We start from the raw sequence: 144,179 nt of genomic DNA, 5'->3' as shown, positions 1-144,179 counted from the left end.
TTTCTACCCTAGCAGACGTCTATCTTAAAGAAGTTGTTTCGAGGCACGGAGTGCCCACTTCCATTATTTCGGATCGCGATGCACGATTCACGTCAGAGCTTTGGCAAGCGATGCACAAATCCTTCGGCTCACGATTAGACATGAGCACAGCATATCATCCTCAGACGGATGGGCAGTCTGAGCGAACTATCCAAACTCTTGAAGACATGCTTCGGGCATGTGTTATAGACTTCGGCAACGGCTGGGAAAAACACCTCCCTTTGGTGGAGTTCTCGTACAATAACAGTTACCATACCAGCATTCAAGCCGCTCCATTTGAGGCATTGTACGGACGTAAATGCCGGTCACCTCTCTGTTGGGCAGAGGTGGGGGATAGTCAAATTACGGGTCCAGAGATTGTAGTGGACGCCACAGAAAAGATTGCACAGATACGACAACGCATGGCGGCAGCACGCGACCGTCAGAAAGCCTACGCGGACAAGCGTAGAAAGCCATTGGAATTTGAGGTCGGGGACCGGGTTTTATTGAAAGTTTCACCCTGGAAGGGTGTGGTTCGATTTGGTAAACGAGGCAAACTGAATCCGCGGTACGTCGGACCATTCGAAATCTTAGAAAAGGTTGGCAAAGTAGCCTACAGATTAAACCTACCTCCTGAACTCGGTGCAGTTCACAATATATTTCACGTGTCGAATCTGAAGAAATGCCTATCAGATGAGACCCTTATAGTTCCTTTTAAGGAACTCACTATCGACGAGCGGTTGCAGTTCGTCGAGGAACCAGTTGAAATCACGGACCGGGATGTTAAGGTCCTCAAACACAAGAGAATCCCTCTTGTTCGAGTTCGTTGGAACTCCCAGCGTGGCCCGGAGTATACCTGGGAACGCGAAGACCAGATGAAAGAAAAGTACCCCCAGCTATTCGAAACCAATGCATCCACTTCTGAGGCTGAAGCTACTACTACTGAATTTCGGGACGAAATTCCAAATCAACGGGGGGATGATGTGACACCCCAGGAAAACCAGTGAACGATACAACTTACCTAGCTCCCTCAGTGAGTGCGTACCAAATTTCGGGACGAAATTTCTTCTAAGTTGGGGATAATGTGACAACTCGAATTTCCACGATTTCTATCTTTGCATTGATCGCACGTTAATTGTTTATTTGTTTACACGGCTGGTTGGATTCACAACTATACACGTTTGTAATTCGTTAAATTTCATTGTGATTGTATGTTATATAAATGATGTGAGATGTGGATGGATTGTTGATACATGATTAATGTTAATGTATGTTTAATTAAAATAAATAAGATGGAACCTTGCTAAACACCCCCCCCCCCCTACGAAATCACACCTCACTTGGAAACACCCCCCTTTCATGAAAACACTTCATGATGAAAACACCTAAGTGTTTTCGTCCAACAGGTGCCCAACGAAAATCAATTGGGCTTTGGCCCAGTAGCTTCTTTTATATTTTTGTTCCTAGTCTTTACGTGATAATTCTAATCGGCAAAAACCCTAACCACCTCTCAGTTACTCTCTCTCGATACCCTTTACACTCGACGGCAAACGTGAGCATTCGAGTTTCATTCACTGATCCGATCGATTTGCTGCTTTCTTTGTATTGGTTAGTATTCAATTGATGTTAGTTATTTGTTCCGTTCAGCATGTGCTATCTGTTGATTATCATATGTTAACTAGAATAGATTCCATTGATTTTGATTTCATGATGCCTGAATGATAATTTTGATCGTGCGTTTAATTTGTTGAATGTTGATTTAATCTGCCATGTATACCGTATGATAAGAGTGTTTAGGATCTAATGTAAAAATCTGTGTGTGATGAATGCTGTTTATGTGAATTGGATACTGATAACTTTGGTTACAATTCGTTGATTCGGTAATAACTGGATGATATGACAATTGAGTATTTTCCATGAGTTGTTCGGACTGAATGATGGCGTGATAAATTCTGGAACTTTAGGTGTAACCGATTAGATGATCATTGGGAATCCGTGATATGTAACTGATGTTGTTGATGTTTGAAACTAACGAAATCAGGAACTATCGAAATCAGAAAGGTTAGACGAAAACACAAGTGTTTTCGTCACACCTGATGTTCAACGAAAACCAAGTGTGTCCGGCCCATATAATGTAATCGGCCCAATGTTGTTTTCGCCCAAATTGGTTTTCGGCCTAATTAGTGTTTTCGGCCCAGTGGTTTTCGACCATAAGTGATTTCGGCCCAAGCTTGGTTTTCGGCCCAAGCTTGGTTTTCGGCCCTTTAGTGATTTCGATTGGTATTATGTAACTTGATATCTCGAATGTTAAACTGTTACTTGATAACCCCGTTATTTATTAACTCTGTTAAGTATGTAATCATGATTAGTGTATTTACTGAGTTAAGTTCATTAACTCAGTTAACCTTATTAACTAAGTTAGATTCTTGTTTGTTATTTCTGCTACGTATATAAATCTTATTAAACTGTTAACCTAGTTAAACTTGTTAATTCTGTCAAGTGTGAAAGAGAATAATCATGATAGAATAAATTGTGAAGGACTTGTATATGAAGCATGAGTTACATGAGGTTGATTTGATTAACTGATACGTGTTACGCGATGATAACTGCAAAGCAATATGTGATGTTAAATTTGCATGCGAGTCATTACGAACGAAACTGATTACATATGCGTACGTACTATAGGTCGTGACTGATTATCTGTAAGCACTTAAGTTAGCATACCGAGCAAACCCAAGGTGAGTTCACACACTCTTACCAAGGCATGGGATTCCCGGGGTGTTGGGAATGGGATTGAAAGGATAAGGTTGAATAGATACACTACTGACACTATGACTAGACTACCATATTACTATCCTCGGTTGTGAAGGATACTTATACTGATCACTATCCTCGGATGTGAAGGATACCTATACTGATCACTATCCTCGGATGTGAAGGATACTTATACTGATCACTATCCTCGGTTGTGAAGGATACTTATATTGATCACTATCCTCGGTTGTGAAGGATACCTATAGTTACGAGTAGTCTAGTGGTTATACAACGTGGAACACCACCACCAATAGAACATACAATCGGCCCAGTAGAGCCACCTGTTACAAATGAACTTACTATTATGCATTTACTTTCTGTGAACTCGCTCAACTAGTTTGTTGATCATTCTGTTACATGCCTTGCAGATCGTTAGGTACTTGGAGCTTGCACACGGAGGAGCTGGTCGTTGTGGGGGCTTGGATCTTGATCATCTTATTGAACACTTTTGATATTTGATACTTATTTGCTATGGGTTTTACAATAATACGCTTCCGCTAAACAATGACAACTTACTTATGTTTTGGAAACACCTTTCATATGGAATTGGTTTGGGTTATATTGCATTTACTTTTACTTTATACAATGTTCTGTATGATTGGTGGCTTGATCCTGGTCAGTCACGCTCCCAAGCGGTGATACTCCGCGTGTGGATTTTTGGGGGTGTGACACCTGAACACCCTAACACACCTTATATTACATAACACAGAATAAACCACTAACTATAACACTTTAATCTTAACAAAATTAGTAAAGATCCATTACAACCCAACCCCATACCCCCCCCTTGGGACGGTCACCATGGGTGACCCACCCATGGATTTCTTTCAATATTTTATTTGATCATGATGGTGGACAATAGGACATGAAAAACAATGGATAAAGGTGAGGATGGGATTATAAGAAGGCACAAGGGTCACACACATTAAACTTCACCTTCACCATTCAACCAACACTTCTTTCCTCCTTCTCCCCTTGGTTCGGCCGAAACCACACACACCACCATCACCACTTTCAGGTCTTCTTTGATGCATTCTACATACATCCAGAGGTGCAAGAGGTCATACAAGTAAGCTTGGTGTGTTCGGAAGCTCAAGGACCTCTCTCGTTTTCTTTTATCCACCACTTTTGCGCTCTTGAACTCCCCTAGCCTTGTGCTAGTAGTAAGTGCCTTAGATCTTCATCTTGTTCATATTTTTGGTGGTTAATAGTAAAAAGAATGGTGAAAATGTAAGAACTCTAAAGAACATAATCAAAGTCTTGAAGTATAAACCAAATAGAGATGAAATATGGTTAAAGTGAAGATGAAAACATGTTGTTCTTGTGTTGTTATGATTATTGCATGTTGTTTACTAGATAAAATGATATGGTTCATCACGTGGACTTGCTAGATCATGTTTAAAGACATGAACTAGCAAGATGTGAAAGTTAGAAATGTGGTGGATGATAGAATCATCCACACATAAACTATGAACTTGAATAAATACATGTTTTCTTGAAAAATAAAGAACAAAGTAGGTTGTAATCTTGTAGATCTAAAGATCTATGAGTGTTTTTTCGAAAGAACCAAGTGAAAGATATGAGTTTTATTAAGATATGGATCTTACATAAACTAATCATATTTTTAGTGGGTAAACAAGTGTAGAAACACTTGTGTAAAAAGAAATTTCATAGAGAAATATTTTTAGAAATTTTGACTATAAGTTGTGAAAATACAAACCCTTTAAAAATAAGGTTTTTAAGAAACTAATCACATTTTTAAAGGTAACAAGACTTACTAAGTATACTAGTAAGTTACTACATGTTTTTGTAAATTTTCCAAGTTCATAAGTTTATGGTTTATGCTTATTTTTGTCAAGATTGGTAGTTAGAGCTTTGTATGTTGTTGATTGAAAATTGATTGAATGATTTTACAAAAGAAAATGATATGCTAGTAAGCATGGACACCTCCATTTACAAAGGAAACTCTGGCGAAATTTTCTAAAATTTCAACACTTAGAAAATATTTTTCTAAACAAGAGTTACAAGTATATTTATAACTTGTGTTTCAAATGTAAACTTCTCCATAAATTTTGTTACGAAATACAAAGTATCGGAGGTGGGTTTTCGCAAATAAAAATGGGTAAACGTATATTTAGAATATATATTTTATACTAAGACACTTGTGTGATTATTTGTATATTTTGTGAAATAGTTATATTATTTTAGGGTAAAATAATATACCTTACAAAATACCATGGAAATTACAACTCCATAATAATACCAAAAATTACAAGGAATAAAATATTTAAGTTACACACGTAATATTGAGAAACCGAACAAGAAAACGTAACTTATGAAATATTCCGGGATATACCATTTCACTATATCTTTGGTAAATATTATTTTGGAAATGAAAGAAGTGAAAATATGATTTCGTAAATATTACTAAGTATATCATATTCTTGACAACGAGAAAATATATTATTTTTGGGAGATAAAAAAATATTTTCCTAGTATAATTAGAAGATATATAATTTTTGAGAAAAATATATATTTTCTGGAACAATACATGATTAAACAAAATAAGGTTTATTTATATATATTTAAGTAAGACTTAAAATATATGGTTTTGGGAATATATTGGGAATGTATTAACATATTTTTATTTGGAATAATACACCGAAATACGACGCCGTTACTTGGCAAGACATACAAATACAAATACGAAAAACACATTTATAAGATACCCCATCCTTGGGAAGGGAATACATACTTGAGAAGCATTAACAGAAAATATTGTTTAATCAGTTATTCCAAAACGAAATATGATTTAAGGTTAAAATAATTTATTTTAAAAAAATAATTATAACTTGGAATAATATTGGGAACATAAGAAGTGTAACTCAAAGATATTAATACAGAAGCAAGGCGCGGCCCGTTCGTCTAATAGACGTTAGAACATTGTAGGTAGTCGTGTTTGCTGAGGAGATTTGAGTTACAAGTACCGAAGACGCAATACAGTAAGTTCATGTCCCCCTTTTCTCTTTACTGTTTTCAGTTTTATACTTTGGGGGTGAAATACATGTTACAATTATTACAGACATTACTTACATGGTATGATTAGCTTAAGGAGGGTTTATACTACTTAGATCATGTGAGTGGGTAGGTAGAACTTAAGGCCATTAATCCTCGTTGTAGGACCGAGGGACATGAGTGATAGATCTATTCGGGTGTAGCGAGCCCCACTCCTGAGTCCGCCGAGTGGACCATGTGGTGACTATGTGCCCGACGCACAAATCTGCTAGCTTTGAGTCTTCCTGCATCACTTCACACATATCATTGGCTTTGCAACCCAATGGTGATCTCTTTTTCCTTAATTGCTACATACCAGGGATTTTCATACATAGAAACACATTATAAAGGTTTATACATACTCACTTACACATGAACTCGCTCAACTTTTGTTGATTTTTCAACTTACATGTATTTCAGGAAAACTAAGGGATCTGGCAAGTGTCTGCATTTGTGTCAAGCTGCGTACTAAATAAAGACGTCATCCAGGGTAGTAGGTTCAGGAGGTGTAACTCTTACCTGGACGGGTTACATATCCTTAAACCATGTTTTTATTCAAGTCTTTTATTGTGTCATAAGAACATGTTTTAAATTATGTTATGGTTGTATCTTGTCTTATGAGTCGACATTTTAAAAATGATGTTGTATTGTTATTTCTAAACCTTATTAATGGATGAACATCTCTTGTTTTTATCATATAGTATTGTTATGATTGACTGCTATGGTATTAAGAAGTTACACCAAATAAACCCACGCTTCCGCAAAAGCCAGGGTGTGACAGGTTGGTATCAGAGCTTCGATCGTAGCGAACTAGGATTCTTTCTCGAGTCTAGACTACGATCATTAGGGCTCTCACGAAAATGTTTTCACGACTTGTTTTTCATTGCATACACAAAACGTCCAGATCCAGGGAACAAACAATTTTACAAACAAAACTAAACATTTTTACAAACAAAAGGCACAAATGCACTTTTCAAAATTCGTGGTTCAGTCTTAGAGACTAAGGGGGGTTCAGTCTTAGAGACTGAGGGAGTTCAGTCTTAGAGACTGAGGGAGGTTCAGTCTTAGAGACTGAGGGAGGTTCAGTCTTAGAGGCTGAGGGAGGATTAGCCTTAGAGGCTGGGGATAGTTAGTCTCAGAGACTGGGAGAATTGGTCTTAGAGGCCGGGGAGTTGGTCTTTGAGACCAGGGAATTAGTCTTAGAGATTGGAGGATTGGTCTTAGAGGCCAGGGAGTTCATCTTAGAGACCAGGGAATTAGTCTTAGAGACTGGGAAGGTTTGGTCTTAGATGCCAGGGAGTTAGTCTTAGAGACTAGGGAGTTCAGTCTTAGAGACTGGGGAAGTTTGGTCTGAGAGACGGGATGTGCTAGTCTTAGAGACTGGGGAGGTTTGGTCTGAGAGACAGGATGTTTTAGTGTGAGAGACTGGGTGGTTTAGTCTGAGAGACTGGGTGGTTTAGTCTGAGAGACTGGGAGATTTGTCTGAGAGACTAGGAAAGATAATGTGAATGCATGACTATGTGATAAATTACTCTTATTTGCATACGCTGATTTCTAATGATTATTATGGATATACGTGCTATGACTACTAAGTACCGGCACACACGTCACCTTCCTCAGGGAACGAATTGTCAGATAATGATGACCCTACGGCCACCGCCACAGATGGTGAGACTATACCTGCGCCGGAGATATTTACGTCAGACACTGAGAGTGACCCTGACATGCTGACCAAGGACGAGGACAATTTCCAACCATCCGTGCTGCCAGACTTTGGTGATGAATTACCCTTGTTGAGGTTTCCTTGACGAGAGTCTTCCTGTCATTCTTGATTCGGTCCACGATCGCCTTACCATTTGGATAGTTCGGTGCAGACCACCTCTTGACTCCAATCCTCGACAATGCGCCTACTGTGGACATTCCTTCCGAAGGTTGACTACCCAACGAATAATTGATGATGACATTGGCATATTATTGATGGCCCTTCTGATAACACCTATGTTGATGGAGAGCTTGAAGAGCACGTTGTTACTAAGTTCACTTTTTGAGACCCCTGTTAACAAGCTATCCTCTGATTCCAACCTACATTCAATTTCAGACTCCTTTGAGCCTGTGACATCCGCAGCCTTACAGACAGCCAGATTATAGCCTTCTACTACTGACGCAGACGACGATGACATGACTGCTGCACTATCACCTGCTCGAAGCACCACACTGTTACACGACCCAGAGCTTGCCCCTGAGCTAGCTTCTGCACCTTTTGGGTCAGCTTGGTGTTGCACCTACTGATCCTACACCCTTACTTGATCATGGCCCTATTTCATTTTGGCTTACCAGACATTGCACCCCTTATACCTGACACAGTACCTGCACCTAGTGATTCTTCTTTCGTTAAGACGTTTACTGCTGCACCTTCAACCGCTGATGTTGCTCTCATGAAGACCGAGGTCCATTGCGCCAACATGCCTATCGCTTTCCTTCAAGGCATACCCGCACCCCGTGAAGGTACTCCAGGTCAGCACTCGCGTAACAATCCCTTTTTGCTACAGCAGCATTTTCTACGACCTCACAGGCCGCACCGTCTGATACCTTCACCTTTACATCGCTGGACGAACCGTTTCGGTGGTTCCTATAATACACCATGCTGATTTTAGACCCTTACCATCCCTCACTTTGTGGAGACTACACACGGGACAAGTACACCTGCAACGTTAGCAACAGTTTGAGGATATAGTTCGCAGAGTTTTGGAGCTTGTGCTACACCACGTCCAACACCCTATCTATTGCCAGTATACTTTCATCAAGGTTCCTTTTGCGCTCTCACCTGCTGCTATTACACCATTCCCAGGTTTTGATGCTCGCATCCCTACTGCCAAGCAGCAGATCAGTTACTTACTTCGACGTACATACAAGCTCGAGGAGGAATTCAAGCATGTTAACAGTTTACTTTTCTTTCTTTCTCCACCTCAGTCACCAGTATAGTTGGTTTTTGGATTATGCTGATTGCATTACATTTGGGAAGGTCATTAATGATAAGCCGAGATTGTGGAGACTTTTGAAGACCTCATCTGACTATGTAATTTTGATACACTAACATATTTAATGGACAAGGGTAGGGTGACCCTGTGTCCCTGTGGATGTGATACATTTTGGAAGACAACACAATTGTGGCCAGGAAATAATGAGAAGCCAATCATCATTAAGCATGCGACAATACCTTGTGACCAATGACCAACGAAAGCTAAGTCGCTATGTCTTCGATAAGCGCGTTATTGACCTATATGTGTGTGCTATAATTATAATGCTACGTGCTTACTTGCTATAAATATAATTACCAAGTTGCTTGGTTATACTATGATTATACGATTACTTGATTGGTTGGTAACCTATTATGTGTATGTGCATATGACCTCTAAACAATTGTATGCACTCCCCGAACGAATAAGACCTGACCTAACCGATCTTCTTCTCAGAAGATGTCGATACCAGGGAACGTCAATACCAACAACCCTCTGCCGACAACAGCAGAGTCGGGACTGCAAGGACGCATCTCGCAAGCCATCGCACAACTCGAGGCCCTCCGCTCTAAGCACGACGGAGGTACCTCAGGAAATAACCCACCCAGCGGCTGCACCTACGAGCAGTTCTTGAACCACAAACCACGAGGATTCGACGGCACTGGGGGTGCCTTAGCCTTCGTGCGCTGGGTTGAGAAGACAGATTCTGTCTTACGATTGAGCAAATGTGCCCCAGAACATCAGGTCACGTACGTAGCCGGACTATTTGTAGATGGGGCTCTGTCTTGGTGGAACCTTCAGGTTCAAACAATGGGAGAGACTACTGCATATGCTTTGACGTGGGACGAACTGAAGGAACTAATGCGCAAGAGATATTGCTCTAGGGCGGAAGTCCAGAAGATGGAAACTGAATTGTGGAACCTGAAAATGGAAGGTCCAAAGATAGCTGACTATGTGTAGAGATTTGGCGAATTATCACAAGTTGCATCACGTTTGGTGGAACCAGAATCTAGGATGATCGAACGTTTCATCGGGGGATTGGCACCTCAGATTCTAAGCCTGGTAACAACATCTAAACCTTCAACGATCACCGAGGCTATCAGCATAAGCGTGGCACTCACTGAAGAAGCGATTAGACAAGGAAAATTTTCCACTCCGGAAGAGAAAAAGGAGACTTTCGTAGAGTTATCTGGAGATAACAAGAGAAAGCTCGCAAATTTCAAAATGATTACTCGGGCGAGTAAAAAGAAGAAGGCCAAAAAGGGAAAAGACTACATGGGTATCCTACCTAAGTGCGACAATTGTCTACGTTATCATGTCGGGCGATGTAAGTATGGAAAATGTGATAACTGTGGTAAGAGGGGGCATCCCAAGGAGACTTGTAGACAAGGTATTGAGAGTGGAAATAAAGGTCAAGATGATAGCAAGAATCACGGAGGAAACAACGACAACGACGAAGGCAGGACGAGTGACAAACAAAAACGTGCTGAAGGTTGTCTTAACTGTGGGAGCAAGAAGCACTTCAGAAAATACTACCCTAAGAAGAACCAGGCACAAGGATAATGTCACACCCTGGCTTTGCGGAAGCGTGGTTAATTTGGTGTGACTTCTTAATACCATAGCTTAATCATAACAAGCTATATGAATTACAAATATGCAAGATCATCAATTAAAAAAAAAATAGTAAAACATTGTCTTAACGGGTTAACACCCAACAATCATAACTTGTCTAAACATTACAAATGCAAACTTAAAGTAAACATGGTTCAGGGACTGTGACTTGTCCAGGAAGGGTCACAAGCCTCGAACCCTGGATGACCTCGGGCCTAATGCAGCGGAAAACAAGCCAGATCGTTAATTTCCTGAAATACATGTAAGTTGAAAAATCAACAATAATGTTGAGCGAGTTCATGCGAAAGTGCGTAAACAAACCTTTATCTTTATCAAAAACCTGGTATGTAGCAAATAAGGAAAAAGAGATCACCAATGGTTTGCAAGGCCATTGATATGTGTGAAGTGCAAGTAGGGATGACTCAAACCTAGCGGATTTATGCGTCGGGCACTAAGTCACCCCGAGGTCCGTTATGCTGGACCTGGGGCTGGGCTCGCTACACCCAGATAGATCTACCGCTCCTGTCCCTCGGTCCTACTACGAGGATTAATGGCCTCAAGTTGTGCCTACCCACTCACATGATCTGAGTAACAAACCTCCTTACGCTAACCATACCATGTATAAACATATTCATAATCATAGTAACATGTATTTCACCCCCGCAGTTTATAAAACTGAAAACAGTTAAGAGAAAAGGGGGACATGAACTCACAGTGAGTGCGTCACAATACCAAGTAATCCAAATATCCAACTGCTGCGCAACGACCTACATGTGCTAATTCTATTAGACGGATGGCCGTGCCTTAGCTTTATAGTTTACATTTTGGGAAACAGTTAGACAACCGTTTCTTGTATATACTTGGTAGATAATTTCCTTCCCAAGGATGGGGGATTTAATACATGCGCGTTTATAATGTTGAGTCTCACTTAATATATTTTGTTTCTCATCCCAAAATATATTTATTTTTCTCAAAAATAATGTATTTTGTCTTTACATAATACTTTCCAAAATAATACGTTGACAATATCCGCATTTATGAATATTTCCGAATAAGGCGTAAGTTACGTTTTGGCGATTTAGTGGTAATAGTAATTACCGTTGTAACTTATATGTTTGTCGTATATAAGCGTTTGTATTATTTTGGGTTCGACAAAGTTAGTAAATATTATTTTTACTCTAAAAATAATATTTATACATTTTCACAAAATAATCATAAACAGTGTTGTGAATAATATATTTATCGAATAAATATTTATCACGTTTAGTTTTTGTGAAAATCCCACCTCCGATTATTTAATAAATAAAGTCATGGCGAAATATAGTTTGAAAACATCTCAAAATAGTTTAACACTTGTAAATAATTCTAAGTGTTAGATTTTTAGAAAAACTTCGCCAGAGTTTCCCCTGTAACTGGAGGTGGCCACGCTATCAAGCGTATCATTTTCTTTTACAAAATCATTCCAATACTTCTTTAAATCAACCAAATCAATTTCCGATACTTCAAACTAGTTCCAACGCATTAAACTTGTAGACTAGTATGTAAAATCACATTATTACATGAACTTGTAGTTTTTCTAAAAACTATTGTGTAGATCTCGTTATATTTAGTGGATCTATGTATAAAATAGTTTAGTCTTGCAAAAACCCCGTTTTTGGAACAAATCATTCTTTACAACTTCCCGACAATTTTATAAAAATTGTTATTTTGTCGGATCTTTCGTTTCACAAGTGTTTATACACTTGTAGTCTATAAAAATCATCTTTGTTAACATGTTATCCAACTTATATAAAACATGATTTTCTCGACACTTGGTTCTACGAATGTACCACTCGTACATACGTAGATCGGCTCGTTTAAAATACTATTTTTCATGTCAAAACACTTTTACACAAGTTCATGTTTCCCGTGTGGTGGAGTTTCACCTTTTAACCCTTGTACCAAAAGAAACAAGTGTATGTCAAGATTCATGATCTTAACAAAGTCGGGTTAAACGATGATAAGAGCCACCACATCGTAGATCGGGTCTCTACAACCAACATATTCGAATACTACGACTTTTACACGCGTTATAAGCTTTTAACCAACGATATTCGAGTTTTAGTAGACTTTTTAGATTCAAAAGATGGGTTACCGACTTTTAACCGTTAAAAATCCTTTTAACCACTTTAGATACGATTAAGAGCGAGTTTTAAATGTTATACCTCTAGCTCGGGGCTAGGGAAGATCTTTGGCGAAAATGGCGTGGATAAAAGCAAATGAACGAGGTCCTCCAACTTCCGCTTGCTTCAAGCTTCCTCGTACGTGATCCCCGACACTTGTGTGAGCTTGGAATGGCTAGAACAAAAACCGACAATGGAGGTGTGGTGGGGGTGGGTTACGGCCAAGAAGAGGGGAGCAAGAGGGAGAGAGAGTTGAGTGAAGTGTGTGTGTAATCTTGTGTGTGAGAGAGAGGTATTTATAGAGAATTCAAGCTCCTTCGTCCATCGGATTCTTATGTCCCTAGATATCCACGAAATCTAATTTAATAATCAAAAAGTTGTACCCTTAGTTCCATTAGAATGGAACCGGCCCAAAAGGGGGGGGGGTATCCGGTTGGGTCTTGATCGTTCAGTTAGAGTTTAGTTTGGTTAAGTCGGTTAACTTTAGGGATTAACCCCGTTAGTTGTTTAATGCGTTATAAAGCGGGTGTTAGGGTAATCAGGGACCCTAACTGGCTCAGGAAAATACCAATAATATTTCTGGCAATATTTTTATGTTCCGGGTATAGTCCGGTTGTTCAGTTGGATAGTAATCCGTTAAAGTGATTAAGTAATCCTTTAAGCGTCGTAAATAATATTTTTAGCGACACAATTTATTGTGCAAAGTGTCAGGAATAATTCCTCATGTTTTGGCACTTTATTAGTTAGCTAGAAGCTAGTATGTAAATAAATGTGCTGTGTTTCGTGCTTAGAATACGTTTTAGGCACATCCAATCTCTATATCTTATTCCTAGAGACGCAATTATACAACCCTTGTATCTCTACACACACTATGGGTGTAGTAAAATATTTCTGGCTCATACAGGCCTTTAGAGGCAGTGTCTGCCTGATGCTGGCTATATCAGCATGTCAAATAGGTTATCCGTTCAAATGCTACTGTGCTTTTGTGCATCATGTTTGTCACTAATGTTCAGTAAATAAATAATGTAGTGACGGAAAAATCAAAGTATGATGCAGATATGTACAAGTATCAAAAAATCAAGTAGCAGTTTATCATAAATCTCAGTTAAGCACAGTAATTAGGCAACAATTAATAGTTAATTAAGTCGTACGGATACCTGGTTTGGTGAGGGTTGTCACAGATAAAAGCTCAGTAGCAGAGCTAGGGGAGCATGCCAGGATTTTGTCTTGCAAGTGGATCGTGTTACAGTAAGGTCCCGTCGAAGTGATATTCCAACTCCTCAGAATATTGACATTAGAACTTCTCGACAGTTACCAAAATGTTTCGTAGTATCGTTTAGTGGTATATGTTTTACTTTTAATGCAAAACTAAATATAGGTTTCTGATTCACTATATTTGTCGAATCTATTTCTTATGTTCGTATCTGTTGGAACCTATGTTAATTGTGATTTTCAAAATGAAACGGCAGGAAAAGAAAATTCCTACCCTGGTGAAAGGTCTAACTTTGATGATTCCAATCCGGAGGATTGTTTACCATCTTCTATCGTAAAAAAGATTTACGGAATTGCAAGAGGTACATACCCTCCTTAAACTTTATCAAAGTATGTTTCCAAATAATAGTTTAATATCCTAATATTTCACTAATATAATCATTTTTTTACCTGCCTACATAATTTTGTAGAATACGTTGATCATGGAGATGCTATTTTTGTATGTTCTTACTGTCATGCAATGCTTTGGAAAGATGAAATGCTTAGGGGTAATTTAGATTCTAAGAAATCGTCTTTTTCTCTTTGTTGTTCGAACGGAGACGTTGAATTGCCTTCCTCACCTTCTCCTCCTCCACTTCTCGAAAGATTTTATAAAAGAGTTACTCCTGAAAGCCGCAATTTCATGAATAATATTCGAACATATAACATGATGTTTTCCTTCACATCCCTTGGTGGCAAGGTTTCTAAAACTTTTCAAAAAACCAAAGGTCCTTATGTTTTTGGACTGCAAGGACAAAATTACCATCGCATTGGTAGCCTGTTACCGAATGATGGTGAAGAGCCCAAATTTTCACAGCTTTATATTTATGATTCCCAAAACGAGGATTTTAACAGTCAAAAGGCTGTAAGGTAAATTAAGCATTCACTAAATTCTGATTTATGTCAAGTGTTTTATATATATCTGATCTATATAACAATGTCATTTTTTACACGTTGTCGAGCAAGGTTTGAAGACAGACACTAAACAACAACTTGATCTTGCCATCATATTGAGTCTTAAAAAATGTTGGATTCATGCAATCCACTTGTGAAGTCATTTAGAATGGTACGAGATTGTTTTAAAGAAAATTATTGGCAAAATGTAAGACTCAAGCTCATTGGAGTAAGGGATAAGGATGGTAGAATTTTTAACTTGCCTACTGCTGAAGAAATTGCAATATCCACTTATCTTCCCATATGCAGAAGATGGATTTAGACTTGGTATTAAACATCGAGGTGTTTCAGTTGATTGTGATATACTTAGAACCAGCACCACAATGAGAGAGTACTTTAGTTACAGAATACAAGACAGAGCCAACCAATTTTCATTGTTACTCAATGCCCAAAAGCTATTCCAACAGTTTTTAGTTGATGCCTATACAATGATAGAATCTGCACGATTAGCTTACATAAAGATACAACAACCCAAACTTAGAAGTCAAACGTTTAAGAATTTAAATCAAAGTGTTCAAAGTGGCCAAAGCGATGCGTCAAATTTGGAAAACGAATTTTGTTGCCATCTTCATTTACCGGTGGAGCGAGATATATGATGCAAAAGTATCTAGATGCTATGGCAATCTGCAAAGCTGTAGGATATCCTGATCTCTTCATAACAGTCACTTGTAATCCCAATTGGCCTGAGATTTATAGATGTTTAAAAGACAAACGGTTGAACCCTCAAGATAGACCAGATATTATCTCACGGTTATTCAAAATTAAAATCAATCATCTAATTCAAGATTTCAAGAAACATAAATTCTTTGGTGGGATACAAGCAAGTAAGTCATTGTAAACTGTTTTAATTAATTTCTCAAATAATACTTTCACTAACACTTTTTTGGATGTAATATTTCAGTTATTTATACAATCGAATTTCAGAAACGTGGTCTACCTCATGCTCATATATGTTTGTTCTTAAGTGCCGAGAGCAAGTTTCCAATGACTAAAGAAATCGATTCGGTTATTAGTGCTGAAATACCTGACAAAGAGATGGATGCTGAACTGTATGAACTTGTCAAACAATTTATGATCCATGGTCCTTGTGGTACAGACAATCCTCATTGTCCATGCATGGTTAATTTAAAATGTTCGAAAAAGTTTCTGAAAAAATATGTAGATGAGACTTGTGTTGATTCTGAAGGATATCCTGTCTACCGACGTCGTCAATCATGCAACACAATAGAAAAACATGGCGTGTTGCTTGACAATAGGTTTGTAGTTCCATACAATGCTATGCTACTAAAAAAGTATCAGTGCCACATAAATGTTGAGTGGTGTAACCAAACAGGATCCATCAAATATCTCTTCAAATACATTAATAAGGGTCCGGATAGAGTGACAGCTTCTGTTTACGAAAGTACCACCACTGCTAATGTGAACCATCAAAACGAGGAAATGACAAATAATGAAAATCTCTCAAACGAAACAGAAGTAAATGAAGGTAAAGCATATCTTGATTGTAGATATATTTCAGCGTGTGAAGCTGCTTGGAGAATCTTGAAGTTTGACATACACTATCGATTTCCATCTGTTGAAATATTACCTTTTCACTGTGAAGATGGTCAGGCTATTGTTTATGACGATAATTCAAACTTGTGTGACGTGGTCAGTAACCCAACTGTGAAAATGTCTATGTTCACAGAATGGATGAAATGTAATCAAACAGATGCATTTGCTAGAACTTTGAAGCATATAGAGTTCCCCAGATACTTTGTATGGATATGCAAAACACGAAAGTGGGTACGTAGAAAAAAACCTTTTGGTGCAGTTGGTATGATACATTATGTACCTCCATCACTTGGTGATTGTTATTTCTTGAGAATTTTATTGAATCACGTTATAGGACCAATGAGTTTCAATGATATAAAAACAGTTGATGGAAAAATATATCATACCTTTAAAGATGCATGTTTCGCTCACCGTCTGTTGGACGATGATAAGGAGTATTTAATGGCCATTAATGAAGCAAGTACATGGGCTACTTCTGATTTCTTGCGTACATTTTTTGTAATGTTGTTGATGTCAAACTCCATTTCTAGGTCGGGTAATTTCTGGATGGAATCAAAATCTCTATTGTGTGAAGATATATTATATCAGCAACGGAGGATTACTGGTATTGCTGGTAATTTTAAAAACTTGAATAAATTTTCAGATTCAATTTTAGTTTAATCAAGTATTTAAAAAAGCTAATTACTAAATATCTATTATATTTTTTAGATTTGGTTCTTCCAGGGGAAGAGATTGAAAACATTTTCTTATCACATATCGAAAAACTGTTACTTGGTTATGGAAGTACGTTAAGCAACTTTTTTGACATGCCAAATGTTCCTGACAACTACACTTCAGCATTGAACAATCAATTGATAATTGATAATGAAGGAACTTTCGTATGATCGGGCTATCTTAAAAAAGGAACTTGCAGCTTCCTTAAAATCTTTAACTGATGAACAGCGAAAAGTGTATGAAACCGTCATGAATGCAGTTGTTAAAGGAAGTGGAGGTGTTTTCTTTCTATATGGTTACGGTGGAACTGGTAAAACATTTCCGTGGAAAACATTTGCAGTCGCGTTACGTTCCAATGGTGAAGTTGTGTTGAATGTTGCATCCAGTGGTATTGCATCACTTCTATTAGATGGTGGTAGAACGGCTCATTCTAGGTTTGTAATTCCGATAAATGTTAATGAGGATTCTATATGCTCTATAGAACCAAACAGTGAGCTAGGAGGCTTAATAAAAGAAACTAAGATGATAATCTGGGATGAAGCGCCAATGACACATAAGCATTGTTTTGAAGCTCTGGATAGAACAATGAGAGATATAGCCCATTCCAGTAATCCGTCCTTGCAGAACAAACCTTTTGGTGGAAAGATTGTGCTTTTTGGCGGTGACTTTAGACAAATCCTTCCGGTCATTCCAAAAGGTACCAGAAGCATGATTGTAAATTCTTCATTGAATTCTTCTTATATATGGCAGGATTGTCAGTTACTCAAGTTAATTGAAAACATGAGGTTAAAAATGGGTACCAAACCAAGTAATTTTAACGAGACCAAGGAATTTGCTGAATGGATTATAAAGCTTGGTGATGGTCTACTTGGTGGTCCAAATGATGGAGAAGTGGAAATTGAAATTCCAGATGATTTACTTATACTCGATGCAGTTAATCCTATATCTTCATTGATCGCTTTCACATATCCGGATATGCAAAAATTTTTTATGCGATTCAAATTACTTCCAACAAAGAGCCATTCTTGCACCCACAAATAAAGTTGTGGATTCAATAAATATAGAACTGCTAAATAGTATGCCTGGTGAAGAAAAGATATATCTCAGTTCAGATACTTTATGTGAGTCTTAGGATCAAACCAACCTTAACATGGCATTGTTTCCTCCGGATGTATTAAACAAATTGCATCTGTCAGGATTACCTAACCATAAATTGGTTCTCAAAGTTGGAGCTCCGGTAATGTTACTTAGAAACATTGATCAAACAAATGGTCTGTGTAACGGTACACGACTTCAAGTAACAAAACTTGGAAAACTTGTAATCGAAGCAAAGATTATTACTGGAAATAATATAGGTCATCATACTTTGATTTCAAGATTGAAAATGACACCGTCCGATAAAAGATTACCGGTAAAATTGCACGAAGACAGTTCCCATTATCTCTATGCTTTGCAATGACCATCAACAAAAGCCAGGGACAATTACTTGAACGTGTAGGCTTATATCTTCCACGGCCGGTTTTTAGTCACGGACAACTATACGTTGTTGTATCTCAATTAAAGAGCAGGAAGGGTTTGAAGATCTTGAGATGTGACAGGGGAAAACAAGTGTGTAAAACCACAACTAACGTGGTCTATAAAGAAGTTCTACAAAATCTATAGTCATTGTAGAAATAGCATTTTGAAGAAAAGTCTTTTACTATTTGAAGTTAATTGGTATTATGTTTTGCACATCCTATGAACATGTTCCTTTTATCTAATAATAATGGATGTTATTTTAGAGAATTGTTTTAAAATACAGTATGCATTTTTAGAAAATGATACCTTTAACAATTATAAAACAATGAAAGGTAAATAACAATAACATATATCTAACAGACAAGAAATAACTAATGCAAGAAATACTTTCAACCGTTAGTCATTAGGAACACTTGATGTTCTTAATATATAGCTTGCAGTGGTTCAATAACATATGAATTAAAAACTTTTGAGTAGCTACACCCTTCGTACCACCAGCGTCAAAACTAAACTACCATCCTTTACAAAAGTGTTTTGAGCTAACAAACAACCACAAACAAAAAACATTGTTTCCATACAAAATAACATTATCTGCAAAAGCCCCACAACCATCCAGTCAAACAAGAAAATACCTTTACCCATGACGAACTTAAGGGTAAACTCTTCACGAGGAACCATGTTTTTATCCTTCACAAACTGTTTCATGTTTTTTATGTAAAACCGATCATCAGGAGGCTCGATACCAACTTGAACATCCCAAACATTTCCAGCAGCATCTACAATCTTTAAAGTACTTTTCCTATCCAAGCCAAGTTTTTTAGCGAGAACTTTTTTAATGCGCTGTAACAAACAACAAATAATGTTAAGAAAGATAGGTTTATAATATGGTTAATACAATGTAAGGTCCTGTTAGTACTTTTTGGTTACAGAAACTTACAAAATGATTGTCCACACAGAAAACTACTGAAATAGTTTCGTCGTTCGTAGTTACAGCGACCATTTCAGCTTTATTGTCCTTAGTTATGTCATGCACATCTGATAACCTCTTCTACCACTTCTTCCTTAATAGCAGCATATAATTTCGGTGGCAACACTAAATCAGCATCCTTGGAACAATTGAAAACGGACATATCAAAAGTGTGAAGATCAATCATTTCAAACACAAGAAGATGTTCATCACTTAGTGAAAATTTCTTCTTAATCCGATCCCATCAAGTTGTTATGTAAAGCTGATTGTCACTAACATCCATTCGAACAAAAAATTTATGCTTCCCAGGACCTCTAATAACAACCGAATAGTTTGGAATGGTATTGTCCATCTTGTGATGTACAAATAAACGATTGATATGCTACAACGAGAAAAAAAAATATTAGTAGTTTCATATACCAAACCATAATAAATAAGAAACCATAATAAATATACCGAACCCAGATTGCGAACTACAGACCATAGCATCAGGTTTATCAAAAGCGCCATTGGGTCTGTAGTAAAAATAATCAGATGGAGCAAATGCAATATTGACATAGAAATAAAATATCCGGAAACTTTATAATGCTTCTTCATACTGAAATATGAGCCATGATCCAGATTGTAGTTTCAAAGTTTCAACCACGGAATACCACCCATTGTAGAGATCATAGAAGTTTCCTAAATCATATATCTTGACTTCAAAGACTTGCCTGTTAGTTGTCCGTACGTTGACAAACCCAACAGGATAGTTAAACTCTTTTATCCATTGTTTATATTTTTTTGGCAGAACCTATGTATAAATATATTAAAATCAGAAACTGTCTAACATGATGTTATAAAGAAAATAAATTCGCAATAACTGAGATTAAAATACTAACCAAAGATTTCCTTTGGTTGTCGGTCATGTAAGAAGCAAACCCATACATCCTTCTAAGTTTGAACTCCGAGAGAAAATAATATGAATATCATTAATAAATAACAGACTAAAACGTTAAAAGATTATTCTAAGTATTGCAACTAAAAAGAGTATAACTAATAGACTAAAATATTATATAACGTTAAAAAGTTATTTTATATATTCAATGTCAACAATGTGAAAGACAAAATGTTGTTTTCGATGCCGAGAGTTTCTAAGGCTTGGTCTTGCTTCTATTTTTGACAGTGCGATACAAAACCCCAAACCGGGATGTTACTATTTGCTTCAATATTCGTTGTTGTCGTTTCTGATATGAAATCCTAAGTCCTTGATTTGTTGACGACTACTGATGATGAAATCATGTACGTTTGAGACTGTGATGAATGCGCAAGTGTGATATTCAGGTTCTATGATGCTTAATAACTCATTGCAAATTGTTACAACACATTTTATCCTAAAGAGAAAACGAAAGACATTTTAATTGGACCGTCATTATTATTTCCCATTAAGCATCAGGGGAGCTTGACATGTCATAAACAAAGACTTGAAAATACAAATGTATCATCTAAACTACCATAAGTAATCAACATATGAACATACATAACATATGAAACATCCAAAATATTACAATTCAATATGTGAAAGACTAAAATTATATAACTAAACTAAACATCATAATCTTATAAAATCTTTATATGAAAAATAGAATTATAACACATCAAGAACTACAAACTGAAACTATACTAAACATTATAATCTGATAAGATCTGTCAAGAACACCAACTGAAAGTTTACTAAACATCATAATCTTAAAAAATCTTTATACAACAACTGATAAACAATCATTTTTAACATAGCCCTAAGTATATAAACCTCAATCGAACATCCATACAAACGTATAAACTTCAATCGAACATCAATACGAACATTGATATGATGGAATCTGAAGTATAACAAATCAAATAAACAAATATGATCACAAATTATAGTTCATATAGAAGAACAAACCAAAGATCAAAAATCATTCATGCAAGCGTGGTATAAAAAATTACATGAAGCAAAGATTTCAGAAAAACAAAATTGAATCAATACGTTTTAGATTACCTTTTGTTGATAAGGAAAAATCTTTAACACTCCCTTTTCTTTGTCTCCCTTTGAAGAACAGAGATGGAAATGGAACGGTAGATGAGTGATTAGAATTCGGGGCCGGATTTGATAGAAGGGTTTTAATGGGCCTACAAAATCTAATCCATTATTAAGGTTAATTGGATCAAATATAAGGGGCTTTATTGAACTGTTCAATAACATTTGGTTATTTGAATTAGGACATGTTTTACTTATTAGACAATATAAAATTAGGTCATGCTTTCATTTTAGACAAGAAATTATCAGTTAGTTAGCTATTTTCTATATCAAACATGAACTAAATAGAAAGAATTTAAATGTTGTATTATAATCTATTTCGATGGTTATCAAAGCTACCTGTGTGGTCACACATACAGTCTTTAACATTACTTTATAAAGATATAGAACTAAAAACCAAAATTTAAATGATAATGATAATGATGATGATCGGTGCATTTGATATATATTTGAGATTACGTGGATATTAAGGGATAAGGGTATTAAGGACATTTCATACATGTCTTTAACATTACTTTATAAAGATATAGAACTAATGACCAAAATTTAAATGATATATTATAACCTGTTTTTTAGTATTTGATTTCGATCATTATTAAACCTACCCGTGTGGTAACACGGGTCCTACAACTAGTATATATATAAGTTACACACATAATATTGTGAAACCACACAAGAGTGTAGCTTACAAAATATTCCGGAAAATACATTTATGAGCATACTTATGGTAAATATTATTTTAGATACAAAAGAAATGAAAATATGATTCTTATTATCATTACAAAGTATATCATATTTTTGACGAGAAGAAAATATATTATTTTTGGGAAATAAAAATTATATTTTCTTGGAATTTTTAGAAGATATATGATTTATATATTTCCTTGGATAAACCTGGAATACATTATGTTGGATAAAAATAAGTTTATATATATTTTCTAAAGTGAGACTTGAAAATATATTGTTTTGGAAATATATATTATAGAAATATATGTTGGATACTTATTAAAGACAATACACGCCGGAATACGACGCCAATACATGGCAAGTTATACATATACAAGAATACGGATAAGCATGTATGAGAAACCTGTCACACCCTGGCTTTGCGGAAGCGTGGTTAATTTTGGTGTGACTTCTTAATACCATAGCTTAACCATAACAAAGCTATATGAATTAAAAACATGCAAGATCATCCATTAAGTTTTAAAAACCAAATACAATACCATTGTTTTAACGGGAAAACACCCTAACAACCTTAACATTGTTCAAAAAACATAACCATCAATATAAACACAGTTTAAGGACTGTGACTTGTCCATGAAAGAGTCACATTCCCTAAACCCCGGATGACCTCGTACTAGTGCAGCGGGAAAACGTGCCATACCGTGCCAGATCCTTTAATTCCCTGAAATACATGTAAGTTGAAAAAATCAACAATAATGTTGAGCGAGTTCATGTGTAAGTGAGTAAATAAACCTTTGTTCGTATAAAAATCCTGGTATGTAGCAAATAAGGAAAAAAAAAGAGATCACCAATGGTTTGCAAGGCCATTGATATGTGTGAAATGCAAGTAGGAAGGCTCAAACCTAGCAGATTTATGCGTCGGGTACAAAGTCATCCCGAGGTCCGTTATGCTGGGCCTGGGACTGGGCTCGCTACACCCAAATAGATCTATCGCTCCTGCCCCTTGGTCCTACCCTGAGGATTAATAACCTCAAGTTTCCGCCTACCCATTCACATGATCTAAATAGTAACCCTCCTTACGCTAACCATACCATATATAAAGTATTCAAATCAAAGTAACATGTATTTCACCCCCGCAGTTTAGAAAACTGAAAACAGTAAAGAGAAAAGGGGGACATGAACTCACAGTCGGTGCGTCTCTACCAAGTATGTCTCTGAAAGCAAGCAGCTGTGCAACGACCTACAAGTTCTAACTCTATTAGACGGACGGCCGTGCCTTAGCTTTATGGTTTTCGTGTTTGGGAAATAGTTAGACAACTATTTCGTGTTTACTTTTCGTATATACTTGGTAGTTAATCTCCTTCCCAAAGATGGGGGATTTAATACATGCGCGTATGAAATATATTAAGTCTTACTTAATATATATTTACTTCTAACTCCAGAATATAAATATTTTTCTCAAAAATAATATATTTTCATGTCACATAATTTCCCAAAAATAATACTTTAACAAAAATACGCGTTCATAAATATTTCCGTATAATGCGTAAGTTACGTTTTATCATTCGAGTGGTAATAATAATTACCGATGTAACTTATATATTTATTGTGAAAGCGTTCGTATTATTTTGGATTCGTCAACGTTCGAAAATATTATTTTTTCTCAAAAAAAGAATATTTGTGTATCTTTCACAAAATAATCATAAACAATGTTGTGAAAATATATTTTCTAAATATATATTTATCACGTTTAATTTTATGAAAATCCCACCTCCGATATTTTGTAAATAAATTCGTGGCGAAACTTATATTTCGAAAACATGTCAAAAAGTATTTCTAACACTTATAGTGAAAATATTTCTAAGTGTTAGGTTTTTAGAAAAATTTCGCCAGAGTTTCCCCTGTAACTGGAGGTGGCCACGCTTTCAAGCGTATCATTTTCTTTTACAAAACAATTCAACAACTTCTTTATTCGATCAAAACAATTTTCAACACAACAAACTAGTTAACAAGTATGTAAATCGCATAAATTTCATGAACTTGTAGTATTCTAAAATTATAGTGTAAATCTCATCATTTTTAGCGGATCTTTATATAAATTAGTCCGGTTTCGTAAAAACCCCGTTTTTATAGAAATTCCGTCTTTACAACTTCTCGTCATCTTTTACAAAAATTGTTATTTTGTCGAAACTTTGCTTTACACAAGTGTTTACACACTTGTGGTTTATAAAAATCATGCGTGTTAGTGTAAGATCCGTTTTTAGAAAAACATGATTTTCTTGACACTCGGTCCTTTGAAAATACCACTCGTAGATACGTAGATCTGCTAGTTTTAAACACTATTTTACAAGTAAAACACTTTTACACAAGTTCATGATTCGCGTGTGGTAGAGTTTCACCTTTTAACCCTTGTTTCATTCAAAACAACCTTATGTCATGATTCGTGATCATGACCAACCCGGGTTAAATGATGATCCGAGCTACCACAACATAGATCGGGTCTAAATAATCACAAATTTCAATTACTACAACATTTACATAACTAGTAAGCTTTTAACCATCATTATTCATGTTTTTAGTAGACTTTAATGCATCACATTGCAAGATTCCGAGTTTTAATCATTACACATCATATTAACCACTCTAGATTAGTTCAAGAAGGTGTTGTAAGTAACATACCACTAGCTTGAGGCTAGGGAAGAATCTAAGCGCAAATGAGGTGGATAAAAGCTAGAGAAAGAGGTCCTTCGCCTTCCGTTTGCACCAAGCTTCCTAATACGAGATCCTTAAAGCTTGTATGATGTTGGAATGGGATGAATCAAACTCGAAAATGTGGTGGCTAGTGTGGGTGTGTTCGGCCGAAGCCTTAGAGGGCAAGAGAGAGAGAGTAAATTTTGGGTGGAGTTGGATGGTGAATGCTCATGATGCAAACCAAGGTACTTATAGGCAATTTAGGGTTTATAATCCAATGGATTATGTGTCTTGTAGATATTAGACACAAGTTATTATAATAATCAAAAATGGTACATGTTCTAGTTACATGGTGACCGAAATCGGCCAGGGGGGTTCTAGTTTGTTTCCAAGTATTAGTTAGTTACTAGTTAGGTTAAGTTAGTTAGTTAGGTACTTAACCCGGTTAGTTGTGTGTAGTGTTTTATGGCGGGTGTTAGGGTATTCAGGGACCCTAACTGGCTCAGAAAAAGACAAATAATGTTTATGGCAATATTCTCATGTCCCGGGTAAAGTCCGGTTGTTCGGTTGGATAGTAATCCGTTAAAGCGCTTAATAAAGCTTTTAAGTGTCGTTAATGCCCTTTTTAGTGACACAACTTATTCCCGACACTTTGGAAAGTGTCTAGTAATATTTTTCTCATGTTTTGGCACTTTATTAGCTACCCAGAGGCTGAATTCTTCATTAAAGTGCTGTGTTTTGTGCTTAGTGTACGATTTAGGCACATCCAGTCATTGTAACTTATTCCTAGAGACGTAGTTCTACAACCCTTGTATCCTTACACTCACTATGGGTGTAGTAAAATCTTTCTGGCTCATACAGGCCTTAGAGGCAGTGTCTGCCTGATGCTGGCTTATCAGCATGTTCAATAGGTTATCCGTTCATAGTGCTACTGTGCTTTTGTGCATCATGTTTGTCACTAGAGTTCAGTATGTAAATAATGTAGTGACGGTATGTAAAGTATGATGCAGGTATGTACAAGTATCAGAAATCAAGTAGCAGTTTATTAGTAATTTCAAGTAAGCACAGTAATTAAGCAGCAATTAATTATTAATTAAACCGTATGGATACCTGGTTTAGTGAGGGTTGTCACATTCTCCCCCCGTTAGAAAAATTTCGTCCCGAAATTTTAAGTTCTGCTTCTAGTTGCAGGGTTCTGGGGAAATAAGTGGGGGTATTCCTCTTTCATCCGGTCCTCACGTTCCCAGGTGTATTCAGGACCATGTCTGGCATTCCAACGAACCTTGACGAGCTTGACACTACTCCGGCGGGTCTTGTTCACTTTCCAATCCGTAACCTCGACGGGTTCTTCAACGAAATGGAGCGTGTCGTCGACATGAATTTCGTACCCGGTAGGAATGACAACGGTATCTTGAGTTGGACTTTTCCTCGAATTTGATACGTGAAACGTATTGTGAACACCATTCAATTCGGCAGGTAGATCCAACTTGTATGCTACGGTCCCAATTCTTTCCAAAATCCTGAACGGACCAATATACCGCGGATTCAACTTTCCACGCTTCCCAAAGCGTGCCACATCCTTCCACGGTGATACCTTCAACAAAACCATATCACCTACCTCAAATTCTAGAGGTTTCCTGTTTCGATCCGCGTAGGCTTTCTGACGGTCACGAGCCGCACTGATGCGATCTCGGATTTGTGCAATTTTATCCGTGGTTTCCTGGACTACGTCAGGACCAACCAACTGTCTATCACCGGCGTCAGACCAACAAAGCGGTGATCTGCACTTGCGTCCATGTAGAGCTTCGAGTGGCGTGACACCAATACTGGTGTGGTAGCTGTTGTTGTATGAAAATTCAACCAAAGGCAAATGCTTATCCCAGCTACCGCCCAAATCCATAACACATGCTCTCAGCATGTCTTCCAAAGTCTGAATCGTCCACTCGCTTTGACCGTCGGTATGCGGGTGAAACGCGGTGCTCATATTCAATTGCGAGCCAAAAGCTTCTTGGAAGGATTGCCAAATCCTTGAGACGAACCTTCCGTCTCTATCAGAGATGATTGAGAGAGGTACTCCGTGGCGTGTAACGATTTCTCTCATGTAAATTTTAGCCAACTTGCTCGTATTATCTTTCTCTCTAATAGGTAAAAAGTGTGCTGACTTCGTCAATCGATCCACTATTACCCAAATATTGTCATGGCCTGTTGGCGTTCTTGGCAACTTCGTAACAAAATCCATGGAGATTTGTTCCCACTTCCACTTGGGAATTTCGGGTTGTTGCAGAAGTTCTGAAGGCTTCTAGTATTCCGCTTTAACCTTAGCGCAAGTTAAACATTTGCTCACATAAACAGCCATGTCGCCTTTCATCCTAGGCCACCAATAATAATCCTTAAGATCTTGGTACATCTTATCCGCTCCAGGGTGGATAGAGTACCGTGACTTGTGAGCTTCATCGAATATAACCTTTCTTAAACCTCCAAACAAAGGAACCCAAATCCTTTTCCCAAAACATAACGTTCCTTCTCCGTTTGGTACCAATAACTTCTCCATCCCATGGAGATATTCTTCTTCAAGGTTTCCGTCCTTGAGAGCTTCTTTCTGCGCGGCACGAATGCGTAGAGGAAAATCGGTTCGAATAACCATCTCCAAAGCCCTAACCCTTATGGGCTTGATCCTCTCTTTTCGACTTAGGGCATCGGCGACCACATTCGCCTTCCCTGGATGATACTTTATCTCGCAGTCGTAGTCATTCAACAGCTCTACCCATCGTCTTTGTCTCATATTCAACTCCTTCTGGTTGAATATGTGCTGGAGGCTCTTGTGATCTGTAAATATTGTACACTTCGTACCATAAAGGTAGTGTCTCCAGATCTTTAAAGCAAAAACCACTGCGCCGAGTTCCAAATCGTGAGTGGTATAGTTCTTTTCATGTACCTTCAGCTGGCGTGACGCGTAAGCAATAACCTTTTGGCGTTGCATCAACACACAACCCAATCCTTGGCGCGAAGCGTCGCAGTATACCACAAAATCATCCGTACCTTCTGGTAGTGCTAAGATTGGCGCGTTGCAGAGTTTATCCTTCAATATCTGGAACGCTTCTTCCTATTTGATTCCCCAATCAAACTTCTTATCCTTCTGGGTGAGGAGCGTCAATGGTTGAGCGATCTTTGAAAAATTCTCAGTGAACCTTCGATAATAGCCAGCCAAACTCAAGAATTGTCAAATCTCGGTTGGCGTCTTTGGCGTTTCCCAATTCTTGATCGCTTCGATCTTGGTGGGGTCCACATGAATCCCATCTCCATTCACCACGTGTCCAAGGAATTGGACTTCTCGTAGCCAAAACTCACACTTAGAGAATTTGGCGTATAGATGTTCCTTCTTTAGCAGCTCCAAAATGGCTCTTAAATGCTGTTCGTGCTCGGCCTTCGTCTTTGAATAAATCAGGATATCATCGATGAACACTATCACGAACTTATCCAAATACGGCTTGCAAACTCTGTTCATCAAATCCATGAACACTGCAGGTGCGTTTGTTAACCCAAACGGCATAACTAGAAACTCGTAGTGTCCATATCGAGTTCTGAAGGCTGTCTTCGGGATACTCTCCTCTTGTATCCTTAACTGATGGTATCCAGATCGAAGATCAATATTTGAATAGAAGCTTGAACCTTGCAATTGGTCGAAAAGATCATCGATCCTTGGCAGAGGGTATCTATTCTTGATCGTCAACTTGTTCAATTCTCTGTAATCAATGCACATACGGAAACTACCGTCCTTCTTTTTGACAAACAAAACTGGAGCTCCCCAAGGCAAGAAGCTTGGTCGGATAAATCCCTTGTCTAACAACTCCTGAAGTTGTGTCGACAGTTCTTGCATCTCAGAAGGAGCAAGTCTATAGGGTGCCTTAGCCACAGGAGCGGCGCCTGGAACTAAGTCGATGTGAAATTCCACTTGTCTCTGAGGCGGCAATCCGGGCAAGTCCTCTGGGAAGACTTCTGGATATTCCCTCACGACAGGGATGTCTTCGATCTTCGGTTCTTCAGCTTTCTTATCTACAATGTGTGCCAGAAAGGCAGCACATCCCTTCTGTAAACATTTTCGCGCTTTGAGGCAGCTGATAATCCTTAACGGCGTATCACGCTTCTCTCCGTGAACCACAATGGTCTCACCATCTTCGGTTGGGATACGAACGACCTTTCAATGACAAACTATTTCTGCCTTGTTGCCTGATAACCAATCCATTCCTACTACCACGTCGAAGCTTCCCAACTGGACTGGTAGTAGATCCAGAGCAAACTCATGCTCTCCCAATTCGATCACACAACCTCTGATAACTTCATTGGCTTCTACCAACTTCCCATTAGCCAATTCGATCGAGTACGAAATGTCTAACTTACTAGCGGCTAAACCAAGCATATTCTTAAATTCTAACGACACGAAGCTATAATCGGCGCCAGTATCAAATAAAACGGATGCATAGCGTTGGTTTACAGGGAACGTACCAGTGACAACATTGGGATCCTGGCACGCTTCCCTTGCTTCAAGGTTGAAAACCCTTCCGCGGGCCTGGTTCAACTCTGGGCAATTCCTCTTGTAATGCCCAAGATCACCACAGTTGAAGCATCCGGATCTTTGCCCATTTCCACCAGCATTTCCCGCCTGATTGTTCCTCTGGTTACGATTCACAGCGCCCGCTTGATTAGCATGATTGACTCGATTTCCATCGCCTCCCGTGTTTCCTTGTGGGCGATTTCCATTTCCGCCCGGTTGGTATTTCTGTTTCCAAAACCTCCCTGACCTCTCTGGCCCATAGTGGCCCAACAAGAATCCTTCAAATGGCCAGTCTTTCCACAAGCTTCACAAACTTTTAATCCACATCGGCCAGAATGGTGGCGCTGGCATGTACTACACTTGGGCTGGGTGCCCATGTATCCTTTTCCTCTCTTCCCACTACCAGCTGTAACCTGAGCTGGCGTGCTTGGCTCCCATTTCTTAACCACACCGCTAGTACCTTGCTTGAAGTTCGAAAACTTCCGCTTGTTACCTCCTGACGACTCCACATGAGTCTCCTTCTTCTTTGGCTCAGCTTCATCAAACTTGTTCAGGCGAATAGCTTCCTCCGTAAGAGCCACGCTCAAATCAATCGCTTCAGTAATAGTCGCAGGCTTGGAAGAGGTCACCATGCTTATGATTTGAGGAGCTAATCCCTAAATAAAACGTTCAATCCTTTTGAACTCCGGAGTGACCATGTAGGGTACCACATGTGACAAGTCGTGGAACCTCTGAACGTACTCTGCGATCTTTGGACCTTCCATCTTTAAATGCCAGAACTCTGTCTCTAATCTTTGGATTTCAGCGCGGGAACAGTACTTTTTGCGCATAAGTTCCTTTAGTTTGGTCCAGGTCAGCGCATAAGCAGCAGCTTCACCAAGTGTCTGTACTTGCAAATTCCACCAAGATAGGGCTCCATCCAAGAATAGCCCAGAGATATAGGTGACTTGCTGATCTAGTGCGCATTTGCTCATGCGAAGAACAGATTCAGTTTTCTCAGCCCAACGAACAAAGGCGACAGCACCTCCTGTGCCATCAAAATTGACTGGCTTGCAGTCCAGAAACTGCTTGTAGGTGCACCCTACACGTACAGTATAACATGTGAACGGCATTAGCATCTTTGCTATAGATATCCAATTAGGTCATGGTATGTCTAAATGACTTAGTGTTACCATGAGGTGGGTTGTTGTTGTTGCCAGTGTTGCCAGAGTTGCTTCCACTCATTCCTCCTTGAGAGGCAGCATATTGTGCAATGGCAGCAGCAATGATCTGCTGGAGTTCTGCCTGGTTGGTAGGCATTTGCGGTTCTTGACGTCTCGGCGGCATCTTCTAAAGATGTGTTTACGTCGGTCAGGCCATAGTAAAGCGCACATATATAATAATAGTAATAGTACATAACATCTCATGTTATCAGTATATTATTCACATATCATCTCTTATCACAATATCATTCACACAACATCCCATGTTATCAAAACATAAATAATCAATCAAGCATCAAATATGATGAGAATACTGCGATTGCCATACATTGAGACCACATAGTAAGTGTATCAGTACATCACTGTGTCATACAATCATCAATCAACTAGGGGCTACATCACCCCTGTCCAAAAACTATATTAAGTCAGTGTCAAATACATCAAATACATGTCAACAAAAGTCAAAATCATCATGTAGTCTCCAAAAATGCTGTGTAGTCAAAAGCAATCGCAGTCCTCTCACCAACGTCTACCCAAACGGTACTGATGAGCTCTATACAGATGGCGGTGGAGGAGGGGGAAAGTGAGTGTAAAACAAACGACGTAACTGGAGCCAGTCCTCCTCCATGGCTCTCTGAGTACGAATGAAAGAAGCAACCTGCTGCTCTAGTGCAAAGAGGCGTGCAACATAATCTGGAGGTGCAGGTCGAGAAGGCTGCAAAGGAGAATGTGTCTGACTGTGACACGGACATGGTGGCAGCTGAGCTCTCTCAAGCTCCTGGATGCGCTACGTGTGTGACTCATGCTGAAAAACGAAAGACATCAACACGTCCTCAATAGTGTGCCCCACATGGAAGGGATGGTAGGGGTCCGTCGGTGGCATGACAGGTGGTGACGACCAAAGGAATGGCGCACTGGTGGGATCAAAAGGTGCCACATGAAATGGGAAAACAGGGGGTAAGACAGATGGAAATCGTGGCATGAAGGGAACAGACGTCGGCACATGCCCAAAGGGATGGGCCGAAGAACCCTCTCCAGGTCGCGCTGGAGGTGTAAACTGAGGAACTGAAAAAGAGAAATCAACGTGTCGTGCATCAGTGATGTGAGGGGGAATAGGTGGAACATCATCATCAGCAGGAATCCACCCGTGCTGTGCATGCTCATCTGGTGGATCCATGTGTGCCGCGAACAGTGCATGCTCGGGCTCTAGTGGAACGGGATCAGGTGGGGGTGTTGATGCATTTATTGTCTATCGCCTTTGTCAATTCGAGCCGTAGCGAGATAACGAAGAAATCAAGACTTTGTAAATGTCATATCTAGTTAAAAGGCAAGGTGGCAAACTTGTAATTAATGAGAAATCTCATTAAAATGCCTTGACCTATAAATAGGAGTTTATGTCATGAGTTAGTTAGATTTTTGGGAGAGTTAGGAGAAGAGATCTTGGAAGACTTCTAGAGAGAGAAAGTCTAGAGAGAGAAAGTGTTGTAAACGTGAATCTTGTACCGGAATTGTCACATCTTTCAATAGATTCTTGTTAGTAGTACGTTAGTGTGTGTTCGGTCCCGCACGTTCACGGATTCCCCACGTGAAACGTTCGTTACGCAATCGAAAAGTGTCAAAACCGGTCCTACAATTGGTATCAGAGCAAGGAGCTCGATTGCTTGATCAAACACATCGTTTTCGTACCAGATTTCAGTGATTTCAGAGCCAAATCAGATCCGATTTCATCGATTTCTTCATCTTCTACTCATTTCTTACGTTTTTTACTGAAAAACGTCAAATTGAACGGGTTTTCACGGTCCAAATCATCTGATTTTTGGATATGTTGTGCGTATAGACCTGTTCTACAACCCTACCAAGTTTCAGATCGAAACTCCAAGTCGTTTAGGAGAAATCGCGGTTTTTCGGTCCGAATTTGCGTCACACTATACAGATCCGCTCGTTTGGTATTGTTGTGGTCCGCTTATTTGGTCAGAAGTTTGGTTCGCTAATTTGGAATTGATTTGGTTCGCTCATGTGGCATTAGTTTAGGTTCGCTCAAAGTTCTGTGCTTATTGGTCCGCTTATTTGACTTTTTGGTTCGCTTATTTGACATTTGGGTCCGCTCCAAATGTTTGATATTGGTTCGCTGTTTTGTCATCTTCTTCACGAGTTTATCTGATGATTACAGGTTATCAGTTGTTGTTATGGCTTGCACGTGAAACATTAAACATTGGCCCAATCACGGTTATCCCATGTGTTGTTGTCGTTGCCTGCATGTGATGTGTAATAGTTGTTGTTGACTATTAATGTGCCGCCCAAATTAAACAACATCAGCCAAAACTTTGATTGTACATCATCATTAAAAACTTGGCCCAATCCCAGTTAAATCTTTTGTCACCGTCCCATATTAAAAATTAGGTTGTTTGTTACTGTGTGATTGTACAACAAGTTGATTTTTTGTGTGACTCACTCGATCGAATAGCGTTTTTGTCCGACTGCTCAGCATACTATCCGTTCGATCAACTTTCCGTCCGATTCAGTTGATTGATATTTTTACTGATCGTTTATTTGTGTGTTTGCAGGTAATTCAAAGTGATTTGTTGTCACCGGATTTTCATCAATCGGATATTCATCAGATTTTTTGTTTGTGTGAAATTTTTTTTAATTGATTGAAAATCTGTTGCTGTGTATTCCTTATTACCAAAACATGGATTCTGAAATTTATACTGCACTGAACAAGTTCAATAATTTTTCAGGTATCGATGGAGAATCATTTGAAGAATTGATCAAAAGGTATGTCGAGTTGTATTGGGAGATGGTGAGATTGAAGATAACCAAGACCAATGAGGAATTGGTTAACAAGTTAGCAAATGTTTTACCGGGTGATGGGTGGAGAACGTATTTGTCAGATTTGAGAAAGATGTACTTAGACGTGAATTTGAGTTTGTTTATCGAAAAGATTAAAGAGCGAGAACTTGAACTCCAAAAGATTAATAATGCAGAAACTGATGAAGCAAAAGTCAAATCTGAGGAAATTGTTCGAGAAAAAGAGGAACAGGTTAAAGAAATTTCAGCTATCAAGGTGGAGACGAAAGCTGAAGCTGTAAATATGACCGAGAAGTGCTCAAACTGTGAAAATCTGAAATCCGAAAATGCCAAACTCTTGAGGGATTTAGATAGTTTGACATTAGAAAACAAAAATCTTAAAAATTCAGAAAATGTTTTGAAAAATCAAATAAAAAATTCAGAAATTGAAAAAGTATAAATGGAAAAAGATTTTCAAAGTCAAATAAAAATTCTTGAAGATGGGAGAAATGTGTTTAGCAAAAATAACATTGAAAAGCAAAAAATGATAAATTCTCATCTTCAGAAGATTATTCAACTTGAAAAAGAAGGAGAACAAGCTCGAAAGAAAATCAACGAGCTTGAAAATAAATTGAAAGGTTTTGTGATTTCTTCAGCGTATGTGAATATTTCGTGTCCAAAACCGATCAGTGCAATTCCAATAAGTGACAATGTCACAAACTTTGACAATGACAAAGTTGAAGATTGTGATGAGAAATCTGATGATGAAATTGAAAAAAATTGAAAAACAAAAATTGTTTTTAGAATTAAAAGAAAAATTCAAAAATACTGTTTTGCAATCTACTGAAATAGGTGAATGCTCAAAGCAAAAACCTCTGAAGAAGAAAGTGGAACAGAAACAAAAATTAAAACTGAGAAAATTGTTCAAAAAGATAATAAAAGCTCATCAGATCGATCATCCAATCGCATTCAAAAAGCACAAAAATTGAAAACCGAAAACTCAAAAATTGTTGGTAATAAGTGGTGCAGGTCGGACCACAGTGCTCAAAAGTCAAATCCAACAATCAAGAGGAGGAAAGAGTATCACCAAGCCAAACAGTGCTTTGATCTGAGCGTTTGGTGTGACAATGGTGATTGGTATGATAACAGAGTGTGTTACCGATGCGATTATCAGGGACACATTGCTGTTAACTGCCAAAGCTGGAATTATGAGACGAGAAGATGCTTTAACTGTCAAATCAAAGGTCATATTGCCAGGGATTGCCCAAGGAGATCAAATGAGAGATCGAGGGTTAATTCTCAGAAATTGGCAAAGAAACCAGTCAATGTTAAGCCCAAGGAACTGAAAGTTTCAAAACAGAAAGTCAAAGAACAGAAGGTCCAAGAACCTAAAGTTCAAGAAAAGAAAGTGAAGCTTTCTCAAGGGCAAAAAGACAAACTGAGAAAGAAGAGGAAGAAGGCCAGAGAATATCTGGAGAAGATTTTGTCCTCGGGTTCACCCGATAGATCGAATAAGAGTGTTGATGAATCGATTCACTCGACAACAAAGTCAAGTAAACCGAATTCGTCAGATGCAAATCTGAGGACAAAAGAGGAGATAAAGAAGAAGGTAACATTTTGTGGCAATGAATCTGTTTCTTCGGAAACAAAAGAGCCACATGTCGGCGATGAATCTGGCTCGTCAAAGTCAGACAAGCCACATTCAGGCAATGATTCTGGTTCGTCAAAACCAGAAGAGCCGGTTGTTGAGATAAAATCTGAGAATTCAGGTTTAACAATGGATGATACAAACTTTCCACCATTGCTGAACAAGAATTCAAAATCATCCAAGGACAGTCAGGCTTGTGTGAAACTTTTCAAATAGAAAAAACCTGACTTGCCGGAGTTCCCAGGTTGGTAAGCGTGGAACATATATCGACACATTTCTTGAGAAATTTCACTCTGGTGATTTTTCGTCCTTCAAAAGATAAATCAGGGACATTAAGTTGTACTTGATTCATCTTTCCTACAAGTGGTATTTTGAAAAACAAAATGATGAAACCCCGAGTTTATGAAATGTCACACAAAACTAATTTTCCGGAAAAACCATGTTGATTAAAACAAACTTAAGTGTTTTGAAATCACAATGGGAAAATAGTTTGTTGTGAGGGGGAGTTCTGATTGTTTACGCCAAGTGGATGGAGAATTGAAGTGATTCTCATCAAATTGTCAAGTTTGTACAGTTTGTTTCAAATTTTCCTAGAAAATCAAAATTGAAACATATTTTGATTTTAGGGGGAGAAAAATTTAAAAAAAAATTTAGAAAATTTGAAAATGTCAAAAACATCGAAAAAGTCAAAACGAGTTTTGTTGTGAAAAAGAGGAAATGATAGTAAATCAGTGGACTATCACAGCATGCTAAAGAAATGAAATGTCAAATGTGATAAACGGTCTCACTAAAGATGTGACGATAGGCTCAGCTAGACTAGTAGATTTACGATAACGATATAAACTTAATTGAAAAAGCCTAGTTCTAGTGGGAAACATGGTTGAAAGCATAGTACTTAGTTTTGTCCTTCTTGACTGTGTACCTACTCAGTAATCGCTGAATGCCAAAAGACATAAAACTGGTTAAGTTTGTGAACTTTCACTACTTTGCTGAAAAATCGCTGTGATTGTGCATTTCATTTTGCAAAGATTTAAACTTGTTTGATTTCTTTATTTTGTTTAAGCATCGGACATCCTCTGCGTATACGGGAGTATCGACCTGGATGTTGTTGCCTAAACGTTCTGCTTTATTTTCTTTGGTGTTACGTTTAAGCTTTGGACCTCCTCTGCGTATACGGAAGTATCGACCTGGTGGTTAAAGCCTAAACAACTTCAACTTGTTTTATTTTCTTATTTTGTTTAAACATTGGACTTTCTCTGCGTATACGGAAGTATCGACCTGATTGTTAATGTTTAAACATTCTGCTTTATTTTCGCACATATCATAGTTGATGAAAGTTTAAAGGCATTACTTGAGTTAGTGTATTGCATGATGAGGGGATATGCTGAGATCGTGGGGTCCATAAGAATTTTAGTGAAAAATTAATATACCTTAACGTATCGGTAAGCATTTCGAAAGTTTTTAGATTGAGTTTAAGTGGACAACAATATCGTCAATCAACGTGAATCGTTTAGAACTTAAAACGATTAAAAGCTTAATGTGCTTGTGATGTGTCCCAAAAACTGATATGATCCTCTTACACAAACTCACAAAAATATGTTTGTACATATTTCATTTCTGCATTTAATTTCTGTTATTGCATTTATGTTTCTTGTTTTTGAAAAATCCAAAAAGATTTTCGACAACTGATGTTGGAGAGCTGACATTCAAAATCTCAAAGGCTAAACATGATGAACAGATGGTTTGGTTAATTGGTTTGAAATGTTTAAAATGATTCATTAAGTTGAATTAGAATTTGGAATGTTTCGAATCTTTAATCATTTTTAAATGTAAATAATTCTCAAATGTTTAGTTGATTCATTAAGTTGAATCACAACTTTATTGGTTTGTAATAGAGAGGTTAAGATGTGCAGGTTTCTAAATCTGTTGATACGGAAAGCCAGGCGTCGATCCCAAAAGCACGGAAGCTTGACGAAAGGGGGAGCCTGAAGAGTCTGAAGAAAAAGAGCAACGGAAGCTGAAGACAGATCCACCGGGATTCTGTTCGAGCTAGATTAGTTGAAGACTCTCACTAAAGATTCCGTCAACATCCAAGGGGGAGTTTAGTGCAGTTGTCTGTCGACTACATCTTCGTTCGAGTTTTAGAGAGAGAGAGAAAGACAAGTCGTTATGAGTTTCACCACGGATTGACTACGGCAATATCCAAGGGGGAGATTGTTGATGCATTTATTGTCTATCGCCTTCGTCAATTCGAGCCGTAGCGAGATAACGAAGAAATCAAGACTTTGTAAATGTCATACCTAGTTAAAAGGCAAGGTGGCAAACTTGTAATTAATGAGAAATCTCATTAAAATGCCTTGACCTATAAATAGGAGTTTATGTCATGAGTTAGTTAGATTTTTGGGAGAGTTAGGAGAAGAGATCTTGGAAGACTTCTAGAGAGAGAAAGTGTTGTAAACGTGAATCTTGTACCAGAATTGTCACATCTTTCAATAGATTCTCGTTAGTAGTACGTTAGTGTGTGTTCGGTCCCGCACGTTCACGGATTCCGCACGTGAAACGTTCGTTACGCAATCGAACGGTGTCAAAACCGGTCCTACAGGGGGAGAAACAAAAGGGTGAACGGGTGCAATGTGATCAACAGGATGGTCAACAGGTATATCAACAACAGGTGGGGGATCAACAGGATCAGCAGCAACGACATGATCGCCCTCCAACAACGGCACATCCACAGGGTGATCATCAATAGGTGGGTCAGCAAACACAGGCTCAATAAAGGGTGCGTCAGCATGAACTGGGTCATGCTCAAACGCAGGGTCTAAAGCAGCTTCCTGCTCAGGGGCCATGGCAGGCTCGGGATCATCAAAAGCCATCTCAAAGTCAAACTCGGGGCCAATGGGATCCACTGGGTTGACTGGATCCTCCATTGGCTGATCCAGAGGTATAAACTCTATATCCTGATCCGGATCAAATCCCGGGGGAAAGATAGGATCAGAATCCTCCACATCATCATGGTCAAACGCAAAACTAGGAATAGGAGCCACAGAGGATGCCTGGTCAGGATCTGAACCATGCGAAAAGTGTTGTGCGCTCAGAGTGTGGGAAGGTGCGGATGCCACAGACTCAAAGGAGTCTGGGACCGGAGAGTGTGCGGGTGAATCCTCGGCAGGAGCATCAGCGATCATCAGAAGATTGCAAGAAGGAAGAAGGGCCTCGCCCTGGATCTCATCCTCGATGGGCTCATCATCATACAGATCAATGTCGCCGTCAGCCTCGGCGTCAAGAAGTAAATCGTACGCAGGATAAACGGCTAAGGGTATGGGAGCCGGAATCTCCACTAACGGTAGGTACTCAACGAGAGGGCCATCTGCAGGCTCACCAGCACCATCAGGTAGTGCGAAGGGCTGGAAGTCGTCCTCATCAGTGCTAGAGAGGTCCGACGTGTGCACCTCGTGCTCCGAAGAGGCTAGGTCATCTGATACTATAGGTATAGGTCCAGTGGTGTCTGAGTCGCCTGTACCGGGCGAGTCCATGAGTCTGTAACACAAACACAAATATGCACAAATAACCAGGTAATCACATAAGTCACCAAGTAAGAAATCACATAATTCTCCTAGTCCCACTAGCCTCCCAGTCTCTAAGACTGCTCTATCATCTACCTCGACCTCCTAGATCGAGCCTCGGCCTCCAAGACCGAGCCTCAGCCTCCAAGACTGAGCCTATTCTCCCTTGTCCAACTAGCTATCTACCTTGATCTCTTAGATCGAGCCTCGATCTCCAAGACCGAGCCTCAGCCTCCAAGACTGAGCCTACTCATCCTAGTCCCACTAGCCCTCTACCTCGATCTCTAATATCGAGCCTCGGCCTCCAAGACCGAGCCTCAGCCTCCAAGACTGAGCCTCAAAAATAATAAATAAACATCTACCTCGATCTCTAAGATCGAGCCTCGGCCTCCAAGACCGAGCCTCAGCCTCCAAGACTGAGCCTAATAACAATAACTAAAATGTGCTCAACATTTATTTGTATAAACATTTTGGATCTGGACTTAAGTGGTATGCAGTAAAAATGTTTTCGTGAGAGCCCTAGTGATCATAGTCTAGACTTGAGAAGGAATCCTAGTTCGCTATGATCAGAGCTCTGATACCAAGCTGTCACACCCTGGCTTTGCGGAAGCGTGGTTAATTTTGGTGTGACTTCTTATGTAACATTTGTGCTTGTAATCATTATGAACAGTTCAATTATCAATAAAACAATGTTATTTTATCCCAATGATTGTTTGATTGTGTTTTACATTTTTCATATTTTAACTTTTGTTCAATTTCAAACTCTACATCGCTTTCTGGAGAATTATACGCAAACTAGTACGTAAACGTACTCAGTTTAATGCGACAAATACTCCGGAACATCAACATATACTCAACATACCTTAAATAACCTTTACATAACTTAGAAATAAGTTTTGAAGGCTTTGGTATGGCAAAAACAAGTTAATTCGCTTACAGGGACTAAACTTGACAAACTGCGAAAGTATGCCAATTTGAACTGTAACGAACATTCCAGAACATGTCCATAAGTTAAACATACCATAAATATCCTTTACATAGCTTAGAAATAGGTTTTGAGGGGTTTGGTATGCTAAAACAAACTTTTGGATCATTCAGGGGCTAAAAGTGTCAAAAAGTGCACAAGTTTGCACTTTTGCGCATAACTTACGTTCTGAGGACATCCGGACATCCAAAAATTTATGTAAGCATCCTTATATTATGCCTTAGTGTATGGCATGAGAAAAATCCGTTCGCCGCGCAATTTGGATCGTCTTTCGCGCTTATGCGCATTCCGTCGTAATTAACCGAACATCGTGACCGTACGGCCAAACGAACCGACATCCGACATATTTTTGAGCACATTTTCAGTTCCCTATACTTTAACATCATTTTAGAGCTTTGAAATGAGGTTAACGGGGCTTAAACGTGCCAAAAACGCATCAAATACCAAGTTTTGGTGCTGCAGGGACTAAAATGGTAAATCTGCCAAACTAGGGGCTTACGGACCGTAAGCCAAAGCCCATATGGTCCGTAAGGGATCCCCAGTACAGAAGAACCCACATTTAATGCTGATTGGCTCTTCAGATCGCGAAAGGTCCGATTGCCTTTTCACCCAATGAAAGGCCAAGGGCCATATTCAGTGAATCTAGCATTGTAACACATGTACGCATAAGATCATGGCACGATATTCGATAAAACGATCCTAACGGTTCCACTTTTCCTATTAATACCCCCCCCCCTTTTGTGTAAAAATCACAAGAATCAGATCTAAAAAGCTCTAAGTTGAAGTATTGCTTCATACCTGAGTTTCTCTGATCTCGATTAGCATTCGGGGACCCTCCGTAAGTATTCTTTCATTGTTTTATCGCTTTTCGAGTCCGAAAGTCGACGTTTTGTTGACTTTCTACGTTGACCAGCTTATGGTCGATGCGAAGTTCCTTGGAACTTCATAACCTACTGATTACCCCGTTATCTAGGCTCAGTGACGAGTCGTAGTTTCGGCCAAAATGCGCATTCTTGCGTGTTTTGTAACCAAACTACTCGTGAGCATCAAAGCCGTTTGTTTTGATGCCAAACCTGTTTTATAAACTTAGTTAAGCATGTTCTAATATGTTAGCTCGTCACTTTTAGTTTAGTGCTTATATAGGGTCGTAAGGTAAGCGATCTAAACAATCGCTTATACTTTCGAACCCGACCCATTTGGTCGATCATTAGGATCCGACCAAACACATGAGGTGACCATAGCTATAACCTTCCAAGGTTATGCCTTGTGGTCACGATGTTAGGCGTTCCAGACGCGTTCTACGCGAACAACACGTAAGGTAGCATAATCTACCTAAACGGGTCGTGATGGGTCGCAAGCACTTAGGTTAGGTTTCATTTTAGTATGTAGGCTTTGTTAAACCATATTACACGAGTCTCCATACTCGTTTGGTTTACGAACCCGCATACTATTCGATCCTTTCGATTTAGGTCCGGTATATTAACATAGCTACCTATTAGGTGCCGTTTGATATTTCGTGATCTAGCATTGTTTGATTATTATACAAGAACTCAAGGCAATCTCAGGTGAGTACATTGAACCCCTCTTTTACTGTTTTCCAAACTGTTTTGGGGTGAAACGCATGTGCCTATCTGTTACTTTCATGCTTTCCATGTTTTCACATCGTATATCTGCTATGCTCATTAGTACATTATAGTACATGATTTCATCACATTTTATGCTATGTATGCCCATTGTGTGCGTACTTAGTACATTGATTTACATTACATTTCTGTTGCATATGTTTACTCAGCATATGGACACATTGATTTACATGAAAATTTCTGTTGCATATGTTTACTCAGCATATGGACACATTGATTTACATGAACATTTCTGGTGCATATGTTTACTCAGCATATGGACACATTGATTTACATGAACATTTCTGTTGCATATGTTTACTCAGCATATGGACACATTGATTTACATGAACATTTCTGCTGCATATGTTTACTCAGCATATGGGCACATTGATTTACATGAACATTTCTGCTTCGTATGTTTACTTAGCATACTTAGTAGTTAGTACAATTGTTTACATCACATGCCTTCATTTTGTTATGACATTTGGTTTGTTTAACATGGGACAATACATTCATTAACATTAGCTACGCCGTTCGTTAGTAGGTAGTGGTACCATAGGAATTGACAACTCCCATTCCTGAAGTCCTGGGTTTGATAGGACTGGAAGGAGTGACCGAATTCGATATACATAACTTAGATAAACCTTTAATTTGTTTAAGGGTTTATCGCCGCAGTCTCAAGGCTTGGATGTATGCATAGTTTACAATACCGCATAAATGTTAATATCAATAGAGCATGCATTTTTCCACAGAACATAACGTTGATTTAAACCACGTTTTACTTCAACGACTTGTTTTGTGCATTTTACATATGGTCTAAGTTGATACATTTCGCTTACCATACATGATACATTTTGGGATACACATTACATGATTTACATTGAACATAAACTCGTTGACATTGACATACACATTTGGTGGTTTACATTGAACATAAACATTTGACATGGTTTACATAATAACACTTGACATTTGGTTTATACATTAACATGTTTACATTGATGGTTTGGTTTGAGTAAGTGATTAAGTAACGAAGCGTGTATAATATGATACAAGCATGGTGGATACGCCGCTGGTACTTCCTATATATAAGTGTTTGTATGGTATTACACATCGTAGCGTTATTTGAATCATTTCATTTTGAGACATAGAACATTTTATACAAATAACACGCCTCTCACAAGACATTGATTTATAGACAACTTATCTTATTCAACTCATTTTACTTGGTTACTCGTTTAACCTTGCACTTATCCATACATATCATCTGATATTATCGTTTTCAAATAATTCACAAGACAAAGCAAAATACGAGGTTCATGACTAACATTTTCTCAAACATAAGTCATGAATCCCATTTTCACAAAAACTATGTATCTCACAGGCATTTTTATGCTGACGTACCTACTTTCACATGTGTTTTCAGGAGCTGTTCCATAGGACGATGAACACGACACTAGGGCGGACCTGTGCCTTAGAGACTAAAAACTGAAGATAGAACTAGAATAACTGTGTTTTGAATTCTGTACTTCCTTTTAAGACAATGTAACACCCGTGTTTAATAAATGAAATGTAACTTTAATTTCCATGGTTGTATAACAATTAATTCTGTTCACAACACTCCCCGACGTTTTCCGCCGCGGTTGCATGTTACACGCGGTCGGGGTGTGACAGAAGAGTTGGTATCAGAGCCAATGGTTATAGGGAATTAGGTTATTAGTAATGCTTTGACCTAGACTATAACTTTCTAGGACCCTAACACAAGTTATCTTGTGTTTAGAGTTTAAAACATACACATCACCTATCCTTAGGTGATAACCACAACGAGAACTTCGGTTCCGAATCCGCTTTGAAAATTAATCATCTGTTCTAGGATGATTGATTACTAGGTTTTGAACCCTCTGTTGTAAGGTTTTGAACCCTCTGTTATAAGGTTTTGAACCCTCTGTTATATGGTTTTGAACCTCTTTGGATTTCAAAAATCCCGTCAAAGTTTTGGGTTAATAGTGTGAACACGTGCGAACTGGAAGATTGAATGCCTGTACCCTGGGTTTTCTGTCTAAGGCTAGAGTGTTCATACAAATCCACATAATCGGACCAGTCACTCTTACCTGGGAACTCTTGGGGTGAGTGTTCACTTATAGGCGAGCATGTCTTCGCGATACACTAATTCTGACCCATTTACTTTGACTAGACATATCATGTCGCTTGTTTGCTTTGCGATGCATAACCGCCATCTTTGCTTTTGATAATATTGCTTCATCTCATTCTCTTCATCCAATCATCTCACTCGTTTCATTTCATGTTTTTCTCTTCTAGAATGCCTCCTCGACGCGACAACCAGATAGCTACTGCCGAGCTGGCGGAGATTATTGCGCAGCAGATGGCTGCTCAATTCCCAAATCTCTTTGCTCAATGGAACCAGGCCAATAACAACAACAATGGTACATGCAAATACAAGGATTTTAACTCGGCTAAGCCACTCAAGTTTAGTGGTTCTGAGGGAGCAACTGGGCTTCTTCAGTGGTTCAAAAGCATCGAGAACACTTTCCGTCATGTGTAGTGTCCTGACAATCGCAAGGTCGAGTTTTCTTCAAGCGTGTTTCAGAAGAGGGCTCTTACATGGTGGAATGGGGTTATGAGAGATCAAGGTGCAGAAGTTGCTCTAGCTCAAACATGGGCTGAACTGAGAGCTCTTATGATGAGGGAGTTTTGTCCTCGTCATGAGCAACGAGCGTTGGAGAAAGAATTTGATGTTTTGAAGCAAGATAGTGGCGAGCACAGGGCTTATACGGATAGGTTTGAGGAGTTGAGTCTTCTTTGCCAGACTATGGTTACCCCACTCGATAAGGCCATCGAAAGGTACATCGATGGCCTACCTGACTCAGTACAAGACATCCTTACTGGTAGCAACCCTACCACACTCCGTTAGGCAATCGAGTTATCAGCGACACTGACTGAGTCGCAGATTCGAAAGAATAAGCTACACAGGAAGGGTGACAAGGGCAAGAAACAGTCGGCTGACAAGGAAGATAGCTAGAAAGGTCAAAACAAGAAAGGAAAGGATTCTGGTTCCTCAAGGGGGTCAAGGAAGCGTAAGGCTTCCCAAAACTATGCTGTCACTGCCCAAGCTAACCAGGCAGCTCCCAACCAGCCTCCAGCGAAGAAGCCCTACTCAGGAAGTGCACCTTTGTGCAATCAATGCAACAGTCACCATCAGCCACAACATCAGTGCCGTTTCTGTACAAACTGTGGGAAGTCAGGTCATCTTGCCGATGTTTGTCGGTTTGCTCAGAACCGTGCAGTTCAGAACCCTGCTCAACAAGTTGCTCAGCAACAGGGTCAGGCTGCACGACCAAACTACCCACCAGGTGCTTGTTATAACTATGGGGATCTGACCCACTACAAAAATCGGTGTCCAAGACTTGCCAACCAGAACCAGAATGCAAACCAGAATCAGGCACAGGCTCGAGGTCGAGTCTTCAACATGAATGCACAAGAGGCACAAGCAGACAACGAAGTGGTGAACGATATGTTCTTTATTAATAATCAATCAGAATCTGTTCTTTTTGATTCGGGTGCCGACAAGAGCTTTGTGTCATTGTCTTTTGAGACAATGCTTCGCGTGTCTAGAACGAAACTAGGTAAACCTTTGACAGTAGAGGTTGCCAGTGGTGAACCCATTGTTCTAAATTCTGTTCTACGCAACTGCCAGTTAAACCTTAATGACCATATTTTTCCTATTGACCTCACGCCAATGCAACTTGGAAGCTTTGACGTTATAGTGGGCATGGATTGGTTATCTAAGCATCGCGCAGAGATAGTTTGTTCTGAGAAGATTGTTCGTGTGCCGCTGTCGACAGCCGAGATCCTACAGGTTCGTGGTGAGAAGCCTGCCGGTGGTCTCAAACTCATGTCTTGTTTTAAAGCTCGGAAATATTTGCGAAAGCACTATGTGGCTTTCTTAGCACATGTTACAGCAGATAAAGGCAAGGGTAAGACAATTTCAGATATTCCTGTCGTTCGGGATTATTCTGAAGTTTTCCCTGAAGAGTTACCCGGTCTACCTCCAGCACGCCAAGTCGAGTTCCGTATTGATCTCGTACCTGGTGCAAATCCCATTGCCAGAGCTCCATACCGTCTTGCACCGTCAGAGATGCAAGAGTTATCTAAGCAGCTTCAGGAGCTCTCTGACAAAGGTTTTATCCGTCCTAGCTTTTCACCTTGGGGTGCTCCTGTTCTTTTTGTAAAGAAGAAGGATGGATCTTTCAGGATGTGTATCGATTATCGTGAGCTTAACAAACTCACCGTCAAGAATCGATATCCCCTACCTCGCATTGATGATCTCTTTGATCAATTGCAAGGCGCTTCTTATTTTTCAAAGATTGATCTACGATCTGGATATCATCAGCTTCGTGTGCATGAAGAAGACATTCCCAAGACAGCGTTCTGTACTCGTTATGGACATTATGAGTTCACAGTCATGCCATTCGGTTTGACTAATGCTCCTGTTGTTTTCATGGACTTGATGAATAGGGTCTGCAAGCCTTATTTGGATAAGTTCATCATCGTTTTCATTGATGACATCTTGATTTATTCTAAGACGCAAGCTGACCATGAGCAACATCTACGTCTTACATTGGAACTCCTAAAGAAAGAGCAGCTTTTCGCCAAATTCTCCAAGTGTGAATTTTGGCTTAAAGAAGTTCAATTCTTAGGACATATTGTATACGAACAAGGTATTCATGTGGATCCCTCCAAGATCAGTGCGATCAAGGATTGGGATACACCTACTACTCCTACTGAAGTTCGTTCTTTTCTTGGTCTAGCGGGTTATTACCGCCGCTTCATTGAGAATTTCTCAAAGATTGCAGTTCCTCTAACTGCTCTAACTCAGAAGAACCAGCCCTTTGATTGGGGAGTCAAGCAAGAGGAAGCGTTTCTGACTTTGAAACAAAAGCTTTGCGACGCGCCTGTCCTAACATTGCCTGAGGGCAATGATGATTTCGTCGTTTATTGCGACGCATCTAAATTAGGTCTTGGCTGCGTCCTGATGCAAAGAAACAAAATCATAGCATACGCATCGAGACAGTTGAAGATACATGAGAAAAACTACACCACTCATGATCTTGAGTTGGGTGCAGTTGTCTTCGCTCTTAAGATCTGGAGACACTATTTGTACGGTACAAAATGTGTGGTTTTCACTGACCATAAAAGTCTTCAACATATCTTCAATCAAAAGGAACTCAACATGAGGCAAAGACGTTGGGTTGAACTTCTAAACGACTACGACTGCGAGATTCGCTACCATCCTGGTAAGGCGAATGTCGTAGCCGATGCATTGAGTCGCAAGGAACGTACTAAGCTTCATTGTGTACGTGTCCAATCTGTTATTCAAACTGATATCCAAGCCCGTATTTCTCAGGCTCAACAAGCTTGTGTTTCACAAGGTTTAATGGATAAGGAATTTCCTTATCACATAACTCCGGCTCTAGAGCTGAAGGAAAATGGATCGTATTACTTCATGGACCGTTTGTGGGTCCCGAGCCAAGATAATCTTCGTAGCTTGCTTATGGATGAAGCCCATAAGTCTCGTTATTCCATTCATCCTGGCTCAGATAAGATATATAAGGATCTTCGTATACAGTATTGGTGGCCTGGTATGAAGAAAGACATTGCCTTATACGTATCCAAATGCCTTACTTGTCTTAAGGTTAAGGCTGAGCATCAGCGTCCTTCTGGTTTATTGGAGCAACCAGAGATCCCAGTTTGGAAATGGGAAAACATTACTATGGATCTCATTACTAAACTCCCGCGCACAAAGAAAGCTCACGATGCCATCTGGGTAGTCGTTGATCGTCTTACCAAGTCAGCGCATTTCTTGCCAATCCGTGAGGATTTTTCGGCTGACAAACTTGCTCAAATCTACGTGGATGAAATTGTAGCACGACATGGTGTTCCTTTGAACATCATTTCTGACAGAGATGCTCGTTTCACTTCTCATTTTTGGAGAACCATGCAATCTGCTATGGGATCTCAACTTAATCTGAGCACAGCCTATCATCCGCAAACGGATGGTCAATCTGAAAGAACAATCCAGACACTGGAGGATATGCTTAGAGCTTGTGTGATCGATTTTGGTGGTAGTTGGGATTCACATCTTCCGTTGATTGAATTCTCCTACAACAACAGTTATCACTCCAGCATCAACATGGCTCCTTTCGAGGCTCTCTATGGTCGAAAATGTCGTTCACCAGTCTGCTGGAATGAGATTGGCGAGGCTCAACTTACTGGACCTGCCCTCATTTTAGAGACAACAGATAAGGTTAAGAAAGTTCGTGATAACCTTCAGATAGCTAGAAGCCGTCAAAAGAGTTACGCGGACCTAAAACGCAAGCCCTTGGATTTTCAAGTCGGTGATCGTGTATTACTTAAGGTCTCACCTTGGAAAGGTGTGATCAGATTTGGAAAGAAAGGAAAACTTGCACCTAGATACGTTGGACCATTCAAGATTGTCGAAAGAATCGGTAAGGTAGCCTACAGACTTGAGTTACCTCCTGAGCTTGGAAATGTTCATCCAACTTTTCACGTGTCCAATCTCAAGAGGTGTTTAGCTGATGAGAACCTCCACATACCGCTTGACGAGATTCGTGTTGATAAAACACAGAAATTTGTTGAGAAACCGGTAGAAATCATGGAACGTGAAGTCAAGTGGTTTAAACGCAAGCGCATTCCTTTGGTCAAGGTTCGTTGGGAAAGTTAAACTTGACAAAACTTGGTATGGCAAAAACAAGTTAATTCGCTTACAGGGACTAAACTTGACAAACTGCGAAAGTATGCCAATTTGAACTGTAACGAACATTCCAGAACATGTCCATAAGTTAAACATACCATAAATATCCTTTACATAGCTTAGAAATAGGCTTTGAGGGGTTTGGTATGCTAAAACAAACTTTTGGATCATTCAGGGGCTAAAAGTGTCAAAAAGTGCACAAGTTTGCACTTTTGCGCATAACTTACGTTCTGAGGACATCCGGACATCCAAAAATTTATGTAAGCATCCTTATATTATGCCTTAGTGTATGGCATGAGAAAAATCCGTTCGTCACGTAATTTGGATCGTCTTTCGCGCTTATGCGCATTCCGTCGTAATTAACCGAACATCGCGACCGTACGGCCAAACGAACCGACATCCGACATATTTTTGAGCACATTTTCAGTTCCCTATACTTTAACATCATTTTAGAGCTTTGAAATGAGGTTAACGAGGCTTAAACGTGCCAAAAACGCATCAAATACCAAGTTTTGGTGCTGCAGGGACTAAAATGGTAAATCTGCCAAACTAGGGGCTTACGGACCGTAAGCCAAAGCCCATACGGTCCGTAAGGGGTCCCCAGTACAGTAGAACCCACATTTAATGCTGATTGGCTCTTCAGATCGTGAAAGGTCCGATTGCCTTTTCACCCAATGAAAGGCCAAGGGCCATATTCAGTGAATCTAGCATTGTAACACATGTACGCACAAGATCATGGCACGATATTCGATAAAACGATCCTAACGGTTCCACTTTTCCTATAAATACCCCCCCCCTTTTGTGTAAAAATCACAAGAATCAGATCTAAAAAGCTCTAAGTTGAAGTATTGCTTCATACCTGAGTTTCTCTGATCTCGATTAGCATTCGGGGACCCTCCGTAAGTATTCTTTCATTGTTTTATCGCTTTTCGAGTCCGAAAGTCGACGTTTTGTTGACTTTCTGCGTTGAGCAGCTTATGGTCGATGCGAAGTTCGTTGGAACTTCATAACCTACTGATTACCCCGTTATCTAGGCTCAGTGACGAGTCGTAGTTTCGGCCAAAATGCGCATTCTTGCGTGTTTTGTAACCAAACTACTCGTGAGCATCAAAGCCGTTTGTTTTGATGCCAAACCTGTTTTCTAAACTTAGTTAAGCATGTTCTAACATGCTTAGCTCGTCACTTTTAGTTTTGTGCTTATATAGGGTCGTAAGGTAAGCGATCTAAACAATCGCTTATACTTTCGAACCCGACCCATTTGGTCGATCATTAGGATCCGACCAAACACATTAGGTGACCATAGCTATAACCTTCCGAGGTTATGCCTTGTGGTCACGATGTTAGGCGTTCCAGACGCGTTCTACGCGAACGACGCGTAAGGTAGCATAAGCTACCTAAACGGGTCGTGATGGGTCGCAAGCACTTAGGTTAGGTTTCATTTTAGTATGTAGGCTTTGTTAAACCATATTACACGAGTCTCCATACTCGTTTGGTTTACGAACCCGCATACTATTCGATCCTTCCGATTTACGTCCGGTATATTAACATAGCTACCTATTAGGTGTCGTTTGATATTCCGTGATCTAGCATTGTTTGATTATTATACAAGAACTCAAGGCACTCTCAGGTGAGTACATTGAACCCCTCTTTTACTGTTTTCCAAACTGTTTTGGGGTGAAACGCATGTGCCTATCTGTTACTTTCATGCTTTCCATGTTTTCACATCGTATATCTGCTATGCTCATTAGTACATTATAGTACATGATTTCATCACATTTTATGCTATGTATGCCCATTGTGTGCATACTTAGTACATTGATTTACATTACATTTCTGTTGCATATGTTTACTCAGCATATGGACACATTGATTTACATGAACATTTCTGTTGCATATGTTTACTCAGCATATGGACACATTGATTTACATGAACATTTCTGTTGCATATGTTTACTCAGCATATGGACACATTGATTTGCATGAACATTTCTGTTGCATATGTTTACTCAGCATATGGACACATTGATTTACATGAACATTTCTGCTGCATATGTTTACTCAGCATATGGGCACATTGATTTACATGAACATTTCTGCTTCGTATGTTTACTTAGCATACTTAGTACAATTGTTTACATCACATGCCTTCATTTTGTTATGACATTTGGTTTGTTTAACATGGGACAATACATTCATTAACATTAGCTACGCCGTTCGTTAGTAGGTAGTGGTACCATAGGAATTGACAACTCCCATTCCTGAAGTCCTGGGTTTGATAGGACTGGAAGGAGTGACCGAATTCGATATACATAACTTAGATAAACCTTTAATTTGTTTAAGGGTTTATCGCCGCAGTCTCAAGGCTTGGATGTATGCATAGTTTACAATACCGCATAAATGTTAATATCAATAGAGCATGCATTTTTCCACAGAACATAACGTTGATTTAAACCACGTTTTACTTCAACGACTTGTTTTGTGCATTTTACATATGGTTTAAGTTTATACATTTCGCTTACCATACATGATACATTTTGGATACACATTTGGTGGTTTACATTGAACATAAACATTTGACATGGTTTACATAATAACACTTGACATTTGGTTTATACATTAACATGTTTACATTGATGGTTTGGTTTGAGTAAGTGATTAAGTAACGAAGCGTGTATAGTATGATACAAGCATGGTGGATACGCCGCTGGTACTTCCTATATATAAGTGTTTGTATGGTATTACACATCGTAGCGTTATTTGAATCATTTCATTTTGAGACATAGAACATTTTATACAAATAACACGCTTCTCACTAGACATTGATTTACAGACAACTTATCTTATTCAACTCATTTTACTTGGTTACTCGTTTAACCTTGAACTTATCCATACATATCATCTGATATTATCGTTTTCAAATAATTCACAAGACAAAGCAAAATACGAGGTTCATGACTAACATTTTCTCAAACATAAGTCATGAATCCCATTTTCACAAAAACTATGTATCTCACAGGCATTTTTTTGCTGACGTACCTACTTTCACATATGTTTTCAGGAGCTGTTCCATAGGACGATGAACACGACACTAGGGCGGACCTGTACCTTAGAGACTAAAAACTGAAGATAGAACTAGAATAACTGTGTTTTGAATTCTGTACTTCCTTTTAAGACAATGTAACACCCGTGTTTGATAAATGAAATGTAACTTTAATTTTCATGGTTGTATAACAATTAATTCTGTTCACAACACTCCCCGACGTTTTCCGCCGCGGTTGCATGTTACACGCGGTCGGGGTGTGACATCTTAATACCATAGCTTAACCATAACAAAGCTATATGAATTGAAAACATGCAAGATCATCCATTAAGTTTTAAAAACCAAATACAATACCATTGTTTTAACGGGAAAACACCCTACCAACCTTAACATTGTTCAACAAACATAAACATCAATATAAACACAGTTTAAGGACTGTGACTTGTCCAGGAAAGAGTCACATTCCCTAAACCCCGGATGACCTCATACTAGTGCGCCGGGAAAACGTGCCATACCGTGCCAGATCCTTTAATTCCCTTAAATACATGTAAGTTAAAAAATCAACAATAATGTTGAGCGAGTTCATGTGTAAGTGAGTAAATAAACCTTTGTTCGTATAAAAATCCTGGTATGTAGCAAATAAGGAAAAAAGAGATCACCAATGGTTTGCAAGGCCATTGATATGTGTGAAATGCAAGTAGGAAGGCTCAAACCTAGCAGATTTATGCGTCAGGTACAAAGTCATCCCGAGGTCCGTTATGCTGGGCCTGGGACTGGGCTCGCTACACCTAAATAGATCTATCGCTCCTGCCCCTCGGTCCTACCCTGAGGATTAATGACCTCAAGTTTCCGCCTACCCATTCACATGATCTAAATAGTAACCCTCCTTACGCTAACCATACCATGTATAAAGTATTCAAATCAAAGTAACATGTATTTCACCCCCGCAGTTTAGAAAACTAAAAACAGTTAAGAGAAAAGGGGGACATGAACTCACAGTCGGTGCGTCTCTACCAAGTATGTCTCTGAAAGCAAGCAGCTGTGCAACAACCTACAAGTTCTAACTCTATTAGACGGACGGCCGTGCCTTAGCTTTATGGTTTTCGTGTTTGGGAAATAGTTAGACAACTATTTCGTGTTTACTTTTCGTATATACTTGGTAGTTAATCTCCTTCCCAAGGATGGGGGATTTAATACATGCGTGTATGAAATATATTAAGTCTTACTTAATATATATTTACTTCTAACTCCAGAATATAAATATTTTTCTCAAAAATATTATATTTTCATGTCACATAATTTCCCAAAAATAATACTTTAACAAAAATACGCGTTCATAAATATTTCCGTATAATGCGTAAGTTACGTTTTATCATTCGAGTGGTAATAATAATTACCGATGTAACTTATATATTTATTGTGAAAGCGTTCGTATTATTTTGGATTCGTCAACGTTCGAAAATATTATTTTTTCTCAAAAAAATAATATTTGTGTATCTTTCACAAAATAATCATAAACAATGTTGTGAAAATATATTTTCTAAATATATATTTATCACGTTTAATTGTGTGAAAATCCCAACTCCGATATTTTGTAAATAAATTCGTGGCAAAACTTATATTTCGAAAACATGTCAAAAAGTATTTCTAACACTTATAGTGAAAATATTTCTAAGTGTTAGGTTTTTAGAAAAATTTCGCCAGAGTTTCCCCTGTAACTGGAGTTGGCCACGCTTTCAAGCGTATCATTTTCTTTTACAAAACAATTCAACAACTTCTTTATTCGATCAAAACAACTTTCAACACAACAAACTAGTTAACAAGTATGTAAATCGCATAAATTTCATGAACTTGTAGTTTTCTAAAATTATAGTGTAAATCTCATCATTTTTAGCGGATCATTATAAATTAGTCCAGTTTCGTAAAAACCCCGTTTTTATAGAAATTCCGTCTTTACAACTTCTCGTCATCTTTTACAAAAATTGTTATTTTGTCGAAACTTTGCGTTACACAAGTGTTTACACACTTGTGGTTTATAAAAATCATGCTTGTTAGTGTAAGATCCGTTTTTAGAAAAACATGATTTTCTTGACACTCGGTCCTTTGAAAATACCACTCGTAGATCCGTAGATCTGCTAGTTTTAAACACTATTTTACAAGTAAAACACTTTTACACAAGTTCATGATTCACGTGTGGTAGAGTTTCACCTTTTAACCCTTGTTTCATTCAAAACAACCTTATGTCATGATTCGTGATCATGACCAACCCGGGTTAAATGATGATCCGAGCTACCACAACATAGATCGGGTCTAAATAATCACAAATTTCAATTACTACAACATTTACACAACTAGTAAGCTTTTAACCATCATTATTCATGTTTTAGTAGACTTTAATGCATCAAATTGCAAGATTCCGAGTTTTAATCGTTACACATCATATTAACCACTCTAGATTAGTTCAAAAAGGTGTTGTAAGTAACATACCACTAGCTTGAGGCTAGGGAAGAATCTAAGCGCAAATGAGGTGGATAAAAGCTAGAGAAAGAGGTCCTTCGCCTTCCGTTTGCACCAAGCTTCCTAATACGAGATCCTTAAAGCTTGTATGATGTTGGAATGGGATGAATCAAACTCGAAAATATGGTGGCTAGTGTGGGTGTGTTCGGACGAAGCCTTAGAGGGCAAGAGAGAGAGTAAATTTTGGGTGGAGTTGGATGGTGAATGCTCATGATACAAACCAAGGTACTTATAGGCAATTTAGGGTTTATAATCCAATGGATTATGTGTCTTGTAGATATTAGACACAAGTTATTATAATAATAAAAAATGGTACATGTTCTAGTTACATGGTGACCGAAATCGGCCATGGGGGGGGGGGGGTTCTAGTTTGTTTCCAAGTATTAGTTAGTTACTAGTTAGGTTAAGTTAGTTAGTTAGGTACTTAACCCGGTTAGTTGTGTGTAGTGTTTTATGGCGGGTGTTAGGGTATTCAGGGACCCTAACTGGCTCAGAAAAAGACAAATAATGTTTATGGCAATATTCTCATGTCCCGGGTAAAGTCCAGTTGTTCGGTTGGATAGTAATCCATTAAAGCGCTTAATAAAGCTTTTAAGTGTCGTTAATGCCCTTTTTAGTGACACAACTTATTCCCGACACTTTGGAAAGTGTCTAGTAATATTTTTCTCATGTTTTGGCACTTTATTAGCTAGCCAGAGGCTGAATTCTTCATTAAAGTGCTGTATTTTGTGCTTAGTGTACGATTTAGGCACATCCAGTCATTGTAACTTATTCCTAGAGACGCAGTTCTACAACCCTTGTATCCCTACACTCACTATGGGTGTAGTAAAATCTTTCTGGCTCATACAGGCCTTAGAGGCAGTGTCTGCCTGATGCTGGCTTATCAGCATGTTCAATAGGTTATCCGTTCATAGTGCTACTGTGCTTTTGTGCATCATGTTTGTCACTAGAGTTCAGTATGTAAATAATGTAGTGACGGTATGTAAAGTATGATGCAGGTATGTACAAGTATCAGAAAACAAGTAGCAGTTTATCAGTAATTTCAAGTAAGCACAGTAATTAAGCAGCAATTAATTATTAATTAAACCGTACGGATACCTGGTTTAGTGAGGGTTGTCACAAAACCCCCATCCTTGGGAAGGAAATACGAATACAAATACTTGAGAAGTATAGTTACAAAATATTGTTTAACAATTATTCCAAAAACTAAATACAATTTAAAGTTAAAATATTTATTATTTTAACAAGTAATTATAACTTGGAATAATATCAGAAACGTAACTCAAAAGCACTAATCAATACTAAGACAAGGCACGATCCGCTCGTCTAACGGACCGTAGTACGCATGTAGGTAGTCGTGCGTTCTAGAGGAAGCTTTGAGTTACATCGGATACAAGGAACGCAAAACTGTGAGTTCATGTCCCCCTTATCTTTTAACTGTATTCAGTTTTATAACTTCGGGGGTGAAATACATGTTACAATTGTTTACAAACATTTTACGTGGTATGGTTAGCTAAGGAAGGGTACTGCTTGATCATGTAAGTGGTGAGTATGACAGTTAAGGCCATTAATCCTCGTTGTTGGACCGAGGGACATGAGTGATAGATCTATTTGGGTGTAGCGAGACCCACCCCTGAGTCCGTTGAGTGAACCATGTGGTGACTATGTCTTACCGACGAAATCTGCTAGGTTTGAGTTTTCCTGCGTCATGTGACAACTCGAGTTTCCAAGATTCCATTTTCGCATTTATTGCACGTTCACTGCTTGTTTAGTATTTACTTGCACAATTGGTTTGCCTTGTAACTGTATACGTTTTGGATTTGATAAGGTTTATGAATGATTTGTCAAATACTTGAATGTGGTGATGAAAATGTAAATTGTGTATCTTGTGCATGTAATATGTAATAGACAATACTTAGGGGTGCTTAGTGCTAATAGTGAAACTTTAATCATTCTTAACCCTAATCATTCACTAATCATCACACAAAAACCAATACACGTAGTTTCACATTCCCCAATCCTCTCTGCAATCATCATCTTCATCATTAGCACAAGTCTTTTGCATCAATCTTGGTCTTTCAATCCATCTAGAATCAATCCAAGGTAATTGTTAATGATTGTTTGTTGTTTTTGATTCTTGATTGTGTGATTCATGTAAACCCTAGTTCTTCACATACTAGTTCTGTATTTACTGATTGAATTCTGATTATTGTGATATGATGTTGATTAGTTGTGTAATCGTTTGCTTGATGACAAGATATGTCTGATATGATGATGGTGTTCATTGTTGATTTGATGTCTGCAATGCAAATATTAGGGTTTCTGGATCGTAGAAACTACGTAACTGTTACAATGATGTAGGAATGATCGCATGAATGTTATGTATGAAGTCCGAGATTTGAAAGACGAATCATAGTCCGAACTTTGTTGATGTATGTGTAGTCAGAGTTTTATGTGAATCATGCCTTGTCCGACTTTGTGAAGGGAAACCCCCCATGGTCCGAGTTTTAAGAGGAGAAACCCATAGTCCGACTTTTGTTGGGTGAGTGTGGTCTGAGTTTGGGCCATAGAGCTTTGTCCGAGTTTGTTATACATACACTAAGGGGTCCGAGTTTTGCATGCATTATGTGATGTCCGACCTTTTAAAGTTGTAAGGGGGATGTGTTAGTCCGAACTCTTGTGATCACATATAGGGTCCGAACTATATACATATATGACACAAGGACCGAGTTTTTGTAGTGTTATGTTTGTCCGAGTTTTGAGGTTATGTTTGTCCGAGTTCTATGCTTTGAATACCTTGTCCGGATTTGTTTATAAAAGTTGATGTGGACCAACTGTTATATCTGTTAAGTCAGATAACCCCGTTAAACATGTCGACTGTGTTACGTATGAAAAGTATATGAATCCCTGCTAAGCCAAGTTGATTAACCCTGTTAACTGTTAAGTGTTAACTGTGTTCTGTTCTGCATGATATGATACCGTATGTTACTGTAATTGCTGTATATTACTGTATTTATGTGCAAACCATGTCAGGTCAGTATGTAATCAATTATCACACACAGTCGATTGAACACCAAGACTTGTAAACCCTAATTGGTTTCAAACACTTACATCGAATTATGTGCAATGTACCTTAGGTCGTGTGTAACGGACTTAAACACTAATTAACCCTAGAAGCAATAACATACCGAGCAAATCAAGGTGAGTTCACACTCTTACTAAGGCATGGGATTCCCGGGGATAGGGAATGGGTTGAATGATGAATTGAACAATTACTCGTACATACACGGTTACTAGACTATCTACCATGGTCCTCGGGTTAAGCAGGACACTTACGTAAAACCTACGTAAACAGGAATATGCTACTGTCTTCCGGAGTCAGGAAGGACACTTACGTAAAACCTACGTAAACAATAACATGCTACTGTCTTCCAGAGTCAGGAAGGACACTTACGTAAAACCTACGTAAACCCCACGCGTACCACTGTCCTCGGGTAAAGAAGGATACTTACGTAAAACCTACGTAATGCTTGTACGTACTACTGTTCTCGGTTGTGAAGAACACTAATGGTTACGAATAGTCTAGTGGATATACAACATGGGAAGCCCCCACCAATAGAACATACTATCGGCCCAGTAGAGCCACATGTTACAAACGAACTTTCTATTACGCATTTACTTTCTGTGAACTCGCTCAACTAGTTGTTGATCCTCTGTTACATGCCTTGCAGGTCGTTAGGTACATGGAACTTGCACAGGGAGGAGCTGGTCGTTGTGGGCACGGATCGTGAATGTTTTGTTAAACGCTTTAGGACATTTCATACTTTATTATATTGGGTTTTATTTATACGCTTCCGCTCAACAGTGATAACATACTTATGTTTTGGAACACCTTTCAAATTGGTGGTTGAATAGCATTTACTTTTACTTATTAATTACATGTTCAATATGATTGGTGGCTTGATCCTGGTCAGTCACGCTCCCAAGCAGTGATACTCCGCAGGTGGATTTTGGGGATGTGACACTTCACAAATATCAATGGCCTTGCAAACCATTGGTGATCTGTTTATCCTTGTTGCTTTCATACCGGGACTTATAAACTTACAGACATACTTACAATGATTTCAAAGGTTTACTCATACACACAAACTAACACATGAACTCTCTCAACTTTTGTTGATGTTTTCAAACTACATGTATTTTAGGGAATTAGTAAGTGGATCTGGCGGGCGTTGGGAGATTTTATGCTGCGTTAGGAATAACGATGTCAGCCATGGTCTTTGCGTTTGGTCAGTGTGTCTTATTCCTGGACGAGACACGTCTTCCAAACCTTGGTGTTATTCAATATCTTTTGATAAGTCCTTAGTGAACTCATAAACAATTTGTATAGTTTGTAAAACTTGGATTTTGAAGACTACGCTTTAAATCAGTGTTTTTATATTTTAAACTTATTTAATGGATGACAAATTTATGGTTTTATCATATAGTTGTTGTTATGATTAAATTCATTGGTATTCAGAAAGTCACACCGTAATCACGCTTCCGCAAAAGTCAGGGTGTGAAAGCTTGGTATCAGAGCTTCGATCATAGCGAACTAGGATTCTTTCTCGAGTCTAGACTACGATCATTAGGGCTCTCACGAAAATGTTTTACAACATGTTTTCATTGCATACACAGAGCGTCCAGATCCAGGAGACAAACATATTTACAAACAAAAGACACAAAACACATTTCAATGTTTATGCTTATGATTCAGTCTGAGAGACTGGGAAGTGTAGTCTGAGAGACTAGGGAGTTCAGTCTGAGAGATTGGGAAGGGTAGTCTGAGAGACTAGGGAGTTCAGTCTGAGAGACTGGGAAGGGTAGTCTGAGAGACTAGGGAGTTCAGTCTGAGAGACTGGGAAGTGTAGTCTGAGAGACTAGGGAGTTCAGTCTGAGAGACTGGGAAGGGTAGTCTGAGAGACTGGGGGAGTTCAGTCTGAGAGACTGGGAAGTTTAGTCTGAGAGGCTAGGGAGGATAGAAAGTTTCATGAAGAATAATGTGAATACATGATAAATTTCCTTTGTTTGCACACACTAAGTATTAGTGATTACTATGGATATACATGCTATGACTATTATGCACCGGCACACATGTCACCTTCGTCAGAAAGCGAGTTGTCAAACTTTGACAACCCTATGGCCACCGCCATAAAGAATGAGATTGCACCTGCGCCAGAGATGTTTACGTCGGACACTGAGAGTGATCCTGACATGCGGTCCGAGGATGAGGACGACTTTCAACCGTTCAGGCTACCAGACTTTGATGATGATTTTCCCATGCTGATGGCTTCCTTGACAAGGATCCTTCTGTCATTCTTGTATCGGTCCATGACCACTTTATCATTGGTTACCTCGATGGCGAGCACATCGTGGCTCTGATCCTCGATGCCGTACCTCTTGTGGTCATCCTTTCCAAGGTTTGGCCATTCGATGATCTGTATGATGATGACGTTGATTTGTTTGTTAATGATCCTACTGTTGACACCCTGGGTGATGGAGAGATAGCTGAGGATGTCATTGCTACTCTACCTCCTGAGATTCCTGCCATTGAAGTATCCTCTGCTTCCATTTTACATTCAATTTCAGACTCCTTTGAGTCTGTGACATCTGCAGCCTTACAGACGACCGGATCATAGCTTTCTCCTACTGATTCAGATGATGACACCGCTATGACTGCTGCACTAACACCTGCTCGAGATCCCACACCTTCACACGACCCAGAGCCTGCACCTGAGCTAGCTTCTGTTCCTTTTGGGTCAGCCTAATGATGCGCCTATTGATCTTGAGCCGACTCCTGATCCTGACCATGCTTCTTTTGGTTTACCAGACATTGTACCCCTTATACCTGATTCAGTTCCTGCACCATGTGATCCTCCTTTTTGTTAAGCTATTAATTCCCCCGCCTGCACCACTGATATTGCACCTTTTTCCCTAAGGAGACCGACGTCCAGGGCATACCCGCATTCCGGGAAGGTACTTCTAGTCAGCACCAGCGTGACGATCCTTTTGTATCAACAACTTTACACAGATTCTTTAGGCTGCACTGTTCATTACTTCACTGCTGGACGAGCCATTCTGATGGATCCTACCACACACTATGACGATCGCAGACCCCCTACCATCCCTCACATTATGGAGGCTACACACGGGATGAGTTGTTTCTGTTACTTCAGTTACAGTTTGAGGATTTTGAGTCGCAAAGTTTAGAAACTTGAACTGGCACCATGCCCTCCACCCTGTCTATGCCAGCATACTTTGTTCCTCCACATTCATCACTTTCTCCTTTTGCACTCCCACCTGCTGCTATTGCACCTTTCCCAGGTTTTGATGCTCGTCTCTTTATTATCGAGCAACAGATCAGTTAATTACTTCGACATATATACAAGCCCGAGGAGGAGTTCGCGCATGTTAACAATTTGTTCTTCTTCCCTTCTCCACCTCAGTTAACAATATATTTGGCATTTGGCTTTTATGCGGATTACATTGCTTTCAAGTAAAGACACTACTAATGAGCCGAGATCGTGGAGACTTTTGAAAACCACTTCTGACTACGTGACTTTGATACACTGATATACTTATTGGACCAGGGTAGGGTGACCCTATATCCCTTTCGATGTAATACAGTTTGCAAGACAATGTAATTGTGGTCGGAGAATAATGAAAGCCAAATCATCATTAAACATGCGACAATACTTTGTGGCCAATAACCAATGAAAACTCAGTCGCTACATCTTCGTTAAGCACATTGTTGATATGCATGTGTGTGCTATAATTATAATGCTACGTACCTACTTGATATGCTCTCATTAAACAATAATTCCCAAATTACTTGGTTATGCTATGATTATGCTATTGCTTGATTGGTTGATATAAAAATCTAATATGTGTATGTACATATGACCTCTAAACAACTAAATGCACTCCCTGAACAAATAAGACCTGGCCTAACTGATCTTCTTCTTAGAAGATGTCGATACAAGGGAATGTCGATACCAATAACCCTCCGCCAACAACAGCGGCAGAACTACAAGAGCACATCTCACAGGCCATTGCACAACTCGAGGCCCTTCGCCCCGAACGCGGCGGAGGTACCCCAAGAAATAACCCACCCAACGGCTGCACCTACAAGCAGTTCTTGAGCCAAAAACCTCAAGATTCGACGGCACTGGTGCCATAGCTTTTGTGCGTTTGGTTGAGAGGATTATGTTTTGCGACTAAGTAAATGTGCCCCTGAACATCAGGTCACATACATAGCGGGACTGTTTGTAGATGGGGCTCTGTCATGGTGGAACCTTCAGGTTCAGACAATGGGCGAGACTGCTGCGAATGCTTTGACGTGGGACGAACTGAAAGAACTGATGCGTAAAAGATATTCCTCTAGGGCAGAAGTCCAGAAGTTGGAGACTGAACTATGGAACTTGAAAATGGAAGGTCCAAAGATAACTGAGTATGTGCAGAGATTTGGCGATTTATCACAAGTTGTTTCGCGTTTGGTAGAACCAGAATCTAGGAAGATCGAACGCTTCATCAGGGGATTGGCGCCTCAGATTCTAAGCCTGGTTACAACATCTAAACCTCCAAAAAATCACCGAAGCTATCGACTTAAGTGTGGCGCTCACTGAAGAAGCAGTTAGACTAGGAAAATTTTCCACTTCGGAAGAGAAAAAGGAGACTCCTGTAGAGTCATCTGGAGATAACAAGAGAAAGCTCGCAAATTTCAAGGTTACTCAGGCGAGTAACAAGAAGAAGGCCAAAAAGGGAAAAGACTACATGGGTATCCTACCTAATGTCACACCCCGGCCGCGTATAACATGCAACCGCGGCAGAAACGCCAGGGAGTGTTGGGACAGAATTAATCGTTTCATAACCATGGAAATCAAAGTTACATTTTATTTATTAAATAAGCATAATACATTGTCTTAAACAGGAAAACAAAGAGTTCAGAACATAATTAAACTAGTCTATCTTCATTTTTATTCTCTAAGGCACAGGTCCGCCCTAGTGTCATGATCATCGTCCTATGGAATAGCTCCTGAAAACACATGTGAAAGTAGGTACGTCAGCATAAAAATGCCTGTGAGATACATAGTTTGGTGAAAATGGGATTCATGACTTGAGTTTAAAGAAATGTTTAATAACAGTCAGTCATGAACCTTGTAATATGTCTTGCTTTGTAAACCATTTGAAAAACGATAATATCAGATGATATGTATAGATAAGTGTAAGGTTAAACGAGTAACCAAGTAAAATGAGTTGAATAAGATAAGTTGTTTGTAAAAATAATGTCTTGTGAAGAGCATGTTATTTGTGTAAAATGTAATGTGTTTAAACTGAAATGACTTAGATAACGCTACGATATGTAATATTATACAAGCATTTATATATAGGAAGTACCAGCGGCGTATCCACCATGTTTGTATCATATTACATACGCCACGTTACACCAACCATTTACCCAAACCAACCACCATGTAAATTGTTCATGTATAAACCAAATGTCAAGTGTTATTGTGTAAACCATGTCGAAATGTCTATGTTCAATGTAAACCACCAAGTAGGTATATCAATGTCAAAATGTTTATGTTTAATGTAGATCATGTAATGTGTACCCAAAATATATCTTGTATGTTAAGTGAGATGTATCAACTAAACCATATGTAAAATGCACAAAACAAGGTGTTGAAGTAAAACATGGTTTAAATCAACGTTATGTTTTGTGGAACAATGCATGCTCTACTGATATAAACATTTATGCGGTATTGTGAAATATGCATACATCCAAGCCTTGAGACTGTGGCGATAAACCCCTAAACAAATTAAAGGTTTATCTAAGTTATGTATATCGAATTCGGTCATTCCTTCCAATCCAAATAAACCCAAGATTTCAGGAACGGGAGTTGTCAATTCCTATGGTACCTGTCAATTCCTATGGTACCACTACCTACTAACGAACGGCGTAGCTAATGTTAATGAATGTATTGTTCCATGTTAAACAAACCAAATGCTGTACCAAAATGAAGGCATGTGATGTAAACAATTGTACTAAGTATGCACACAATGGGCATAAATAGCATGAAATGCAATGTGAAACAATGTACTAAGTACGCACACAATGGGCATACATAGCATGAAAATGTAATGTCAAGCAATGTACTAAGTACGCACACAATGGGCATACTTAGCATGAAATGTATTGTAAAGCAATGTACTAAGTACGCACACAACGGGCATACATAGCATGAAATGTATTGTAAAGCAATGTACTAAGTTCGCACACAATGGGCATACATAGCATGAAATGTAATGAAATCATGTACTATAATGTACTAACGAACGTAGCAGGTATATGATGTGAAAACATGGAAAGCATGAAAGTAACAGGTAGGCACATGTGTTTCACCCCAAAACAGTTTGGAAAACAGTAAAAGATGGGGTTCTATGTACTCACCTGAGATTGCTTTGTAGTTCTTGTATAATAACCAAATAATTCTAGAGATCACGGAATATCAAACGGCACCTAATAGGTAGCTATATTAATATACCGGACCAAAATCGGAAGGATCGGATAGTATGCGGGTTCGTAAACCAAACGAGTATGGAAACTCGTGTAATATGGTTTAACAAAGCCTACATACTAAAATGAAACCTAACCTAAGTGCTTACGACCCATTACGACCCGTTTAGGTAGCTTATGCTACCTTAACGCGTCGTTCGCGTAGAACGCGTTGGGAACGCCTAACATTGTGGCCATAGGGTATAACCTCGGAAGGTTATAGCTATGGTCACCTAATGTGTTTGGTCGGATCCTAATGATCGACCAAATGGGTCGGGTTCGAAAGTATAAGCGATGGTTTAGATCGCTTACCTTACGACCCTATGTAAGCACTATACTAAAAGTGACGAGCTAAGCATGTTAGAACATGCTTAACTAAGTTTAGAAAATAGGGTTGGCATCAAAACAAACGGCTTTGATGCTCACGAGTAGTTTGGTTACAAAATACGCAAGAATGCATATTTTGGCTGAAACTACGACTCGTCACTAAGCCTAGATAACGTGGTAATCAGTAGGTATAGTCACTACGGACTATAACCATCGTGATCACGCTCACGTTATGAAGTTCCAATGAACTTCGTGTTGACCATAAGCTGGCCAATGCAGAAACTCAAACAAAACGTTGACTTTCAGACTCGAAAAGCGAATAAAAGAACGAAAGAATACTTACGGAGGGTCCCCGAATGCTAATCTAGATCAAAATGGCTCAGGTATGAAACAAAGGTTCTAAATTAGAGCTCTTGATCAGATTTTTGTGGGTTTTACTCAAAGGGGGGGGGGTATTTATAGGAAAAGTAAAGCCGTTAGGATCGTTTCTTGAATATCGTGCCACGATCTCATGCGTACACTTGTCACAAAGTTGTGGTGGCTTAATGTGACCCTTAGCTCCTGAGATGGTGAAAGGGCATTGCCCTTTGGTGTGTTTGAAAGGCCAAGTTTGCAAGAAAGACAAACTTTTTGTTACTGAAGGGGCCATGCGGCCCGCATCAGGATCAGACAAAACTCAGGCGGGCCGCCTGGCTATGTCTGATCTGCACAAAGTTTCAGAATTGGCAGTTTTGGCACATGTTGCATGTTTAAGCCATTTCCGGCACATTTAAGGCCCGTAAAGACAACTTTAAGGCCCTAAAATGATGCCTAAACATTGTGGACATGAAACATGCTCAAAAATGTGTCGGATGTTGGTTCGTTTGGCCGTACGATCGCGATGTTCGGTTAATTACGACGGAATGCGCATAAGCGCGAAAAATGATCCAAATGACGCGACGAATGGATTTTTCTCATGCCAAACACTAAGGCATAATATTATAATGCTTACATAAATTTTTGGATGTCCGGATGTATTCAGAACGTAAGTTATGCGCGAAAGTGCAAACTTGTGCACTTTTTGACACTTTTAGCCCCTGAATGATCCAAAAGTTTATTTTAGCATACCAAACCCCTCAAAGCCTATTTCTAAGCTATGTAAAGGATATCTATGGTATGTTTAACTTATGGACATGTCCCGGAATGTTCGTTACAGTTCAAATTGGCATACTTTCGCAGTTTGTCAAATTTAGTCCCTGTAAGCGAATTAACTTGTTTTTGCCATACCAAAGCCTTCAAAACTTATTTCTAAGTTATGTAAAGGTTATTTAGGGTATGTTGAGTATATGTTGATGTTCCGGAGTATTTGTCGCATTAAACTGAGTACGTTTACGCACCAGTTTGCGTATAATTCTCCAGAAAGCGATGTAAAGTTTGAAATTGAACAAAAGTCAAAACATGAAAAATGTAAAACACAACCAAACAAACATTGGGATCAAATAACATTGTTTTATTGATAACTGAACTGTTCACAATGATTACAAGCACAAATGTTACAGTTTCCCCTACTTGTGGAAATTTCGTCCCGAAATTTATTTAGAGGAAACTCGTGGAAAAAGATGCGGATACTTTGCCTTCATTTGATCTTCACGTTCCCAAGTAAACTCGGGTCCACGCTTAGATTCCCAACGAACCTTGACCAAAGGAATGCGTTTGCGTTTAAGCCACTTGACTTCACGTTCCATGATTTCTACCGGTTTCTCGACAAATTTCAGTGTTTTATCAACACGAATTTCGTCCAGCGGTATGTGGAGGTTCTCATCAGCTAAACACCTCTTGAGATTGGACACGTGAAAGGTTGGATGAACATGTCCAAGTTCAGGAGGTAACTCAAGTCTGTAGGCTACCTTACCGATTCTTTCGACGATCTTAAATGGTCCAACGTATCTAGGTGCAAGTTTTCCTTTCTTTCCAAATCTGATCACACCTTTCCAAGGTGAGACCTTAAGTAACACACGATCACCGACTTGAAAATCCAAGGGCTTACGTTTTAGGTCCGTGTAACTCTTTTGATGGCTTCTAGCTATCTGAAGGTTATCACGAACTTTCTTTACCTTATCTGTTGTCTCTAAAATGAGGGCAGGTCCAGTAAGCTGAGCCTCGCCGTTCTCATTCCAGCAGACTGGTGAACGACATTTTCGACCATAGAGAGCCTCGAAAGGAGCCATGTTGATCCTGGAGTGATAACTGTTGTTGTAGGAGAATTCAATCAATGGAAGATGTGAATCCAAACTACCACCAAAATCGATCACACAAGCTCTAAGCATATCCTCCAGTGTCTAGATTGTTCTTTCAGATTGACCATCCGTTTGCGGATGATAAGCTGTGCTCAGATTAAGTTGGGACCCCATAGCAGATTGCATGGTTCTCCAAAAATGAGAGGTGAAACGAGCATCTCTGTCAGAAATGATGTTCAAAGGAACACCATGTCGAGCTACAATTTCATCCACGTAGATTTGAGCAAGTTTGTCAGCCGAAAAATCCTCATGGATTGGCAAGAAATGTGCTGACTTGGTAAGATGATCAACGACTACCCAGATGGCATCGTGACCTTTCTTTGTGCGTGGGAGTTTAGTAATGAGATCCATAGTAATGTTTTCCCATTTCCAAACTGGGATCTCTGGTTGCTCCAATAATCCGGAAGGACGCTGATGTTCAGCCTTAACCTTAAGACAAGGCATTTGGATACGTATAAGGAAATGTCTTTCTTCATACCAGGCAACCAATACTGAATACGAAAATCCTTATACATCTTATCTGAGCCCGGATGAATAGAATAATGAGACTTATGGGCTTCATCCATAAGCAAGGTACGAAGATTATCTTGGCTTGGGACCCACAAACGGTCCATGAAGTAATATGATCCATTGTCCTTCAGTTCTAGAGTAGGAGTTATGTGATAAGGAAATTCCTTATCCATCAGACCTTGTGAAACACAAGATTGTTGAGCCTGAGAGATACGGGCTAGGATATCGGATTGAGCTTGAATAACAGATTGGACACGAACACAATGAAGCTTAGTACGTTCCTTGCGACTCAAAGCATCGGCTACGACATTCGCCTTACCAGGATGGTAGCGAATTTCGCAGTCATAGTCATTTAGAAGTTCAACCCAACGTCGTTGCCTCATGTTGAGTTCTTTCTGACTGAAGATATGCTGGAGACTTTTGTGGTCAGTGAAAACCACACATTTTGTACCGTACAAATAGTGTCTCCAGATTTTGAGAGCGAAGACAACTGCACCCAACTCAAGATCATGAGTGGTGTAGTTCTTCTCATGTATCTTCAACTGCCTTGATGCGTATGCTATGACTTTGTTTCTTTGCATCAGGACGCAGCCAAGGCCTAATTTAGATGCATCGCAATAAACGACGAAATCATCATTGCCCTCGGGCAATGTTAGGACAGGTTCGTCACAAAGTTTTTGTTTCAAAGTCAGGAACGCTTCCTCTTATTTGAATCCCCAATCAAATGGCTTATTCTTCTGAGTTAGAGCAGTTAGAGGAACTGCAATCTTTGAGAAGTTTTCAATGAAGCGGCGGTAATAACCCGCCAGACCAAGAAAAGAACGAACTTTAGTAGGAGTAGTAGGTGTATCCCAATCCTTAATCGCACTGATCTTGGAGGGATCTACATGAATACCTTGTTCGTTGACAATGTGTCCTAAGAATTGAACCTCTTTAAGCCAGAATTCACACTTGGAGAATTTGGCGAAAAGTTGCTCTTCCTTTAGGAGTTCCAATGTAAGACGAAGATATTGTTCATGATCCGCTCGCGACTTAGAATATATTAAAATGTCATCAAAGAAAACGATGATGAACTTATCCAAATAAGGTTTGCAAACCCTGTTCATCAAGTCCATGAAAACAGCAGGAGCATTAGTCAAACCGAATGGCATGACTGTGAACTCATAGTGCCCATAACGAGTACGAAACGCTGTCTTGGGAATATCTTCTTCATGCATGCGAAGTTGATGATATCCAGACCGCAGATCAATCTTTGAAAAATAAGAAGCGCCTTGCAATTGATCAAAGAGATCATCAATGCGAGGTAGGGGATATCGGTTCTTGATGTTAAGCTTGTTAAGCTCCCGATAATCGATACACATCCTAAAAGATCCATCCTTCTTCTTGAGAAAGAGAACGGGAGCACCCCAAGGTGAAAAGCTAGGACGGATAAAACCTTTGTCAGAGAGCTCCTGAAGCTGCTTAGATAACTCATGCATCTCAAACGGTGCAAGACGGTATGGAGCTCTGGCAATGGGATTTGCACCAGGTACGAGATCAATACGGAACTCGACTTGGCGTGCTGGAGGTAGACCAAGTAACTCTTCAGGGAAAACTTCAGAATAATTCCGAACGACAGGAGTATCTGAAATAGTCTTACCCTTGCCTTTATCTCTTGTAACATGTGCTAAGAAAGCCACATAGTTCTTCCGTCGATACTTCCGTGCTTTAAAACAAGACATAATTTGAGACCACCGGCAGGCTTCTCACCACGAACCTGTAGGATCTCGCTCGTCGACAGCGGCACACGAACAATCTTCTCAGAACAAACTATCTCTGCACGATGCTTAGATAACCAATCCATACCCACTATAACGTCGAAGATTCCAAGTTGCATTGGCGTGAGGTCAATAGGAAAAATATGGTCGTTAAGGTTCAACTGGCAGTTGCGTAGAACAGAATCAAGAACAATGGGTTCACCACTGGGAACCTCTACTGTCTACGGTTTACCTAGTTTCGTTCTAGACACGCGAAGCATTGGCTCAAAAGACAATGACACAAAACTCTTGTCGGCACCCAAACAAAAAAGAACAGATGCAGGCTGATTATTAATAAAGAACGTACCGTTCACCAATTCATTGTCTGCTTGTGCCTCTTGAGCATTCATGTTGAAGACTCGCCCTCGAGCCTGAGCCTGATTCTGATTCTGGTTCTGGTTTGCTAGCCTTGGGCACCGGTTTCTGTAGTGGGTCAGATCCCCACAGTTATAACAAGCACCTGGTAGGTAGTTTGGTCGTGCAGCCTGACCCTGTTGTTGAGCAGGAGGCTGGGCAACTTGTTGAGCAGGGTTCTGAACTGCGCGATTTTGAGCAAACCGACAAACGTCGGCAAGATGACCTGACTTCCCACAGTTAGTACAGAAACGGCACTGATGTTGCGGCTGATGGTGACTGTTGCATCGATTGCACAAAGGTGCACTTCCTGAATAGGGCTTCTTTGCTGGAGGCTGTGCGGCTTGGTTGGGAGCTGCCTGGTAGCTTGGGCAGCGACAGCATAGTTTTGGGAAGCCTTACGCTTCTTTCCCCTTTTCGATGAAACAGAATCCCTTCCATTCTTGTTTTGACCTTTCTTGCTATTTCCTTGTCAGACGACTGTTTCTTGCCCTTGTCACCCTTCCTGTGTAATTTATTCTTCTGAATCTGTGACTCAGTCAATGTCGCTGATAACTCGATCGCCTGATGGAGTGTGGTAGGGTTGCTACCAGTGATAATGTCTTGTACTGAGTCAGGAAGGCCGTCGATGTACCTTTCGATAGCCTTGTCGAGTGGGGCGACCATAGTCGGGCAAAGTAGACTCAACTCCTCGAACTATCAGTGTATGCCCTGTGCTCGCCACTATCTTGCTTCAAATCATCAAATTCTTTCTCGAACGCTCGTTGTTCATGACGAGGGAAAAACTCCCTCATCATAAGAGCTCTTAGTTCAGCCCATGTCTGTGCTAGAGCAACGTCGGCACCACGGTCTCTCATTACCCCATTCCACCATGTTAGAGCCCTCTTCTGAAACACGCTCGAAGAAAACTCAACCTTGTGATTATCCGGACACTGAACGTGGCGAAAAGTATTCTCGATGCTCTCGAACCATTGAAGAAGCCCAGTTGCTCCCTCAGAACAACTAAACTTGAGTGGTTTAGCCGAGTTAAAGTTCTTGAAATTGCATGTACCATTGTTGTTGTTGGCTTGGTTCCACTGAGCAAAGAGATTTGGGAGTGCAGCAGCCATCTGATGTGCAATAATTTCTGCCAGTTCGGCATTTGCCACTTGATTGTCCCGTCGAGGAGGCATTCTAGAAGAGGAAAACATGAAAGGAAACGAGTGAGATGATTGGATGAAGAGAATGAGATGAAACAAAATCAACAAAAGCAAAGATGATGGTTACGCATCGCAAAGCAAACAAGCGACACGAAATGTCTAGTCAAAGTAAGTGGGTCAAAATAATGTATTACGAAGACATGCTCGCCTATAAGTGAACACTCACCCCAAGAGTTCCCAGGTAAGAGTGACTGGTCCGATTATGTGGATTTGTACGAACACTCTAGCCTTAGACAGAAAACCCGGGGTACAGGCATTCACTCTTCCAGTTTGCACGTGTTCACACTATTAAAACCCGAAAACCTTGACGAGGCTTTTGAAAATTCAAAAGGGGTTCAAAACCATATAACAGAGGGTTCAAAACCTAGTAATCAATCATCCTAGAACATATGATTAATTTTCAAAGCGGATTCGGAATCGAAATTCTCGTTGTGGTTATCACCTAAGGATAGGTGATGTGCATGTTTTAAAATCTAAACACAAGATAACTTGTGTTAGGGTCCTAGAAAGTTGTAGTCTAGGTCAAAGCATTACTAATAACCTAATTCCCTATAACCATTGGCTCTGATACCAACTCTTCTGTCACACCCGGCCGCGTAATACGTGCAACCGCGACGGAAACGCCGGGGAGTGTTGGGACAGAATTAATCGTTTCATAACCATGGAAATCAAAGTTACATTTTATTTATTAAATAAGCGTAATACATTGTCTTAAACAGGAAAACAAAGAGTTCAGAACATAATTAAACTAGTCTATCTTCATTTTTATTCTCTAAGGCACAGGTCCGCCCTAGTATCATGATCATCGTCCTATGGAATAGCTCCTGAAAACACATGTGAAAGTAGGTACATCAGCATAAAAATGTCTGTGAGATACATAGTTTTGTGATTATGGGATTCATGACTTGAGTTTAAAGAAATGTTTAATAACAGTCAGTCATGAACCTTGTAATTTGTCTTGCTTTGTAAACCATTTGAAAAACGATAATATCAGATGATATGTATAGATAAGTGTAAGGTTAAACGAGTAACCAAGTAAAATGAGTTGAATAAGATAAGTTGTTTGTAAAAATAATGTCTTGTGAAGCGTATGTTATTTGTGTAAAATGTAATGTGTTTAAACTGAAATGACTTAGATAACGCTACGATATGTAATATTATACAAGCATTTATATATAGGAAGTACCAGCGGCGTATCCACCATGTTTGTATCATATTACATAGGCCACGTTACACCAACAATTTACCCAAACCAACCACCATGTAAATTGTTCATGTATAAACCAAATGTCAAGTGTTATTGTGTAAACCATGTCGAAATGTCTATGTTCAATGTAAACCACCAAGTAGGTATATCAATGTCAAAATGTTTATGTTTAATGTAGATCATGTAATGTGTACCCAAAATATATCTTGTATGGTAAGTGAGATGTATCAACTAAACCATATGTAAAATGCACAAAACAAGGTGTTGAAGTAAAACATGGTTTAAATCAACGTTATGTTTTGTGGAACAATTCATGCTCTACTGATATAAACATTTATGCGGTATTGTGAAATATGCATACATCCAAGCCTTGAGACTGTGGCGATAAACCCCTAAACAAATTAAAGGTTTATCTAAGTTATGTATATCGAATTCGGTCATTCCTTCCAATCCAAATAAACCCAAGATTTCAGGAACGGGAGTTGTCAATTCCTATGGTACCACTACCTACTAACGAACGGCGTAGCTAATGTTAATGAATGTATTGTTCCATGTTAAACAAACCAAATGCTGTACCAAAATGAAGGCATGTGATGTAAACAATTGTACTAAGTATGCACACAATGGGCATAAATAGCATGAAATGCAATGTGAAACAATGTACTAAGTACGCATACAATGGGCATACATAGCATGAAAATGTAATGTCAAGCAATGTACTAAGTACGCACACAATGGGCATACTTAGCATGAAATGTATTGTAAATCAATGTACTAAGTACGCACACAAGGGGCATACATAGCATGAAAAGTATTGTAAAGCAATGTACTAAGTACGCACACAATGGGCATACATAGCATGAAATGTAATGAAATCATGTACTATAATGTACTAACGAACGTAGCAGGTATATGATGTGAAAACATGGAAAGCATGAAAGTAACAGGTAGGCACATGTGTTTCACCCCAAAACAGTTTGGAAAACAGTAAAAGATGGGGTTCTATGTACTCACCTGAGATTGCTTTGTAGTTCTTGTATAATAACCAAATAATGCTAGAGATCACGGAATACCAAACAACACCTAATAGGTAGCTATATTAATATACCGGACCAAAATCGGAAGGATCGGATAGTATGCGAGTTCGTAAACCAAACGAGTATGGAAACTCATGTAATATGGTTTAACAAAGCCTACATACTAAAATGAAACCTAACCTAAGTGCTTACGGCCCATTACGACCCGTTTAGGTAGCTTATGCTACCTTAACTCGTCGTTCGCGTAGAACGCGTTTGGAACGCCTAACATCGTGGCCATAGGGTATAACCTCGGAAGGTTATAGCTACCGTCACCTAATGTGTTTGGTCGGATCCTAATGATCGACCAAATGGGTCGGGTTCGAAAGTATAAGCAATGGATTAGATCGCTTACCTTACGACCCTATATAAGCACTATACTAAAAGTGATGAGCTAAGCATGTTAGAACATGCTTAACTAAGTTTAGAAAACAGGTTTGGCATCAAAACAAACGGCTTTGATGCTCACGAGTAGTTTGGTTACAAAATACGCAAGAATGCATATTTTGGCCGAAACTACGACTCGTCACTGAGCCTAGATAACGTGGTAATCAGTAGGTATAGTCACTACGGACTATAACCATCGTGATCACGCTCACGTTATGAAGTTCCAATGAACTTCGTGTTGACCATAAGCTGGCCAACGCAGAAAGCCAAACAAAACGTTGACTTTCGGACTCGAAAAGCGAATAAAAGAACGAAAGAATACTTACGGAGGGTCCCCGAATGCTAATCTAGATCAAAATGGTTCAGGTATGAAACAAAGGTTCCAACTTAGAGCTCTTGATCAGATTTTTGTGGGTTTTACTCAAAAGGGGGGGGGTATTTATAGGAAAAGTAAAGCCGTTAGGATCGTTTCTTGAATATCGTGCCACGATCTCATGCGTACACTTGTCACAAAGTTGTGGTGGCTTAATGTGACCCTTAGCTCCTGAGATGTTGAAAGGGCATTGCCCTTTGGTGTGTTTGAAAGGCCAAGTTTGCAAGAAAGAAAAACTTTCTGTTACTGAAGGGGCCATGCGGCCCGCATCAGGATCAGACAAAACTCAGGCGGGCCGCCTGGCTATGTCTGATCTGCACAAAGTTTCAGAATTGGCAGTTTTGGCCCCTGTTGCATGTTTAAGCCATTTCCGGCACTTCTAAGGCCCGTAAAGCCAACTTTAAGGCCCTAAAATGATGCCTAAACTTTGTGGACATGAAACATGCTCAAAAATGTGTCGGATGTTGGTTCGTTTGGCCGTACGATCGCGATGTTCGGTTAATTACGACGGAATGCGCATAAGCGCGAAAAATGATCCAAATGACGTGACGAATGGATTTTTCTCATGCCAAACACTAAGGCATAATATTATAATGCTTACATAAATTTTTGGATGTCCGGATGTATTCAGAACGTAAGTTATGCGCGAAAGTGCAAACTTGTGCACTTTTTGACACTTTTAGCCCCTGAATGATCCAAAAGTTTATTTTAGCATACCAAACCCCTCAAAGCCTATTTCTAAGCTATGTAAAGGATATTTATGGTATGTTTAACTTATGGACATGTCCCGGAATGTTCGTTACAGTTCAAATTGGCATACTTTCGCAGTTTGTCAAGTTTAGTCCCTGTAAGCGAATTAACTTGTTTTTGCCATACCAAAGCCTTCAAAACTTATTTCTAAGTTATGTAAAGGTTATTTAAGGTATGTTGAGTATATGTTGATGTTCCGGAGTATTTCTCGCATTAAACTGAGTACGTTTACGCACCAGTTTGCGTATAATTCTCTAGAAAGCAACGTAAAGTTTGAAATTGAACAAAAGTCAAAACATGAAAAATTTAAAACACAACCAAACAAACATTGGGATCAAATAACATTGTTTTATTGATAACTGAACTGTTCACAATGATTACAAGCACAAATGTTACACCTAAGTGCGACAATTGTCTATGTTATCATGTCGGGCGATGTAAATATGGGAAATGTGACAACTGTGGAAAAAGGGGGCATCCTAAGGAAACTTGTAGGCAAGATACTGAACGTAGAAATGGAGGCCAAGATAGTAGCGAGAATCACGGAGGAAACAATGACAATGACAATTATCAGGGCAGAACAAGTGACAAACAGACACGTGCTCAAGGTTGTTTTACTTGTGGAAGCAAAAAGCATTTAAGAAAATATTGCCCTAAAAACAATCAGGCACAAGGATGAAAGCTCAACACTGGAGCTAGGGAGACACGCCAGGAATTCAAGCGTGGATATCGGTACGTCCCATATTAGTCAACTTTATGCATCTACGCTACTAGATACTGTTGCAAATTTTAGCTTCGCATCTCTAGAGTTCGAAAGAATACTTGGTTTAGTAGCAAGTAAGTTAGATAACCCGTACTCGATAGAACTAGTTAAGGGAAAGCTTCGACGAAAAATTTGGAATGGATTAGTTGTCAAGAAATCAAGCGGAGATTGTTATCCGCATCCCGATGACGAACGACGAAACGATCATGGTTCATGAAGCAGCATACGCCCCTACGGAGTATCCATTGTTGGAGACACGGAAATTTTCGCGCAAAGGATGTGATGCCTTCTTGGCTCATGCCATGGACAAAAGAGCCGAAGAACCTAAGCCCGAAGACATCCCTGTGATAAAGGAACATCCTGAAGTCTTCCTCGAAGACTTGCCAAGACTACCACCCCAACGACAAGTCTAATTCCATAATTGACTCTGTTCCAGGCACTGCGCCTACAGTCAATGCACCTTAGCGACTTACACCTTTGGAGATGCAAGGATTGTCAGTGTAGCTTCAGTGATTGATAGAGAAGGATGATAACAGACCAAGTTTCCCGCTTTGGGTAACCCCATTTTTGCTCGTCAAGAAGAAGGACGATAGCTTTCGTACAAACATCAACTACCAGGAGCCGAACGAGTTAACCAACAAAGGTCAGTGACTCTTGCTGAGGATTAACGAATTATTTACTTAACTAACGGCGAGGATCCAATTACCATTCTACGACTGATTGTTGATCGAGTGTCATTAGTTGTGAATTCAGGAAGAAGGTATACCGGGGAAATTGTGGGACAATAACTTATTTTAAACCTACACAAAAACTTTGCATTTCCTGCGCAATACACAAAACAGCTTTACAAAGAATGCGAGACTTGAAGAATCTAGAAAACATGTGCTTAACCCTTTGGTGTCACACCCCGGCCGCGTATAACATGCAACCGCGGCGGAAAACGCCGGGGAGTGTTCGGACAGAATTAAATTGTTTCATAACCATGGCATACAAAGTTGTATTTTATTTATAAACAAGAGTGTTATATTTTGTTAAACAGGAAAACAAAGAGTTCAGAACATAATTAAACTTTTCTATCTTCATTTTTAGGCTCTAAGGCACAGGTCCGCCCTAGTGTCACCATTGCCATCCTACACAATAGCTCCTGAAAACACATGTGAAAGTAGGTACGTCAGCATAAAAATGCCTGTGAGATACATAGGTTTTGTGAAAATGGGATTCATGACTTGAGTTTAAAGAAATGTTTAATAACAGTCAGTCATGAACCTTGTAATTTGTCTTGCTTTGTAAACCATTTGAAAAACGATAATATCAGATGATATGTATAGATAAGTGTAAGGTTAAACGAGTAACCAAGTAAAATGAGTTGAATAAGATAAGTTGTCTGTAAAAATAATATCTTGTGAAGAGTATGTTATTTGTGTAAAATGTAATGTGTCTAAACTGAAATGACTTAGATAACGCTACGATATGTAATATTATACAAGCATTTATATATAGGAAGTACCAGCGGCGTATCCACCATGTTTGTATCATATTACATACGCCACGTTACTCTAACCATTTACCCAAACCAATCCAGCATGTAAATTGTTCATGTATAAATCAATTGTCTAGTGTTATTGTGTAAACCATGTCGAAATGTCTATGTTCAATGTAATCCACCAAGTATGTATATCAATGTCAAAATGTTTATGTTTAATGTGGATAATGTAATGTGTACCCAAAATATATCTTGTATGGTAAGCGAGATGTATCAACTCAACCATATGAAAAATGCACAAAACGAGGTGTTGAAGTAAAACATGGTTTAAATCAACGTTATGTTTTGTGGAACAATGCATGCTCTACTGATATAAACATTTATGCGGTACTGTGAAATATGCATACATTCATGCCTTGAGACTCTGGCGATAAACCCTTAAACAAATTAAAGGTTATCTAAGTTATGTATATCGAATTCGGTCATTCCTTCCAATCCAATCAAACCCAGGATTTCAGGAACGAGAGTTGTCAATTCCTATGGTACCACTACCTACTAACGAATGGCGTAGCTAATGTTAATGAATGTATTGTTCCATGTTAAACAAACCAAATGTTGTACCAAAATGAAGGCATGTGATGTAAACAATTGTACTAAGTATGCACACAATGGGCATACATAGCATGAAATGTAATGTAAAGCAATGTACTAAGTACGCACACAATGGGCATACATAGCATGAAATGTAATGTAAAGCAATGTACTAAGTACGAACACAATAGGCATACATAGCATGTAATGTAAAGCAATGTACTAAGTACGCACACAATGGGCATACATAGCATGAAATGTAATGAAAAGCAATGTACTAAGTACGCACACAATGGGCATACATAGCATGTAATGTAAAGCAATGTCCTAAGTACGCACACAATGGGCATCCATAGCATGAAATGTAATGTAAAGCAATGTACTAAGTACGCACACAATGGGCATACATAGCATGAAATGTAATGAAATCATGTACTATAATGTACTAACGAACATAGCAGGTATATGATGTGAAAGCATGAACAGCTTGAAAGTAACAAGTAGGCACATGTGTTTCACCCCAAAACAGTTTAGAAAACAGTAAAAGAGGGGTTCAATGTACTCACCTGAGATTGCTTTGAAGTTCTTGTATAATAATCACACAATGCTAGTGATCGCGGAATATCAAACGACACCTAATAGGTAGCTATGTTAATATACCGGACCGAAATCGGAAGGATCGGATAGTATGCGGGTTCGTAAACCAAACGAGTATGGAGACTCGTGAAATCGGAAGGATCGGATAGTATGCTTACCTTACGACCCTATATAAGCACTATACTAAAAGTGACGAGCTAAGCATGTTAGAACATGCTTAACTAAGATTAGAAAACAGGTTTGGCATCAAAACAAACGGCTTTGATGCTCACGAGTAGTTTGGTTACAAAATACGCAAGAATGCGCATTTTGGCCGAAACTACGACTCGTCATTGAGCCTAGATAACGTGGTAATCAGTAGGTATAGTCGCCATGGATTATAACCATCGTGATCACGCTCACGTTATGAAGTTCAAATGAACTTCTTGTTTACCATAGGCTGGTCAATGCAGAAAGTCAACAAAACGTTGACTTTCGGACTCGAAAAGCGAATAAAAGAACGAAAGAACACTTACGAAGGGTCCCCGAATGCTAATCTAGATCAAAATGGCTCAGGTATGAAACAAAGGTTCCAATCTTAGAGCTTTTGATCAGATTTTTGTGGGTTTTACTCAAAAGGGGGGGTATTTATAGGAAAAGTAAAGCCGTTAGGATCGTTTCTTGAATATCGTGGCACGATCTTAAGCGTACACTTGTCACAAAGTTGTGGTGGCTTAATGTGACCCTTAGCTCCTGAGATGGTGAAAGGGCATTGCCCTTTGGGGTGTTTGAAAGGCCAAGTTTGCAAGAAAGACAAACTTTCTGTTACTGAAGGTGCCATGCGGCCCGCATCAGGATCAGACAAAACTCAGGCGGGCCGCCTGGGCATGTCTGATCTGCACATACTTTCAAAAATGGCAGTTTTGGTCCATGTTGCATGTTTAAGCCATTTCCGACACTTCTAAGGCCCGTAAAGCCAACTTTAAGGCCCTAAAATGTTGTCTAAACATTGTGGACATGAAACATGCTCAAAAATGTTCCGGATGTTGGTTCGTTTGGCCGTACGATCGCGATGTTCGCTTAATTACGACGGAATGCGCATAAGCGCGAAAAACGATCCAAATGACGCGATGAATGGATTTTTCTCATGCCAAACACTAAGGCATACTATTATAATGCTTATATAAATTTTTGGATGTCCGGATGTATTTAGAACGTAAGTTATGCAAAAGTGCAAACTTGTGCACTTTTTGACACTTTTAGTCCCTGAATGATCCAAAAGTTTATTTTAGCATACCAAACCCCTCAAAGCCTATTTCTAAGCTATGTAAAGGATATTTATGGTATGTTTAACTTATGGACATGTTCCGGAATGTTCGTTACCGTTCAAATTCGCATACTTTCGCAGTTTGTCAAGTTTAGTCCCTGTAAGCGACTTAACTTGTTTTTGCCATACCAAAGCCTTCAAAACTTATTTCTAAGTTATGTAAAGGTTATTTAATGTATGTTGAGTATATGTTGATGTTCCAGAGTATTTGTCGCATTAAACTGAGTACGTTTATGCACCAGTTTGCGTATAGTTCTCCAGAAAGCGATGTAGAGTTTGAAATTGAACAAAAGTCAAAACATGAAAAATGTAAAACACAACCAAACAAACATTGGGATCAAATAACATTGTTTTATTGATAATTGAACTGTTCACAAAGATTACAAGCACAAATGTTACAGTAGGCTACCTTATCGATTCTTTCGACGATCTTGAATGGTCCAACGTATCTAGGTGCAAGTTTTCCTTTCTTTCCGAATCTGATCACACCTTTCCAAGGTGAGACCATAAGTAATACACGATCACCGACTTGAAAATCCAAGGGCTTGCATTTTAGGTCCGCGTAACTCTTTTGACGGCTTCTAGCTGTCTGAAGGTTATCACGAACTTTCTTTACCTTATCTGTTGTCTCTAAAATGAGGGCAGGTCCAGTAACTTGAGCCTCGCCAATCTCATTCCAGCAGACTGGTGAACGACATTTTTGACCATAGAGAGCCTCGAAGGGAGCCATGTTAATGCTAGAGTGATAACTGTTGTTGTAGGAGAATTCAATCAATGGAAGATGTGAATCCCAACTACCACCAAAATTGATCACAGAAGCTCTAAGCATATCCTCCAGTGTCTGGATTGTTCTTTCAGATTGACCATCCGTTTGCGGATGATAAGCTGTGCTAAGATTAAGTTGGGACCCCATAGCCGATTGCATGGTTCTCCAAAAATGAGAAGTGAAACGAGCATCTCTGTCAGAAATGATGTTTAAAGGAACACCATGTCGAGCTAAAATTTCATCCACGTAGATTTGAGCAAGTCTGTCAGCCGAAAAATCCTCACGGATTGGCAAGAAATGCACTGATTTAGTAAGACGATCAACAACTACCCAGATGGCGTCGTGACCTTTCTTTGTGCGCGGGAGTTTAGTAATGAGATCCATAGTAATGTTTTCCCATTTCCAAACTGGGATCTCTGGTTGCTCCAATAATCCGGAAGGACGCTGATGTTCAGCCTTAACCTTAAGACAAGTAAGGCATTTGGATACGTATAAGGCAATGTCTTTCTTCATACCAGGCCACCAATACTGAATACGAAGACCCTTATACATCTTATCTGAGCCAGGATGAATAGAATAACGAGACTTATGGGCTTCATCCATAAGCAAGGTATGAAGATTATCTTGGCTTGGGACCCACAAACGGTCCATGAAGTAATATGATCCATTGTCCTTCAGTTCTAGAGAAGGAGTTATGTGATAAGGAAATTCCTTATCCATCAGACCTTGTGAAACACAAGATTGTTGAGCCTGAGAAATACGGGCTTGGATATCGGATTGAGCTTGAATAACAGATTGGACACGAACACAATGAAGCTTAGTACGTTCCTTGCGACTCAAAGCATCGGCCACGACATTCGCCTTACCAGGATGATAGCGAATTTCGCAGTCATAGTCAGTTAGAAGTTCAACCCAACGTCGTTGCCTCATGTTGAGCTCTTTCTGATTGAAGATATGCTGAAGACTTTTGTGGTCCGTGAAAACCACACATTTTGTACCGTACAAATAGTGTCTCCAGATCTTAAGAGCGAAGACAGCTGCACCCAACTCAAGATCATGGGTGGTGTAGTTCTTCTCACGTATCTTCAACTGCCTTGATGCGTATGCTATGACTTTGTTTCTTTGCATCAGGACGCAGCCAAGACCTAATTTAGATGCATCGCAATAAACGACAAAATCATCATTGCCATCGGGCAAAGTTAGAACAGGCGCGTCACAAAGTTTCTGCTTCAAGTGTTGAAAAGCTTCCTCTTGCTTGAATCCCCATTCAAAGGGTTTGTTCTTCTGAGTTAAAGCAGTTAGAGGAACTGTAATCTTTGAGAAGTTCTCAATGAAGCGGTGGTAATAACCCGCTAGACCAAGAAAAGAACGAACTTCAGTAGGAGTAGTAGGTGTATCCCAATCCTTAATCGCACTGATCTTGGAGGGATCTACATGAATACCTTGTTCATTGACAATGTGTCCTAAGAATTGAACCTCTTTAAGCCAGAATTCACACTTGGAGAATTTGGCGAAAAGTTGCTCTTTCTTTAGGAGTTCCAAAGAAAGACGAAGATGTTGCTCATGATCAGCTCGCGTCTTAGAATATATCAAAATGTCATCAATGAAAACGATGATGAACTTATCCAAATAAGGCTTGCAGGCCCTATTCATCAAGTCCATGAAAACAGCAGGAGCATTAGTCAAACCGAATGGCATGACTGTGAACTCATAATGTCCATAACGAGTGCGGAACGCTGTCTTGGGAATATCTTCTTCATGCACACGAAGCTGATGATATCTAGATCGAAGATCAATCTTTGAAAAATAAGAAGCGCCTTGCAATTGATCAAAGAGATCATCAATGCGAGGTAGGGGATATCGATTCTTGATGGTGAGCTTGTTAAGCTCACGATAATCGATACACATCCTAAAAGATCCATCCTTCTTCTTTACAAAGAGAACGGGAGCACCCCAAGGTGAAAAGCTAGGACGGATAAAACCTTTGTCAGAGAGCTCCTGAAGCTACTTAGACAACTCTTGCATCTCAGACGGTGCAAGACGGTATGGAGCTCTGGCAATGGGATTTGCACCAGGTACGAGGTCAATACAGAACTCGACTTGGCGTGCTGGGGGTAGACCAGGTAACTCTTCAGGAAAAACTTCAGAATAATCCCGAACGACAGGAATATCTGAAATATACTTACCCTTGCCTTTATCTGCTGTACCATGTGCTAAGAAAGCCACATAGTTCTTCCGTAGATACTTCCGTGATTTAAAACAAGACATGAGTTTGAGACCACCGGCAGGCTTCTCACCACGAACATGTAGGATCTCGCCTGTCGACAGCGGCACATGAACAATCTTCTCAGAACAAACTATCTCTGCGCGATGCTTAGATAACCAATCCATGCCCACTATAACGTTGAAGCTTCCAAGTTGCATTGGCGTGAGGTCAATAGGAAAAATATGGTCGTTAAGGTTCAACTGGCAGTTGCGTAGAACAGAGTTAAGAAAAATGGGTTCACCACTGGCAACCTCTACTGTCAAAGTTTTACCTAGTTTCGTTCTAGACACGCGAAGCATTGGCTCAAAAGACAATGACACAAAACTCTTGTCGGCACCCGAATCAAAAAGAACAGATGCAAGCTGATTATTAATAAAGAACGTACCGTTCACCACTTCATTGTCTGCTTGTGCCTCTTGAGCATTCATGTTGAAGACTCGCCCTCGAGCCTGAGCCTGATTCTGATTCTGGTTCTGGTTTGCTAGCCTTGGGCACCGGTTTCTGTAGTGGGTCAGATCCCCACAGTTATAACAAGCACCTGGTGGGTAGTTTGGTCGTGCAGCCTGACCCTGTTGCTGAGCAGGAGGCTGAGCAACTTGTTGAGCAGGGTTCTGAACTGCGTGATTTTAAGCAAACCGACAAACATCGGCAAGATGACCTGACTTCCCACAGTTAGTACAGAAACGACACTGATGTTGCGGCTGATGGTGACTGTTGCATCGATTGCACAAAGGTGCACTTCCTGAATAGGGCTTCTTTGCTGGAGGCTGTGCGGCTTGGTTGGGAGCTGCCTGGTTAGCTTGGGCAGTGACAGCAAAATTTTGGGAAGCCTTACGCTTCCTTGACCCCCTTGAGGAACCAGAATCCTTTCCCTTCTTGTTTTGACCTTTCTTGCTATCTTCCTTGTCAGACGACTGTTTCTTGCCCTTGTCACCCTTCCTGTGTAGTTTATTCTTTCGAATATGCGACTCAATCAATGTCGCTAAGAACTCGATTGCCTGACGGAGTGTGGTAGGGTTGCTACCAGTGATAATGTCTTGTACCGAGTCAGGCAGGCCGTCGATGTACCTTTCGATAGCCTTGTCGAGTGGGGCGACCATAGTCGGGCAAAGTAGACTCAACTCTTCAAACCTATCAGTATATGCCCTGTGCTCGCCACTATCTTGTTTCAAGTCATCAAACTCTTTCTCCAACGCTAGTTGCTCATGATGAGGACAAAACTCCCTCATCATAAGAGCTCTCAGTTCAGCCCATGTCTGTGCTAGAGCAACTTCTGCACCACGGTATCTCATTACCCCATTCCACCATGTAAGAGCCCTCTTCTAAAACACGCTTGAAGAAAACTCGACCTTGCGATTATCCGGACACTGCACGTGGCGAAAAGTATTCTCGATGCTCTCGAACCATTGAAGAAGCCCAGTTGCTCCCTCAGAACCACTAAACTTGAGTGGTTTAGCCGAGTTAAAGTTCTTGAAATTGCATGTACCATTGTTGTTGTTGTTGGCTTGGTTCCATTGAGCGAAGAGATTTGGGAATTGAGCAGCCATCTGCTGCGCAATAATTTCTGCCAGCTCGGCAGTTGCTATCTGGTGTTCGCGTCGAGGAGGCATTCTAAAAGAGGAAAACATGAAAGGAAACGAGTGAGATGATTGGATGAAGAGAATGAGATGAAACAGAATCAACAAAAGCAAAGATGGTGGTTACGCATCGCAAAGCAACAAGCGACACGAAATGTCTAGTCAAAGTAAGTGGGTCAAAAATAATGTATCGCGAAGACATGTTCGCCTATAAGTGAACACTCACCCCAAGAGTTCCCAGGTAAGAGTGACTGGTCCGATTATGTGGATTTGTACGAACACTCAAGCCTTAGACAGAAAACTCAGGGTAAGGCATTCACTCTTCCAGTTCGCACGTGTTCACATTATTAATACCCGAAAAAAAACCTTGACGAGACTTTTGAAAATTCAAAGGGGTTCAAAACCATATAACAGAGGGTTCAAAACCTAGTAAATAATCATCCCAGAACAGATGATTAATTTTCAAAGCGGATTCGGAATCGAAATTCTCGTTGTCGTTATCACCTAAGGATAGGTGATGTGCATGTTTTAAAATCTAAACATAAGATAACTTGTGTTAGGGTCCTAGAAAGTTATAGTCTAGGTCAAAGCATTACTAATAACCTAATTCCCGATAACCATTGGCTCTGATACCAAATCTTCTGTTGCACCCCGGCCGCGTATAACATGCAACCGCGGCGGAAAACGTCGGGGAGTGTTGGGACAGAATTAAATTGTTTCATAACCATGGCATACAAAGTTGTATTTTATTTATAAACAAGAGTGTTATATTTTGTTAAACAGGAAAACAAAGAGTTCAGAACATAATTAAACTTTTCTATCTTCATTTTTAGGCTCTAAGGCACAGGTCCGCCCTAGTGTGACCATTGTCATCCTACACAATAGCTCCTGAAAACACATGTGAAAGTAGGTACGTCAGCATAAAAATGCCTGTGAGATACATAGGTTTTGTGAAAATGGGATTCATGACTTGAGTTTAAAGAAATGTTTAATAACAGTCAGTCATGAACCTTGTAATTTGTCTTGCTTTGTAAACCATTTGAAAAACGATAATATCAGATGATATGTATAGATAAGTGTAAGGTTAAACGAGTAACCACGTAAAATGAGTTGAATAAGATAAGTTGTTTGTAATAATGTCTTGTGAAGAGTATGTTATTTGTGTAAAATGTAATGTGTCTAAACTGAAATGACTTAGATAACGCTACGATATGTAATATTATACAAGCATTTATATATAGGAAGTACCAGCGGCGTATCCACCATGTTTGTATCATATTACATACGCTACGTTACTCTAACCATTTACCCAAACCAAGCCACCATGTAAATTGTTCATGTATAAATCAATTGTCAAGTGTTATTGTGTAAACCATGTCGAAATGTATATGTTCAATGTAATCCACCAAGTATGTATATCAATGTCAAAATGTTTATGTTTAATGTGGATAATGTAATGTGTACCCAAAATATATCTTGTATGGTAAGCGAGATGTATTAACTCAACCATATGAAAAATGCACAAAACGAGGTGTTGAAGTAAAACATGGATTAAATCAACGTTACGTTTTGTGGAACAATGCATGCTCTACTGATATAAACATTTATGTGGTATTGTGAAATATGCATACATTCAAGCCTTGAGACTGTGGCGATAAACCCTTAAACAAATTAAAGGTTATCTAAGTTATGTATATCGAATTCGGTCATTCCTTCCAATCCAATCAAACCCAGGATTTCAGGAACAGGAGTTGTCAATTCCTATGGTACCACTACCTACTAACGAACGGCGTAGCTAATGTTAATGAATGTATTATTCCATGTTAAACAAACCAAATGTTGTACCAAAATGAAGGCATGTGATGTAAACAATTGTACTAAGTATGCACACAATGGGCATACATAGCATGAAATGTAATGTAAAGCAATGTACTAAGTACGCACATAATGGGCATACATAGCATGAAATGTAATGTAAAGCAATGTACTAAGTACGCACACAATGGGCATACATAGCATGTAATGTAAAGCAATGTACTAAGTACGCACACAATGGGCATACATAGCATGAAATGTAATGTAAGGCAATGTACTAAGTACGCACACAATGGGCATACATAGCATGTAATGTAAAGCAATGTACTAAGTATGCACACAATGGGCATACATAGCATGAAATGTAATGTAAAGCAATGTACTAAGTACGCACACAATGGGCATACATAGCATGAAATGTAATGAAATCATGTACTATAATGTATTAACGAACATAGCAGGTATATGATGTGAAAGCATGAAAAGCATGAAAGTAACAAGTAGGCACATGTGTTTCACCCCAAAACAGTTTAGAAAACAGTAAAAGAGGGGTTCAATGTACTCACCTGAGATTGCTTTGAAGTTCTTGCATAATAATCACACAATGCTAGTGATCACGGAATATCAAACGGCACCTAATAGGTAGCTATGTTAATTACCGGACCAAAATCGGAAGGATCGGATAGTATGCGGGTTCGTAAACCAAACGAGTATGGAGACTCGTGAAATATGGTTTAACAAAGCCTACATACTAAAATGAAACCTAACCTAAGTGCTTGCGACCCTTTACGACCCGTTTAGGTAGCTTATGCTACCTTAACGCGTCGTTCGCGTAGAACGCGTTTGGAACGCCTAACATCGTGACCACAAGGTATAACCTCGGAATGTTTAAGCTATGGTCACCTAATGTGTTTGGTCGGATCCTAATGATCGACCAAATGGGTCGGGTTCGAAAGTATAAGCGATGGTTAAGATCGCTTACCTTACGACCCTATATAAGCACTATACTAAAAGTGACGAGCTAAGCATGTTAGAACATGCTTAACTAAGTTTAGAAAATAGGTTTGGCATCAAAACAAACGGCTTTGATGCTCACGAGTAGTTTGGTTACAAAATACGCAAGAATGCGCATTTTGGCCGAAACTACGACTCGTCACTGAGCCTAGATAACGTGGTAATCAGTAGGTATAGTCGTCATGGACTATAACCATCGTGATCACGCTCACGTTATGAAGTTCAAATGAACTTCGTGTTGACCATAGGCTGGTCAATGCAGAAAGTCAACAAAACGTTGACTTTCGGACTCGAAAGGCGCATAAAAGAACGAAAGAACACTTACGAAGGGTCCCCGAATGCTAATCTAGATCAAAATGGCTCAGGTATGAAACAAAGGTTCCAATCTTAGAGCTTTTGATCAGATTTTTGTGGGTTTTACTCAAAAGGGGGGGGGGGTATTTATAGGAAAAGTAAAGCCGTTAGGATCGTTTCTTGAATATCGTGCCACGATCTTAAGCGTACACTTGTCACAAAGTTGTGGTGGCTTATTGTGACCCTTAGCTCCTGAGATGGTGAAAGGGCATTGCCCTTTGGTGTGTTTGAAAGGCCAAGTTTGCAAGAAAGACAAAATTTCTGTTACTGAAGGTGCCATGCGGCCAGCATCAGGATCAGACAAAACTCAGGCGGGCCGCCTGGGCATGTCTGATCTGCACATACTTTCAAAAATGGCAGTTTTGGTCCCTGTTGCATGTTTAAGCCATTTCCGACACTTCTAAGGCCCGTAAAGCCAACTTTAAGGCCCTAAAATGTTGTCTATACATTGTGGACATGAAACATGCTCAAAAATGTTCCGGATGTTGGTTCGTTTGGCCGTACGATCGCGATGTTCGCTTAATTACGACGGAATGCGCATAAGCGCGAAAAACGATCCAAATGACGTGACGAATGGATTTTTCTCATGCCAAACACTAAGGCATAATATTATAATGCTTACATAAATTTTTGGATGTCCGGATGTATTCAGAACGTAAGTTATGTGCGAAAGTGCAAACTTGTGCACTTTTTGACACTTTTAGTCCCTGAATGATCCAAAAGTTTATTTTAGCATACCAAACCCCTCAAAGCCTATTTCTAAGCTATGTAAAGGATATTTATGGTATGTTTAACTTATGGACATGTTCGGGAATGTTCGTTACCGTTCAAATTGGCATACTTTCGCAGTTTGTCAAGTTTAGTCCCTGTAAGCGACTTAACTTGTTTTTGCCATACCAAAGCCTTCAAAACTTATTTCTAAGTTATCTAAAGGTTATTTAAGGTATGTTGAGTATATGTTGATGTTCCGGAGTATTTGTCGCATTAAACTGAGTATGTTTATGCACCAGTTTGCGTATAATTCTCCAGAAAGCGATGTAGAGTTTGAAATTGAACAAAAGTCAAAACATGAAAAATGTAAAACACAACCAAACAAACATTGGGATCAAATAACATTGTTTTATTGATAATTGAACTGTTCACAAAGATTACAAGCACAAATGTTACATTTGGGAACCCAGGTCAAAACTCGTAAAGGTGGTCACCTAGGAACCACACCTGTTAACTCAAGCAAACCCTGTTATCCTGACCAATATGCTAATTCAGTTAACCAAACAGAAAGTACTCAAAGTTCTTTTGTTAAAATCTCCACTTTTGATTCTAGAAAATGGATGTTTGCATCTCTACTCCCCTTAATGGTAGTTGCATCGCGTTAATTTTCTTCGCTAAGAGCGAACCCACATTGCTTCGATACTTGGTCATTTCTTTATACTCATTGTTTCGGTACTCGGAAACTTATATGTCACACATGCACCATTTGCTACGCATGTGGTTTCATTTCGAATAAACGCTTCATTAAAGTTTAAATGTTATTTTGCTAAAGCTAACCATTGGTCAAAGATTCGAATAACCTACATTCTTGTAATTGTTCGCTCCTTTGTTATCAAGTCAACACATTTTCTTAAAACTCTTTTTATTTCAAGTGCATTCATGGTTTGTCTTTATATTCATGCTGAAATTCCCTTGTTGGTACATACGTTTATTCTCAGGTTACGCTGAAACCAAGTTCAATTGCTTAAACTTATCCATTTCGCATATTCAAATTAAGAAGCCATATGATGTATTGAGAGCATCATATTCAAACATTTTTGCAAAGGTTCTATCGTTTCGAGTCGTAGTAGACTTGATTGGTCTACGACTCCACTAAATCGTTTGTTGGTTTCGACATCTTGCGGTGATGCTTTCACAAAATCGAAGCTTGTGCTAAGTTGGTTACGCACCTCATACACGGATTTAATTGTCTATTTATTTGTTCTAAATCCGTTTTGTTTATCACAATTAAAACGGTCTCAACACAATTGTGTGTTAAGACAATGGTACATAGATTCATTTCATACCATGGTGTACCTCCTAACGATTCCTTCATTATTGATCGAATGCCTTGCAGTAATTATTGCTTTTATTTCACTTTCAATTAGAAACGGTAGTTCTCTGTTGTCCTATATTCAATTGAAAGGCCCTATGATGTCGTTTGAATCCAATTTTCAGGCCTGTTTCAGTACACATTCATTTGATTTGAAACACGGTAAACTTATTCGGTCACCACTATATTTGAATTAAGTCATTATGACACCTTGTGGTGTCATTACAAATTTGTAGCTTGTGCTAATCATGGTCAACCGTTTCACATAAAACTACACATACTTCGGTTGGACTTGTCATTTAAACATTTCAGATGCAACTACGAGTCAAGACAATGATACACCAGATACGCTTGTATTTCATTCGGTGTATTTTCGCAATTCAAGAATGTCAACACACTAATCCTTACTATTTAGTTATTCGAAAGTTGACATATTATTCTCATATTCAAACTGTTGATTTTGAGTTTATATAACGGATACTATGGTTTGTGAAAACACAATTGCATTTTGTGACCGATTGTATGAAGAATCCATTGGTCGAAACTCCTCTTTTGTGGAACCCCTGTTAACTGAGTGACACTAGATTATACATCTATACATCTCGTATCCTTTGACATCAAATCCTGAAACACATACCTTTTAACTGCTGGGTTCCGATTATTGTAATATGCCCCTGGAATCACCTGATGTGAATAAGTTTTGATTCGGTTTTGTGGTTATCTACCTCAGTATTATTCCTATACATACACGCAAAAGGTAACCCTAATGAGTTAAGGTAGTACAAATTTCGAGGATGAAATTTTCTTAACAGAGGGAGAATGTGACAACTGCCAAATTTGCATGCATCCGTACAATTAATTAGTCTTGATTAGTGCTTAATGACTGTGCTAATTTACAATTTGTGACTTGAACTGCTTTTTGATTATTTCTTTATACACACATGTGCATCACATATTGCAAATGCCATATCAGTACTGCATACAAACATACTGACATAAAAGATGCACAAAGCACAGTTAGCACAGTTAACAAACAAACCGGGAAAATGCTGGCGGAGTTCAGTACATAGACAGACGTTGTTTTGACACAGTGTGAGCCAGAAACTAAGTATTACATTAGTATAGTGTGTAGGAAAGTGATGACCATAAAACTGCTTCACTAGGTGATAGTTTAAGTGCCGGAAAATGCCTAAAACCCACTAAAAGTGCTGAATTCAGCATATTTCAGCAAAATTCAGCAATTTAACAAGCTAGTAACATGCAAAAATATGACAAAATGGTCTCGAATGCTTTACTAAGTGTCGGGAATTAAAAGTGTCACAACAGGGTACATAAAGATCGCTAAATGGAATAGTTTGACACTTTAACGAACCGGTATCTAACCGAACAACCGGACACTACTCGAAACACCAAAATTATACTAGAAGCATTGTTTTAATGTTTCTGAGCTAGTTATGATCCCCGAACACCCTAACACACGATATAATGCATGATACACATAAACACTAACTAATACACTCAAGATCCTAACTAATCATCTAACTAAACATTAAAACCCAACTAAATACCCCCCCCCCCCCTAAGTGGACGGTCACAAGTGACCCCAGCATAATCTTCTCTAAAATCTTGCTTGATCTTGCTTGGATTCACCTAGATTTGTTTAGATCATGTATGTACTATTACAAACATATTATACATTGGTTAAAAGAGATAAATGGTTATAAGAAGACATGAAGCTCATCATCTCACCCACACTTAATCACCCACTCATCTCCTTCCCCTCCCCCCTCCAATCGGCCGAGAACAAGCACCCACCACCTCACCATCATCATTTCACTTCCATTCAATCCATATACTCACAAAGGTGTAAGGAACCATATAAGAAGGTTTGGTGGTCTTGGATCTTGAAGGACCTCTCCCGATTGCTATTATCCAACCCATTTGTCATTTACCACATCAAGTGTTCTTCCCTAGCCTTGTGCTAGTAGTAAGGCCGTCATAACCCTTTGATTACTTCATATATTGTAGGTTAAAAGATGATATACATTGTTAATCATGATGAACATTAAAAGATATATTCATGAATCTCTAACATAAGCTTATAAACATATGAATACTTGTTGATTTGTTTTGCTTCTTGTTGATTGATTATTGGTGTTAGTAATATTAGACATCATATGGAACCTACTAGATTGTGATTAAACACATGATCTAGTAAGTTTATGTGATGATCTTGTGAAAGACCAAGATCATCATGCCTTATGTTTACATGAACTTGAATAATAAAAGTTGTTTTCATGTGATGATGATTTAAACAAAATACAAGTCTTGTGAGTGGATGATTTCCAAAATAGCTTTCCAAAGAAACCAAGCTAAATCACAAAGATTTACATGAACATTGTTTTAAAGAAACTAACCATGTTTCTAGTGGTGAAACAAGTATAAGAATACATGGTTTACAAGAAAAATTCAAAAGAATGATTTTTGAAAAAATCATCTAGTAAGTTGTAAAAGACTAAACTTTACAAGGACGAGATTCACAAACAAATAACCACTTTTTAAAGGGTAACTAAACCTACTAAACGCACTATCGAGTTACTACAAGTTTTTATGAAAGTTCAAGTTCATGATTGTTATGTAAATAACTTTGTTTTAGCACTTGGTAAGTGTAGATTGATTGTTGGTTGTTTGTGATGATTTTTGAAAAGAAAATGATATGCTTTGATAGCATGGACACCTCCATTTTTAGGGGAAACTATGGAAAAATTTTCTAAAAATATAAACACTTAGAAAGATATTTCTTTTAAACAAATATTTACAAGTGTGTTTTAAATTATGGTTTTCAATATAAACTTTGCCATAGATTTTGTTACAAAAATACAAGTATCGGAGGTTGGTTTTTATAAATAAAAATGGGTAAATATGTATTTAGAATATATATTTACACATTATGTGTGATTATTTGTATACTTTGTGTATTAGTTATATTATTTTGGGATTTAAAATAATATGACTTAACAAAATACCAAGAATTTACCATCCAAAATGTTACCAAAAATCACAAGGAATATATATATATATATATATATATATATATATATATATATATATATATATATATATATATATATATATATATATATATAGGTAGAGGATCCTGTAAAAAAAGGCCTAAAGTGTGAGAAGGGTAAGAAAGAATCTCAGCCATTAGATCTTTTGATCTAATGGTTGAGATCAATAGGGACCAAATTGTAAAATATTTTCATTAATTTGGACTGATTTGAAATATATAGGGGCAATATAGTCTTTTAAACCCACTAGAAATTAGGTAATGCACATGTAATTTCTATATTAAACATGAACTAAATACAAAGAATTAAAATGTTGTATTATAATCTATTTTGATGGTTATTAAAGCTACATGTGTGGTCACACATACAGTCTTTAACATTACTTTATAAAGATATAGAACTAAAAACCAAAATTTAAATGATAATGATGATGATCGGTGCATTTGATATATATTTGAGATTACGTGGATATTAAGGGATAAGGGTATTAAGGACATTTCATACATGTCTTTAACATTACTTTATAAAGATATAGAACTAAAGACCAAAATTTAAATGATATATTATAACCTGTTTTTTAGTATTTGATTTCGATCATTATTAAACCTACCCGTGTGGTAACACGGGTCCTACAACTAGTATATATATATAAGTTACACACATAATATTGTGAAACCACACAAGAGTGTAGCTTACAAAATATTCCGGAAAATACATTTATGAGCATACTTATGGTAAATATTATTTTGGATACAAAGAAATGAAAATATGATTCTTATTATCATTACAAAGTATATCATATTTTTGACGAGAAGAAAATATATTATTTTTTGGAAATAAAAATTATATTTTCTTGGAATTTTTAGAAGATATATGATTTTTGGGAAAAATATATATTTCCTTGGATAAACTTGGAATACATTATGTTGGATAAAAATAAGTTTATATATATTTTCTAAAGTGAGACTTGAAAATATATTGTTTTGGAAATATATATTTTAGAAATATATGTTGGATACTTATTAAAGACAATACACGCCGGAATACGACGCCAATACATGGCAAGTTATACATATACAAGAATACGGATAAGCATGTATGAGATACCCGCATCCTTGGGAAGGAAATACGAATACAAATACTTGAGAAGTATAGATATAAATATTGTTTAACAATTATTCCAAAAATTAAATATAATTTAAAGTTAAAATATTTATTATTTTAACAAGTAATTATAACTTGGAATAATATCAGAAACGTAACTCAAAAGCACTAATCAATACTAAGAAAAGGCACGACCCGCTCGTCTAACGGACCGTAGTACGCATGTAGGTAGTCATGCGTTCTAGAGGAAGCTTTGAGTTACATCGGATACAAGGAACGCAAAACTGTGAGTTCATGTCCCCCTTTTCTTTTAACTGTATTCAGTTTTATAACTTCGGGGGTGAAATACATGTTACAATTGTTTACAAACATTTTACGTGGTATGGTTAGCTAAGGAAGGGTACTGCTTGATCATGTGAGTGGTGGGTATGACACTTAAGGCCATTAATCCTCGTTGTAGGACCGAGGGACATGAGTGATAGATCTATTTGGGTGTAGCGAGACCCACCCCTGAGTCCGTTGAGTGGACCATGTGGTGACTATGTCTTACCAATGAAATCTGCTAGGTTTGAGTTTTCCTGCATCACTTCACACATATCAATGGCCTTGCAAACCATTGGTGATCTGTTTTTCCTTGTTGCTTTCATACCGGGACTTATAAACTTACAGACATACTTACAATGATTTCAAAGGTTTACTCATACACATAAACAAACACATGAACTTGCTCAACTTTTGTTGATGTTTTTAAACTACATGTATTTCAGGGAATTAGTAAGTGGATCTGGCGGGTGTTGGGAGATTTTATGCTGCGTTATGAATACAGATGTTATCCATGGTCTTTGCGTTTGGTCAGTGTGTCTTATTCCTGGATGAGACACGTCTTCCAAACCTTGGTGTTATTCAATATCTTTTGATGAGTCCTTAGTGAACTCATAAACAATTTGTATGGTTTGTAAAACTCGGATTTTGAAGACTACGCTTTAAATGAGTGTTGTTATGTTTTAAACTTATTTAATGGATGACAAATTTATGGTTTTATCATATAGTTGTTGTTATGATTTAATGCATTGGTATTAAGAAAGTCACATCGTAATCACGCTTCCGCAAAAGTCAGGGCATGACACATTTATTCAAAAATCCTACTTTAGAACATAAAGGCATAATAGTCAATTATAAGCATAATAACATAAACATGCATATAATTCAAAATACTTAGTGACCAGGTAATATAACCTCAGAGGGTTATACTATAATATTAAATAGTCACAATGAAAGCTTAAAACACCAAGAAATTAAGCTAAATCGGGTTAGAACTGAAAGTCAAAGCAAAAGTCTAGCTTGTGCGACTTTCGGTTGCGAACCGGACTTAAACTCAGAATTGTCGGGTTGAACATGCTTAGACATGTTATAATATTTACCAAGTTATTTAAGTGACAAAATATGATTCTTAACACCTGCATTATGAGTTTTGATTATTATTTACAAATCTGACCCGTTTAACTTTTTAATTAATTAGTTTGACCCGACAATTAACTAAGCAAACGAGAAAATTAGGAGGTGGCCTTTTGAGGGATTAACACCACCTAATTATGGTCACATAGACACATTTGCCTCAAACAATGGCTGGACCATCTGGGTTTTAACCGAAGGTCAAAGTAATTTTACGACAACTTTGACTTTGTGTCATAAAACCTCAAAAACTGAACTAAAGTGACTAGGGACACTTACAAAGGGTCCTAACTTGAATCTTTTAGACTAGAGGGAGTCTCCTTTATCAGGAATCTCCAAGCAAGAGTGAGAAGCATGATTTTTGAGATGAGCAAAGAAAATGGCAACATAAGGTCTCTATTTATAGTTAAAGGTGATGATCAAGGATCAAGCCAGGTGTTAGGCAGTGTCCAAGATCATCACAGGTGTCCTTGGTGGTTTTAGAAACCATCAACAAGCTCCTGATATCGAGTTCTAAGAGAATAAGTCGGTTTATGGCAGAAACCTGTAGCTGTCCAAAAATTACTGCCCAGATACAAGCTTTACGGACCGTAAGCCCGAGTCTTTACGGTCCGTAACCGCTTTTGAATTTTCTTCGCCCTGATGCAGTCCTTATGGACCGTAAGCTTGAATCTTTACGGTCCGTAAGCTTTTAACCAGGAAAATTAGGATCTTTGTAATTTTACACCTTTAGTCCTTCAACTATTATATTCATTTTTAATCATTCCCGAGAGCACGAAATAGCATTATAAAACCTCGGGTTTGATAAAAGGTCACTCAGAGGCATAAATTATCATGTTGACAATTTGGTCCCGCCGTATACGTATTTTCAACGATCGTCAAATTTGGTCCTTCGGAATAAATCCGTTATACGTTTAGGGTTTAGGACACGTGTCCTTATATAATTGGAAACGATTTTATGAGGTGTTACAATAATAACGACGGAGCTCCTCTGTTAGAACACTATGTCTATTGACTTCGTCTTGTATCGAGTCATGTAATAGGATAGGATAGGATAACCAGTGCTCGGGATACAAGAAACTGATTTTCACTTAAAAGGTGGTGATTCCGCTTGAAAGTGCCAAAGACAGTTTCAAGCGAAATCATGTTAAGTGATTCTGCTTGAAATGCTTTGGTTCATTTCAAGCGAAATCAGCATAGTATATATAGGTGCACTTGGTTTTTCATTTGTAACTTTCGGACTTGAGTAGCGAAGCTCTGCCGGATTGTCTCCAGGTGCTGTAATTGTATCAGATCAATAATAGAGACTTTATAATTACATCGAGCATCCATTTCATTGATTCCGCCTTTGATTCGGATAAACAACTCTTCTGATCGACTCATTCGGGTCATACAACGATCCTACAAGTGGTATCAGAGCTCAGGAAGAAGAGTTCAGCTTGATTGCATCAGTTTTCTGACTTCTACACCTTCTTTTTCAAATTGGACAAGATTCTACGGTCAAAATGGATTGAATTTTTCACAGTACATGCGAAACAGTATTTTAACAAAGCCTTGAGAACATCAGACCTTAATTCGGATTAAAAATGACAAAAACAGGCCAAAAATCTGATTTCGCTTGAACGAACAACATTGGTTCCGCTTGAAAAATTCAGTTAATTCCGCTTCAAACAGCTATTTCGCTTGGAAAGTTCATCAGACTTCGCTTTAAATTGTTATTCCGCTTGAGATTAGACCTAATCTCGCTTGAATCCAGTATTCCGCATGGAAATTAGTTTTGATTTCGCTTGAAGTTGTTAATCAAGTGATTTCGCTTGAAGCTGTTAGTCAAGTGATTTCGCTCCAAAAGTGATTTCGCTTGAAATCCTGTTTCCGCTTGAAAGTTGCTATTCCGCTTGAACATGTGATTTCGCTCCAAAGTGTCATTTCGTGTCAAGATCATTTCACGTCAACCGAGTGTCAGTCTATTTCAGATTATTTGATATTGTTTGTACTGATTGTGTTTATTTGATTGTTTGTCTCCAGGTTATACAAGAATTTCAAACCATGGCTGAAGAATTCTACAACACGTTCTTCAATGCGTTCACATCCGAATCTTCCGAGATTACAACCGTTACACCAAAAACCATCACAGAAGCAATCAATGAGAACATCAAGCATGATAATTTCTACGGAACACACTCAAAACCACCCAAGCTGGATAATATTGAAAATTATACTTGGTGGAAAGAACGGTTTCTCAACTGGGCAAAAGCATACGCTCATGAAAGCTGGTTCTGTCTAGAGTTTGGATATGAGAGACCAAAAGATGACAAAGGAGAGGAAATTCCTATGAAGAAATTAGGTGTTGAGGACAAGAAGGAATTCTCGTCTGAACAGAGAATGATTGCTTTGATCCAGTCAGCAATTAGCAACGACATTTTTGCATTGCTTAATCATGATGGATCATCAAAATCTGTGTGTGAAGCTTTATGAGTTAAAGCTGAGGGGGGTAAACAGATTAAAAAGAACAAAATTGCTTTGCTAAAGAAAGAATTTGATCTGTTTGATAGTATTAAAGGAGAGTCTGTGAGGCAAATGATAGAGAGATTCTGTCACCTAAAAATTGAACTTGAACGTTTTGAGATTGTGAAAACAAGAGAGGAAATTATTGACAAAGTCATAGAAGCGTTACCACAAGCTGATCAGTGGCAAACATTTGTTTTTATTTTGAAAAATGATGCTTTGTATGAAACAATTTCTCTTGATACATTATTTGAAAAGATTGAAACTCATGAACTTGAATTGTAGAAACAGAACAAGATGAGCAGTTCTTCACATCAACAGAATGTTGGCTTGTACTACAAAGGTAGTTTACCTTCGGTGAAAGCTGATAGTTCACCAAGACAGCATTCAGTGGTGAGAGGACAAAAGAGCCACAGAAGAGCTCATCAAGTTATGATCCGGGTTATCATTCATCGGCTTCAAAAGCTAGTTCTAAAGAATCAGAGGAGATTCTATGTAACATTTCTCTTAAGTTGAAAAATTCTCCGGCAATGAGCATTAATGCAGCTAAACAACAAATGAGTTTTCTTGCATCAGTTCTGGAATCGTATGAAGGTCTTGTAGCTGGCAAAATTGGAAACTCAGAGTTAACCAAAGAAGACTACGACCAGATACATCCGGAAGAGATGGAACTCATTGACATCCGCTGGTGTTTGGCTAGTTGCATCCGCAGAGCTCAGAGATATATGGAAATTACTGGGAAACAATCTCTTGGCGGTGCATCAACAAAACTTGGATTTGACAAATCCAAAGTGACCTGCTTCAAGTGTAAGCAAAAAGGTCATTTCAAGAGAGAATGCACTAATTCTGCAGTTAGTGGAAATGAACATCCATTCAATGATGATTACTACCGAAAGGCGATCTATCACCGAAGCAGAGAAGAGCCAAAGATGATTGAAGATAAACCCAAATCAAGAGCTTGTTTTGTAATTCAAGATGATGAAGGTTTTGATTGGAGCGAGATTTGTCCAGAAGAAGATCGTTTGGAAAATGTTCGAAAAACAGCTCATGGCAGAGCTATAACAGAGAAAAGACAGTTTGTCTTTGTTGCTGAAATTAAAGAGGAAAACAATGAAGAAAAAGATAAAGCTGAAATCAAAGAGAAAACTCGAGAAGAGATTTTGAGTGAGAAAACTTATCGAGAAAGAAACATTGCTTTGAACAGAATGAATGAGATGCAGGAAGAGTATGAGAATGCATGTGACAACCTGAGTTTCCAAGGTTCCATCTTCGCACTATTGCACGTTAATTGTTGGATTGTTTGTTGACACGACTTATTTATTTCACAACTGTACACGTTACAATACGTTATATCGCACTGTGGTTGATATTTTATATAGGTTGGTGTGCATTATATAAGTGTGTGGGTGATTTATATATGTTTGTTGTGATCTGTATAATTAATAAAACTAGAGTACTTGGCCAACCCCCCCCCCTAACAACTCATGTGTTTTCGTTCAACAAGAAGCCAACGAGATCGAATGGGCTTTAGGCCCAGCAATGGATCCGTTATATTATTCCCAACTTTAAGTGAATGTTTAATCGGCAAACCCTAGGACCCTTCCTCTGTGTGTGACGGCAATCCGTATTACCATCATCATTCCCGAGACGCCCCAGCCTATTGCTCGAATCCTTACTTACATCTCCGGTTAGTTATATAATTAGATTGTTAATGTTTGTTTTGTTAAATATCCCATATCATTACATGTGAGGTTTAGATAGGGATCACCTTCTTGTCGGCCACTGTGCTTTATATTATATGGGATTTTATAATGAATGCATGTAAATTGGCGGCTATGAGTGTCTTAGTACATGTGCAATGGTTGGAAATTAATGATCATATATATATGTGTGTGCATGAAATCTAGATTTTTGGTCCAATGATCTCAAGTGGTGGTTATCAAATTGTCGGCTATCATGGTAATGGTGGTCCAATCAAATAATAGTAGTACCTTACATAATAGATCATATCAAAAGTCATTACATATGAATGTTGTAGTTGGCGGCCGTAATAATTAAAATAAGGAAGGGTCAAAGTTGGTTGAATGATATGATGGTCCAATGGTACAATCTCGATCATAACATGGTCAAAGTGGTTTAAATGCTTTTGAAAGTAAACATGTGCAGACTGCATTAACTGATCATATCAGAAGTCATGTGATATTAATACATAATTCAATGTAACTAAATGTTGGGGGTCCAATACATTTGATGTCATGTGATCTGACAAAGTTGGTAACTCTTGAACATGTGTATCTTTAATACCATGACTGCTCGATTTATATTAATCTGAAACTCGAAGTTTTGCTATAGCCGATGTATTTGTTAGAGTTATTTAGGGATTTGGGGATTTTGTAACTGCTGTTGTTGATGATGATGATATTAACGAAAACACCCCACAATTATAAACTGGACGAAATCACTAAAGGTGATTTCGGCCCATATAGTGAATTCGGCCCATGTGTGTGTTTTCGGCCAATGAGGGATTTCGGCCACATAGGAATTTCGAAGTATAGTGTTTTCGGCTCTTGTGTTTTATTAACCTGTTAGTTTATTAACTTAGTTTATTTTATTAATTCAGTTAGTTGTTAATTAAGTTAATTAAGTTAACTATATGGAAATATGTAACTTAATTAAGTGAGTAACCTTAATAATTGATAACACTGTTAGTTGACAAATTCTGTTAAGTTGTTAACTAGGTTAACTGACTTACTCTGTTTATTTATTTATTATTCCAATTAAGTGGATTTATTTTGTTATTCCATGAACTCTGTTAACGTTATGTAACTCTATTGGTTATTAACTCTGTTAGTTAATTAACCTTGTTAGTTCTGTAAACCCAATCAGTTTGTTAGTTCTGATTTGGATGCTAATTCTGTTAAGTGAATTACTGGACGGTCATATTAGAATAAACTACAAAAAAGACCTTTATGTATAACATGGATTGTTTGAACATGATTAACTGATGTGTGTTATATGATATCAACTGTCAAAAAACACTCTCTGATATTGATTGCATGCGAAATATTACGAACGTGAACTGATTGAGTATACGTGCACTATAGGGCTTGGATCGTGATTGTTTCATTAAACACTTATGACATTTCACACTTTATTATGTTGGGTTTTACTTATACGCTTCCGCTAAACAGTGATAACATACTTATGTTTTGGAACACCTTTCATATTGGTGATTGAATGGCATTTACTTTTACTTATTAATTACATGTTCAATATGATTGGTGGCTTGATCCAGGTCAGTCACGCTCCCACGCGGTGATACTCCGCAGGTGGATTTTGGGGGTGTGACAGATTGGTATCAGAGCCATTGGTTATAGAGAACTTGGTTTTAATATGGGGAAAACGTTTTTATTAAAACCAGACTATAACCAGAACAGTGCTCTCAACGATCCACAACGACGCTTCGCTCCACGTGCAAGACTCGACATCCTAGGTAATATGGTTATGTTTATTACCTGCTTGCTAGAAATGCATAGAACTTTGCTCGTAGTATGCTTAGATACACATGACCCTATTACATGAGAATACTTATGTGCTTACACTTTTCTGTCATCGCACTACTCGCGAGCCATTCTCACTTACACTACTTTTACTATGAAGATCATGTCTGGACGTGTTAACATGACTCAAGCCTAGTTGACGGCTCTCATTAACGAACAAGTTGCTGCGGCGCTTGCAGCCGCACAAGCAGGAGGTATAACCTGCTATTCCAAACCTATCCTAGGATGTTAGATCTTACTCTCGTGACCCAACTCTCGCGCTTAACCTTGACCTATCTTTCTCGCGCAACGGGTCAGAACGCACAGCAACCTGTCTGTACATTCAAGAACTTCATGGACTGTCGTCCAAGCACATTCAGTGGCACAGAAGGAGCAGTGGGACTACTCCATTCGTTTGGGAAGCTCGAGTCAGTATTCGAGATGTGTGAATGCCCTAAGGCTCGCAGGGTCAAGTACGCCACTGGTACTTTGGAAGGAGTCGCGCTAACCTGGTGGAACGCGCAAGTACAGATACTAGGGTTGGCAGCTGCTAACGCCACCCCCTGGAACGAATTCAAAGAACGCATTAAAAGGCAATACTGCACGCGTGATGACATCCACAAGTTGGAAGTGGAGCTTTACCATTTGAAAATGATGGGGTCAGAAACTGAAGCTTATACGAAACAGTCGAACGAACTGGCCATCTTGTGTCCAACCATGGTGGACCCTCCAAGCAAGCGTATCGAATTGTACTTCAAGGGTCTAGCCTCAGAGATTCAGAGCCATGTTACATCGGCTAACCTCGACAATATCCAAGACATTCAGCGTCTTGCTCATCGCCTCACGGATCAGGCAGTGGAACAGAACAGACTGCCTAGTTGTATCAGCGCTACTACTACCGCTACCACTTCTGCTACTTCCGCTACTCCTAGTGACAACAAGCGGAAATGGGATGGGTATTCCAGCACGGGTTCCGCTACCGTTCAGTCTCAAGCACAGCAGCAGCGCAAGAATAGTGATCACCAGAGCCCGAGTCAGCCAACTTCTGGTGGTCAGGGGCAGGGTGGATATCAGGGAATTCACCCACTGTGTAACAAATGCAACAGACACCACAGTGGTTAGTGCAACGAGGGACGTTGCCAGAGGTGTCTCAAGATGGGCCATGAAGCTAAGGATTCAGGAGCCCGCGGCCTGCAAACCAGAGTCGCCAGCAGCAACAGCAAGCAGAAATCCTATGCAAAGAAAAGATTGTTCGCATTCCTCGTTCTGGCCAAGAACCTCTCGAAGTTCAAGGCGACAAGAGTGGTGTTGTGGTTGGCATCATCTCTTTCTTGAAGGCTCAGAAATGTTTGCGGAAGGGTCACACCGCAATTTTGGCTCTCGTTACTGACGCATCAATGAAAGAAAAGAAGTTGGAAGACCATCCAGTTGTACGCGACTTTCCTCAGGTGTTTCCTGAAGATTTACCTGGTCTACCGCCTCATCGCCAGGTCGAGTTTCAAGTCGAACTAGCTCCAGGAGCAGCACCTATAGCTGGCGCACCGTATCGTTTGGCTCCAACTAAACTAGAAGAACAGTCAAAGCAATTACAAGAGCTCTTGGATAAGGGCTTTATTCGTCCAAGCTCTTCGCCTTGGGAGCTCCAGTACTACTCATGAAAAAGAAGGATGGCACTTTCAGAATGTGCATAGATTACCGCGAACTGAACATGGTCACAGTGAAGAACCGTTATCCTCTTCCCCGTATCGACGACTTATTCGACCAGTTACAAGGGTCGAGCTACTACTCCAAGAATGATCTAAGGTCCGGTTACCATCAGCTGAAGGTCCGGGATGAGGACGTCTCCAAGACCGCATTCAGAACTCGCTACGGCCATTACGAGTTTCTAGTCATGCCTTTCGGGCTTACGAACGCGCCTGCAGTCTTCATGGATCTTATGAACAGGGTGTGCAAACCCTATCTCGACAAGTTCGTTATTGTTTTCATTGACGACATTCTGATCTACTTCAAGAGTCAGGAGGAACACGAGCAGCACTTACGTCTTATCTTGGAACTTCTTCGAAAAGAACAACTGTACGCCAAATTTTCAAAATGCGACCTCTGGCTTCGTGAAGTCCACTTCTTAGGCCATGTGGTGAACAGGGAGGGGATTCATGTCGATCCATCCAAGGTAGATTCGATACGGAACTGGCCTGCACCGCGTACACCAACGAAAATACGCCAATTCTTGGGTTTGGCGGGGTATTACAGACGATTCATCAAAGACTTTTCAAAGATCGCATAGCCGCTTACAATGCTCACACAGAAAGGTGTTACCTATCGTTGGGGTAATACACAAGAAACCGCTTTTCAGTACCTAAAGGATAGGCTTTGCAGCGCGCCTATTCTCTCTTTGCCGGAGGGCACGGATGACTTCGTGGTTTATTGTGACGCATCGATACAGGGGCTTGATTGTGTATTAATGCAACGGGATAAAGTTATTGCCTACGCTTCTCGTCAACTCCAAGTTCATGAACGGAACTACACGACGCACGATTTAGAGCTGGGAGCTGTTGTTTTCGCGCTCAAGATATGGCGACACTACCTGTACGGTACCAAGTGCACTATCTACACCGATCACAGGAGTCTCGAGCATATCTTCAAGCAGAAGGAATTGAACATGCGTCAACCACGATGGGTCGAGTTACTTAATGATTACGAATGCGCCATCAAGTACCATCCAGGCAAAGCCAATGTTGTGGCTGACGCTCTCAGTCGGAAAGACACTCTACCTAGGCGTGTACGAGCTTTGCAGCTCACTATTCAGTCTGATCTTCCTGCACAGATACGAACTGCTCAGATAGAAGCAATGAAACCCGAAAACGTCAAGGCTGAAGCCTTACGAGGCTCAAGGCAACGATTGGAGCAAAAGGAAGACGACGCCTACTATGTAACGGGGCGTATTTGGGTCCCACTTTATGGCGGTTTACGAGAGCTGGTGGTGGATGAAGCTCATAAGTCTCGCTACTCGGTACATCCACGGTCGGATAAAATGTACCACGATCTCAAAACAACATATTGGTGGCCTAGCGTGAAAGCCCACATCGCGACTTACGTCGGCAAGTGTTTGACATGTGCAAAAGTCAAAGTGGAGTATCAGAAACCCTCAGGCCTACTTCAGCAACCTAGGATACCACAGTGGAAATGGGAAGAAATTCCCATGGATTTTGTTATTGGCCTGCCTAGATCCCAGCGCCGGAATGATACTATTTGGGTGATCGTAGATCGACTCACGAAGTCTGCTCATTTCTTGGCTATCAAAGAAACAGACAAGTTTTCCACATTAGCAGACATCTACCTGAAAGAAGTTGTTTCGAGGCACGGGGTGCCCACCTCTATTATTTCGGATCGGGATGCACGATTCACTTTAGAACTATGGCAAGCGATGCACAAAGCTTTTGGCTCTCGATTAGACATAAGCACAGCATATCATCTGTCACACCCCGACCACGTAAAACAACAAATCGTGGCGGAAACATCGGGGAGTGCTGTAACAGAATAATTGTTTCACAACCATGGATCAAATAGTTTTGTTTTATTAAAATATTGAACTCAATGTTTTGATACAATTTAGATAAATACAAATAATTGTTTCTCAGTTTTAAAGTCGCTAAGGCACAAGTCCATCCTATGTGTAGCATGCATCAGCAATCATCACATAGTAGTACCTGAAACACATATGAAAATAGGTACGTCAGCATAAAAATGCCTGTGAGTAACATAGGGTTTTGTGAATTAGATTCATGGCTTTGGATAAAGGAGGAAAAGGTTTTATGTTTTCAAAATAGCCATGAATCCAATGTAAAAAGTTTTGTTTCTGAAAACGTGTCGTTTTGTAAAAAGGTTTATAGCATATACAAAATATACTTTGGTTTTGGAAAGTTTGATAAATAGTATAACAAAGTATACTTTAGTTTTGAAATAGTTAATAGGTAGTATATCGAAATATACTTTAGTAATTAAAATATTAGATTTGGTAGTATATCTCAAGTATACTTTAGTTTAAGGATAAAAGTATTGGTAGTATATCAAATTATACTTCGGTTTGAAAATAGCATATCAAATATGCTTTGGTTTAAAAATAGCATATCAGTTATGCTTTGGTAGTATATCAAATTATACTTTAGTTTATGAAATAACAAAGTGGGTAGTATATCAAACTATACTTTGGTAAACAGTAGCATATCAAACTATGCTTTGGGAAATAACAAAGTAGTATGTTAAAACATATGTTGGATTTTGTACTTAGTATATCAAAATATACTTTGGTAGATCACATTTGAGAGCACATCAAACTGTACTTTTGTAGTATATCAACATATACAAAAAGAGTGTGATTTGGTATTCAATCATGCCTTAGTGTATCAAACTACACTTTGGAGACTATAGAAACACCACAAAGGCAATTTCTATTTGGTTAAAATTTGGTTTCTGACATTCCATACAACAGGAATGGGGTGTCTAGTCCTATAGCGCTATATCATACTACCAATCGGCTGGGTGAATGTATAAAAATGGTACAATCCAACAATTTGTTTATTAAGTTTTGGAAAATCAGTGTTTAAACCATAGGTAATTGTTTAATTTGTCAAAAGAATATGTATTAAGCATGTGTAATCATATAGTTTAAAATCAGGAAAATAACAGATAGGCATATATGTTTCACCCCAAAACAATTGAAAACAGTAAAAGAGGGGACTATGTACTCACTTGAGATTGCAAGTATCCTTGATTAAGTGTCCTAACCAAGCTCGGGAAATCAAGGAATCAAGTAGCACCTAGTATGGATCACTATGTTAAACAATCGGATCCTAAATCGGAAGATAGGATAGAATGAAGTTCTATAAATCAAATGAGTATTGCAACTCATATGGCATGATTTAATAGACCTAACATTCTGATTTGGAAGTCTACCTAAGTGCTTTTGACCCATTTCGACCCATTATGGTAGTATAAGCCACTATAATGCGTCATTTGCGTAACACTATGTTCGGATGGTTAACTATGTGCTATGTCAAGTCTTACATGCCCAATTATCCCTAAACATGTTACTAAATCAAATTATATGTCAAAAATATGTTCACATAATCAAAATACGGATTTTAGCTTCAAAAGGGCATTTTGGTCATTTCCTATGGGCATACAAGCTAACTAGCATACGACTAACCAATCCTATGTGATCATAAGGTATAACCTCAGTGGTTATTCCCTATGCAACTATGATTACTAACTAAGCTTGGTCGGATCCTAAAGATCGACCAAATGGGTCGGGTTCGAAAGGCTAAGCGGTTGTTTAGACCGCTTACCTTACGACCCTAAACAAGCACTAATCTAATAGTGTCTAGTTAAACATGTCAAAACATGTCTAACCTACTGATTTGGTATCAAAACAAAGTGTTTTGATACCCTAAAGTAGTTTCGTTGCAAAATGCGTGCTAAAGCGCATGTTGACCGAAACTTTGACTCGACACTACAACTAGCTAACGTGGTAATCAGCGGTTATAATCACGAAGGATTATAACTATCGTGATTACAATCACGTTTCAAAGTTCAATTGAACTTTGACTTGACCAATTGATGGTCAAAACCGAAAGTCAAACTGTTGGCCAGACGTTTGACTTTCTGCACTACATAAGGAAAAAGCAATAAAAAGAATGAAAGAATGCTCACTAAGGGTCCTTGCTATCTTTTCAACAAAGAAGACAAAGTCCCAAATGCTTGAGAGAGCTCCCAAGTCAGATGTGAAGAAGAGAAAATGAGAATGAGCAATGAAACAATGAGAGGAGTGGGCTATTTATAGTTGTGGTGAGGCTCTAGGATCATTCCAAGTGGTTTGTTTAGCCATTAAGCAAGAAATCTTGACCCTCCAATTGTCACAAGCAGGTACAAAGCCTTGGTGACCACTTAAACTTGCTTAACACACCAAGAATTTACCAAAACAGCCCCTGAATTTGCAAACTGTTGCTGAAAACAGACTTTCTGCCCAGATGTGATCGTCGCGTAGCGCGACGGCATAGGCAGAGGATGGTCGCGCTACGCTACCATGTGTCTGATTCAGCAAGTTTTAAATAATTACAGTTTTGGTCCCTGCACGTGTTTAAAGCCTTTTTCGATGCGTTTAAACCCCGTTAACCTCATTTCAAGGCTCTAAAATGAAGTTAAAGTATAGGGGACTCAAAACATGCTCAAAAATATCTCGGATGTCGGTTCGTTTGATCGTACAATCGCGTTGTTCGGTTAATTACGACGGAAGTCGTAACGAACGCAAAATCGATCCAAATTAAGCGACGAATGGAATTTTTGCATGCCGATCACTAAAATAAAAATATTTTAGTGTGTACAAAAATTTTGGATGTCCAGATGTGGTCAGAATGTAAGATATGCGCGAAAATGCAAACTTATGTCGTTTTTGACACTTTTAGCCCCTGTAAGATCATATAAGCATGTTTTCGCACACCGAACCTATCAAAGCTTATTTCTAAGCTATGTTTAGGTTATATATGGTATGTTTAGCTTATGATCAAGTTCCGGACTATTCGTTACCTTACGAATCGGTATAGTTTCGCAGTTTGACGCAAATAGTCCCTGCAATCGAATAAACTTGTTTTTGCCATACCAAACCTTCCAAAACTTATTTCTAAGTTATGTAAAGGTCATTTAAAGTATGTTAAGCCTATTTCACTATTCCGGAGTGTTTGTTGTGCTAAAACTGATTATGTTTACGCACCAGTGCGCATATAACTTTCCAGAAAGCGATTTAAAGCTCGGAATTGAACAAGAATTGATATGTGCAAAGGATACACATATTTATACAAATCCCAGGTATGAAACACAATGTTTCATAGGTTTGGCATTTGTTTGGTGTTCGTGGTGACACAGGTGTCACATCATCCTCAGACGGATGGACAGTCTGAGCGCACGATCCAGACTCTCGAAGACATGCTTCGGGCTTGCGTTATCGACTTCGGCAACGGCTGGGAAAAGCATCTCCCTTTGGTGGAGTTTTCGTACAATAACAGTTACCACACCAGCATTCAAGCCGCTCCATTCGAGGCATTGTACAGACGTAAATGCCGGTCACCTCTCTGTTGGGCAGAGGTGGGGGATAGTCAGATTACAGGTCCAGAAATGGTAGTTGACGCTACTGAACGAATAGCACAGATACGACAACGCATGGCGGCAGCTCGTGATCGCCAGAAAAGCTACGCTGATCAACGCAGAAAACCGCTCGAGTTCCAAGTTGGGGATCGAGTGCTACTCAAAGTCTCACCCTGGAAGGGTGTGGTTCGTTTTGGTAAACGAGGCAAGCTCAATCCACGGTATGTTGGACCGTTTGAAATCACTGAAAGAATAGGCAAAGTAGCCTACAGACTAAACCTACCAGCTGAACTCGGTGCAGTTCACAACGTATTCCATGTGTCGAATCTGAAGAAGTGTCTGTCAGATGAGACCCTCATAGTTCCTTTTAAGGAACTCACTATCGACGAGCGGTTGCAGTTCGTCGAGGAACTAGTTGAAATCACGGACCGGGATGTCAAGGTCCTCAAGAACACTAGAATACCTCTTGTGCGAGTTCGTTGGAACTCCCGTCGCGGCCCAGAGTTCACCTGGGAGCGTGAAGATCAAATGAAACTCAAGTATCCCCAGTTATTCGAAAACCGTGCAACCACTACTGAGGCTGAAGCTACTATAGAATTTCGGGACGAAATTCCAAATCAACGGGGGGATGATGTGACACCCAAGGAAACCCAGGAAACAACGCAACACAACTAGCTTCCTCAGTAACATCATGCTAAATTTCGGGACGAAATTTCTTTCAAGTTGGGGATAATGTGACAACCTGAGTTTCCAAGGTCCCATCTTCGCACTATTGCACGTTAATTGTTGGATTGTTTGTTGACACGACTTATTTATTTCACAACTGTACACGTTACAATACGTTATATCGCACTGTGGTTGATATTTTATATCGGTTGGTGTGCATTATATAAGTGTGTGGGTGATTTATATATGTTTGTTGTGATCTGTATAATTAATAAAACTAGAGTACTTGGCCAACCCCCCCCCCTAACAACTCATATGTTTTCGTTCAACAAGAAGCCAACGAGATCGAATGGGCTTTAGGCCCAGCAGTGGATCCGTTATATTATTCCCAACTTTAAGTGAATGTTTAATCGGCAAACCCTAGGACCCTTCCTCTGTGTGCGACGGCAATCAGTATTACCATCATCATTCCCGAGACGCCCCAGCCTATTGCTCGAATCCTTACTTACATCTCCGGTTAGTTATATAATTAGATTGTTAATGTTTGTTTTGTTAAATATCCCATATCATTACATGTGAGGTTTAGATAGGGAGCACCTTCTTGTCGGCCACTGTGCTTTATATTATATGGGATTTTATAATGAATGCATGTAAATTGGCGGCTATGAGTGTCTTAGTACATGTGCAATGGTTGGAAATTAATGATCATATATATATATGTGTGTGCATGAAATCTAGATTTTTGGTCCAATGATCTCAAGTGGTGGTTATCAAATTGTCGGCTATCATGGTAATGGTGGTCCAATCAAATAATAGTAGTACCTTACATAATAGATCATATCAAAAGTCATTACATATGAATGTTGTAGTTAGCGGCCGTAATAATTAAAATAAGGAAGGGTCAAAGTTGGTTGAATGATATGATGGTCCAATGGTACAATCTCGATCATAACATGGTCAAAGTGGTTTAAATGCTTTTGAAAGTAAACATGTGCAGACTGCATTAACTGATCATATCAGAAGTCATGTGATATTAATACATAATTCAATGTAACTAAATGTTGGGGGTCCAATACATTTGATGTCATGTGATCTGACAAAGTTGGTAACTCTTGAACATGTGTATCTTTAATACCATAACTGCTCGATTTATATTAATCTGAAACTCGAAGTTTTGCTATAGCCGATGTATTTGTTAGAGTTATTTAGGGATTTGGGGATTTTGTAACTGCTGTTGTTGATGATGATGATATTAACGAAAACACCCCACAATTATAAACTGGACGAAATCACTAAAGGTGATTTCGGCCCATATAGTGAATTCGGCCCATGTGTGTGTTTTCGGTCAATGAGGGATTTCGGCCACATAGGGATTTCGAAGTATAGTGTTTTCGGCTCTTGTGTTTTATTTACCTGTTAGTTTATTAACTTAGTTTATTTTATTAATTCAGTTAGTTGTTAATTAAGTTAATTAAGTTAACTCTATGGAAATATGTAACTTAATTAAGTGAGTAACCTTAATAATTGATAACACTGTTAGTTGACAAATTCTGTTAAGTTGTTAACTAGGTTAACTGACTTACTCTGTTTATTTATTTATTATTCCAATTAAGTGGATTTATTTTGTTATTCCATGAACTCTGTTAACGTTATGTAACTCTATTGGTTATTAACTATGTTAGTTAATTAACCTTGTTAGTTCTGTAAACCCAATCAGTTTGTTAGTTCTGATTTGGATGCTAATTCTGTTAAGTGAATTACTGGACGGTCATATTAGAATAAACTACAAAAAAGACCTTTATGTATAACATGGATTGTTTGAACATGATAAACTGATGTGTGTTATATGATATCAACTGTCAAAAACACTCTCTGATATTGATTGCATGCGAAATATTACGAACGTGAACTGATTGAGTATACGTGCACTATAGGGCTTGGATCGTGATTGTTTCATTAAACACTTATGACATTTCACACTTTATTATGTTGGGTTTTACTTATACGCTTCCGCTAAACAGTGATAACATACTTATGTTTTGGAACACCTTTCATATTGGTAATTGAATGGCATTTACTTTTACTTATTAATTACATGTTCAATATGATTTGTGGCTTGATCCTGGTCAGTCATGCTCCCAAGCGGTGATACTCCGCAGGTGGATTTTGGGGGTGTGACAATGCAGTCAGCAGCAAAAGATGGGATAAAAAGAGAGAGTACTACTTCAACAGAGAAGGTGAACCAGTTGTTCCAAAGAAAGACATAATCTTTGAAGATGTTCTTCTCATAATTCCTTCATCAGCCGAATACTATAGAAATGTGTTGAAAGATGACACATATGCAAAAAGGCATCAAAAGGAAATCAGATATGCCATGACATCATGTCTGAGAAAAAGGGATAAAGAGAGAATGAAGAAGAATGTTGAAGAAATGGTGAACAATTTGAAGAAAGTTGCTGAAGAGGTTAAAGTTGAAGTTGTTGAAGTTGAGATTGTGAATGAAATCAAAGAAGTGAAAGTAGAGAATGTGAAAGTAGAAGAAAAAGTTGCTGAAAAGGTTGTTGTGAATGTAGAAGTTGAAAAAGTTGTTACTGAAGAACAGCTGGTTGTAGAAGATGAGAAGAAAACTAAGAGTTTAACTGAGGAAAAGAATGAAAATTTGGAAGCCGGTGATGCTGGTGATGAAGTTGGTGTTGAAGAAAAACAAAATGATGCTGATCTGAAGCAGACAGAGGCAGCTGAAAACACCGAAGTGCCAATCACTGAGGTAAATTCCGATTCTGAAATCTTAAATCCGATTGAACAGTGCAAGAAATGCATGGAAACATGCAGAGCTTGTTTTGAAAAAGATAAGAAGTTCAGAACAAGAGATATTGAATTCACAAAAACTAAAAACATTTTCAAAGAAAAATGTAAAGAAATGCTAGAAAATGAAAAAGTTTTAAAAGAAAATGATGAAAAACTTTCATAAAAATGTAAAAAGTTAGAAAGAGAAAATGAGTTTTTGAAAGAAGTTTTTTTTTAAAAAGACAGAAGAATGTGATCAAAAAGAAAATGTTTGTCAAGAAATGAAGAAAGAATATGACTCAATGAAATTGGCTTATCACATTGCAAAAGAGTCATATGAAAAAGTGAAAGATGAAATGAAATTTGCTAAATCAAGAATGAATTATCTTTCTGAAACAACTAAAGAGCTTAAACGAATGTATGAAATAAAACAAGGTGTTGTTAATTCTTATATTGAGGATGTTAAGCGACAAATTGCTGATTTAGAACAGGACAACAACAAGTTAAAAAGTTATCACGTGTCGTCATATGTGCTTGAACGCATTTTCAATATAAAACCGGGAGATGGTGAATCTGAGCAAAACAAGAAAGGCATTGGCTCAGAGTTTCATCAAGTTCCACCACCGAAAAAGTTTGCATTTTATGATGAAGAAGAGGTCGAAAAAGCTTTCAACCTGGTAGATCAATTGCCAAAAAACATTGACGTAACCTATTCCAAATCTGATGATTCTCATTATTCAGAGGTGGTAGGAAAAGTCATTGAAAGTGTGTTGAAAGAGGATGTCACACCCCGACCACGTAAAACAACAAAACGTGGCGGCAACGTCAGGGAGTGTTGTAACAGAATCATTGTTTCACAACCATGGATTAAACAAATTTCGTTTTATTGAATTAAATAAGTTACAATGTCTTAACAATAAACAAACATAACAAAAATTAACCAGTCTTGCATCTTTTAATGTCACTAAGGTCTCGTCCAATCCTATGTGAGCATGCATCAATATCATCAACTATTGTACCTGAAACACATGTGAAAATACGTCAGCATAAAAATGCCGGCGAGTACATAGGTTTTATGAAAAATAGGATCCATGACTTAGGTTTAAGAAAATGTTTAACCAAAAACTTGTCATGAATCCAGTTTAAGTGTTTGCTTTTATAAAACGTTTGAAAAACGATGATAGATATGTATAGTTAAAAGAATGATGTAAGGTTAAATGAATAACCAAGTAAAAATGAGTTTGTATAAAACAAACTGTTTTGTAAAACAATGTCTTGTGAAAAATATGTTATTTGTGTAAAAATGTATAAATCCAAATGAATGATTTAAATAACGCTACGCCATGTAATATAATACAAGCACTTATATATAGGAAGTACCAGCGGCGTATCCACCATGCTTGTATCACATTACACACGTCTCGTTACTCAAATCACTTACCCACATAAACCGCCAATGTAAATTGCCCATGTCTAAACCGTTGTCAAATGTCAATCAAGTAACGTGTAAACAAAATGTCATGTATGGCAAGTGAAATATGTAATCACCAAACCATAGGTAAGAATGCACAAACAATGTACTAAGTATGCGACAGATGGACATACATAGCATGATACAAAGCATAAAATGTCTTGTAAAACGATGTACTAAGTATGCACACAGTGGGCATACATAGCAAAATCATAATAAAATCATGTACTAATAGTGTACTAGTGAACATAGCAAGTATATGATATAAAAGCATGAAATCATGAAAGTAACAAGTAGGCACATGTGTTTCACCCCAAAATGTTTGGAAAACAGTAAAAGAGGGGTCTATGTACTCACTTGAGGGTGCTTAGAAGTCTTAGGATAACCACCAAGCAAAGCTAGAAGATCACGGAATCAAACGACACCTATATAGGTATCTACATTAATAAACGGACCTATCGGAGGATCGGCTAGTACAAGGGTTCGTAAACCAAATAAGTATGGGAACTTATGTAATATGGTTTAACAAAGCCTACGTACTAAAACGAAACCTATCCTAAGTGCTTTTGACCCATTACGACCCTGTTGGTACATTAATGTCTATCGCCTCCGTCATCTCAGTTCGTAGCAGAAACAGAAGAACTTTGTGTTTACAATGTAATATCTTGTTACTAAAAGGCAAGGTGGCATTATTGTAAATAAGGAAAGTTTCCTTATCACCTTTGGCCTATAAATAGAAGCCTTAGGCTTTTAGTTTGGGACTTTTGCCATTTTGATCTTTGGAGCTTAGAGGTTAGAGAGAGAAGCTAGAGAGAGAAAGTAGAGAGAGAAAGGCAAAAGGTGATTCACGGTTCTTGTATCTTTTCAGATCTATCAAAGAATCACGTTAATAGTACGTCTCGTGTGTTTCGGTTATTCACGTTCACGGATTCCTCACGTCGAACGTGTCATACGCAATCGTTTCGGAGTCAAACCGGTCCTAACAAGTGGTATCAGAGCAGGAGCTCGATTGCACAGATCAAACGCACGAATACGCATAGAAATCCTTCAGATTCAGAGTCGAATTTACTCAGATTTGTCAAATTTCTTCATACTTTCTTGTTCTTCACGTTTTTATCTGAAAATCGCAAAATTAACAGTGTTTTTACGGTTAAAATTGGATGAAATTTTGATATGTTGTGCGCCTATATCTGATCTATGATCCTACAAATTTTCAGGTCAAAATTCCAAGCAGTTTGGGAGAAATCTGCGTTTTTGTGAACTTTTTGCTGAAACCGTTCGTCAAACTGTTCATCAGTTCTTGTTCGATCGAACTAGCAACTCGTTCGAACAGGAAGTTTAATCGAACAGGAACTTGAATCGAGTAGACCAACCGTTCGGTTAGGCTAGTCGAACGACTAGCAAAGTGCTAACCGTTCGAACAGGAAGTTATCACTCGAACAGGAATTTTGGATCGAACAGGAACTTTGAATCGAACAGCTGTTCGATCGGTTGGACTAATCGAACGGCTAGCACCTCCTGTTCGATCGAATAGAAATCTCAGACATTCATTAAAAACGTTGACTTGTTGACCTAGCCGAACGACTAGGACTCACCTCCTTTTTGTTCGATCGAACAACATCCATTCCCAACCGATCGGCTAGCAAAGTGCTAACCGATCGGCTAGAAACTCTTGATCGAACAGCATATTTGTGCACTCCAATCGAACAGTTGACTATTTGACCCTGTTCGATCGAATTGTAGCTTTTATTGTTCGGCTGGTGTAGCCGATCGAATAGCCATTCCTATTCGTTCCACCGTTATGTGCAACCAATCGAACAGCAGTTAATACGTTGACCCTGGTTGACCTAGCCGAACGGCTAGCATCTCCTGTTCGATCGAACAGCACCAGGTGTAGCATTTCTAACCGAACGGCTAGCACCTCCAAGTCGTTCGAACAGCAGCATTCATTAAAAAGCAATTGACTTTTTGACTCTGTTCGATCGAACAACACAGTATTCCTAGCCGAACGGCTAGCACCACCCCTACAATACTTCAATCGAACAGCTGTTCGATCGGCTAGCAAAGTCCCACTCGAACAGCAATACCTTCCTACTCGATCGAACAGAGACCTTTTCCCACTCGATCGGCTAGCATCCATTTCTTGTTCGATCGGCTAGCATCCATTTCTTGTTCGATCGGCTAGCATCCATTTCTTGTTCGATCGGCTAGCATCCATTTCTCACCCGATCGACTAGCATTCATTTTGAGAAAGTATTTTAAAATTGATTTGGATCATATAAATTTTTAAATCATATCAAATCGATTAATTTCCAAAATCAAGTTTGTTAAAAGTCTTTGAACTAATCGATTGTTTACGTAATTCATTCAGGTGATTCAAGGTAATTCAGAAGATCAAACCATGGCAGAGGAATTTTATAACACGTTTTTCAACGCGTTCACATCTGAATCATCCGAAGTTACAACTGTTACACCAAAAACAATTACGAAGGCAATCAATGAGAACATCAAGCATGATAACTTTTACGGAACGCATTCTAAACCACCAACGCTTGAAAGCATTGAAGACTATACTTGGTGGAAAGAAAGATTCATCAATTGGGCAAAAGCGTATGCGCATGAAAGTTGGTTTTGTCTAGAATACGGATATGAAAAGCCAAAAGATGATAAAGGTGAAGATTTACAGTTCAAAAAATTCTCCAGAGACGACAGAGCAGAATTTGCCGCCGAACAAAGGATGATCGCATTGATACAGTCAGCAATTAGAAACGATATATTTGCATTATTAAATCATAGTGGGACATCCAAATCGGTTTGGGAAGCTTTACGTATTAAAGCTGAGGGTGGCAAACAAATTAAAAAGAACAAAATCGCGCTAATTAAAAAAGAATTTGATCTTTTTGATAGTTTAAAAGGAGAATCGGTGAGACAAATGATAGAAAGATTCTGTCACCTAAAAATCGAACTCGAAAGATTTGAAATTGCTAAAACAAGAGAAGAAATCATCGATAAAGTGATTGAAGCGTTACCATGAGTTGATCAGTGGCAAACGTTTGTGTTTATTTTGAAAAATGATGATTCATATGATACAATTTCTCTTGATACATTATTTGAAAAGATTGAGAGTCATGATCTAGAGCTCCAGAAGCAAAGCAAGATGACAGAGTCTTCACGACAACAGAATGTCGGATTGTATTACAAAAGTAGTGTACTTTCAGAGAAAGGCGTTGGTTCACCAAAAACAGCATTCGTTGGTGAAAAGATGAATGAATCTCAAACAACGTCAACAAGTCATCATTCTGGATATCATTCATCTTCAAAAACAAATTCTGAAGACACAGATGAAATTTTGTGCAACATTGCTCTTAAACTGAAGAATTCTCCAGCAATGAGTATCAATGCAGCGAAGCAGCAAATGAGCTTTCTTGCATCTGTCCTGGAATCATATGAAGGTCTGGTAGCTGGAAAAATCGGTAATTCTGAACTGACAAAAGAAGACTACGACCAGATTGATCCAGAGGAGATGGAACTTATTGATATTCGTTGGTGTTTAGCAAGCTGCATTCGGAGAGCTCAAAGATACATGGAAATTACTGGGAAACAATCTCTTGGTGGTCCATCAACAAAGCTCGGTTTTGACAAGTCAAAAGTGACCTGTTTCAAATGCAAGCAAAAGGGTCATTTCAAAAGAGAGTGTAAGAATGCAGAAGTTGCTGAAAGAAATGAACGTCCTTTCAATGATGATTATTATCAAAAGGCGATCTACCATCGAAGCAGAGAAGAGCCAAAGTTGATTGAAGATAGACCAAAAACAACTTCAAGAGCTTGTCCTGTCATATATCCTGATGAAGGATATGATTGGTCTCAAATTTGTCCAGAAGAAGATCGAAATGATATTGTTCGCAAAACAGCTCATGGGAAAGCTACGACAGCACCAAGAAAGTTTGCGAATGTTGCTGAAATTAAAGAAGAAAAAGAACCTGCTAAAAACCATGAAGAAAAGATTGAGAACAAAGAGAAAACTCGAAAAGAGATCTTGAGTGAGAAAACACATAAAGAAAGAGATGTGGTTTACAGAAGAATGGATGAGATGCAGGAAGAATATGAGAATGCTGTCAGCAACAAACGATGGGACAAGAAGAGAGAGTGTTATTACAACAGAGAAGGAGAACCAGTTGTTCCAAAGAAAGATATAATCTTTGATGATGTTCTTCTTGCTGTCCCGTTGAGAGCTGAATATTACAGAAGAGTGACGAAAGATGATGCATATGTTAAACAATACGAGAAAGATATCCGATATGCTATGCTGTCATGCTTGAGAAAAAGGGATGAAGAGAAAATGAAGAAGAGTGTTGAAGAGATGGTAGTTAATCTGAAGAAGGTTGCTGAAGAAGTCGAAACAGAAGCTGTAAAAGTTGAAGCTGTGAAAGAAGTTGAAGAACAGCAAATTGAAGAAGAAGAAATGAAGGATGTCAAGTCAGATGCTGGTGATGCTGGAGAAGAAGTCAGTGTTGAACAAAAGCTGAATGATGCTGAGATGAAGCAGCCAGAGGAAGCTGAAAACACCGAAGTGCCAAACACTGAGGTACATTCTGATTCTGAATTCTTAAAAACATTTGAACAGTGCAAGAAATGCATGGTACCGTGCAGAGCTTGTAAAGAAAAAGATGAGCAGTTCAGAATAAAAGAACTTGAATTCACAAAATTCGAAAACATTTTCAAAATTAAATGCAAAGAAATGTTAGAAAAAGAAAAAGTTTTACAAGAAAATGATGAAAAACTTTCAGAAAAATGTAACAAATTAGAAAAAGAAAATGAGGTTTTGAAAGAAAACGTTTTGAAAATGACAAATAAATGTGAACAAAAAGAGATTGCTTGTCAAGAAATGAAAAAGGAATATGATTCAATGAAATTATCATATGAGGTTATAAAAGAGTCATATGAAAAGGTGAAAGATGAAATGAAATATGCTCAATCAAGAATGAATTATATGTCTGAAACAACAAAAGAGCTTAAACGAATGTATGCTATAAAACAAGATGTTGTTAATTCCTATATTGAGGATGTTGCTAAGCTAAAGCAACAGATCGTTGATTTAGAACAGGAAAACAACAAGTTAAAAAGTTACCATGTGTCGTCATATGTGCTTGAACGAATTTTCAATATAAAACCGGGTGATGGTGAGTCTGAGCAGAACAAGAAAGGCATTGGCTCAGAGTTTCATCAAGTTCCGCCACCGGAAAAGTTTGCATTTTATGATGAGGAAAAGGTCGAAAAAGCTTTTAACATGGTAGACAAATTGCCAGACAACATTGACATAACCTATTCCAAATCTGATGATATTCATGATTCAGAGGTGGTAGGTAAAGTCGTTGAAAGTGTCTTGAACGAAGAGTCGGTTCATACAGGTAAATCTGAATCACATGATGAATATGAAGGAAATCTTCATGATGCATATCTGAAGAACACAAAATCCGAGAACAATTTGAATGATGATTCAAAAGGATTGGTTTATACCATGATTGAATCGGACAAATTATTCTTAGATATTGTATTCCCGATTCAGAATGTGATTTCAGAAAAGATTGACAAAGTTTTCAAGATGGTTGAGATTGAAAAATCTGAAATTCCAAAATTTGCTGGTAAAGGTCACAAAACTTTTTATAACAAATCTGGTTACAAGAAGAAAAACATGAAGGCTGGGTTGGGTTATAAGAAGAAACAAAATTGGAATAAAAATAAAACTCCGAATTTTCAGGCAAAAATGAACTTCGTTCATGGAACAAGTTCAGAAGAAGAGAAAGAACTCAAATTTAGACAACAGTCAAATGAAGAGTTTCAGGCCCAGAAAAAGCAACAACAACAGGTCAAAGATGTTTCAAAGAGAACATGCTTTAAATGTGATCAAACAGGACATCTTGCTCGCAAATGTCCAAATCTGAAACCTGTTGGTGTTGAGATGAAAAAGAAGTCTGTTTATGTTCAAAAACAGAAATATGAAGTTGTGAATCAAAAGTCAACCAAGTTTGAATCAAAGCAAACTTGGAAGCCAAAATTGTCAAAGGCTGACTCACAACAAACTTGGAAACCAGTGACACCCGAACTTAGAACAACACAAAGTTGGAAAACAACTGTTGATGCAACAAAACCAAACCAATTTTGGAAACCAAAAGATGTTGTTCAGGGTCCAAATGTTCAAAAAGAGTCACATTTTTACAAACGTGGGACTCCAAAAGGTCAAACATGGAGTGTTAAGAAACATGTTGATTTGGTTAAAAATGAGAAACAAAAACAAATCTGGAAATCGAAAACAGAAACAGAAAGTTCAACTTATGAGGTGAAAAAGGCTGAGGAGTCAATTTCGATTGATTATGATGCAAATTTTCCACCACTTAAGGCTGAAAACTTTAAAATTCAGATTGCTAGAGTCAAGGTTACACCCAAGGCTGATGAGGCTTGGGTGGATACAATGTTTGATTAAACAATTTGATTTGCCGGAGCTTCCTTTATCGCGAAGCATGAATCGGCATCCTTCTTTAATAAAAAAAAAAAAAATTATTAATTGGGTCGTATTTGATAAAATTTGAATGTGCAGGTGTTTCTGAAGAAAACTGAATGTCAACCAAAGGAGAATCGAAACAGCCTGGCACCGGAGGCTGCTGATCCCTGCAACGGTTAAACAGAGAGTTTGTTTGATTTCTGTACATAAATAAACAATATTTTCAAAAACTCTAAAAATTAAAAATTTAAAAACCAAAAATATGTTTTCAATTTGTCAAAAATTTGAAAATCAAAAATATGTTTGTTTTTAAATTTGTCAAAAATGCAAAAATTCAAAAATATGTTACTTGAATTTGCCGGAACTCCCAGGTTGGTAATTGAGGAGTAGGAATCGGCATCTTTCTTGAGAAATGTTTTATCAAGGACATTAAGTTGTACTTGATTTAACTTTCGAATTAATTGATGAAAGAACAAGGTGATGAATAAACCCCGTGTGTGAATTAAACAAAACTTATTTTCCGAAAAAACCATTTTGATTAAAACAAACTTAAGTGTTTTGAAATCATAATGGGAAAATAGTTTGTTATCAGGGGATGTTCTGGGATGTTCTGATTGAATACGCCGAAACCCTCACGGCTGAACAAACATGATTAATTTCACTAGATTGAAAAACGGTTTTCAAACTGTAAAAATCAATGTGTTGTAAATCATGGGGGTACAAAATTTGACAACATGATACTGTTAGTTAGAGCATGAGAAGCAGAAAATGGATGGCGAGACAAAGCTATCTACATCGGTTATCAAATTTTCTTTAAATGGTTTTGAATTTTAGGGGGAGTAAGAGATATTATTGTCAGAAAATCCAAGAAAATCCAAAAACATTAGAAAATTTGAAAAAGCCAAAAACATGATAAAATTCAAAATTTGAGTTTTGTTGATAAAAGAGGAAATGATAGTACATCAGTGGACTATCACAGCACGCTAAAGAAATGTAATGTCAAATGTAATAAATGGTCTCACTAATGATGTGACGATAGGTTTTTGTACATTTAGTAGATTTATTCGGGATATAAACCTAAAATTTCAAACTTGCGAAATTTGTGGGGAACACTACTTGGATATATAGGTAACCCCTGAAATCTCGTTTGAAAGGTCTCGTATTCTGATATACTAGGTATTAATACTCTATGATGTCTGGGGTATTATTCCGGGACTTCTGCTGAACGGTAGTTCTGACCTAGTCCTTGGATAATGCTTTGCAGTAAATGCTTGAAACATAGCATTCTAGCCCTCAGTGATTAGACAATAAAATTGATAATCATCTGTTGTAGCTAAAAGATTCTCTAAAGGGGACATACCGCAAAGTCGAAATTGATATCTCTCTGCTGAACGGAAGTTCTGACCTGAGATCCCTCAATTCTCGCATTAAACCCCTAATTTATGTACAGACATCATTGTAGTATTCTTGCCTGTAAGACTGAATATTGAGATTCTGGATACGGGAGTATATTCAAGAGGTGGGACACATAAATCGAGCTAAGTTCCTAAAACATCTAAAGCGTATCCTGAATAGATTGAAAATTGTGTGAAAATTTAAAAGGACAACTATATCGTTAATCGAGGTGAATCGTTTAGAACTTAAAATGATTAAAGCTTAACGGTGCTAGTGATTTGTTTCAAAAACTGATATGATCCTTTTACAAGAACTCAAACAAAAAAAAAATATTGTCTGTAAATATGTTTGTACATATTTCTTTACTGCTTTATATTTTCAGAAAAATACAAAAAGATTTTGATTTCTGTTTTATTTTCGACAACCGATGTCTGAGTGCTAAGTTTCAAGATCGAAGTATGCTAATCGTGTTTCTGGAAATGAATCAAGTTCATTAATTTGAAACTTGAAAGTTTTTAAAAATTAAAATCAAAATTTAAAAAACAGTTTGTGATATCTCCAAGGTCATTAATTTGGACTTGGATGATCAATTGTGAAAGAATTTGGATGCTCATATTGTTAAAATCTTAAAAGAGTCAGTTGTTCGATTTGGATTCTTTAACGCTGTTAAATCTATAAAGCATTTTGATAAGGGAGAGAGTGTCAAGATAATCCTGGATATTTTCATATTATTATATCTTAAAGCCAGAATCTTGATTTAGAAAGTTTAAAGAGCCAGATTACGATTTCTGGACAATGTCAAAACACTGTCACTTATAAACGTATGAGTGTTGCAGATGTTATTCCAGACTACGATCCCGACAGCTGAGTCTGAGGGGGAGTCTGAAGACGAGCTCAATACTAACGGAAGCGTGTAAGGAGCCAGGTATCGTTCCTGGAAGAGCTTGTAACTGGAAAGCCAGGTGTCGATCCCAAAGCACGGAAGCTTGACGAAAGGGGGAGCCTGAAGAGTTCACCGAAAGGGGGAGCTGAAGCTGAAGACAGATCCACCGGGATTCTATTCAAGCTAAAGAGAGAGAAAGAAAAGAAGCTACGAGTCTGAATGTTTGAGATTGACTACGGCAATATCCAAGGGGGAGTCTGTTGGTACATTAATGTCTATCGCCTCCGTCATCTCAGTTCGTAGCAGAAACAGAAGAACTTTGTGTTTACAATGTAATATCTTGTTACTAAAAGGCAAGGTGGCATTATTGTAAATAAGGAAAGTTTCCTTATCACCTTTGGCCTATAAATAGAAGCCTTAGGCTTTTAGTTAGGGACTTTTGCCATTTTGATCTTTGGAGCTTAGAGGTTAGAGAGAGAAGCTAGAGAGAGAAAGTAGAGAGAGAAAGGCAAAAGGTGATTCACGGTTCTTGTATCTTTTCAGATCTATCAAAGAATCACGTTAATAGTACGTCTCGTGTGTTTCGGTTATTCACGTTCACGGATTCCGCACGTCGAACGTGTCATACGCAATCGTTTCGGAGTCAAACCGGTCCTAACAGACCCGTTTAGGTAGCTTACGCCACTTTAACGCGTCGTTTGCGTAAAACACGTTTGGAATGCCTAACTAGTCCTATGACAAGCAAGATATGCCTTAACATGTTTAATATTGTTGTTAAATCAGTTTAGATGTTAAAAATTAAGTTACATATGCTTAGAATGAATTTTGGCGCAAAAAGGGTATTTTGGTAATTTACCTAAGGCATATAAACTACCTATCATATAACTAACTAAACGTCGTGACCATAAGGTATAACCTCGGAAGGTTATTCCCTATACAACTATGGTCACCTAATGTGTTTGGTCGGATCCTAAAGATCGACCAATGGGTCGGGTTCGTAAGCATAAGCGATTGATTAGATCGCTTACTTTTACGACCCTAAACAAGCACAAATCTAAAAGCGACGAGCTAAACATGCTCGAACATGTTTAGTAAAGTTAGAAAATAGGTTTGGTATTAAAACAAACGGTTTTAATACCCTAGAGTAGTTTGGTTACAAAATACGCGAGAAAATGCATTTTGGCCGAAACTACGACTCGTCACTGAGCCTAGATAACGTGGTAATCAGTAGGTATAGTTACTAGGGACTATAACCATCGTGATTACGCTCACGTTATGAAGTTCAAACGAACTTCGCGTTGACTATAAACTGGTTAATGCAGAAAGTCAAACGCAGTTTTACTTTAATGCTAAAACGAATGAAAAACGCGAAAGAATACTTACAGAAGGTCCCCGCAAGATTCGAACCCGATTCACTCTCAGGTAGGAAGCATATACTTCCACTTAGAGAGTGTAGTATCAGATTCAAATGTGAGGAAGAATGAAATGGGTGAGGGGTATTTATAGATTTCCTTGAACCGTTAAGATCGTGCGTCGAAAAACGTGATTTGATCTAGACCTTACATGTGGGCACATGGTTTTCAAAAACCATGGGAGCCCCTAATGTGGACTATGTTCATTGAATACCATCCCATGGTTTTGCAAAACCATGGGTGAAAACCATTAACACTTCAAAATGGACTAGGTTCATTGAATCTGCCAGAAATTTCAAAAATGGTCCCTACACTTGTAAAACTTGATTTTTTTGGCACTTTTAAACCCCTTTACCCTCATTTCAAGGCTCTAAAATGATATTAAAGTATAGGGAACTTAAAATATGCTCAAAGACATCACGGATGTCGGTTCGTTTGGTCGTACGGTTGCGTTATTCGCTTAATTACGACGGGAGTCGTAACGAACGCAAAAACGATCTAAATTAAGCGACGAATGGAATTTATCATACCAAACACTAAAATAAAATATTTTAATGCTTACATAAATTTTTGGAAGTCCGGAAGTATCCAGAACGTAAAATATGCGCGAAAATGCAAACTTATGCACTTTTTGACGCTTTTAGTCCCTGAATGAGCATAAAGTTTATTTTTGCGCCCCAAACACCTCAAAGCCTATTTCTAAGCTATGTAAAGAATATTTAGGGCATACTTAACTTATGATAAAGTTCCGGAAGGTCTGTTACAGTACAAATTGACATACTTTCGCAGTTTGTCGAATTTAGTCCCTGTAAGCGAATAAACTTGATTTCGGCGTACCAAACCATCCAAAACTTATTTCTAAGTTATGAAATGGTTGTTTAAGGTATGTTAAGCCTATTTCACTGTTCCGGAGTGTTTGTTGCATTAAACTGGTTATATTTACGCATCAGATCGCGTATAACCTTCCAGAAAGCGATTTAAAGCCCGAAATCGAACAAGAATTGATACGTGCAAAAGATACACATATTTATACAGATCCCAAGTATGAAATACAATATTTCATTGGCTTGGTATTTGTTTGATGGTGGTGGTGACACAGGTGTCACAGTCTCCCCTACTTTAGGAAATTTCGTCCCGAAATTTATTCGTAGGAGTCTATCTGTGACTTTGTGTCAAAAAGCCACCAAAGATATGCAAGGCAATATCATGTCATTTCCTTAACGGAGACTCTTCAGAAACGGAAATGAAGGAAAGATCAGGGATATTCATTTCCCTTCGAGGGAAAATTTTCAGAAACGAAAAATGCACAGAATGAGTCATTTTCCTTAATGGGTATCCTTTAGAAACGAAAATGCACGGAATGAGTCATTTTCCTTAATGGGTATCCTTTAGAAACGAAAATGCACGGAATGAGTCATTTTCCTTAATGGGTATCCTTTAGAAACGAAAATGCACGGAATGAGTCATTTTCCTTAATAGGTATCCTTTAGAAACGAAAATGCACGGAATGAGTCATTTTCCTTAATGGGTATCCTTTAGAAACGAAAATGCACGGAATGAGTCATTTTCCTTAATGGGTATCCTTCAGAAACGAAAATGAACGGAATGAGTCATTTTCCATAATTTCTTCAGAAACGAAAATGAACGGAATGAGTCATTTTCTACGATTTCTTCAGAAACGAAAATGAACAGAATGAGTCATTTTCTACAATTTCTTCAGATACGAAAATGAACGGAATGAGTCATTTTCCACAATTTCTTCAGATACGAAAATGAACGGAATGAGTCATTTTCCACAATTTCTTCAGATACGAAAATGAACAGGGTTAACTCTAGATACTCGACAAAACTTGCTATGGTTTCTGTGCACTAAATTCCATAATTACGTATGCATCCATAATTAAGTAATTCCTTGCACAGTCCGCACAGTTTGTTTTGTAATGTTTTGGGGAAGAATATCAAACTTGTGATGAGGGTGACTAGACTACCATAGGGTCCTTTTAATTAGATCGACAGATGATGTTTTTAACTAGGCCACCAAGGAGTCCTTTCAGCTATATCATCACATGATATTCCTAACTAGATTTTTGGATCAATCTGTTTAACTAGACCACTCAAAGGGTCTAATTATGGAATAGTACAATATAATCCAAGGTTCTTTACTATTACGTAAAAGCCCATTGAGGATTTAATATAGTACCTTTGGATATCCTACTATGAATCCCTTATACGAATGATATGGACGATTCTACGAGCATTTGGATAACAAAAACTTGGATTACACCAAAAGCATAAAAGGGAACACATAAGCACATAATCACATAGTTGCTTAACTCAGTTATTAATTTGTTATCTTTGGACGCAGATACTTAAAGTACACCAGGAATCCAATCCGTGGATTTCATTTGGCACTTTAATCATTTTCAAGAATCTATCTATGAAGATAGAAAAATCTTAATAGGAATTCGGCTTTGTCCTTATTGAATTGTAATGTACGTATTGAATCATACAGAGAATTCAATTAAGGACTCCGATGAATGTTACTCACCCACAAGGATCTAATTATGAGGATAGAAAGATCCTATATGGATTTTGGAGTTTGTGTAACGAGAGGTGTTCCGACACCTTGCACTAGGCGTGCTTACGTCGATACACAAGGTAGAAAGTTCATGAGGTCAAGGCGCTAGATATGCCAAGGCGACATATGAAGCAGAAATTGAAGGTTAAGCAGCAGCAGGGTTTGTAACAGCTTTGCTTTGGATTGCAAAGTGGCACATGTTAACCAAATGTCCCCATCGTCCACTGTGGGTACATTTGAAACGGGGTATTTAATTCGGATGATGACAGTGGCATTGATTGCACCAAGGAGCAGTTCCCTTATACAGCTTCATCCCTGAGGCGAGTCATGGTGGTAGCTAAATCAACAGTCCTCTTGAGTACGACGCCTATACGCTGGGTAATTGCAGCACCAGATTTAGACATTTGAGTATTGTTGCGATGAAGAGGCATCTTGAAGACAATGGAAGGCATAGGAGGAAACAAGCAAAAGATAGTCAAAAGAGAATGACAACGCATGAAGATTGTGACCATTTGTTTGTTACCAACGACAAACAAATGAGATAGTGACTAATCAAAGTAAGCGGGTCAATATAATGTATCGCGAAGACATGCTCGCCTATAAGTGGACACTCACCCCAAGAGTTCCCAGGTAAGAGTGACTGGCCCTATACTGCGGATTTGTACGAACACTCTAGCCTTAGACAGAAAATTCAGGGTACAGGCACCCACTCTTCCAGTTTGCACGTGTTCACATTATTTAGACCCAAACTTTGACGAAATTTTGAAAACTTAAAGGGTTCGAAACCTTATAACAAAGGGTTCAAAACCTAGTAATCAATCATCCTAGAACAGATGATTAGTTTTCAAAGCAGATCAAATTTATGTTCTTGTTGTGGTTGTCACCTAAGGATAAGTGACGGTATTGTTTTATGACTAATTGCAAGTAAACTCGCGTTAGAGTCCTAGGAAGGTTATACTCTAGGTCAAAGCATTACTAATAACCTAATTCTCTATAACCATTGGCTCTGATACCAACTTTTCTGTCACACCCCGACCACGTAAAACAACAAAACGTGGCTGAAACGTCAGGGAGTGTTGTAACAGAATCATTGTTTCACAACCATGGATTAAACAAATTTCGTTTTATTGAATTAAATGAGTTACAATGTCTTAATAATAAAGAAACATAACAAAAATTAACTAGTCTTGCATCTTTTAATGTCACTAAGGTCTCGTCCAATCCTATGTGAGCTTGCATCAATATCATCAACTATTGTACCTGAAACACATGTGAAAATACGTCAGCATAAAAAATGCCGTTGAGTACATAGGTTTTATGAAAAATAGGATCCATGACTTAGGTTTAAGAAAATGTTTAACCAAAAACTTGTCATGAATCCAGTTTAAGTGTTTGCTTTTATAAAACATTTGAAAAACGATGATAGATATGTATAGTTAAAAGAATGATGTAAGGTTAAATGAATAACCAAGTAAAAATGAGTTTGTATAAAACAAACTGTTTTGTAAAACAATGTCTTGTGAAAAATATGTTATTTGTCTAAAAATGTATAAATCCAAATGAATGATTTAAATAACGCTACGCCATGTAATATAATACAAGCACTTATATATAGGAAGTACCAGCGGCGTATCCACCATGCTTGTATCACATTACACACGTCTCGTTACTCAAATCACTTACCCACATAAACCACCAATGTAAATTGCCCATGTCTAAACCGTTGTCAAATGTCAATCAAGTAACGTGTAAACAAAATGTCATGTATGGCAAGTGAAATATGTAATCACCAAACCATTGGTAAGAATGCACAAACAATGTACTAAGTATGCGACGGATGGACATACATAGCATGATACAAAGCATAAAATGTCTTGTAAAACGATGTACTAAGTATGCACACAGTGGGCATACATAGCAAAATCATAATAAAATCATGTACTAATAGTGTACTAGTGAACATAGCAAGTATATGATATAAAAGCATGAAATCATGAAAGTAACAAGTAGGCACATGTGTTTCACCCCAAAATGTTTGGAAAATAGTAAAAGAGGGGTCTATGTACTCACTTGAGGGTGCTTAGAAGTCTTAGGATAACCACCTAGCAAAGCTAGAAGATCACGGAATCAAACGGCACCTATATAGGTATCTACATTAATAAACGGACCTATCAGAGGATCGGGTAGTACAAGGGTTCGTAAACCAAATAAGTATGGGAACTTATGTAATATGGTTTAACAAAGCCTATGTACTAAAACGAAACCTATCCTAAGTGCTTTTGACCCATTACGACCTGTTTAGGTAGCTTACGCCACTTTAACGCGTCGTTTGCGTAAAACGCGTTTGGAATGCCTAACTAGTCCTATGACAAGGAAGATATGCCTTAACATGTTTAATATTGTTATTAAATCAGTTTAGATGTCAAAAATTAAGTTACATATGCTTAGAATGAATTTTGGCGCAAAAAGGGTATTAAGTTACATATAAACTACCTATCATATAACTAACTAAACGTCGTGACCATAAGGTATAACCTCGGAAGCTTATTCCCTATACAACTATGGTCACCTAATGTGTTTGGTCGGATCCTAAAGATCGACCAATGGGTCGGGTTCGTAAGCATAAGCGATTGATTAGATCGCTTACCTTTACGACCCTAAACAAGCACAAATCTAAAAGCGACGAGCTAAACATGCTCGAACATGTTTAGTAAAGTTAGAAAACAGGTTTGGTATTAAAACAAACGGTTTTAATACCCTAGAGTAGTTTGGTTACAAAATACGCGAGAAAACTCATTTTGGCCGAAACTACGACTCGTCACTAAGCCTAGATAACGTGGTAATCAGTAGGTATAGTTACTAGGGACTATAACCATCGTGATTACGCTCACGTTATGAAGTTCAAACGAACTTCGCATTGACCATAAACTGGTTAATGCAGAAAGTCAAACGCAGTTTGACTTTAACGCTAAAACGAATGAAAAACGCGAAAGAATACTTACAGAAGGTCCACGCAAGATTCGAACCCGATTCACTCTCAGGTAGGAAGCATATACTTCCACTTAGATAGTGTAGAATCAGATTCAAATGTGAGGAAGAATGAAATGGGTGAGGGGTATTTATAGATTTCCTTGAACCGTTAAGATCGTTCGTCGAAAAACGTGATTCGATCTAGACCTTACATGTGGGCACGTGGTTTTCAAAAACCATGGGAGCCCCTAATGTGGACTATGTTCATTGAATACCATCCCATGGTTTTGCAAAACCATGGGTGAAAACCATTAACACTTCAAAATGGACTAGGTTCATTGAATCTGCCAGAAATTTCAAAAATGGTCCCTACACTTGTAAAACTTGATTTTTTTGGCACTTTTAAACCCCTTTAACCTCATTTCAAGGCTCTAAAATGATATTAAAGTATAGGGAACTTAAAATATGCTCAAAGACATCACGGATGTCGGTTCGTTTGGTCGTACGGTTGCGTTATTCGCTTAATTACGACGGGAGTCGTAACGAACGCAAAAAACGATCCAAATTAAGCGATGAATGGAATTTATCATACCAAACACTAAAATAAAATATTTTAATGCTTACATAAATTTTTGGAAGTCCGGAAGTATTCAGAACGTAAAATATGCGCGAAAATGCAAACTTATGCACTTTTTGACGCTTTTAGTCCCTGAATGAGCATAAAGTTTATTTTTGCGCACCAAACACCTCAAAGCCTATTTCTAAGCTATGTAAAGAATATTTAGGGCATACTTAACATATGATCAAGTTCCAGAAGGTCTGTTACAGTACAAATTGACATACTTTCGCAGTTTGTCAAATTTAGTCCCTGTAAGCGAATAAACTTGATTTCGGCATACCAAACCATCCAAAACTTATTTCTAAGTTATGTAATGGTTATTTAAGGTATGTTAAGCCTATTTCACTGTTCCGGAGTGTTTGTTGCATTAAACTGGTTATATTTACGCATCAGATCGCGTATAACCTTCCAGAAAGCGATTTAAAGCCCGAAATCGAACAAGAATTGATACGTGCAAAAGATACACATATTTATACATATCCCAAGTATGAAATACAATATTTCATTGGCTTGGTATTTGTTTGATGGTGGTGGTGACACAGGTGTCACAGAGGAGTCAGTTGATACAGGTAATTCTGAATCACAAGATGAAAATGAAGGTAATTTTCATGATGGATATCTGAAAAACACAAAATCCGAGAAAAATTTGAATGATGATTCAAAAGGATTGGTATATACCATGATTGGATGGAACAAATTATTCTTAGATATTGTATTCCCGATTCAGAATGTGATTTGTGAAAAGGTTGATAATGTTTTCAAGATGGTTGAAATCGAAAAGTCTGAAATTTCAAAGTTTGCTGGTAAAGGTCACAAAACTTTTTATAAAAAACCTGGTTTCAAAAAGAAAAACATGATGTCACACCCCGGCCGCGTCAAAACAACAAACCGCGGCGGAAACGCCGGGGAGGTGAGTTGCGACAGAATTATTGTTTCAACAACCATGGCAAATAAAGTTATGTATTATTAAGATTAAAGTTTACATTGTCTTTCAGTTCAAACTAAACTAACATAATAACTGTCTTTTAAGTCACTAAGGCCCGAGTCCGCCTAAGTGAAGCACAATCATCATGCATTTGCACCTGAAAACACATGTAAAAATAGGTACGTCAGCATAAAAATGCCTGTGAGATACATAGGTTTTGTTTATGCAGATTCATGACTTGTGGTTTTAAAAAGTGTTTAACAAAATGTAGTCATGAACCTTGTAAAATGTTTTCCTTTGTAAAACCAATTGAAAATCGATGTGAAAATCGAATGATAATGATAGGACAATGCATGGTTAAATGAATAACCAAGTGAAGATGAATTTGTGTAATTTGTAAACAAGTGTCATGTTTTTGAATAAAAATGTTTCATGTCTTGCCCAAGTGATTTAGATAACGCAACAATGTATAATACAATAAAAGCACTTATATATAGGAAGTACCAGCGGCGTATCCACCATGCTTTTATCATATAACACATAGCCCCGTTACATAAGTCACTTATCAATAACCAACCAAAACATCATGTTCAATGTCAAAAATGTTCATGTGAAAACCATGTTATATACCATGTGTAACGTGTATCATGTATAACCAATGAAGTGCATAACAAGTAGGAAATCATCTACTTAAACTATGTAATAATGTCTATGTGAAAACAAATGTCATGTATGGTGAATAACTAGAAGCTACCCAACCCCATAGAAAATGTACAAAACAATGTTTTTGAATAATCCTAAGTTTAAATCAAATGTTATGTTTTGCAGAAAAACAATGCTTTCTGATTACAAACATTTATGCAGTAATGTTAATCGCATACATTCAAGCCTTGCGACTGTGGCGACAAACCTTTAAACAAATTAAAGGTTTATCTAAGTTATGTAGTCGGATTCTGTCATTCCCAACTTCCAAACAAACCTAGGAAGTTGGAAACGGGAGTTGTCAATTCCTATGGTACCATTACATAAGTCCGAGCGGCGTGATCAATGTTAGTGAATGTATTATTGTCCCGATTATACACACCAAATGTCATAACCAATGTAGCATGTGAAAACCATGTACTAGGAATGCTAAGTAAACATGCCTAGTAGAAATGTTCATGTAAAACAATGTGCTAGCATGCTCAGTAAACATACATAGCAAAAATATCATGTAAAACAATGTGTACATATGCTAAGTAAACATATGCGACAAATGTGTAGTAAATCAATGTGCTAGCATGCTTAACATACATAGCAAAACTCAATGGAAAGCATGTACTATAAGTGTACTAGGTGAAACTAGCATGTTTATGTCATAAAAGCATGAAATGCGCAAACGTAACACGTATGTACATGTGTATCACCCCAAAGTATTTGAAAATGGTAAAAGAGGGGAACTATGTACTCACTTCGGATTGCTAATTAGTCTTGAGAATAAGACCAATTTAAGCTCCAAGTATCACGGAATCAACCGGCACCTAGTATAGGTAACTATGTTAATAATCGGCTCCTAAATCGGGAGATAGGATAGAATGAGGTTCTATAAATCAAATGAGTAATTGAACTCATATGGTATGATTTAATAGGCCCTACATTCTGATTGGAAAGTCTACCTAAGTGCTTTTGACCCGTTTCGAGACATTATGGTAACATAAGCTACTATAAGGCGTCGTTAGCGTAAAACTATGTTCGGATGGTAATCTATGTGCTATGCCAAGTCTTACATGCCCAATTATCCCTAAACATGTTACTAAATCAGATTATATGTCAAAAATATGTTCACATAGTCAAAATACGGATTTATGTTTCAAAAGGGCATTTTGGTCATGTCCTATGGGCATACAAGCTATCTAGCATATGACTAACCAATCCTATGTGATCATAAGGTATAACCTCAGTGGTTATTCCCTAAGCAACTATGATCACTAAGCAAGCTTGGTTAACTCACTAAGGGTCCTTGCTATCTTTTCTACAAAGAAGACAAAGTCCCAAATGCTTGAGAGAGCTCCCAAGTCAGATGTAGAGAAGAGAAAAGAGGAATGAGCAATGAATGAGTTGAATGGCCTTGCTATTTATAGGAATCAAGAGCCATTAGGATCATTTTGTGTGGTGATCAAGCAATAATCTTGACCCTACACTTGTTACAAGCAGGTTAGAAGCCTTGGTGGTCACTTAAACTTGCTTAACATACCAAAAATTTGCATAAACAGCCCTTAAACTTCAAACAGGATGCTGAATTTAAGTTTCTGGTCGCTGGCATGTTTACACGGCCCGCGTAAGATATGGGGGTAGGCTTACGCGCCCCGCCTGAGTCCCCCAGATCAGCAAAAGTTTGAAAAATGACAGTTTAGGTCCCTGCATGCATTCGAGTCCATTTCAGGCCTTTTTGACCCCCGTTAAGCCATTTTCAAGGCTCTACAAGGTTAATAAAGTTTAGAGGACTCAAAATATGCTCGGAAAACTCGCGGATGTCAGCTCGTTTGGTCGTACGGTCGCGTTGTTCGCTAATTTACGACGAAACTCAAACGGACATGAAAACGAAACAAATTAAGCGACGAATGGAATTTTTGCATGCCGATCACTAAAATAAAAATATTTTAGTGTGTACAAAAATTTTGGATATACAGATGTGGTTAGAACGTAAGATATGCGCGAAAATGCAAACTTACGCCGTTTTTGACACTTTTAGTCCCTGTAAGATCATACAAGCATGTTTTCGCACACCGAACCTATCAAAGCTTATTTCTAAGCCATGTTTAGGTTATTTATGGTATGTTTAACTTATGATCATGTTCCGGACTGTACGTAGCCTTACGAAACGGCAGATTTTTGCAAGTTGACGCAAATAGTCCCTGTGAGCGAATAAACTTGTTTTTGCCATACCAAAGCCTTTAAAACTTATTTCTAAGTTATGCAAAGGTTACTTAAGGTATGTTAAGTTTATGTTGCTGTCCCAGAGTGTTTGTCGCGTTAAACTGATCGTGTTTACGCATCAGTTTGCGTATAACTCTCTAGAAAGCGATATAGAGTTCAAAATTGATCAAAAATCAACGCGTGCATAAAATCAAACATAAATGACAAACATTGGGATCAAAACACATTATTTTATTAATATTGTATTGTTCGGAGTCTGTAGAATGATATCACAAGCACAGATGTCACAGTCTCCCCTACTTCAGGAAATTTCGTCCCGAAATTTATTTAGAGGAAACTTGTGAGAATAGATGCGGATATTTCGCTTTCATCTGATCTTCACGTTCCCAAGTAAACTCTGGGCCACGTTTAGATTCCCAGCGAACTTTGACCAACTGAATCCGTTTGTTCTTCAACTGTTTGAACATACGGTCCACTATTTCCACAGGTTTCTCGACAAAATGCATCGTGTTATCAACACGAATTTCATCAAGTGGTATGTGGAGGTTCTCATCAGCTAAACACTTTCTGAGATTGGACACGTGGAATGTTGGATGAACATTTCCAAGTTCAGGAGGTAGCTCTAATCTGTAGGCTACTTTTCCGATTCTTTCAACGATCTTGAATGGTCCAACATAGCGTGGTGCAAGTTTTCCTTTCTTTCCAAATCTAATCACACCTTTCCAAGGAGACACCTTGAGTAGGACGTGATCACCGGCTTAAAATTCTAAGGGCTTGCGTCGTCGATCCGCGTAACACTTCTAACAGCTTCTAGCTGTCTGTAGGTTATCACGAATCTTCTTGACCTTATCTGTACTCTCTAGAATGAGTTCAAGTCCAGTAAGCTGAGCTTCACCTATCTCATTCCAGCAGACCGGTGAACGACATTTTCGACCGTATAAAGCTTCGAAAGGAGCAATATTGATGCTAGAGTGATAACTATTGTTGTAGGAGAATTCGATCAATGGTAGATGCGAATCCCAATTACCACCAAAATCAATCACACACGCTCTAAGCATATCCTCCAATGTCTGGATTGTTCTTTCAGATTGACCATCTGTCTGCGGATGGTACCCTAAGCTCAAATGAAGTTGAGTACCCATGGCAGATTGCATGGTTCTCCAAAAACGAGACGAGCATCGAGCATCTCTGTCAGATATAATGTTCAAAGGAACACCATGTCGAGATACAATCTCATCAACGTATATCTGCGCAAGCTTGTCAGCAGATAGATCCTCACGGATCGGCAAGAAATGTGCTGACTTTGTAAGACGATCAACAACAACCCAAATGGTGTCATGACCCTTTTTAGTGCACGGTAACTTGGTAATGAGATCCATTGAAATGTTTTCCCATTTCCAAACCGGAATCTCTGGTTGCTCCAAAAGTCCAGAGGGATGTTGGTGTTCTGCCTTAACCTTAAGACAAGTAAGGCATTTGGAAACATATAAGGCAATGTCTTTCTTCATACCCGGCCACCAATACTGGGTTCGAAGATCCTTATACATTTTGTCTGCACCAGGATGAATAGAATAACGAGACTTATGAGCTTCATCCATAAGCAAGGTGCGAAGATCGTCTATACTTGGGACCCACAAACGGCCCATAAAATAGAATATCCCAAAGTCTCTCAGTTCAAGCTCAGGATTTGTATGACATGGTAACTCTTTACCCATCAAGTCTTGTGTAACACAAGTATGTTGAGCCTGAATTATGCGGGATTGAATGTCAGATCGAACTTGAGCATAGTGAAGCTTGACATGTTCCTTACGACTAAATGCGTCAGCCACGACATTCGCCTTACCAGGATGGTAGCGAATTTCGCAATCGTAGTCATTTAGGAGTTCAACCCAATGTCGTTGTGTGACAACTCGAGTTTCCAAGATTTCATTCTTCGCATTTATTACGCGTTCACTGTCTGTTTAGTACTTACCTGCACAATTTGTTTGCATTGTAACTGTATACGTTGTGGCTCGATAAAGTGTATTATGAGTATTGCAAGGTTATGTGTTATTTTATGAAAGATTTGACAACTACATGAATTTGGTGGTGAAACTGTAAATTATGTTGTGATGGGTGTTTTATGTAAAAGATGATACTTAGGGATGAGTAGAGTAATTAGTGAAATTCTAATCATTCTTAACCCTAATCCCTTTCACTAATCATCACCCAAGAATCAAAACACGTACTTTCACATTCTCTAATCCTCTCTGGCAATCATCATCTTCAACATTGGCACAAGCTCTTCATCACTCTTGATTCCACACTTTATCTAGAATCAATCTAAGGTAATTGTTTGATGATTGTTTGTTACTATCAATTCTTGATTTTGTGATTCATGTAAACCCTAGTCCTTCACATACTAGTTCTGTACTTACTGATTGAATTCTGATTATTGTGAAATGATGTTGATTAGCTGTGTAATCGGTTGCCTGATGTTAAGATACATGATATGTAGAATGATTGATTGATATTTGGATTGCATATGAATGAATTAGGGTTTTCCTGATCGTATGAACGTAAGAACGTAACTGTTCCATTGATTCTGTATATTGGTTTTGGAAATAACGTATGTGAAACTCAGAGTTAACAGTCAGGGTTTTGTGAAGTCACAAAACTCTGAGTTTTGATTATCATGTTTGTTGTCTGAGTTTCTTGCTTAAAAGTCTGAATTTTTATGAGGTGAAAGCTTGTCAGACTTTTACATAAGTTGTAGTGTTCGAATTTTATAAAGGGGAACAATAGGTCCGAGTTTTACATGCTTGTGTAGGGTCCGACCTTTAAACCCTACATGGTCCGAGTTTCTGTCTTGATTAACCTTGTCCGAATTTTTAAGTAGGGAAGCCCCCCTCCCTTTGTCTGAACTTGTAAAGGGGAGCTCCTTGGTCTGAACTTTATGAATGTCATACCCTTGTCCGAGTTTTGTAGGGGAAAAGCCCCTGTTCCGAATTTTAAAGGGGGGAGGGTTGTGTCAGAGTTTTGTAGAAGGCCCCTTGGTCCGAGTTTCATGTATAAGGGACTTAGTCCGATCTTTATAGTGGCACATAAGGTCCGACTTTTGTTTATGATGCAAGATTGTCCGATTTTTTATATGCAAAGTATGTAGTCCGAATGTGTGAAGATGATACTAGTCCGACTTTTACATGCTCAACATGATACCTTGTCTGAGTTCCATGAATAATCTGTTGTCTGAGTTTTTGATTGAATGTATGATTTGAATTATAGTGATGCTACATGCCCTGAGTTCTGTTAATACTTGAAAAGACTGATTGTATTATGATGCCAAGTTCAGAAACCTGTATGAGGAACAACATGCTACTATACTCTACCTGTATGTGATTGTATGATACTGTACATTACTGAATGATACCGTATGTATGAACAATCTTTATCATATCATTCTGTACACAATGAAGAGACATAACACAATTGCTTGGATATCAGAGACTTGTAAACCCTAATTGAATATATATACTTACGTCGAGTATGTGCACTGTACCCTAGGTCGTGTGTAACGGACTTAAACACTAATTAACCATAGAAACAATAACATACCGAGCAAAACAAGGTGAGTTCACACTCTTACTAAGGCATGGGATTCCCAGGGCTTGGGAATGGGATTGAAGGAATAAGGTTGAATGGATTTGTACTTACACTGTTACTAGACTATCTACCATCGTCCTCGGTTGTGCAGGACACATACGTAAGACCTACGTATACTTGTACTCATCACTGTCCTCAGGTTGCGAAGGACACTCACGTAAAACCTACGTGAACTTACACTCACTACTGCCTCGGTTGTGTCAGGCACTTACGTAAAACCTACGTAAACCCCCGCGTACCCTGTCCTCGGTTGTGAAGGGCACTTACGTAAAACCTACGTAAACTTTGTACGTATTACTGTTCTCAGGTTAAGAAGAACACTTATGGTTACTAATAGTCTAGTGTATATACAATATGGGAAGCCCCTACCAATAGAACATACTATCGGCCCAGTAGAGCCACATGTTACAAACGAACTTACTATTACGCATTTACTTTCTGTGAACTCGCTCAACTAGTTGTTGATCCTCTGTTACATGCCTTGCAGGTCGTTAGGTACTTGGAGCCCACAGGGAGGTGCGGTCGTTGTGGACAAGGATCGTGAATACCTTGATTTAAACATTATGACATTGCACACGTTTCTATTGATTGGGCTTTTATACATTTGCTTCCGCTAAACATTGTTATTACACTTATGTCTTGAACACCTTTCATATGGATTGGTTTGGGTTTAACTACATTTGCTTTTACTATATATATTGTTCTATATGATTGGTGGCTTGATCCTGGTCAGTCACGCTTCCAAGCGGTGATACTCCGCGTGTGGGTTTTGGGGGTGTGACACATTGCCTCATGTTTAGTTCTTTCTGATTGAAGATATGCTGGAGACTTTTGTGGTCAGTAAACACAACACACTTTGTACCGTAAAGGTAGTGTCTCCAGATTTTGAGAGCAAAGACTACTGCACCTAACTCAAGATCGTGAGTGGTGTAGTTCTTCTCGTGTACCTTCACCTGTCTTGATGCATAGGCTATAACTTTGTTTCTTTGCATAAGAACGCAGCCAAGGCCTAAATTGGACGCATCACAGTACACGACAAAATCATCGTTACCCTCGGGCAAAGATAAAATAGGTGCATCGCAGAGTTTCTGTTTCAAGGTCTGGAAAGCTTCTTCCTGTTTGGATCCCCACTCAAAAGGTTTACTCTTCTGAGTTAAAGCAGTGAGAGGAACCGCAATCTTGGAGAAGTTTTCAATGAAACGGCGGTAGTAACCCGCTAGACCAAGAAATGAACGAACCTCGGTAGGAGTAGTAGGTGTATCCCAATCCTTAATCGCACTGATTTTGGCAGGATCTACATGAATACCTTGTTCGTTGACGATGTGCCCCAAAAATTGAACTTCCTTAAGCCAGAATTCGCACTTGGAGAATTTGGCGAAAAGTTGTTCTTTCTTTAGGAGCTCCATTGTAAGACGAAGATGCTGTTCATGGTCAGCTCGAGTCTTAGAATATATCAAAATATCATCAATAAAGACGATGATGAACTTGTCCAAATAAGGTTTACAAACCCTATTCATCAAGTCCATGAAAATAGCAGGAGCATTTGTTAAACCGAAAGGCATAACAGTAAACTCATAATGACCATAACGCGTATGAAAAGCTGTCTTGGGAATATCTTCTTCGAGAACTCGAAGTTGATGATACCCAGAATGTAGATCAATCTTTGAAAAGCAAGTAGCACCCTGTAGCTGGTCAAAGAGATCATCAATGCGAGGTAGGGGATATCGATTCTTGATGGTAAGCTTGTTAAGCTCACGGTAATCGATACACATCCTGAATGATCCATCTTTCTTTTTCATGAATAGGACAGGAGCACCCCAAGGTGAAAAACTTGGACGGATGAATCCTTTGTCAGAAAGCTCCTGAAGCTGTTTAGATAACTCTTACATCTCAGACGGTGCAAGACGATAAGGTGACTTAGCAATGGGATTTGCACCAGGCACAAGATCAACGCGGAACTCAACTTGGCGCACAGGGGGTAAACCAGGTAATTTCTCAGGAAATACCTCTGGATAATCCTGAACAACAGGGATATCTTGGATAGTCTTACCCTTGCCTTTATCCTCTACGACATGTGCCAAGAAAGCAACATATTTCTTTCATAGGTATTTGCGGGCTTGGGTACAAGACATGAGTTTAAGACTACTAGCAGGTTTCTCCCCATGAATTTCTAAGATCTCACCAGTCAAAAGCGGTATACGGACCAACTTCTCGAAACATACCCCCTCAGCATGGTACTTTGATAACCAATCCATTCCTACTATAATATCGAAGCTCCCGAGTTGCATCGGTGTGAGTTCGATAGGGAAAAGATGGTTATTGAGATTCAACTGGCAATTTCAAAGAACAGAGTCGAGTACAACAGGTTCACCACTGGCTACTTCTACTGTCAAGGGCTTTCCTAGTTTTGTTCTAGTCATCGAAAGCAAAGGCTCAAATGCTAAGGACACAAAGCTCTTATCGGCACCCGAATCAAATAGAACAGAAGCAGGATGGTTGTTAACAAGGAACGTACCGTTCACCATTTCGTTATCCGCGCAAGCCTCATTTGCATTAAGATTGAAAGCTCTACCACGAGCCGGTGCCTGATTTGCGTTTGCCAACCTCGGGCAGTTGTTCCTGTACATGAACCAGGCGGAAAGTGAGGTCATGCAGGATTCTGGGCTGGGTTTTGTGCAACTTGATTTTGAGCTACCTGATTCTGATTAGGAGCAAAACGGCAAGTATTCGCAAGATGACTAGACTTGCCACAATTAGTGCAGGTGCGGCATTGCATCTGTGGCTGGTGGTGGCTGTTACACCTATTGCACAGAGGTGCATTCCCTGCATACTGCCGCTTGGCAGCAGGTTGTGCAGCCTGATTTTGTGCTGCCTGATTAGGAGCAGCCTGGTTAGTCTGAGCAGTGACCGCAAAATTCTTAGAAGCCTTACGCTTCCTTGATTTCTTTGAAGACTCAGCAGCCTTCTTGCCCTTACTCTCCTTGGTGCTATCAGACTGTTTCTGCTTCTTATCACCCTTCCTGTGGAGTTTACCCTTCTTGATTTGTGATTCAGTAAGGGTAGCAGCTAGCTCAATGGCCTGTCGGACGGTAGTAGGGTGGCTGCAGTGACAATATCCTGAACAGGATCTGGCAAACCGTCTATGTACCTCTCAATAGCCTTATCCAAAGGCGTGACCATAGTAGGATAGAGCAAGCTTAACTCCTCATATCTGTCGGTATAAGCCCGATGTTCACCACTGACTTGCTTCAGATCATTGAACTCATCTTCTAGTGCCCTCTGCTCGTGACGAGGACAAAATTCTCTCATCATGAGAGCTCTAAGTTCCTCCCATGTCTGACCCAAAGCAACATCAGCACCTCGGTCTCTCATTACCCCATTCCACCAGGTAAGAGCCCTCTTTTGAAATACACTTGAAGCAAACTCGACGTTACGGTTGTTCGGACACTGAACATGGCGAAATGTGCTCTCAAGACTCTCAAACCACTGGAGAAGCCCAGTTGCTCCTTCAGTACCACTAAACTTGAGTGGTTTAGCTGAGTTAAAACTTTTGAAGTTGCACGGAGCAGGTGCATTAATATTGTTATTGGTGGCTTGGTTTATTTGAGTTGTGAGACCAGGTAGCATAGCAGCCATCTGCTGTGCTATAATAGCTGCCAGTTCGGCATCAGGTTGTTGAACGTTACGTCGAGGAGGCATTCTAAAAGAGGAAACATGAGAGAAAACGAGTGAGATGATGTGATGAAAATGAGATAACAATAAAATCGACAAAAGCAAGGATGGTGGTCATTTGTTTGTTACCACAAAGCAAACAAACAACACACGGTGACAAATCAAAGTAAATGAGTCATAATAATGTATCGCGAAGACATGCTCGCCTATAAGTGAACACTCACCCAAGAGTCCCCAGGTAAGAGTGACTGGTCTGATACTGCGGATTTGTACGAACACTCTAGCCTTAGACAGAAAACTCAGGGTACAGGCATTCACTCTTCCAGTTTGCACGTGTTCACATTATTTAGACCCAAGCTTTGACGGGATTTAAAATTCAGAAGTCATAAAGCCAAAAATGAATCAAACCAGAAGGGTTCAAAACCATATAATCAATCATCCAAGGATAAATGATTAATTTTTTAAGCGGATTTGTTATTGTGTTCTTGTTGTGGTTATCACCTAAGGATAGGTGACGTGTATTGTTTTAAAATCTAAACACAAGTAAACTTGTGTTAGGGTCCTAGAAAGTTATAGTCTAGGTCAAAGCATTGCTAATAACCTAATTCCCTATAACCATTGGCTCTGCTACCAACTCTTCTGTCACACCCCGGCCGTGTCAAAACAACAAACCGCGGCGGAAACGCCGGGGAGGTGAGTTGCGACAGAATTATTGTTTCAACAACCAGGCAAATAAAGTTATGTATTATTAAGATTAAAGTTTACATTGTCTTTCAGTTCAAACTAAACTAACATAATAACTGTCTTTTAAGTCACTAAGGCCCGAGTCCGCCTAAGTGAAGCACAATCATCATGCATTTGCACCTGAAAACACATGTAAAAATAGGTACGTTAGCATAAAAATGCCTGTGAGATACATAGGTTTTGTTTATGCAGATTCATGACTTGTGGTTTTAAAAAGTGTTTAACAAAATGTAGTCATGAACCTTGTAAAATGTTTTCCTTTGTAAAACCAAGTGAAAATCGATGTGAAAATCAAATGATAATGATAGGACAATGCATGGTTAAATGAATAACCAAGTGAAAATGAATTTGTGTAATTTGTAAACCAGTGTCATGTTTTTTGTATAAAAAGGTTTCATGTCTTGCCCAAGTGATTTAGATAACGCAACAATGTATAATACAATAAAAGCACTTATATATAGGAAGTACCAGCGGCGTATCCACCATGCTTTTATCATATAACACATAGCCCCGTTACATAAGTCACTTATTAATAACCAACCAAAACATGATGTTCAATGTCAAAAATGTTCATGTGAAAACCATGTTATATACCATGTGTAACGTGTATCATGTATAACCAATGAAGTGCATAGCAAGTAGGAAATCATCTACTTAAACTATGTAATAATGTCTATGTGAAAACAAATGTCATGTATGGTGAATAACTAGAAGCTACTCAACCCCATAGAAAATGTACAAAACAATGTTTTTGAATAAACCAAAGTTTAAATCAAATGTTATGTTTTGCAGAAAAACAATGCTTTATGATTACAAACATTTATGCAGTAATGTTAATCGCATACATTCAAGCCTTGCGACTGTGGCGACAAACCTTTAAACAAATTAAAGGTTTATCTAAGTTATGTAGTTGGATTCTGTCATTCCCAACTTCCAAACAAACCTAGGAAGTCGGAAACGGGAGTTGTCAATTCCTATGGTACCATTACATAAGTCCGAGCGGCGTGATCAATGTTAAAGAATGTATTATTGTCCCGATTATACACACCAAATGCCATAACCAATGTAGCATGTGAAAACCATGCACTAGGAATGCTAAGTAAACATGCCTAGTAGAAATGTTCATGTAAAACAACGTGCTAGCATGCTCAGTAAACTTACATAGCAAAAATGTCATGTAAAACAATGTGTACATATGCTAAGTAAACATATGCGAAAAATGTGTAGTAAATCAATGTGCTAGCATGCTTAACATACATAGCAAAACTCAATTGAAAGCATGTACTATAAGTGTACTAGGTGAAACTAGCATGTTTATGTCATAAAAGCATGAAATGCGCAAAAGTAACACGTATGTACATGTGTATCACCCCAAAGTATTTGAAAACGGTAAAAGAGGGGAACTATGTACTCACTTGGGATTGCTAATTAGTCTTGAGAATAAGACCAATTTAAGCTCCAAGTATCACGGAATCAACCGGCACCTAGTATAGGTAACTATGTTAATAATCGGCTCCTAAATCGGGAGATAGGATAGAATGAGGTTCTATAAATCAAATGAGTAATTGAACTCATAGGGTATGATTTAATAGGCCCTACATTCTGATTGGAAAGTCTACCTAAGTGCTTTTGATCCGTTTCGACACATTATGGTAACATAAGCTACTATAAGGCGTCGTTAGCGTAAAACTATGTTCGGATGGTAATCTATGTGCTATGCCAAGTCTTACATGCCCAATTATCCCTAAACATGTTACTAAATCAGATTATATGTCAAAAATATGTTTACATTGACAAAATACAGATTTATGTTTCAAAAGGGCATTTTGGTCATTTCCTATGGGCATACAAGCTATCTAGCATATGACTAACCAATCCTATGTGATCATAAGGTATAACCTCAGTGGTTATTCCCTAAGCAACTATGATCGCTAAGCAAGCTTTGTCGGATCCTAAAGATTGACCAAACGGGTCGGGTTCGGAAGTATAAGCGGTTGTTTAGACCGCTTAACTTACAACCCTAAACAAGCACAAACTAATAGTGTCGAGTTAAACATGTCAAAACATGTCTAACCTACTGATTTGGTATCAAAACAAAGTGTTTTGATACCCTAAAGTAGTTCCGTTGCAAAATGCGTGCTAAATGCATTTTGATCGAAACTTTGACTCGACACTACACCTAGTTAACATGGTAATCAGCAGATATAATCACGAAGGATTATAACTATCGTGATTACAATCACGTTTCAAAGTTCAATTGAACTTTGACTTGACCAATTGATGGTCAAAACCGAAAGTCAAACTGTTGGCCAAACTGTTTGACTTTCTACACTAACATAAAGAAAAAGCAATAAAAGGAATGAAAGAAGGCTCACTAAGGGTCCTTGCTATCTTTTCTACAAAGAAGACAAAGTCCTAAATGCTTGAGAGAGCTCCCAAGTCAGATGTAGAGAAGAGAACAGAGGAACGAGCAATGAATGAGTTGAATGGCCTTGCTAATTATAGGAATCAAGAGCCATTACTATCATTTTGTGTGGTGATCAAGAAATAATCTTGACCCTACACTTGTTACAAGCAGGTTATAAGCCTTGGTGGTCACTTAAACTTGCTTAACATACCAAAAATTTGCATAAACAGCCCTTAGACTTCAAACAGAATGCTGAATTTAAGTTTTTGGTCACTGGCATGTTTACACGGCCCGCGTAAGATATGGGGGTAGGCTTACGCGCCCCGCCTGAGTCCCCCAGATCAGCAAAAGTTTGAAAAATGACAGTTTAGGTCCCTGCATGCATTTGAGTCCATTTCAGGCTTTTTTGACCCCCGTTAAGCCATTTTCAAGGCTTTACAAGGTCAATAAAGTTAAGAGGACTCAAAATATGCTCGGAAAACTCTCGGATGTCAGCTCGTTTGGTCGTACGGTCGCGTTGTTCGCTAATTTATGACGAAACTCAAACGGACATGAAAACGAACCAAATTAAACGACGAATGGAATTTTTGCATGCCGATCACTAAAATAAAAATATTTTAGTGTGTACAAAAATTTTGGATGTCCAGATGTGGTCAGAACGTAAGATATGCGCGAAAATGCAAACTTACGCCGTTTTTGACACTTTTAGTCCCTGTAAGATCATACAAGCATGTTTTCGCACACCGAACCTATCAAAGCTTATTTCTAAGCCATGTTTAGGTTATTTATGGTATGTTTAACTTATGATCAAGTTCCGGACTGTACGTTGCCTTACGAAACGGCAGACTTTTGCAAGTTGACGCAAATAGTCCCTGTGAGCGAATAAACTTGTTTTTGCCATACCAAAGCCTTTAAAACTTATTTCTAAGTTATGTAAAGGTTATTTAAGGTATGTTAAGTTTATGTTGCTGTCCCGGAGTGTTTGTCGCGTTAAACTGATCGTGTTTACGCATCAGTTTGCGTATAACTCTCTAGAAAGCGATATAGAGTTCAAAATTTATCAAAAATCAACGCGTGCATAAAATCAAACATAAATGACAAACATTGGGATCAAAACACACTGTTTTATTAATATTGTATTGTTCGGAGTCTGTAGAATGATATCACAAGCACAGATGTCACACATGAAGGCTGGGTTGGGTTATAAAAGGAAACAGAATTGGAAGAAAAATGAGGTACCAAATTATCAGGCAAAAACGAGTTTTGTTCAAGGAAAAAGTTTAGCAGAAGAAAAAGAACTCAAATTTGGACAACAGTCTAATGAAGAGTTTGTTTCTCAGAAAAAGCAACAACAACAGGTCAAAGATGTCTCAAAAAGGACATGTTTCAAATGTGATCAAATTGGTCATCTTGCTTGCAAGTGTCCAAATTTGAAACCTGTTGATGTTGAGATGAAAAAGGAGTCTGATGATGTTCAAAAACAGAAATCTGAGAATGTGAAACCAAGGTCAACCAGATTTGATTCGGAACAAAC

The 144,179-nt window shown here is 38.6% G+C and overlaps 2 protein-coding genes across 2 annotated transcripts; both read left to right on the top strand.

Annotated features, from left to right (window-relative positions):
• The first annotated feature begins 8,195 nt into the window (after positions 1-8,195).
• On the top strand, positions 8,196-18,190 carry LOC110893438. Its single transcript, XM_022140547.1, has 7 exons — positions 8,196-8,391; positions 14,146-14,250; positions 14,359-14,797; positions 15,578-15,705; positions 15,783-17,048; positions 17,144-17,250; positions 17,306-18,190. The coding sequence occupies exons 1-7, from the start codon at positions 8,196-8,198 to the stop codon at positions 18,188-18,190; spliced, it is 3,126 nt and encodes a 1,041-aa protein (XP_021996239.1).
• A 15,435-nt stretch (positions 18,191-33,625) lies between these two features.
• On the top strand, positions 33,626-118,662 carry LOC110893415. Its single transcript, XM_035981355.1, has 7 exons — positions 33,626-33,941; positions 110,203-110,477; positions 114,355-114,795; positions 115,102-115,237; positions 115,862-116,157; positions 116,365-116,553; positions 118,579-118,662. Exons 1-7 carry the CDS (start codon positions 33,626-33,628, stop codon positions 118,660-118,662), a joined length of 1,737 nt encoding a protein of 578 aa, XP_035837248.1.
• Positions 118,663-144,179: the final 25,517 nt, after the last annotated feature.

This window comes from Helianthus annuus, chromosome 12 (genome assembly GCF_002127325.2).
Source record: "Helianthus annuus cultivar XRQ/B chromosome 12, HanXRQr2.0-SUNRISE, whole genome shotgun sequence".
NCBI classification, from domain to species: Eukaryota; Viridiplantae; Streptophyta; class Magnoliopsida; order Asterales; family Asteraceae; genus Helianthus; species Helianthus annuus.
The sequence above is the reverse complement of the archived record's forward strand: the minus strand, read 5'-3'. Positions and strand labels throughout refer to the sequence as shown.

Bases quoted from the DNA above. Each gene is read 5' to 3' on its own strand.
- LOC110893438 (XM_022140547.1), top strand. From the start codon at position 8,196: ATGGCCCTATTTCATTTTGGCTTACCAGACATTGCACCCCTTATACCT. The intron at 14,251-14,358 runs GTACATACCCTC...ATAATTTTGTAG, and splicing joins GATTTACGGAATTGCAAGAG to AATACGTTGATCATGGAGAT. The intron at 15,706-15,782 runs GTAAGTCATTGT...GTAATATTTCAG, and splicing joins CTTTGGTGGGATACAAGCAA to TTATTTATACAATCGAATTT.
- LOC110893415 (XM_035981355.1), top strand. From the start codon at position 33,626: ATGGTGAGATTGAAGATAACCAAGACCAATGAGGAATTGGTTAACAAG. The intron at 110,478-114,354 runs GTGCCAATCACT...TAATTCATTCAG, and splicing joins AGGCAGCTGAAAACACCGAA to GTGATTCAAGGTAATTCAGA. The intron at 114,796-115,101 runs GTTTGGGAAGCT...TTATTTGAAAAG, and splicing joins ATAGTGGGACATCCAAATCG to ATTGAGAGTCATGATCTAGA.